Here is a 121,896-nt window from a genome sequence, read left to right on the forward strand (position 1 = left end):
CTTGGAAACAATCAGCAGGAATTAAACCAACTTTTATAACCCATGTGTTATGCACACCTGACACACACAGGTGTCCACAGCTGGAGCCACACTGCCAACACGGACAACAGGCACACCAGTGATGCACATGAAACATGGGTAACTGAACTTTCAGATCAGCAACCCATTTCTGCCCCAAATAAAACAGTGACAAGCACTGTCAAAGCACCCACGTGTGTCTGCTGGGAGCTCTGAGCACGGCCTAAGGACTGCAGAGCCCTGAAGAGGGAGTAACACTCAGCCAGGGGTGGCACAGCACAGCTGTCACTGTGCAGGGGACACCAAGCAGGTCAATAACCCAGGCAGGAGCAGGAGCTGAGCAGGCCAGGCAGCTGGGGCATTCATGGCAATGTTCTCTCTGACTCTCCATGGGCTTTCTAAGCTCTAAATACCATCCAGCCCCCCCAGATGGAATCACGGAATGGTGTGGGTTGGAAACCTTAAAGCTCATCTCATTCCATCCCCTGCCATGGTGCTTGATGATCCCAGGGTGCTCCAAGCACCATCCAGCCTGGCCTTGGACACTTCCAGGCACGGGGCAACCTCAACTCCATAATCCTGATAAATCATGAAGCTGCCAAACTTATATTCCGCATACAACCCCCTATGCAACCTCATCTGGCTTTGCAGCCATGAGCAACAGAGCCAGCCTCAGACACTGCACTGGTCCCAGCCTGCAAATTGGGTTTTGTACAAAATCACCCAAATCACAACATTTCTGCAAGTAGGATTTATCCCAAAGATTATGGCAATAGTAGGGGGGAAAAAATGAATAGCAGCACTGAAAACCAGAAATCACAGTCATGTATTAATAAAATTGCACCAAAACTCTCACCCAGCACATGAGGAAAATATGTTTGCATCCTGTCTTGTATTTCAGGAATCCCTCTGATACTACTTTGGTGGGCCTTGATAGAACCCCAAACAAAAGAAGGAAACCAAAAACAATGAAAAAACTCTCAAATCATCAGTACCTAATGGCCCCCACTATCTGCTCAAAGGACACAAGGGGATGCACCAGGAGAAAAACAACCTGAAAAAAACCAAACCAACCCACACAAGCCTGAACATCCTCACACTATTTACAGACACACAAATCTCCCTGCACATTGATAAAAGTCTCTGATTTTGGTAAATTTGCAAGAGGTTAGGGCTGTAAGGGCTAAGGTTGGACACATCCTGCCCTTCCCATCCCTTCCCCAAGGAGAGGCCCAGGCTCACCTGAGATCTCTGCTATCACACAGACTTGGATTATAAATGTCTGATCCTAATCTTCATTTAAAAACTCCTGAGAAATCCCTTTCTGTTACACCTACATTTATACATGTTTCCAGGGGCAGGAAAAAAAAAACAAAACCCAACAAACCCAGACAATGCCTTGGAGGTATAAACACCCAGCCCAGGATCAGCAAAGATCTACAGACCTCAAAATCCCAAGGAATAATTGACTGGTGCAGCCCTAACAAGTGCACAGCCACAAATATTTGCCATCACCTTCCTCCACATGTTTACCTGCAAACAAATTGGGCATTGGAATCAAAGTCTGGAGCAGTGAGCTTGGTTCAATCAGCTTCAGAAATCTGGAATCTGTTCTCCAGAGCACGCTGCCAGGTTTGTGTGTGCATTTAACATTAAAATTGTGTGGTTTTTCAGGTGATAAACACAGTTCACACACCAAAGCCAAAGTGATTCTCAGCTTATGATGATATGAGTAAAGTTCTCCCTGGTTTAGCCTATGGAGGAAATGAACTTGGGGGAGCCAAAAGGAACTAAGTGAATTCATTAAAAAAACAGATCAGCATGTGAACTGTGTTTATCACCTGAAAAATCACACAAGTTTTGTTTCCATTTTGAACAGCTCTGATACAGTCTGTGCTGAGGGTTTTAGTGGGTTTTTTTCCCCTGCTACATGTCTGTAAAACCGTGCAAGGTGCTCACTTTGACCTGAATAAAGCCAAACTGAGCCACAGCTGAAAAAGGCAACATTCCTTATCTGCACTTATCCCAGCCCATCAGGGACTCCAGCCTGAAACACCTCAGGAAGGAAAGATAACAGCAAAGAAAGAAACCCTCCCATGTTTGTAAGCTGTGCACTACCCATTCAAAACACAAATGTTGTGTTACTTGTGCCAAACAGACCAAGGAGGAAGAAAAGCACTGAGCACCTCTAATGTCAGACCCCAGTGTGACACCAGGGCAGCAGCTGCACTTTGGAACCAAGAACCAAATTCCTTTTAACCCAACTCACACATTCACATTCCCCCCACTGCCAAAATCCACCACAAAGGCAAGGCAGAGACAGATGAGTCTCTAATGCATGGTGGGGTTTTTAGGTTTTGGGTTTTTTTGAATAATTCAGAACAATTTCACTGAACAGAACTTGTTCCAGACACAGAATATCAGCCAAGCCCCTTCTCAGTCAGGGCAGCCCACAATAGGAACAAATCCACCTTAGAAAAGCGAAAAGTATTAATTGCATGAGACACTTGAGAGAATTTCTTGCAGTCTGAGACAGGATCAGACAAGCCACGGAAGGCTTTTCCATTAATTCCTTGGACTGGCTAGAGAGGAGACAGAGGTCAGTTGTCCCACTGTGTGCTTCCACAGGCTGAACTGGGTGCACAAATCATTTTCTGCTCAGCCACAATGGCACAGAACTGAGCAAGGGACTGCCAGCTATCCACAATGTACAGCTGGTACACAAACACAGGCCCAGCCTACAATTTCAGGGTATCAGCAAAAACCTCAGCACACCCCCTGGAAAAGCAAGCCAGGGATGGCCCAGCAGCAAAGGAGGGTGCAGGTAGGATTAATTGTCATAGTACTCAGAGGTTCTACAAACACTCATCCAATAAAGCCATGAATGTAAATCCATCCTCCTGCTCTTGCTGTTTATAGCCTCCAGCAGAAGCCATGGAGCTATAAAAACTCCCTCATTACCACCTGCTCAGCCTTCAGAAAACTGAATATTTTCAAAAGAGGAAAGACAAACCCACCCCAAGAACAGATCTTGCCAAACTGGCTCTGGCTGACGTGTGAGATATTCCAACAAAACAGTCTCACCATGGAGAATACAACTGTGCATTCTGGGCTGGAGGCACAGGGGGAAGGAGGAGTCAGTTCTAAACCAGAAAGCTGAATTTATTTGCCATTACATTATTTGCCATTGAAAATACTGCAGAGTGCCATCACCTGCCAGCTCAAACGCAGGAAGGTGAATGGTTTGACTGGTAAAATCCAGGTGCTGTAACCCAGGATGATTTTCTGCTCAAACACTCCTTGCTAGGAAAAACTCCCAATTGCTTTCTCCTACTGGGTTACCTGAATGGAAAAAGAATGAGGTGCTTTGACAGCCTTCAGAGGAGCAGACCATCAGCTGCTGTCAGTGCTCAGAAGTTTAACAGACATCTAAGGCACTGCTACAGCCTGAAGAGGGACAATTATGATGATAATTCCCCTGAATCTGCCTAAATGCCTACAAAAGGAACACTTCAAATAAAAGCTTTCACTTGGGCAAACATCCAGCCAGTTCCCCAGCAAGACAGAGCTCTAAAAAACAATTCCATAATGAATGTGAATTATTAGACTTAAGAATTTTCCTGCATACTTAAAATCCCTCATGCAGAAAGCCAGAGGCCTGTGATGAAATGAGCTGGTCTCCATATCGACCTCATTCAGAAATGCCACAACAATTTCCCTTATCAGCAGATAATGGAAATCCTATAAACTCCCATCTCAACCATAGCAATTCATACAGTCTTTTCTGTTACTACTCAAAAATGTATCAGTCATTGCTAACCTTAAACAAATGCAGATTAATGCTGCTTTTTGAACAAATCCCATCTATTTTCTTCCATATTATTTTTCAGTCACATTTCCCAGTTAACAGGAGGATACATCCAATGTAGTCAAAACCCTTTTGGATTCAGGTGCAATTTTTCAAGTTACTCTCCAACCACATTCCCAGCTCACACCTTTGATGGAGCTTTAAGAACATGTTATGTAAAATGCCCAGAAGTTCCTTGCCAAGGACACTGAAACTTGAATCAATGATGATATTCAACACCTCTCAAAACCTCTCCAAGAGGTGAAATCTTTACTGCCCAAGACTTCCAGGTTTTTATTTTCATGCTGGTAGACAAAAGAATGGAGATCAGGATGATAAAATAGGGAAGAGAGGAAGAGAAAGATGCCAGCAGAGAACAAATTACATGGCAGGGGTGGGAGGGAAGCAGTGAACAACCTCATTAGTCAGGAGTTTAATTAAAGTGTGGAAAGAACAGCACTGCCCATCTCCAAAATTCAGTTACCTGGGATTAAAAGTATCCAGCCCCAGAGTTCAGGCACTTCAAGACAAAGATTTACAAGGCCCTAAACAACCTGAGGTGGCATTGAATCCTCCACAAAGGTGGAAGCTGCCAAGCTGCACAGTCCCTCCAACAAAAACCCACCCAGTCATTCCCAAGAACTGCTCATGTTTACTGCTGATTAACAGCCATAAGGAAAACCTGTAAAATGTGACCTCCTTCCAGCCTGAACACTGACTAAACCACGATAAAGATAAATCAAAATATCTTAACTTCCTTCAACATGATCTAATTCTTCAATCTAGAAATTCCCAACACAGAAACCCACAGGGGTTTCATACAACACATTGCCAAGCAAATCACCAGCACCCAGCCCTGAACAGCACTTTTAACCCACCAGATGTGAGCAATTCACCACCTCTCTGCCCATCAGAGGATGATCAGCCCCAGCTGAGAGTCCCAACTGGCTGCAATTTCAGCTAAGAATTCAGCCATGGTAACTTTTCAAACCACAATAGCACCCACTGGTACTTGGAGTTATCCCAGTGCCTTTTAAACCTTGAACATCTGACTGGGAATGTCATTGGAGTTTTCATTCCCCCCGGCTCTCACACGGCCCCAGTGCCACCAAAATCACCCAGGAGCTGTATCCATGCTCAGGCACAGCTTCCACACCCAGCCTGGCAAAAGGAGGAAAGGGAAACCTATTCCCTCTTCAAAACGAGCTCATGGAGTATCTCCATTAATTACACCTAATTAAATCCCCAAGGTGCACCTGCAGTAACACCCAGGCCCAGGGGTCACTCAGGCACTAAACCCTGGATTTTTGCTGGCATTACACAGAAACTTCCAAGAAATCCACACATATTTAACTTGCAAAGAACTTGGTTTTTTACCAATTTTAGTGCTGTTGAACAGGTAACTTTGCTACTCCTTCAACAACAGGGAGGGATCCTCAGCAGTTCTTGCTCAGGTGATTAAAACAATGTAAATTAATTAATTATTTCTACACAAAATCAAAATCCAGTGTAAGACAAGCTCACAGAGGAGCTGGATTTTCATAGTTCTGCTGATCAATATTCCTGCTGCAGCAGCCCTACTCCTGGCTGGTAAATACTGTAAGACCCCACACAGACTAGCAGGGAAAAAACAAGATACATGTAACTTCAGGTTTAGTCAAATTCTGTCATGAGAAAAGCAACGTGACATTTTTAAGAAAGCCTTACACAAAACATCTGCTAGTGAGAATTGTTTAGACTTCTGTCTCTAGGAAATGCCAGATAATCCGGCCCATATTATTTCCTTCAAAAAGTAACAGCAGCATTTTAATATTGACTTCTTTGTTAGCCTGAAAACCAAGCATAAAACTGAATTTGTACACAAAAAGGAGTAATTTTTATCACCATATCCAGCACTCTATTACACCCAATCCAAGCAGCAGACAAATATTTGTGTGCCTTCACCTTTATTTACTTTATCCAACTACCTGCATGCTTTAAAAAGCATTTCTTTGTCCCTTACCCTGCCAATACAAAAGGCTCATTCTGATCCAAGTACTCACATAACCAAGCTGGTTGTAAACCTTCCCAGTTTTTCTCCTGAATTGAGACTTTTTTATGGACTTTCTACTAAAGTATAAGCATAAGGAAAGTTATGTTTAAGTAACTAAAATATACACTTGTTTTTAAAGTCTATTGATCCAGTTGATCATTCATCCCCTCCTCATACCCACTGCTTTGTCTCTCTTTTAAATTTTTCCTTAATCCATATCCCAATTCCTACATAGGTTTTGTTGCTCTGCAGTGCAATCACCATCACTCAAAGACCTCAGGAATGCTAATATATAATTATACAACATAGAAGAATAATGGAATAATATGGAATCATAGAATAATATGGAATAATATAGAGTAATATAATAATATAAAGTAATATAGAATAATAATATAGAGTAATATAGAGTAGTAATAATATAGAATAATGATTATATATATAATAAAATAATAATATAGAATAATAATATAATCTAGAATAATATTGTGCCTCTAATAGAGGCACCAAAGAGGCACCAAAACATCCCTGATGGAGTTTTCAACTTTGCTAGGTACACCTTTGAGGTGTGGGGAAAGGCTGGAGAAGAAAACAAGGCTTGGAAGGCAAAAACCTCACTTCCCCCAGGTGTGTCCTGGTGGCAAGGGGGAATCTCTCCCTACAACAAGTTTACTCCCCCAGTTGCTGGGAATTCCTAACCCACATCCCAAGCTGTGGCCCAAGATGGGAAGACTGGAAATGCCAGATAATTACAACACAGCACACCGGGTACCTTGGAAAGCAACCTGCAGCCCCAAAACTCTGCGGGCAGAAACAAGAGGCATCGCTGACCACAGGCTCCAGGCTGAGGAAGGCAGAGAACTGAGGCAGCACCAGCAGAGAGAGGGGGGCTCCCCCACCTTTTCACTCTGCTCACCACCCTCAGCTGGGCCTAATTCCAGGTGGGAATGATCCCTTCACCCCCACCAGGGAGAGGCTGGCACCCACTGCCCAGCACCTTCTGACCTGGGCACTGAGCAAAGATGCTGAGGGGACACAGAAATCCCCACTGGGAATTGTTTTTGAAACCAAGTCCCCTGGTACAGGCTGGGAGAGCTGGGGATGTTCAGCCTGGAGAAGAAAAAGCTCCAGGGAAAGCTGGAGCTCCTTCCAGTTAAAAGGGGATTATAAAAAAGGGAGAGTGACTTTGTACAACTGCATGGAGTGAGAGGACAAGGGGGAATGGCTTCACACCAACAGAGAGGTTTAGATGGGATATTGGGCATTAGGAATTGTTCCCTGGCAGGGTGGGCAGGCCCTGGCACAGGTGCCCAGAGCAGCTGGGGCTGCCCCTGGATCCCTGGCAGTGCCCGAGGCCAGGCTGGATGGGATTGGAGCAGCCTGGGACAGTGGGATCCTGCCCATGAGTGGGGATGGACTGGGATGGGTTTAAGGTCAATGAGGGAAATGGATTTATAGAAAATTCTCAAAGCCTGACAGAAGGCTCACACAGTGTGTGCATCTGTGCGCAAACCTTGAGATAAGAAATGCTGAATTAGAAATGCCATGGAACAGGACAGACATTGTGGAGAGAGAAATGGAACCAGAAACAAGTTTCAGATGATGGCTTGTAAAAAAGACTGGATACTTTGGAGAAATAGAGCTATGAAAGATGCACTGTAGTGGGACCCATGAGGGGTAATTTTAGATGTTGACTTTAAGGCATTTACAGCAAAAGCTGATAGGCCAAGAAACACTTATAATGTAACTAGGAAAGAGCTTCTGATTGTGATGGTGTGAATTACAACATCTGTATTGTCTCACCCTTCTCATGAGACTGAAAATGCAGTATAAGTTTTTAAATCACCTCTCAGTTGCCCATCTCTGGGTCAGAAAAGGGCTCAATCCAACACCTTCCAGCCCAGACCATTCTGGGATTCTGTGATACATTAGCAAAGCTGTTAATTGGTTTCATCTCTATCCTAACACTTATGGATTAAAACATCAAAACTTGGTAGATAAATGTTTTCTAGCCAGTGCACAGAGAAAGTGCCCAGTTCAGTCCTGCAGTGGGAGAAGAGGCACACAATAGCAGAAGGGACAAAAGCTCTGCCCTTCAAGCTCCCTGCTCTTTCCTCAAGCACTCACAAATTGCCTCCTTTTCTGCAGCAGCAGCCATCCCTCACATACAAATCAAGCTCTAACCCTGCTGCTCCACAGCACAGCCCCAAGTGCAGGTTTGACCCCTCAGACACTTCCTAAAGCTCAGGAATGCAATAGCACACTGGAATAGGTCATTATTTTTATGGCCATGCTGCAGAAGTGGAATTTTTATGGCTGGCATTATCAGTTGAAGGAAAACTGCTCTGAAAACACAGCTGTAGATTAAGTGTTATCTATCTGTACAGAGTAAATGTAACACTAATTAATTTTTTTTTTCCCCACTGAGTGGCATTAAATCACAATCCATTCCTACTTATCCCCCAGGAAGCCACATAAGCTGCATTAGGACACCCAGTTCCCACCCAGCCCAGTGTCCATCTGTCTGCAGCTAAACCTCCTTCTTCTCAGCTCACACTTGCAACAGGAGCTACTCTGCACTCCCAAAGAGTTTCCAAATGGCAAATTTAATGTCAGGGGCCATAAGTGCTCCACGAGGTCCAAACAGCCCTTTGCTTTGGAAGGGACTCAATCACCACTCAAAGGGCAGCCATTCTTAGAAATTAAATATTTACTCACAACAAACCTGAGGGAATCCCCACAGCCGCCTCAGCCTTTCCTGGAAAGCTCTTCTGCATCCAGGCAAGGAAGGATTCACAATGGGAAACCATCTGCTGGCACAGGAACTGCAGAAATTCCTTCCCTGAGTCCCCCCTGGCAGCAGCGACCACAGAGCCACCCTGGAGCTGCTGCACCCCAAGCCCTGTGACCTTCCTGCAGAGCCACCAGCTGCTCCTCTGCACATTTCACACCCTCAGGGACATGAAAACACCACGTTTTGCCATCCCCCAAGCCAGATATTAACCAATATTAACAAATATCCCCCACAGCAAACAGATGTAAATCACAGCATCCTACAACTGCAACATCAGCGGGGCTGTGCATGGTCCAGGGTTCTCTGTTTTGTGATGGGTGCCTGGCAAAGCAGCTCTGCCAAAAAAAACATTGAGGAAATCAAGAGAGGGTAAAAAAAAATTCATGGTGGGCCTAAAACGCAAAAGATACAAGTAATTTTTCACTGTCTCGACTGTGAAATAATCAGCAAAAAGTAAAGATTGTAGAAAACTACAAGAAACTGGAAATGTTTTGAGCTGAAGCTCTGCTCAGTTCACTGCCTGGGATTTGTAGCAGTATCCATTTAAACCTGCACTCTGCCAGATTACTGTCTCACTGACACTAATGCCAGATTATTGTTCTAAACTAGGATAATCTTAACACAAGCACAGTAAAGAGAAGATGTTTGTCTGGAAATCAGTTCTCTCCAAAGCTGTCTTTTAAAAGTCAGTTGTGACCTGTTCTGAGTGAAAGCTGCCCCCAGAACCCTGAGGTTCCCCAAAAACCTCTCAGTGGGAGTGTAGGAATTAAGAGTGGAAGCAACAATTTGGTCCAAAAATAATCACCAGGCAAAGGTCTGAAGGAGATGATTCAACCACCAGTGCTCTCAAACATGGTTAATTTTTGCTATTTCACTAGCACTCTCTTACAATATTTTTGCTAACTATTGATCAAAAAATTCATTTGTAGAAATGTAAAACCATGGATAGAGGGATTAATGGCTCATGCTGGCTGAAGCAGAGATTTTACACCTCCACATATCCTGCTTGGGTTGGTGCCTTGGAAACTGAACTTGGTGGGAGACAGGAGAAAAGGGAGAGGACAGGGAGAAAGTTCTTTATCACTGGAGGCTCTGGAGTGCTAATTCAGCACATCCCATAAAATTAATCTTGCTGGCCAATGGTCCTTAGCCCTACCAAGAAAAACAAGAAACAAACAGCTTCAGCAGCAAAGGGGCACACATTTTATTCAACTTTATTACTTAAATCCTACCTGAATATTACTTAAAAGCTTTTCTATAAAGGAAATACTTCAAGAACATCAGCTCTACAAAAAGCACTCTCACAGGAGGCCAACACTCCCATCTCCCCTCTCCTGGACACAAGGGTTAATTCACTGTGCTCAACCTCTGAGCTTCATAGCTCCACACTAATTACTGAGGAGAGAAAAAGGAAATTAATGGCTGGCCAGAGCTGTGGGCAGAAATGAAGCAAGTGTCTGCTCAGAGCCTGGTTATTCTCCTAAAATCAGATTATCCACCTGGAAAAGCCAAATCACAATTAAAGCTGCAAACAGCAATTAGAACTGTTAAAAGTTAAGACTTCTTATTAAGGTTGTGCTCCTTCAGTCTCTTGTGAAAAAGTGCAATTAATATCCCCAAAATGACTTGGCAGTCTTGTTCTCACAGCAAGGATGAGGGGGAAAAACTCCAGTTATTACTGGATTATATGATATAATCCAATATGTATTTATATATATACTATATATAAAATAGATAATATATAATCCAATTGATATATGTATTAATATTATTTATTGACATAATCAAATTGATATATGTATTAATATTAATTATTGCAAGGTAAAAGCCTTGGGACAGGGAAAAAATCTGTGTTTATCATTATGGGTACACAACTAAACAAGGAGGGGAAAGTAACCTTGCAGCAAAACAGCATCAGAGAGACCAAGGGATGAGCAAGAACAGCAACTTTGCACCAAAATTCCCAGAATATAAATCAGGAGCACAGGAGAAGTCACTCAAGTGCTTTCATGCCCCTTCAAATTCCTGTGCTTATTACAGTAACAGTGATGGATGGCAACAGCTCAAGTGCATCCTATTTTTCATCCACCTTCTTCCCACCCCCAGTGTTTTTGATTGTCTGCCTGCAGCTGTCCTTTCCCTCAATTTTGGGAAATAACCTCCTTCCCAGGCAGTCTGTGGGATTTATTCCCTCAGATCACCAAATTACCCAGTTGACTCTGAGTATCACACAACCTGAACTTCATTAACTGATTGCAAAAACATGAAGTTATTATACTCACAATGTCATTTTAACCTGGGTGATGCTCCTCAGACCTACAAGGAAATAGGCAGATATTTTTCACAGCAAGAGCTGGACGGGTTTTGCACTCAGGTAATATGCAATAAATCAAGATTTCTCTGCTAAGAAGTTGCATGGATTTCTCTCATGTTTATTTACGAGCTGTTCATGCATCTCAAACAGCCAAGAGCAGAAGTTGGGGGACTCAGCAAAACACCAGAGCAGTAGGAGGAAGATACAATAACAGCAGCAACCAAAAAAAAAAAGTATTTTCTTCTATTTTGACTGCTACATTTCTTCAGAAACCAGACTGAGGTAGATCTGGCCATGGGGAAAGCCTCACATAAGTCAGAGATCACCAGGACTGAAAATTAATATTAAGGTTCAAGCAGCACAGAAAGGAAATCAGAGCTGGAGAACTGCAGCTGTAAACACAACCCATAAAATTCAAGTTTAATCACTTAGGATTAAATAAGTTTCATGGATATTACTGCCAGTGGTCAGCCAAGCTGTTCTCCAGCAGCTCTGTTATTTACAGCTATTAAATAACTGAATTAAAGTGTTCCAGAGAATGCTTTTTCCAAGGCAAATAATGGCCAAAATAATACACATTTTAAACTACCCTGTGCTCACAAATGACAAAAAAAGGGAAACACACTTGAGAACTAAACGAGCCTAATCTAAAAACAACTCTTGGGATGCTAGTTGCTATTATAAAAATGGAAAGCATGACAATGCAAGGCTGCAAGCTTTACTATTATTTTTTTTATAACTTTTGTTTAGAAAAGCTTGGAGGAGGCAGAGTAACAGAGCTGGAGCACATTAAAATACATTAACAGAAAACAGTCAGAGGAGGGGTTTTGGGGGTGTTCATGGAAAGGAGGTGAGGGCTGGCTTAACTTTTTAGCCAAGGAAATTGAGAAAACACAGAGCTGACACCCAGCCAGAGGGGTCTCCAGGTCCTCAGTGGGATGGCAAGGCTAGGGCAGGAATTCAGCTCTCAGGCTGTGTTTTGCCAAGGCTGTAAGGAAGCCTGGAAGTGTTTGTGAGCCAGAACCTGCCTGGAGCATCCTCAGCTGCTGCAGGAGGCAAGCAGAGCTCTGGCTGTGCCACGAAACCCCTGCAGGGACACCCAGGGAATGGGAGGGGATTCCTGTGACTCCATCTCAGTGGAAATGCACACAAATTATGGAAAGGCTGCCCTGAAAACTGCTGTGGTGCTCTGGCATTGCAATTCCAAGAACAAACAGCCCTCTCTGGTGCACTCTTGTTACATAAAATGTCAGGCTAATCACAGCAGCTCAGTTTTGAGTGTTGCCAAATGTCCTAAACTGAGGAAAAACAGGAGATACAGCGTTGAGAATGAGTTAGTTACACACCTACCCCTCTACAAACGGAGAAATGGAGAAATTAATGACATCTGACTGACCACAACAACAAACAGCTCCTCAGGTGCTTCAGGGTTGTGGGTCCCCAGGACTAGGCGAGAGATAAGAATTGACTCCAAGTTCTCAGAAGGCTGAGCATATTGTATTATATTATATTGTACAGTATGTTATCTTGTATTGTATTATATTGTATTGTAATATATTTTATTGTATTACATTATATCATTATCATATCAATATAATATCATACTGCATTATGTATTATATTGCATTATATATTTTATATATATTAGATTATATTATATATATTATATATAATATAATATTATATTATATATATTATAGATATATATTTGAATATTATATATATTATATAATATATATTATCATTTATATTATATTATATTATATTATCTATTCTGTTTTGTTCTATTCTTACATTCTATTTTATTCTATTCTATTTTATTCTATACTAAAGCTATAAAGAAAGGCTACAGCTAGAAGGCTAGAAAAGAACGATAGTAAAAAATTCATTATAGACTCAGAGTCCGACACAGCTGGATGTGATTGGTCATTAAATTAAAATAAACTCACATGCTGGGTAAACAATTCTCCAAATCACATTCCAAAGCAGCAGAACAGGGAGAAGCTGAAGCTTCCCAGGAGAAGAAATCCTGGTGAATGGATTTTTTCATAAAATATCCCAGTGACACTCAGGAACACACAGGGCTTGCTTTAAACCCCCAAAGCCACGCGGCTCTAGGCACAGGGGCTCCTGTGCTTGCCTTCCACTGAAACTGGAATAACTCAGGGAACAACCTCGAGGGGGATGACTGCATCAAACTGGAGCCTGATTTTTTTAAAAAAAGCCCAAATCTCTCTTCTGAGCCGCCAGGAGCAGTTTTTTATTCCAGGAAGAAGTAGGTCATGGAAGCAGCAGCTCCAGCAGAGTCCCTGCCCCAGATGCAGAGCCCTGAGTGGAGCTGTGTGCTCCCACTGAGCCTGCATGGCAGAGGAGGGCATCCTGCAGGGGATGCCAGGGGAACCACTGCCTGCAAAGGAACAAACACAACGCAGCACAGGAGCTCTGTGCACAGGAAAGCTGAATGGTGTGCAGGGACAGACACCAGAAACAACCACAAACAACCCACCTTTGGGTAAAAATGGAAAAAAAACCCAATGTCTGTTAAAAATGTTATTTACTGTTACCATGATATTCTTTGAAAAATCCCTTCGCCAAGATTTTTTCTCCTGGGAAGGTGAGAAGCCTCAGCTTCTCCACGTTTTGCTGCTCTGGAATGTGGTCTGGAGATTGTTTATCCAAACATGTGAATTGTTCTTAATTAACGACTAATTAAACCTAGTTATGAGTGACTCTCTGAGGAGCCACGGGGTTTTATTATTTATTCTTTTCTAGCTTTCTGATGTATTTTTCTCTATAGTTTAGCACAGTTTTAAATATAATATAATACAGTATAATACAGTATAATACAGTATAATATAATATAATATAATATAATATAATATAATATAATATAATATAATATAATATAATATAATATAATATAATATAATATAATATAATATAATATAATATAATATAATATAATATAATATAATATAATATAATATAATATAATATAATATAATATAATATAATATATCAGCCTTCTAAGAATATGGAGTCAAATTAATCTCTTCCTTGTCCTGGGACCCTCGCAAAACACAATGATTTACAAAACAATTCATTTCACGTAGTATCTATATATTCAATTCACATAATACCAATAATAATAATAATATAGATAATAATAGCAATAATACCAATAATATCAATAATAATACCAATAAGTATTCAATTCACATAATATCAATTTCACATAGTACCAGTGCTCTTCTCAAAATCCTGACTTCCTTGCCAGCTCAAAACCCCATATCTGGTGGTGTCACATCCTGCCCTGCTCAGTAATGAGGTACTTTGTGAAACTATTTGTTTGAAATGATTCTCTGGAGCACTAAATGCCAAGAGGAAATATGGAAATGCTCGCTCCCACACACACGAGCTCGAAACCATGATTTGTTTTCCACGAGAACATGTGCGAATCTGAGTCACAGTCTTTGTCTTTGGACAAAATTACCCTTAAAATAAAGCCCATCTTAGCGCTCCTCAGCTCCGTGGCCGCGGTGTTCTGGCGCCAGGCCAGCGCTGTGTTTTGGCCCATCAGTTTGCGTTCCTTAGCAATGAGCCTCAGGTCCCCAGCCCGGCGAGGAGGGACGGATGTCTCAGCACCTGCAGTGGGAATCCAGGGCTTGCCAGGCTCCAAACCACCCCAGCGCCCCTGTGTGCGGCAGGCACTGACCGCAGCCCGAGCCAAAGCAGCCCCAGAGGTTTCCAGGCAGCTCATGAGGCACAGGCACAGCTCATCCTGAGCAGGGAACACTTTTTAATCCGTTCCCTTTGTGCAGAAGGGAGTGTCTGGAGCTGGTTTCACTCCTAGCAATACACACTGCTCATCAAACAACTCCTAACAGAGACACTGGGTTTGGTTCCTTGAATCCCTTACACCAAATTCCAAGGGAAGGATCCCACTCTCCACTTCACCACAACACCCCCAAACTCGGGAGAAACCACACAGCGCTGAGGAGTGCAATTATCCCATCCACTCAATATTTAGACAATGAAATTCCTGTTGTCACTGCCTCGGGAACGAGTCCCTGATAACAGGAATAGCCTTGCAGCAAGCAGGAGGCTCCCAGGGGAGCCCTCATGCATCACAAACATCCAGCCAAACCTTCAACTCACCCTTTCCCCCTCTGCAGGAAGCCGAGAGGATTTCCCAAATCACATGATGAACCAGGGCATTTTCATTCCAAAAAAGGAATCACATTTTCCTCCCCCTGGGAAATCTCTGCAGTTTTGCAGCTCACTGTTATTTCGGGGAGAAAATAACTTTTGCTGCCAGCTTTCCCTCCCATCTCCCCCCGCCAGGAATCTCTGTGATGTTTGGGACAGGCTTCCAATTAATTTAAATGACTATTAAAAGGTTGCTGCTGCACTGCACAGTCACAGTGTGCAAGTTTTGTCTGGAAGCAGAAAACACGAGCGGGACGTGGGATCTCAAATTATTCTCAGAGGCAAGCATGAATAATGACAGAACAGAATCCATGCAGGAAAATTTGTATAGGAAAACCATCATCCAGACCCCAGATATTTCTTTTTAACACACAAGTGGAAAAAAAAATCTCACATCACTCTTGTGCTATCTCGGGCAGCCCATTTTCTCTTAATATCTTCATTTGTCAGAGTAGTACTTAAAATTGTCATTTTTGGAGTTGCTTTGCCAGGCAGAAAACTCATTCTCATTTAAGTCCAAACATCTAAGAAAAATGACGAGGCTAAATGATGAGGATGTATTTTTAAAGAATGGTTGAAGTGGAATGAATAACTATTTCCTCTTACAACAATCTGTCAGAACTAATTTCCTTCCTACTCTGATTCCATCTCACAATCTGCACCCTGGCCAGCAAACATCCTTTTGCTGCTCCTTCTGCAGGTTCCAGCTGCAAACCCAAAAGAGCTCAGCACCGCCAGGAGCCAGTCTGGGCAGGAGAAAACAAGGGTTTGAGACAAGACTGACAATCACCCAGAGCTGGCTTTTATGTTTTTATGGTGGCTGCTCCCTTGTAGATCATAAGTTACATATCTATATCTGAGTGCAATTGGAGTTTTAATTATTCCAACAGGGCGTGTCAGAGATTGAGAGTTTCCACATTGCACAGCAGTCCTTTCCTCCTGGGGAAGCCAACAAGAGCAAATTGCTGAAATGAGCTCTACATTTCCTAATTCCTAAAGAGCTGCCAAGAATGCAGGAAAAGAGAGTGGACATGCTCTGTGTTTGACATGAGGCAAAAGCCATACCCCACAGGCTCGTCCTGCTGGAAACCAATTCCACATCCCACTCAAGTGCAGCATATTTTCATCTTCATTAAGACGACATCTCATTTTGATGACCAATTGAAGCCTTAATAACAGGGAGAAAACCCTCTGCAGAATCTTCAACAGCAGAAGCACAGGTCATTTCATTTTCAGCATTAAATACTCAAGGACAAAACAGCCCTTAAAGCCTGATTGCTGTAGTTTGCACTGGGAAAGTGAAAATGTGATGAAATCCCCACCAGCAATAGCACAGGTGGTCTCAAGAGCACTTCAGAAATAAGAAGTATGCCCCCATGGTGAGCACAGGGAACACAGCTTCATCTAGCTTCAACAAATTTCACATTTTTTAGCACAGTTCCTCATGCTACCAGAAGCCACAGAAGTAGAAAGCAGCAGTTGGGATTTTAGGAAGAGTGGCTGACCACCAACTGACACTGCAATAAATGAATAATTACTTTCTTAAAAAAACAAGCCACCCAAATCTAAAACAATCTCTACATTTCCACAGACATCCAATCAGGAGAATAATTTAAATTGCACATTTGAGTCAGCTCAATGCTATTTTATAGAATGGCAAACTGGTGACTCATAGCACAAATCAGAAATTAAGTCATAAAAGTTATGTTGCACCCTCCAGACTGGGTGGAGCCTTACCTCACAGAAAGTTTCCTCTTTCAGATGAGTCTTAAAAGAGTTTTAAAAAAAGAGCAGTTTTGTTTTCTTCTCTTTCTAAGACCTGGCTCTGGTCAGGAGAGTTATACCCCTCCTGTATGAGCAGAGCTGAGAAACATTCCCCTTGTGGAAACAGAACTGCCCTGAAATTTTTATATTGTGACAGCATCAACTTGATCACAACTGTAACTTCCTTTCCCATCAGGGACCCTAGATTCAAAGTCTTTATTATTCTCATGTGATAAATAATAAATAAAAAATGGTAACACTACCATATAACTGTCAAAAAACCCCAAACCAATATTTAGTTCGTGCATTGTGCTCCTCCCTCACACAGAGAGAGCCCTGAAAGTGTGTTCTCTGATTTTAGCCACTTTCATACATCCAAAAATATTTGCTGGTCATCCCCTTTAGCACAGGTTTTTAATCATTCCTTGGAAAATCACAATCAGCAGTATGCCAGCTCAGGAAAACAGCAGTACAGTTAATTAAACAAGTCTGCCAGCTTCCATCCTCAGCAAAAACACATCCCAGAGTGTTCCAAGTGCCACCATCCCTGCAGCCACCCAGTGCCACTGCCTGAGCTTGACCTGGCAGTTCCTCCAGGGGCTGGGCAGCAGGGGGACAATGAACTGCAGCTGTGGTGACAGGGAGGTGCTGGAACCCTGGGTGCTGAGAATTTCTGACTTTCTGTGCTGACAGGCACTGAGCCCCAGGAGAACACTGCATTGACCTGAGGCTGTGGAGAAGGCTTCCAAAACTGAAAACAGAATTGAGTTCTATCTGAATGAATGGTGGGATTCAATTCTTGCCATAATCTGGGATTGTTGGTGTGGAGTTTGAATAGACGTGTGTGACATCACATGGTGGGAAACTCAGAGTTTAGAATGTAGTAATATATAGAAACAAGACAAAGGTTTTGGGGCAGAGGCTGGTCCCTCTTCTTCACCCTCTTCTCCATGGGTTTGGGTGGTTTTGTGTAATTGGATAAAAAAGTCCATATTGCAGGCCATGGGTGGTTGGTTATTGGGTTAAAAGTGAAAATAATTCAGGTGTCTTTCTGTCAATTTCTTATTTGGACAGTTTATCCTTCAAAGGCCTTTGAGAGAGAGAGATGGAGCTCCATTTTTAGTTTGTTAGTTTGTTTGTTAGTGCTGTAGAACTCAGGGTTTGTGAGACTGTGACATAGATAAGAACTAACAAACATCCGAGTTCCAACAAGAAATACCATCTCACACATTTAACTCTGACCCTGGCAAAAAGAAGCAAAACCTCCTCCTGTCTTACCTTCAGGGCTTGAGGTGGTCCCACAGGAAATTGTGACCACACTACTGAGCTACAGCTTCTCTGGAAGTCAGTGCTGCAGAGGGAAAACCTCACTAAATACACATTGTATCTGTGGTGGATAAAGCACAGCTGCAGCAGGATGTGCCCTGCATCCTCCTCCTGAGGCTTATTCCTCCTCTCCTTGGCACAGAGCAAGGTCTCTGCAGGATACAGTCTCCACTACATCCTCAAACCTGGGCCACCAAAAATCCTACCTGGCTTGGAGGATGGATCAGCACAACCCTGGCTCTCATCAGGAGCAGAAAGACAAACCTGCAGGTTGTCCAATACCCACTCAAAATCTGGCTGCAGCTCAGATGGGTTCAGTTTTTTCTTCTTGGGTTTAGAAGAAGGCACCAGGAGTCAATATTCCTGATTTGCCCAGAGCTACCAGAATGAACCATCACAGGAATGCCACACACAGCCAAGCCCTTGATTTTCTGTGGGTATTTCTGCACCAGCTGATTACATTCCAACCCAGCATAACCCAAGCCCTTGGCTACAGGCACCAGGAAATGCAGGAACAGGAGCCTCTAATCTCTGCAGGAAGAAAGCCAGAGGATTAGGTGTTCAACACACAACAGCAGAATGTTTCATTTAAGGATTTTGTCCACCTCCACATCACTGCAAACCATCTACAGCTTGCTTCCTTGTGAGGCTTTTCCAGGCCTGCTTCCCAGCCCTTGGGAAGCTGACCCTCAACTTCCACAGCACCTGGGACAAGCAGGAGACAGGAAAGGCCTTCCCTTGTTCCATTAGAAAGTTTCCTTGGAGGAAAAGCCCCACTTTAATTCTCTGTCCAAACTGTCCAACAGGACGTGTGGCCTCCCACACATCACAACCCCCCAGCACCTTCCCCACTGCAAACACATTGGGAACTCTGTTTCCTCCACCCTCACGTGTGTGCAGCCAAACAGGGACACTGGGAAGAGATGCAGCCTCTGACATTTCTGCTCCAGGTTCATTTATTCAGCTCTGTCACACCCTCCCAACGCTGTGGATGCCAAGCCCCACCTGCTCCATGGTCAGGCCTCCTCACCCTGCAATGCACACCACCACCCACTCACAGGGGAAACCTACAAATATCAGTAAAAACTTCCTTCTTCTTGCTCATCCCCACTCCAAGATCGATGAACAAACTTCTCATTCAAGTTTCTTGCATCCCCTCCCCAGATCTCTCACCCCTTGTGATCCTGTTCAGGACAGACTTGTGGTCCTCTCCCTATGGGATTGTTCCTGTGGGAACATTTCCATGCTGAGCCCACTAAGCTCTCCCAGCTGCCCCAGGTTCCAGAACTCTCCAGCAGGCTGTGAATGCTTCCCTCAAGCCCTGTGTCCCCCACTACTGATGTACTCCCAGCTGTTCCCTCATAATCCAAGGATTTGTTCACCTCCTCACCCTCTCTCCATTTGGTGGTATCAAAACCTCCTCCTCTGTACTTCACCCATCTGGAGGAGTTTTTTTTGTTTATTTTACAGCTCTTTTTTTTGTTTATTTTACAGCAGGTTTTTTTGTTTATTTTACTCTGTCCTCTCACAGTAACCTGGTCTGCTGGTGCAGTTTCTTCCAGCATTATTTATATTGCTTTTGAAAGAACTCATCCATAAGGCCATTTAGCATTTCCACCCTGTCTCAAAGAAAGCCCATTTAATTTATCACCCCTGTGAGAAACCAGCCATCCTGAGAAGTACCCAAGTAGAATTGATGGTACTAAAAACAACACTGCACAGAAACACCTGATGTAACCACTCTATTAATTACACCCATATTATACAAACTCTTCCTACATCTTTCCTAATTTAATCTGTGGTGTCAGGAAGCTTGTACATCCCAGCCCCACGACAGAGAGGGATCAATTCCTCATCAGCCATCACTGATTGATGTGAGCCTAACCTGTCCTAACCACCTCTGATAGCAAAGACTGAACAGCTTTCCCAGGAAATAATTCAGCATTCCACTGCTCTTACTGTCAGTAAAGTCCGCCAGCACCTAGCCAAACCCCTCTGCTCACACTGTGAGCCCATTCCTTCCCCCACCTGACGAGGATCTGTCTGGTTTTCTGCTTCCCCTTTGCAGCAACACTTCCTTTCAATTTCCTCTTTATTATGAATGCTCCAGTTCCTTTAATTTCTCCTTGCAGATCACTTATTCCAGGATTCAGCTGCTCTGCAGAGTTTCCCAAGTGCAGTGTGAGGGAAAGGAGAACTCATCTCTGCTGTGAGGGGACAAACAGGCACAGCACAGATGCTGCCAGAGGGATCTGCCAGGATCCTGGATTCCCATTTCTTGGTTCTCAGGGATTCAACCCAACCAACCTGCTGAAAAAAACCCCAAAAACCAATGACTGCAACACCACAGCCAGGCTGCCAAGAATCAAACAGAGCCCAGCTAAAGGCAGGAGGGCTCTCTAATCACCAGTCCCCAGGACAGGAGCAAAATCCTCCTCCTCCTTCCCCAGGCTCCTGAAGGAGACAGCTCTGACAGCAGGATTTTAACATGCCCACACCTCAGTCACGTCCACTCAGTATCCTGGGCAAACACAGCAGATTCAGGGGTTTTTAATGGGTTTTTCAAATAATTTTCTCACACATTCACTACTCCACTTAGCTCCAGTCCTTTAATTTCTCCTCGCAGATCACATATTCCAGGATTCAGCTGCTCTCTCCCAGTGCTCTGCAGAGTTTCTCAAGTGCAATGTGAGGGAAAGGAGAACTCATCTCTGCTGTGAGGTGACAAACAGGCACAGCACAGATGCTGCCAGAGGGATCTGCCAGGATCCTAGATTCCCATTTCTTGGTTCTCAGGGATTCAACCCATCCAACCTGCTGAAAAAAACCCCAAAAACCAACGGCTGCAACACCACAGCCAGGCTGCCAAGAATCAAACAGAGCCCAGCTAAAGGCAGGAGGGCTCTCTAACCATCAGTCCCCAGGACAGGAGCAAAATCCTCCTCCTCCTTCCCCAGGCTCCTGCAGGAGAGAGCTCTGACAGCGGGATTTTAACATGCCCCCACCTCAGTCACATCCACTCAGTATCCTGGGCAAGCACAGGAGATCCACGGCTTTTTAACGGTTTTTTTTTTGTAATTTTCTCACACATTTACTGCTCCACTTAGCCCAAGGAGTGAAACCAAGCCCGAATCCGAGTCTCCGTTAGATCAATCGCAAAGGTCAATTTAAATTTAGACAAACACAAATTATTTGCCAGAGCCACACCGCTAAAGGAGACAGCTCAAACATTAATTAGGGGCGCAGGAAAGGCCATTCCACACCTGAGCAGGTGCCGGGATGAACCCACAAGCCGCAGCTCACACGTGGGAAGGAGCGGGACCGCCGGGATGGAGACACCGGATCCGCACGGAACCTCCGGCATCCCGTGATGCCAGAACACACCGGCGGGGTCGGGGGAACGAGCGGCACCCGGGGGTTCCCGGCACGAACACCTCCTCAAACAGCAGCCCAGGGAGCACAGCCGTGGATCCGCTGCTTTAATCCGTGATTTTGGTGCCTCCCCGGAGTTCCGTGGTTACTTGTTCGGAGCACAACAAGGGAGCGACAGGTGCACACCCCCGGCAGAAGCTCCTTTGGAAGCAGCACTAAAACACGTTGTGGCAAAAGCCAGAAGGATAACCCACGGTTACACACTGTTCCCTTAGTTTAAAAAGAAAAAAGAGGGAAAAAAAACCCTCCCGGTATTTTTAGCAAATCTTTCGAGCTCCAAGACGCAACCTGCTGCCTTTACAATTTTTTTCCGCCCTGAGACACCCAGCAAAGCCATGCGCTGCCAGTCCCTCTTTTCCTGGCAAATCCCCGAGGAAACGGGAGCGCATGGAGCCCGGCTGGCTTTGCCCCCGTGCCTCCGCACCGAGCGGCGTTCGGGGAGCCCCCCGAGCGCCTCTGCCTCGGCTGACCTTGAGGGGGGCGGGAAGAGCGGGAGGCGGCAGAGCCGGGGCAGAGGCGCTGCGCTGCCCGCTCGGTGCCGGTGCCGCCGCTCCCTCTCCCGGCGGGGGCTCCGCGCCCCCTCCCCGCCCGGCGGCCGCCAGCGCCACCTGGCGGCGGCTCCCCGCGACCCCCGCCCCGGGAGCGCGGCCCCGGAACGCCGGGCAGCGCCGGCAGCACCGCCCGCTCCCGGAGCGGCGCCGGCGGGCCAGGAGCTGCCGCTGCCGGAGCGCCACCGGCAGAGCTCCGCTGCCGCCGCCGCGCTCAAGTTTCACCCGGTGACGGTGCTAAGAATAAACGCGCAGCTGGCGGAGCCGGGAAGCGCCGCGAAACCGCCGTGGAGCAGCCGCGGAGCCGGGGCCCCCGCGCCGCCCGCCGGCACCGCGCCCGCCTTCTGAAGGGCACACGGCTGCCGCCTCACTCACCGTCCGGTGTCGCTGCTGCTGCTGCTGCTGGCGGCGCCGGCCCAGCGCCGGGAAGCGGCCGGCGGCGGCGGTGAGCGCGGCGGGGCGGCGGCCGCAGAGGAGGAGCGGCAGCGCTCTGCCCGCCGTGGCCGCCATCGCGCCGCTGGAGCCGCCCCACGCTGCGGCGGCGGCGGCGGCGGCGGTGCTGCTGCCGCCCGGGCGGGGCGGGCGGGGCGGGGAGCGGTGGGGCGGGGCCAGCCGGCGCCGCTGGCCAATCGCTGCGCCCCTCCGGCCGGCCCCGGAGCTCGCTCAGCCAATCGGCGCCGAGTGGGTGGGCGGCCCGGAGAGGCGATTGGCCGGTGGGCGGGGCTGAGCGCGGGCCTGAGGGCAGGGAAACTCCTCGGCGGGGGTGCTGCGAGGGCGGGGCCTGTGGTGGGCGTGGTTGGGAGGGGCGGGGTCAGTGATAGGCGGGGCTTGGAGTGGAAAGAGGGGACGCGGGGGGAACCCTAAGGGGGAACAGTCAGGGACGGGATACGGGAATGTGGGGAGCACCGGGAAAGGGGTGCAGGGAGGCGGGATGCACTAGGAAGGGGTTCCCTGGAGATGGGGAGCTCCTCGGGAAGCAGAGATCATAGGGGAGAGGCTGCAGGAAGATGGGGTGCAGCAAAGATACCACAAGGGATACGGCATAGGGGTGGCACAGGGATTTGGGGTGCTAGGTCAGACTGGCACCCCAGCTAACAGCAGTTTCAGTGAAAGGTAAGAAAAGTATGTGATAAAAAATATCTGGATATTTATATATGTGTGTGTGTGTGTGTGTGTGTATGAATATAGATGTGTGTGTACATATATACACACATATATTTATTTTTTTAATATATATATATATATATATGTATTGCAGACATATCTATAGGTGGGCTGGGCTGCCAGCACAGACCTTGCAGCACCCAGGCTAAATAAGCAATCTGTGCTCAGCTTTCTCTTGGAAGGTGATGTACCTGGATTACTTTACTTAGAAAAGACTTTTTTCCTCTGGCCTTGGGAGTTACTACAGCAGCGATGGCAGCTCCTTCTGAATTCTTGTTATTTATCCCTCTGTGTTTCTAAAAATGCAGAGAGGAGCACGACCAAGTCATGGGATGACACAGATGTGCTTCAGCATCACCCACACCATCACAACACTCCTTTTTCCATCCCCACCTCCCTCCAGAGCTGCCTGATGGGCTGTTCTAAGCTTTCCCCCAAGCAATGTCATTTTGGAGTCTGTCCCTGAGAAATGCTCCACCTCAGTCCTCATTTCTGGCTGGATTTTTCATGCAGGCATGAGCTTTCCCTTCTTTCTCTTTGTTGGTTGGGAAAAGAGGTGGAAGCCTCGACTGTGTCCTTCTGGAAGGATTTACCCACTGTCTTTTTAACTTCCCACATTTAGCATTTCAATTATTATTTGCATTTTCTTGGAAAACCGAGGAGAAAAACTGCAGCAGCAGCTCATTGCTCAGACCTGACAGAGCCTTTGCTTGCTCCCTGCTTGCTGTGTTTCCCTCTCCTGTAATGGCGAAAGGAAAAATGCTTCAGAACAAGGATTTCGAGTAGCAAAGCCCTCAGTGATGACTCCACAGTGGAAGATGTTCCCACACACATCTCAGCAAAGGAGTCACCTCATGGACCACAGCCAGGGTTTCCCTCTCTGCAGCATCCCAGCCTCTCCCTGGGACAGCTCCCCGTATCCCAGTGGGATTAAATCCTAAAAATGGCCCAACTGTGCTCAATGCAGCTGGGCCAGCTGGAAAAGAAAGATTAGAAAGGCAGGAAGGAAGGCCCAGGATGGGGAAGGTCCCTTGGGGGCAGAGCCATCTCTTGTCCCCATGAATTCTCCACCCCAAATCTTCCTTTTGCCTGGGGAGCACAGACACGTTTGGGATGAGCCTGTGCTCTCCTCCTCGTGGGGTTTCCTACAGGGATCAGCTCTGAGGGGGACAGGGATGTGCACAGCAAGCACACCCTGCCCCAGCTCTCTCCTATCTCCTACTCCTCCAGCCACTCACACTCTGGTTTTAAACATTTATTTATCATTAAGGAGGAGCTGGGAATGACCCAAAGTAAAATTTTTTGGCAGAGTTTACACATTTCCAAGGAATGTTTGACAGAGGTGGGGGAAGATGGGCTTTGAGCAAAAGCTGAGGGCAGCAGAAAGACCAAAAATTCATTAGCAAACCCGTGCTGAGTGTGTGGGCACTCATTACAAAGCACAAAAATGGGAATTAAATGTGAGCCCTGAGATCAATACCCCAGGCAATTAAAGGAGCCAGCAGGGAACGGCTCCCCAAGGCTCAGGGAGAGAGAGGGGTGAGGATATTGGCACCAAAATGAAACCCTGTCATTTCATGTCAAATGGCTCCTGCTAGAAGCATCTTCCACTCTAGGAAAACCTAAATAAAATAATGTATTTAACAAGGCTTTCTCCTGGTGCTCATAATTACACCTGGCTGAATATTGGAAAGCTGCTCCTGAGAAGAATGGCTGGAGAAAAGCACACCAGAGTTTGCAATTAATATTATTGCAGTGGGAAAGTGGAAAACCTAAGCTGCAAACCCTCATCCACCATCCTGTCACTGCTGAGAGAGGCATGGATTGTTCCCTCCTGCAAATAAAACACTGATGGAAGAGAAGGTGAGTGTGGATAAGCCATAGCAAAGCCATCACTTTGGAAAACCTGCCCATGCCCCACAGTTCTTGGATTAAATAAACCAGCTAGGAAGAACAAAAGCTAAATTATCTTTTAGTCCATAGATTCATCAATGTATCTGTGTTATTTAAATTTTGGATTAGCTAATTTTGCCCCTACAGATGTCCAGGGCTCTGATAAAGCAGAATCAGGCACCTGGAGACTGATGCAAAATCCTGCAGGTGCACTAGGCATGGGTGGAGCAAGAAATTCAGGAGGATCCCAAGTCCAAGTGCTTTTTATCTCCTTTTATTTAGAAGAAACATTGGTGCTTCCAGGTTACTGCAGATAAAAGAGCACAGCCCTGAGATGGGGGCAGAGTCTACTGGCCAATAAAGGAATGGTGTTGGCCACCCTCTGTAAGCTGAGCCCTGCCCAGCTTCTCATGAAGCAACAGGACAGGAGGGGAAAACTCCCCTGGACTGGGCAGGATGGCAATCCTTGTCTCATCCCAACTCAGACCTGAGCTACCCAAACATGCCACTGTTTGCTGGCTGCTCCTCCCACCCCTTTTTGGGATCTGGACCTCAGCCACACAGAGACCCCTCTAAGCCTCTGGGATCCCTTTAAGCTTGGCCAAAAGGTTCATCCTACAAACCCCCAGTGACACTGGGAGGGCAGTGTCGGGATTCGGCAGCCTCCTGGATTCCTCAAGAGCAATCACTGTCTATTTATACCTCTGGAAAATGTGTTTTTTAATGGGGGGGTACATTAAAGCCTGAGGAGAGCCAGTCCAAGAGGCATCTGGAAGCAACTAAAATTAAAGTAGCTAAAATTAGCCCTCTCAGCAGAGAGTCCTGCCTCTGATCTGGATGCCGAGGTGCACATGACCCAGGCGTGCCTTTCTCACTTTCCCTTCCTGCTGCCATCGCACTCCTGGCCACTGGGCACGGCTGCAGCTGCTGCCACACCCACCCATGGCCCTGGGGGAGGGAGGAATTCCTCCCTCTGAGGGTGGCACAGGTGCCCAGAGCAGCTGGGGCTGCCCCTGGATCCCTGGCAGTGCCCAAGGCCGGGCTAGACAGGGCTGGGAGCAGCCTGGGATGGTGGAAGGTGTCCCTGTGCACAGGAACAAGATGATCTCTAGGATCCCTTCCAACCCCTTGACATTCTATGATTCTGTAGACATATAAAAGCCCCTGAGATCCCATATACCACTCTTTCAGGCCCTATACACAAGCCCTTCAGCCCTGCTAACCAGGACCTATAGAGACACTCCTTGTACAGTGCATACAAGCCTTTCAGGACCGGTACATAACCCTCTAAGACCATATAGACAGGCCATTCAGGACCTAGAAATATGCTGCTTTTATACTGTATACAGGCTTTCAGGGACCTACAGGTATGGGCTCTGAGACCCTATATGCAGACCTTTCAAAGCATATATATATATATATGTATATATTTATAAAAATATAAATATATATATAGCCTCTGAGACTTTATATACAGACCTTTCAGTATACATATATATATATGTATATATATATATAATATATGTGTATAGGCCCCTCAGATCCTATCTACAGGCCTCTCAGACCCTACATACAGAGCTTTCAGACTATATATCTACCTATACATAGGTGGGCCCCTCAGACCTTATATACAGACAGCACAGAACCCATATATATATATGCACATAAATATATATATATATATATACAGATATACAAAATATATATATGCACATTTATATTTTATATATATTTTAATGTATATTTTTTTATATATGGACCCCTGAGACCCTATATACAGACCATTCAGAGCATATATATCCATGTATACCTATATATATATATATCTCTCTATATATATACACACCATAGACAGGCCTCTAAGACTCTATACACAGACCTTTCAGACTATCTATCTACCTATAGATAGGTGGGACCCTCAGACCTTATGTACAGACCTCACAGAACCCATATATATACATATATACATATATGTATATATATATGTATATACATATATATGTATGTATACATAAATATGTATATATGTATATATGTATATATGTATATACACACATATATATTATTTTTCTTTTTTAATATATATATATGGACCCTTGAGATCCTATACACAGGCCTTCAAGTACATCTAAGCCCCTGAGGCCCCACACACTCTTCAATGCCCTACACCCACTCCCCTCAGCCCCTACACACAGTTCCCGTAGGAGCACTCACCACACGCTGTATAAAGCCTCTCCTGACCTACACTAAGAACTTTTTGAACCCCAACACCCACAGGGATCCCCCAAAACCCGCAGCGACCCCCGCGCCCCTCACGGCGCCCGGCAGGCGCTGAGGCCACGCCCCCCACTGGCAGACCACGCCCACAGCCGCCCAGGCCCCGCCCCCGGAAGAGCGCGCGCGCGGCGGGCGGGGCGGCGGCAGCGGCGGCGGGGCTGAGGTAAGCGGGGTCCTGAGGGGGCACAGGTCGGGGCTGGGGGGTTCGCGGTGCTGGGGCTGCGGTGCTCCCGGCCTTGGGAGTGATGGGGGCCCGGGCTGAGTGCATGCCAGGGCCCGGAACTGGGCGGGGAGGGGGGTTCCCCAGGCATGGGGAAGTTCAAGGCCCCGGAATGTGGGGTCTGCTTAGGGCAGAGGGCTGAGGGGACTCTTGAGGGGAGTCCTGAGGGCTCAGCTGGGGTTCCCGGGTCTCGGGGGAGTCGGAATGTGGGGTCTGCTGAGGCCAGAGGGCTGAGGGGAGTCCCGGGGGCCGAGCTGGGGTTCCCGGGGCTAAGGGGTGTCACCGGCCCCAGGAATAGGAGGATCCTGCCTCCCGGAGCTGAGGGAATAGGAGGGTCCTGCCTCCCGGAGCTGTGTGACCCCAAGGCCTCGGGAATAGGAGGGTCCTGCCCCTCGGAGCTGTGGGACCCCAAGGCTCCGGCAGTGAGGGGTGCTGGGTGCCGGGCCTTGGGGCTGAGACCGAGCTGCTGCCCGGCACAAACAGTTTTTCCGGGCCACGCGGGGCTCGGGATGCCGTGTTCTTGTGGCTGCTCCATCCCGTGTCCCGCAGTGTCCCTGTGCCTTCCCCCGGGCGGGGACCCCGCGGGGCTGGCGGGGCTCCTGGCGGCGCTCGGAGGAAGGAGGGACCCGCCGGGGTTCGGTACCGGGGCCCTGCAGGGAGTTCTGGGGAGCTCCCACCGTGGAGAGTAGATTTGGGTTACTTTTCTTGCTGTTGTGGGATCGCCGGCGGCGCTGCCCGGGCTGCGTGAGTTATCACCCTCACGTCAAGCCACTTTCTCTTGATAGAGGTTCCTTAAAGCTTTAACTGCGCTGAATGGCCCCAGCTGTGCTTGATGTGCAGTCTGTGTCGGAAAACCTTTAGGGTGAATTCGAGTTAACGTACTGCTCGGAGCACAGAAATGCCTGATGTTTATCACAACGTGATTTATGTGTTCTGTGCTTGCCTGTAGTTTAATGAGCTGCTTGGGAAGGATGGTAAACCTGGCTGTGTTTAGTGGGGTCTGGGGGGGTGGGCAGGTCAAACCAGGCAGGATTTTTAGAGGTTTCTCTTTAGAATCCTCATTGCCAGCTGGGGCTTGAATTAAAGGCATGGCTTATCTTTAATTCCTTTATTCAGCTGTTGACCATTTTCCTCCTCCTCCTCCTGGCTTTTTTTGGCTCAGTCCGAGATGCATTTCCTGAGGTCGATACATGTGAGCACTGCAGGGCATGACTGCCAGGAGGGAAAGTGGGTGCAGCACCAAGTTATGATCTTTATTATGTTTCTTTCTCATTTTTAGAACAGGCCCCAGCTGAGAAATACTTCCCTGTGTTCCCTGTGACCTCTTGACCTGCAAACTGGGAGCAAATCCATTTCAGGTGAGGATGGTGTTGCTGAGTGCTGTGCAACTCCCTGCTCTCAGGTGCTTTAACTGCTGAATTCATAATTTGGCTGAATAATATACCTTGTGTAGAATTATTCTTGTCCTGGAGTGTTCTCTTAGGGCTTTTCTCAAAGCTGTAGGAGAATGAGTTGCCTTTTTTTGCAGTGTGCAAAGTTGTGCTGACTTTCCTGGTGCAAGTGCTTGGGCACACTGAGCCCTGCAGGAAGTTTGTCTGCCTGGAGCTTTCTGTCAAACCAACCTCAGCAGTTCCAGCACTTTCATAAAATGTAAAAAAACTCGCAACACAAAAAAAACCTCAAGTGGTCACTAAAAATGTGTTTGGTCAGTGAATCTTAAGCTCATGTAACCCCTCTTTATTTCCTTGTGGAAGTGGCTTGTTCTCCCCATGACCCATTTCCTGCAGCAGCCTTTGTGGTATTCCCTCATGCTTCCTGAGCCAAGGGAGCTGAAATGCCGCACCCTGGAGGAAAAGGAATGATGGGCCTTGGTTCCATCACTACTGTCTGCCTGCTGGGCACCCTCTGGGGTGCCCTGTGTGCCACTGCTCCCTGCAGGTTCCTGGGTAAGATCCTGGCAGAGTTTGAGGAGAGATGATCCAGTTGTCCTCAGTTTTCCTTGCTGATCATTTGAAGCAGCATCTCAGATTTTTTTTTTTCAGGTGATAACTGAGGGAGCCACCAGCTTGTTTAGGTCTGGTATGTGGCAATAACCATTTTTATTTTCTTGAGCAAAACAAGTTCTGTAGCAATCCTATTATTGTTATAAAAACACATTGTTTCATGATGTCGCAGTTGCTGCAGTAACACTTCCTGAAGTGAGCTGGGATATGGAAGTACTGGGTTTTCTTCTTCCCAAGTTCCCAGTTGACATATTGGGGCTCAATATTTTAGCTCAGTGCAGCAGGGCTGAGGATGCTTGGGTACAACAATAAAAATAAACTTAATTTTAATTATATTAATTCCAGGTGCTGTGATTTCCTGTTGGGATGTTGAAGGGGTGCCAAAGTGTCTTGGTGTAGATGTGACTTCAGTGGGATGATGTTGTTTGGGGTAATTTAGCAGGAAGCAGTTACCCAGGGTCTTTGGGTGTTGTACACCTTTGAGATGAGTATTGCCTTTCTTTTTTAAACTGAATTGTTCTAAGAAAACATGGTGCAAATGGTGTGGGTCCCTCTTACACACAGAATCATGGAAAGGCTGTTAACAATCATCCAGTGCCACCCCTGCCATGGCAGGGACACCTTCCCCTGTCCCAGGTGGCTCCAGCCTGGCCTTGGGCACTGCCAGGGATGCAGGGGCAGCCCCAGCTGCTCTGGGCACCTGTGCCAGGGCCTGCCCACCCTGCCAGGGAACAATTCCTGATTCCCAATATCCCATCCAGCCCTGCCCTCTGGCTGTGGGAGCCCCTTCTCCCTTGTCCTTTTGCTCCATGTCCTTGTCCAAAATCATTTTCCCTCTCTTTTGTTGGTACTGAAAGGCTGAGGATGAATATTTATCTTTAGGGTGATGCATTTGACACTTCAAGCAGAAAATACACAGACTTCTAGCAGAAAGTGAGTGGAGCCTGAGGCACTTTGTCTCCCTAAGCACACACCATCCAAAGCCTGTGGCAGCCTCACCTCTTAGCTTTAGATTTAGGATACTTTAAAAGAGGAAAAGCAGACTGTTAGATCATGAATTGTTTTACTGTGGCTTCTGCACTTACTGAAAAGTCCTTGGGTAGTAAATTCTGGTTCTGTTTGTCTGCTGCCCTGTCTGTGAGTACAGTGACTTGTTTGTCCCCAGAGACACTTGCCATGGAGTTTGCTTCTGTGCATTCTGCATTTCACCTCTCTTGAGAGCAGCTTTTCATTTTAGTCATGTGAGGAGCTCCTTGGCTGTGGGGCAGGATAAGGTTGGAAGAACCAAAGCACTGCAGTTGTAACTGGGAATTTTGTGCTGAGACTGGCACAGAGTTTGGGCTGGGGATTCTTTCTGGGTCTCCAAGGTCTTTCAAGCTAAAATTCCTGTAGTTGTTTCTTGTCACCATGATATTTTCTGAAAAATCCCTTTGCCAGGATTTCTTCTCCTAGGAAGCTGAGAGTCCTCAGAAAAGAATGAAAACAATAATTACCTGATTGTTTGGGAATATAGTCTAGAAATCATTTACCAACGGGTGAATGTTGGATTGGTTCCATGTGAATTGTTTTTAATTAATGACCAATCACAGCCAGCTGTGTCCCACTCTGAGGAGTCAGCCAGGAGCTTTCATTATCATTCTTTTCTAACCTTCTGATGTATCCTTTCTCTTTCTTTAGTATAGTTTTAGTATATCTTTTCTTTTAATATAGTATCATAAAATAATAAATCAACACTCTGAGAAGTCAAATTCTCATCTCTCACCCCATCCTGAAGAGCTCACAACAGCACAGTTTCTCTTACTTTGGCTCTGTGATGTGGAGTCTGAGCTCCTCATGCAGAGAACAAGGAAGAAGGTCGTGGTTTGGGCCAAGAGAAGTTGCAGCTGAGCTGTGCTTGGAACACGAGCCCAGGGAATCCGTGGGCTGTGTGTGATGCAGGCAGAGCTGCTGTGCTGCCACACACCAGCCCCAGTGTCTGTATGGACCAGCTGTGTTCTGTACCACCACCTGAATCTCTCTGCTTTCTTTTGTTTGGTGCAAGCTTCCCACCTCTGGCATTTTAGCTTCAGGAGCTGGAAGAGCAGTGGGGTTTTTGTAATTTTTTGTCACAAAATCTCAGTTATGATACAGACAGGTACCTGAGGTGTGCTGCCTGCCCACCTTGGATGGAGGCAGGTGTTTGCTGCTGGCTTTTTCCTGCTGAGACTGAGCCCTCAGGCTGTGTTCTGAAAGCACAGGGCTCCAGCCTGGCTTATCCATGTTCTCCTCTCTGAAGCTCAAGCTAATCCAACAATGTGTTGCTGGAAAAGCAGCTGCAGTGATTCAGACCTGCTTTTCCTTTTTAGAGGGGGGAAAAGCAATGCTATACTCTTCTCCTGAGTTCCCAAATTACCTCCATCTGGTAAATGAAACACAGGTGCTGTGAATTTTTTGGTTTGTTTCAATAAGTTTTTAATTTGAAATTTCTTTGTATAGAACAGAAAGCCCCCAAAGCATGACTCTTTGGCCAGGAAGAAACATTTTCTTGAAGATGTGGCTGTAGATGATGTTTCTGTTTGAAAGGCAACTTCAGCCAAGGAGAAATTACCACATTGAGATATTCAGGTTCTGGGGGGGTTCACAAATCTTTTTCCTCCTTGTCACAGAGGAGCTCAGCCTTCACCATATCAAATTCTGAGACAATCCACTCTGTCACCCTGCAAAAAACCTTTGTCTCTTTCTGGAGCTGGAATTGTATCTGCAGGTAACTCAAACCTGCCAAACTGCCACCTTGCCAGCCTAGGGAGGCTTTTGCTTTGTTCTAAATTTTTCTCTTCCAGAATTAATTTTTCATTTTTATCCTTTAGGAGTTAACACTGCTTTTCTTAGAGCCCAATGGGCCATAAACATTTCTTAAATGTGACTACTCTGAGATACTTTTTGTTTCTTGTGAGGTACATGCAGGTGGATGTCTGTTGGATGGAGCTTCAAGGAGAGTCCCCATTCTGTGGAAAAGTCAGGAATTCTCAGGGAAATCATGCCCTGTGGCCACAGATTGTGCAAGGCAATTTAATGAGTCAGCCATTAAGCAGATGCATTCCTGCTGGCTGTAAGTTTTTATAGGAAAAGGCAGCCATGTAATGTTTGCTACCCTTCTGCCAGCAGTTCTTGGGTGATCCTTTGCTCCTCAAGTCAGGCTGGAAATACCTGTGCTCTGGTGCACAGTGGCTGGTTTGCAAAGGCAGCCTGGTTATTTGAGAATAGCACTGGAAAAAGGAAATTTCACACTTCTGGGCAGGGTAGAAGTAGCTTGTGAAGCAGGATTGTTATCCTCAATAAGGGTGAGAAGATTTTTGGTCGGTTTTTATTTTTACAGCTCTTCTAAATTCCCTCTGACATCTCTGGAGGTGTTTTTAGGGAGCTTTTCATGGCTGGGCTTTACTGTAATGTTTTCTAGGTGGAAAGGCTGAAGGGATGTGCTGCATTTTGAGTGCAGGAAGGGAAGGGAAGCTTGGATCAAGAAAAAGCAGCATTTGGCATTTGTTTCTGTGCAAGTTCATAGCTGCCTCCTAGAAACCTGCAGAGCATTGCTGGAGTCTGACAGTCTGAGGTAGCAAGGAAATGGTGCAGCCTTGCTGGAGGTGCTGTTTTCAGTGCTGCTGCCACAGATGGGCCCAGGTTACTCTGTTTGGATACACTCCTTTTTCATCTCTGTCTCCAAAGCTGTGCTTTGTGGTGGCTGCATCCATCCACTCTCAGATCCTCTGGCCACTCAGCTCTCAGGTGAAATTTGGGGTTGCTGTTGAGTTTGCAGAGTTTCTTCTGCCAGTGCAGTGGCACCAAAATCTTTCCCCAGTATGTAAACACTCCTGCCTCCCTTGCAAGGGAAGCCCAAGCCAGCTACTGTCCCACATCCTTATAAATAATCCAGCTGCAATTTCTGAAAATGCCTTATTAAAGCTAAATCTAAAAGTTTGTGTGTTTGCAATGCATCATCTCTCCTGAAAATCAGTACAATGGTTTGTAAAGTACAGAGTAAAGCAGCTCATGAGGGGAGAGTGTCACTGATCATCCCTGAGCCATGGCTGGGTGCAGTTACAGAGCTGTGGACTTGGGATTGGTCATTTCCAGGGCTGAGGATTTTAGGAAGAGGTGGAACTTTCCTGCAGTGACAGTTAAAAAGAAATTGCTGGGCTGTGGCTGAGGTTCCTGCATTGATTGATACTTGGTAGACTCTACATCAATTTGAGTCGTGCTCTGAAACAAATGTGGTTCCTCTCCAGCAAAATTAATGTGATCAAATATTGCCCCAATCTCCTACCTGAGGACAAATTACTTTTGCTGCTAGATTTCATTTTCCCAAAACTGATTTATGTGTCTTGGTAGGCTAATAACTTCAGTAAGGTGTGAAATCCTTTCTCTCAAAATTGTGCTCGGAAAGCTGAAAGCTTGGAGGGGAAAAGAGCAGGAGCTGTTGGGTCTGTCCTGGAAATGGGGGAAGGAGGGGATCCAGGTGCTTCATTAGCTGGAATGCACCTCCTGGCACCCCTTCAGGAGTTATTCTTGTACAAATTTCATGGAATAATGGAATAATTCCCATTGGAAAGGACCTTAAAGCCCATCCGGTGCCACAGGGGCACCTTCCCCTATCCCAGGCTGCTCCCAGCCCCTTCCAGCCTGGCCTTGGGCACTGCCAGGGATCCAGGGGCAGCCCCAGCTGCTCTGGGAAGGAGAAGTCATAGCTGATCTTGGGGGAGGCAGCTTGAAGCTGTGGGGTTTTCTTTCTCCTGGTTTATGAATCTCAGTGTTAATGGTGAAACTTTTCTCCTGATTGCTTCAGCCTTTCCCTTGCCTATTGACTTTTCCTTTCCGTTGGATTTGTTGGGCTGTTTCCCCCATTTTAATTTTTCCTTCCCCTCTTCCCAATCCTCTCAAGAAGATGCATTCAGGAGAGCTGGGAGCTGTTACCCTCACTCCTCTGCTGTTGGCTCTGGCTTCAGTGAGCAGGGCTGAGGGATAATTGACAGTCAGGAGCTGAGGTGGGAACAGGTGAGGAATTTTCCTACAGCATCTGGTGGGTCAGGATGTCCTGATGTGCTCTGGCAACGTCCAACTTGGCTTTTTAACAAACACACAGCTCCAGAAAGCTCTTTGGGCTCTTACTGACTCCATCTCAGCCAGTCTGTGCTGGAGTTTTTATGCCTAAATAGTGCCTCCTAAATACAGGGTTTTTCAGAATATTTTCCTGCACAGCAGTATATATTTAAATTTACAATTGACATTCTGCACTAATTCATGGGCTTATCATGTTCTTGTAAAATTGTTCAAAAAAGTGTCTGTGACCCCTTCTCTGATGAAAAATTAAACACCCTGGCTGATTGAATTACTGTTCTCCCTCTCACATGCTTTGGGGGGCCAGCTTTGACATCTCAATGCTGCCTCAAGTGTTTTATCTGCTCTGGATCCCCCAAAGATCCAAGAAAGTTCCGTGCTGGGGTACCCAAGTGGGGGAGGTCCCTTTTCCCCAGCTGAGCTGCTCAGTGCTTTCAGTCTTGGAATCCTGAGCTAATTAGGGGGCTGGAAAAACAGGAGCAAGCCTTTGTTCTCTCCTTTTGGTATCTGAAAAAGGATGCAAGAGTTGGGATCTTCCAATTCTTATCTGCATTATCTGGAACAATCTAGGGCTTGGAAAGGCCAGGGGTGGGCAGCTGGTCTCAGTTTCCTTGGAGAGCAGATTGGCAGAGGGTCATGGTCTGGGGAAATCAAACACCCACATTGAGCCAGAACTGGTGTAACTGGGAAATAATGTTGCATTTCTTCTTCTCACCTGACCTGCCTGGTCTCAGTTTGGATGGAGCCTGTTTTGGGTGGATGTGGTGTTTTCCTGCTGGGTTTGAGTCTCTCTGTTGATTCTTCTGCTTAAACAAAACCACCTATGAATTGTGGCATAAATAAAAGTAGATGGGTCATTCTGTTCTGGGAAAAAGCCCCAACTGCTTCATTTGTCCAAGGGTATTGATTCAACCTCTGAAAGTAACTACAGAGCTGTTCTGAGCAAGAATTTAAGGTAAGCTTGGCTTATCTCTTGAAAACATAAATACAGTTTACAGATTTCCTTGTAGCTGTAGTGCTAGAGCATCATGATAACTCCAAAGTAATGAAAATAAGCAAACATAAAATGTGTTTGTTGTTTTTTTTTTTCCTTTCCCTCTGGGCTGCTTTGTTGTATCCTATAAAAAAATAATCCTTTATTACAGTAAATCATTCAGGAATGGGGATTGTTTCTTATTGTAAGCTGTAATCACATCAGTTGATGGGAGTTTTATACTTGATCTCAGTTTTATTCCTTGTCCTACTGCAAACTGTGGTGTTGAATTTTTTGTTGCACAGGACAAGATGCTTATTTTTAATCTTTCAAAAAGTGAGCATCAGCTTTCTCAAGTGGTCTTGACTTCAGTGCCTGGAGTTGTTAACCAAATATACCAAATATCATGGCACTTCTGATTTAAAAAAAGAAAACTGTGAGAGATTGAAGAAATTGCAGATGGAAAATTCCGCTTCCAGAGGGATTCTTTAATTGCTGTGAGATAAGGATGCTCTTTATTTTGGGGTGCTCGTGAGAACTGGCTGCTTTCAGCTCTCTCAGGCAGTTGGTACCCAGTGAACACTCTGGGTAAACATCCCAGCAGAATCAAGGATGGAGCTTGCTTGGACAAGGCAGATAATTTAGTGTTTCTTAAGGCTCAGGCAGAGTAAACATTTATGCAGTACTAAAGCCAACAATCAGAAATGTTGTAAAAAATCTCTTCAAGCTCCCAAGTAAACGCTGTGGGGCTTAATTTTCATTTTGGTTGATGAAATGATACTGGCAAGATTTCCCTTCCCCAATACATGTTAGGAATATAAAGCTGGAATTGGGATGGGGAACCCTAGAAAGGGCAGGGATAGCTCCTTGGGGAAAGGAGCACATGCAGATTTTCCTCTGCATAAGGAACAGAAATTCATCCCTGGAGACCAAATGGGAGCATCAGGTTTGTGTAGAGTGGAAATAATTTAAAATTTGAGATCAGGGTTGTTTTTCATAAGCATCTCATTGTTGTTCAGAGCTGGAGAGGATTGGAGGATCAGTGCTGTGAGCTGCCTGCATTCTGTTAACATTTGAATTTTAAACCTGTTTATTTGAAAAGGAATAAGCAAAGCCATGATGCCAATTTTAATAGGAGCACAGATGAATATCAGATGGATGCTGTTTGGATGGATTCACTGTGAGCCCTGAAATTTGTGGTGTTTGCCCATAAACCAGGGTGGGGAAGGATGGGCAGCCTGTGGCTTTGCCACCTCCACCTTCTCTTGAGCTCCATCCCACCTCCCTTGTCTTAAGACAAAAGTTTTCATCTGCTAGGAAAAACCCACTGTTAAGTGATTTATTAACAATTTTTCATTGTTTTTTACTGTGCCATGAAGTCTTCAGGGCCTTCTCCACCACCTGCCTTAAAGACACTGAGCTCCAGCCCTCAGAATTATCTGCTGGATATTTGATGGTTCTTCCCTGCCTCTTCCTCTGTTCCCATCCCAAACTGTGCATCCCTCCACTGTGGAACCCTGACCTGCAGCAGGGGGCAATGGCCTAACACGGCACAGACAGGGCCCAGGGTCCTCATTTTTGGAAGTGAAGGTTTAGCAGAATGCTGTGGTGGCATCCTGTGTTGCTGAAGCAAATAGAAAACAACAGTTGTGGCTTTTTATTTTTGTATTCTGTGGTTATTCACTGCCTGGGAATATGTGAGTAGAATGGCAAGAATGGGGAATAAAAGGAAAAATTAGGCTGCTGCTCCTCTGCTCTGTGGGGTTTTTTAGGAATTCCTTTACCATTGTGTCCAATTTTAAGGCTGACCTTATGAATGAAAAAATTGCATTTGCCTCAGAAATGAAACCTTTATTTCACAAGAACATGCAGCAAATTTTCTTTTCAAAGGCAGCATTTACCCTGTGCCTTCAGTGCTGTGAGCCACCAAAATTGCTTTGCCTCCTGCAGCTGGTGTGTGATGGGGTTGTGTTTCTGTGGTTCTGGTCTAATTATATTTAGATTTGTAGCTCTGCTTTCCCATTTGTCTCTGTTCTGTTGGATGGGGTATGGATTGGATTTTATAAGTTTTGACACTTTGAAACTGGCCCTGTACTTACAGTTGCATGTAAATGTTTTGCTCCAGGCTGGCTAAAAAAGGGATTTAAGAACAGTAGGGTTTTCTTAGGAAAATTTAAATGCCTGGGTTGGGTTTTGCTTGATAGGTTTGCTTGTTATTTGGCTAAATTTGCCTTTTAAAATCCAGTTGTGACTTTGCTTCTGGCCAAATGTCTCTTACCTGCTGTGGTTGCTTATCAGGTCTATTGCTATCTTCCATGTCTTGGAAATTGAGAGATGGGATGGGCTGTAAATATTTCATGGAATCATGGAATGGTTGGGGTTGGTAGGGACCTTTAAGATCATCCAGTTCCAACCCTTTGCAGGGCAGGGACACTTTGACTAAACCAGGTTGCTCAAGACTCATCCAGCCTGGCCTTGAACATTTGCAGGGTTGTGGAGTCCACAGGGTGAAAAACGCCAATTGTTTTTACAATTTTTAAAAGTTTAATGAGAATAAATTGGTTATAAAAACAGCAATATAATTAGAATAATAATAATTTGGACAATTTGGATTAGGACAATATGAGACAATAGAAACAAAGAGTTACAGACAGTCTGGGCACCTCTTTCTGGGCAAAATAAGCCCCAGAAAGGCCCCACATTAACAGAGGATTAACCCTAAAAAGCAACAGCCTGTTGTATATTCCTACACCTCATCCATGATGCATAAATTCCATTCAAACACAGGATTCTGGCTGGGCAGTGTCAGCTCCTGCCTCTGAATCCTGACAGTGTCTTCAGGGCTGAGCCAGGCAGGGAGAAGTTTATTTCTTCTGATATGGAGGAATAAATTCTCTTTTTCTGAAAGATTTGGGTGTCCTGTGGCTGCTATCTTGCTGTGAGTCCTCTCTTAAAAAAAGTATCCTACATAGCATCGTTTCTATTTTAACATTGTTATAACCTAAAACTAGATTTAACACACTACTTAATAAAATTAATACAGCATCACTTTCTAACATAACATATATAATATTCATTTGTATATTTGCAAAAAGCCAATCCTAAAATACACATTTTTCACACACAGCCTCTGTGGGAAGGTGAGATTCCCTCTTGATGAGGGTTTTGGGGAAAGGCTGAGGAATTGGAATAACTCTGATAAGCAGCTGGATGTGACAGCCGGGTGTGTGCCAATACCTAACACAAGTATTTATTTATTAAACAGATTACGTGCCTCTTTCAGGACAGGTAACGAACACCCGTGAGTTACCCTGTGAAAGTTTCCCTGGTTGGGGCCAGGCAGCCCTGGGAAGCTCTGTTTGCTCACGCAGCGCTCTCGTTCCGCAGGATGTTCCGGCTGCGCTTCCTGCCCGCGGCCGCGGCGCTGGCGGCGGTGGCGCGGCGTTCGCACGGCACGGCCCCGCACCCCGGCACCCGGCGCAGGCTCCTGCTGGCGGCTTTCCTCGGCACCTCTGCGGCCACGGCCAGTGCCAGGTTCCTGTGGCAGAGGTAATGCGTGCATTGCTAATGTATTGCCTGCCCCTGGTAAGTACCTGTGGTGCTCCTGCTCGTCCTGCTGCTGCATGGAAGGAAAGCTGGGAACACAAACCCTGTGAGGAACCCCTGAGGGAGCTGGGGGTGCTCAGCCTGGAGAAAAGGAGACTCAGGGGTGCCCTCATCACTCTGTACAGCTCCTGAAAGGTGGCTGTGCTCAGCTGGGGTTGGGCTCTTTCTCCAGGCAGCACTGACAGAACCAGAGGACACAGCCTTAACCTGCACCAAGGGAAATATAGGTTGGATATTAGGAAAAGGATTTTTACAGAAAGGGTGATAAAGAACTGGAATGGTCTGCCCAGAGAGGTGGTGGAGTCACCATCCCTGGATGTGTTTAAAACCAGCCTGGATGTGGCACTGGGTGCCAGGGTTTAGTTCAGGTGTTAGGGCTGGGTTGGACTTGATGAGCTTGGAGGTCTCTTGCAACCCAACCCAGAGATTCTGTGCATGCCCGGGGGTGATTCCAGCCGGGGTGATTCCCGTGGGGTGATTCTGTGACTATGCCCAGGTGCGGTGATTCCCTGAGGAGCTCCCTTGCTGCTGGCCCTGCTCAGGGATGCAGCAGAGCCGGGGTGAGGCGTGGTCTCACACGGGCCCTCTGATGTGGTTTCCTGCCTCGTTTCCTCCCTGCCTGGTGGTTTGTGGTGGTGTGAAGAGAGAACCCTTCACTTTCACAACTTCTGTTTGAAACAGCACATCTGGGCAGGGTTTGCTCCTCTGGTTTTTTGTGTGCTCTGCTGGCTGCTTGATGTATAAAATGCAGCAGAGGAGCAGAAGGGAGCAGTCTGTTTTTGGGTGGGAAGGTAGCAGCACACAGGATTTATGTGCATTTTCAGGGTCAGAGCCTTAGGACACCTCATGGTTTCCGGGGCTCAAAGCTCTTTGCTGTACCTGAGGTGCAAGGGGATGTTTGGGCTTTCCTGAGGTGACTCTCACTGCACCCTGGGGCTGTGCCATGCCTGAAGTAAAACAGGGACTCCCTTCTCTTCCCTCAGTGTGGCACCAGCACTGTCACTCAAGCACATAACTGCAGTTAGAGTCTAAAAATAAAGTATTTGCTGAAAGCCTGTGTTCTTTTCATTCTGATACTCGGGTGATTTGTTGCTGGTTTCTTGCTCACCTGTGGCTGGAAGGCTTTAGTTTTAATGCAGTGGGAGAGAGGTGATGGGAATTGTTCTGGCTGTTCCTCAGAGCTGTCAGAGCTGGCTCTGTGCTAAGAGGAGCTGCTCAGTGGAGGAAGAACACTGTGATCCAGCACAGTGTCATTTGGTGCTGCATTTTGGTAATGATCTGCACTGATGCAGTCAGTGCCTCTGAGGGAACGGCCAGGATAACTCCCCTGTTCCAGCAGGGAGGAGAGTGGGGTTTTTCCACTTCAAACCTTGTCCTCAGCATGATCAGAGAGTCAGTGGGACATCATGTCCTGTGTGAAGCTGTCATGGAGTTAATATCTCCCTTCTCTAGCAGGTTCCTCTGCTTTTCACACCAGCTGCATTTTCAGTGCTGCTGTTGCTTTTATCAGGAGGATGGTGCTTGTGCTGTGTGGAGGGCTGGGTCAGGGAGGGGTTTTTGGCTCCTGGAGAACTTTGCTGTTCCTTGGAGGCCCTTGGGCACCTTCCTCAGCTGAGAGCACTGATAGAAACCAGGCAGTGAGACACCACTCCCATCAATCTGGAGAGGCTGACTTGCTGTTATTACTCGTTTTGCCTTTCCTTGCTCTGCCTCCTTCATCTTTTATACATTTATAAAGCACTAAATAGAATTGTACAGACATTCAAGCATTCCTTTCCTATCTGAGCCATGAAATAAATCCTCAGCGTCAGCAACTGTAAAATAAAAGTGCACCCAAGCTTACAATATTAATTTAATTACTTGGCACAAAGCTGCTGCATTCAACAAGGAACAAAACTGATATGTTTGATGTAGAAAATTTTTCATACTGACATCTGTGGAAGTTTTAAATGGACTTTCAAGTGGGCATTTTAGCCTTGTTTAAAGAAATAAGGGATGAAATGTAAATTTCCTTTTTCTTTCTGAAAGTGGATATTGGGTGATCAGTAGGGTTTGAGAGCAGGTGAGTACAGAATGTTTGCAATGACATCCTCAGTTACTCAGGTATGTCCTGAGTTCGCACAGGAAGTAGCAGTAAGTATAATTAATTAGTACTAAGAGATAAATATGTAAATATTTCTTTACATTTAAGGCATTGAAGATGTACCAGGCCAGATCAAGAAGCAGTTGGAAAATTTAAGTTTCTTGGGCTAAATAAGTAGAAGATGATGATGGTGGAGTGAAGAAAGACAGGAATTCTCAGGTGCAGTCTGAGCCCAGTGTATTTCAGGTGGATTCTGTGGGTTGTGCTCTGACAGCAGCAGCAGCCAGTGCTGGGGTAAGGAAGCTCACACAAAGGGAGAGAAGAAATCAAGGAGTGAAAAGAGATGCATGGAAAAATCCTCTGGTTGTGTGAGGCAAGGCAGATTTAATTGCCTTGATTATCCCTAAGATGGGAGGTGGGTTGGTGGCATCTTTGTTTCACTGCAGGTAAGAGTTGGTCTTGTTGCCTTCCCTGCCCTCTGGCAAGTCCTGCTGCCTGTTTTTGGGGAATGAATCTCCTCTCAATTATTATACAGCAGGAGTAGCTCATGCTGCTCAGCTTTCCTGTGGCAGGGAATACTTGAGCAGTGCAAATAGCTGAGCTTAGAAGACTGATGAAGTTTACCCTTTCTCAGCAATAACTTAAACTCTGAGGATTTCCAGCTGGCAAGAGAAGCAATTAAGTATCTGGGCATTGGCATAATGAACTGAATTAATTGAAATTAATCTTGGTGCAGTCATTGGCTACTCTAAATGAGGCACTAATGTATGAGAAGTACTAAATCTCACAGTTTGTGGCAAGCTTAACGGTTGTAAAAAATATTCCATTACTGATCCTGGTGTAAAACTTGTACTTTCTAGTTCCTGATACCCATTTGGAAATGGCTGCAGATCTGTTCTTCATGTCACAGCCCTTCTTGGCTGAATCTGTGGGCCTCTGAAAGCCCTTAAATTGGCATTCTGGTGCTGAAGCTTGTTAATCAGTCTGACATTGAGAGGAGGAAGTGAGCAAAGGTACCTTTGGGGGCACAGAGTGACCCCTGTAAGCAGAGTCTTACCAGTGCTCCGCCTGACAGACTGAAAATTCTTAGTTTATGATCCTTTTCTTATCTTCTGTGAATAAATTAGTGGTGAGAGTAAAGGTAGGACACCTGTGTTGCTCTGGAAATTGCTGCCTCACATGGACCTTGTGGAGCCAGTCCAGAGGAGCCAAGGAGCTGCTCCAGGGCTGGAGCCCCTCTGCCCTGCAGGGGCTGGGAGTGCCCATCTGGAGAGGAGAGGGGTTGGGATGGGGAACTTGGGGCCCTTCCAGTGCCTAACAGGGCTCTAGGAGAGCTGGAGAGGGACTGGGGATGAGGGGAAATGGCTTCCCACTGCCAGAGGACAGGATTAGTTTAGATATTGGGGAAGAATTGCTCTCTGTGAGGGTGGGCAGGCCCTGGCACAGGGTGCCCAGAGCAGCTGTGGCTGCCTGGCAGTGCCCAAGGCCAGGCTGACAGGGCTGGGAGCAATCTGGGCTGGTGGGAGGTGGCCCTGCCCATGGCAGGGGTGGCACTGGAGGGGCTTTAAGGCTCCTTCCAAATCAAGGGGTTTTGGGATTCTGTAACTCTGTTTAAGAATGCAGTGATTTTTTGCACCAGTGTCCCGAGGGCTTTAGAGTAATTTGCCTAGAATACATTTTTAATGGGAGAATTGCTGGAAATATCTTATGCCAGCTGGAACAGACTTCAAAAATCTCTCTTGTAGTAAAACGAAGGAAACCACATAAATCATAGTCAAGAAGGAAGAAACCTGTTTTATTGCTGTAGATGTGTCAGGTACAACTTAACCTAATGTATGGGAGAGAAGATGAAAAATTGGAGGTATTATTCATGTGAGTTTATTTTTAGAGCCCTCATGAGCTTACATGTCAGGGGGATGGAGCAAGCTGATCTCTAAGGTCTCTTCCAACACAAACCATTTTGTGATTTTATACTTTTTTAATTCTTTGTGAGAGGTGACACACTCAAGAGACTCTCCTTGGGATTGCTGTGCTGAGGGTTTTTCCTAAGACTTCAAGACACATTGGTCTGGGAGCGGTGTCTTGAAAGAACTCAGTGTTCTCTCCAGTGGCTTTTGGCTGAACACTGAGGGTTTTTCTCCATGGACACTGGAGAAGGAAAGGATCAGCCCTGAACCCCACTGTGGTGAGCTCTGTTTGGAAATGAAAGCAGCATCTCCTGGATTAAGTAATAGCAGATTTCTGCTCACAGGGATAGTGGGGTAATGTCAGGACACCACAGCATTAGGGTGTCATTAGGGTGGCTGCCTTTGTGAAGTTCTTGCCACAAATTCATTGTGCCAGTTTATGTTGTGTTGAGTGTGTGAGAGATGGGGAGGGAAGCAAAGCAGTAGAGTCCCGTGAGTGTGGCAAGACCCTGAAAACTCTCTGGTGAATTCCCTATTAAAGTTTCAGGTGACTAATTTTGGTGCTGAATGTGGTTGAGCTGAGGATGAGCCAGAGCTCCCTGCTGAAAGTTCTCCTGATCCCTGGGGGTTGCCTGTTTTTATGAATGTCATGTCCTAACTTGCTGTTTCATTGCAGCATGAAAGCCCTGAAGTGTTAAGTGGCCTTCAGACCTCTCTGGGATGTCCCCAGCTGTTTACATGTAGGAGAATGGCGACTCTTAGCTGAGGAACATGTGTCAGGCAGGATTCCTCCCTCCTGCCCCTGGGTGCTGACAGCAGCTTTGCTGACTCCTGGGTGCCCATCTCTTCTATTTCCCTCTGAACTGAGCAGCAACTGATAGCTGAGTACTGAATACTTTGCTACTGCCTCCAGGATTAGAATAACTGAGCACTGTTATCTCTGGCACAAAGTTTTGTGATTTTTTTTTCTTCATGCTGTTCTGCTTCTGTCATTCAAAGAAGAAAAATACTGTGAAGGGAGGGGTTGTGATTTGTTGGAAGAAATGCAGGGCCTGCAATTTGGAGTGTTGTGCCAATGCCCAGTGTGAGTCCCAGCATCATTCCTGCATGGATATCCCATGGTGTTTGGCTCTCTTAAGGAATGGTTCCCCAAGAGAGAATTTATCATTGCAGGCCTCTGGTAGCTCAGTGGTTTTGGGGAGGATGAGGAATCCAATCTTACACTTGATTATTGGCTTTCTCCAAGAGTTCAGGGGAGATATTGCTGAGTGGGTGGGGAGTAGTCTGATTCAAATTCAGTTCACTGGAGGGGAAAAAAGTCTGAAGAGATGAGAATGGTTGAAGCATGGCAGTAGGGCTCAGGAGCCAGGGCAGGCACACTCTGTGGGGAAAGGCTGGTGCTGGTCTTGGCACACAGTGAAGGGAGGCTTTGTATTTTCATTTCCTTTTTGTGCAGAAGCTGCTGCACCAGGAATTTCATTGGAAAGTCAGCCTCATCAAACAGGGCAGGAGAAGAGAGAGTCCCCACTTGCTGAGGGAAGTCCAGCAGGGTTGATGTTTCTGAAGCCATGGGATTTTTTTATCCTCCAGCCATACTGTGACATCTGCACTGAAAGGCTTTTATATGTGGGCTGAGTATGGAAGCTGCAGTTGTTGGAAGCCAGGGATTTCAGCAGAGGGAGGTAAAATACACAGAGAGGGTGCACATAGAGTGTTGCTCCTTCAGTGGTTAATTCAGGAATAGCTGTTAAACCTTGCTTGAGAAGCAGCCTCCAGACTCTGCCTTTCTCCTCAGCTCATTTTCCTGGATGCTGGGATGGTGATCTGAGTGTGGAGCAGAGTTCATTACCTGGATAAACCAGAGGGAGGAAAAAGCTGCCTGTATTCAAACAGCCTCCGTCTGTATCACTGCAGCAACTGACTTGACAGCCTGATGGATTGAGGGAATGCGTGGGATGTGCTGGAAAAGTTTGATTTTTCAATTTCATCTATCCCTTCCCTGGGCTGCTAGCTGTCAGTCAAGCACTACAGGAGCAAATCTTTCCTGATACAGCTCTTCTCCAGCTTGTTTGCTATGGAACACCTTAGTTGTGGAGATAGGCAGTTGATTTCCTGTTGCTTTTCTGTCCCTTTCCCCAAGAGGTTCCCTCAGAGCTGCTTAAGATGGGTGTCCTGCCTGCACAGAGCCTTCCATGTCAGTGCTGCTGGTGTAGCCTCACTGGCAGCTGCATTTTTCAGCCAAACCCACAGCCCCTCAAGGGTGTGCCAGTGCTGATTAAACTTTCAGGAAAGGCTTCAGGACAGGTGCCAGCATGGACTTCAAGCTCTCCAGGACAGATCAGCTGCAGGACTGCTCTGGGGAGTTTCCCTCCCTTAAGATCCTTGTGGAGGACCTGGTTTGGGTCCTGTCTCTGGGAGTTTGGTTCAGTGAGGCCACAGAGATGGTGCTTTGCTCTAAGGCTCACAAATATATATCAGCAAATTATAGAGACTCAGGGCCTTTTCAGAACAGGAAGTGTGCAAAGCTCCATTTTAATGTAAAAAGTCAGGATTAATACTGCTCTTCACTGAACACTTGTGTACTTTATTACATCAGACCCCTGTGCTGGGGCTGTGTTCTGTCCCACTGTGGACCAGAAAGCTCTGAATCCCTGTCTGAGCTGATCCCTTCCAGCCCAAACCATTCCATAAATGATGAAGTGTCTTCTTCCCACCAGTACTGTGGAGTTTGCAGTTCTTTAGCCCATTCCCATCTGTCTTGTTCTGTGCTGTCAGTGAATTATTGGATGCTGATAAGGAGAGAGTTGTCTTTTCTTTTGGTAGCATTTAAATTAATTGATGGATCACTTACCCTCATTGCTCCTTCTTGGAAGCTGATGTGCTGAGATTGCTGCAAGCTGTGGAAGGTGTCCCTGCCCCTGGCAGGGGGTGGAATGAGAGGATCTTTAAGGCTCCTTCTAACCCAAACCATTCCATGATTCTGTGGTTCCTGGGGAGACAGACACAGGCTCTTCTGTTAGTATTACACAGCACATCTGTGTTTTCCAGGAAACTGGCAGGATGAAGTATGTGTAGCCTTTTGTTTAGAGCTTGGGAGACTTCAAAAATCTTGGTTTGTTTTTGTTTTTCTCCCAGGGCAGCTCTTTTAAAACAAACTCACACAGCTGTAAATGACCACATTCATAGCTCCAGGCAGTACCAAAGTGGGCAAGGAGCAACACCTGTGTGTAAGCTGCATACCCTGTGATTAGTCCAGAATAAATCACCAGAATGCAATGTAAAGGCAGGTTTGTTTAAGTTATGGGCAGGCTGGGATGTTTCCCTGAGCTGTTTGAGTCCTTTAGAAAGAGAAATAATGTTGTCAAACCGTTGGCTGTGTTGCTTGTGACACTCCTCAGAGATTATCATTTCACTGATGTTAATGTGGTCTGAGCTCTGTCTCATTCTAAACTGCTTTACAAGTAAAGCATGGGAAAGCCAGAGCATTGTTTGGCTTAGGGATTTATCCTGCTTTTTATTTAATCATCCCGTTGCCAGTTGCAGTTCTGAGAGTTGCTCCTGATTCTGAGTGATTTGAAGTGTGGAGCCTATGAGCAGAGTTGACTGAAGATCTTTGTGTTTGAACAGCAAGGGAAAAGGGGTCCTGGGCTCTGCCAGAGTTTTATTTGCACCTTGAGGACAAACAGCTCCAGTTTTGTTGTCACAAATCCTGCAGCACTGGTGTTTAGAAGAGTCATTGGTGGAAGAAGGGGATAAAACAGCTTGTCAGCTCCTGGAGATAGAAAATAAATCAGCTGAGCTGAAACAAAAAGGTTGTTCATCCTGAATCCTGCAGTGCTGATGGTAAAACACATTTCTGTCACTTAATACATCTTTTTGGGGAAGCAGAGGTGGAATTTAGTGGTATGATATGCCTTTCTCCCAGGGTTTCTTGCATGTCTGGGTTTTGGGAGAGGGTGTCATAATTCACTGAGTGATTTGGACTGGGAAAACTTACTGTGGCCATTAGTCTGGGGTTTGATGTGGGGTGGAAATCTGATTGCAGTAGGGGAAAGCTCACTGCATTCCAAGGGGACTGGTCACTTCTCTGCTTTTGCTTTGCAGCCCTCCCTGCTGGACCGTAACCAGTGGAGCCTGGCATTTGTGGCACCCCTCAGTCACTTCCTAAACCGGTGTTTTCTTTTCCTGGTGCAGGGCCTATGCAGAGGACTCTGTCAGACACGGCCCGAGGGCAGAGCCAGGGGAGAAGATGAAGCAGGAGGAGGAGGAGGAGAGCAGCAGCAGCAGTGAGGGCAGGAGGGCAGTGGCCTCGGGCGATGAGGAGGCGCCGGCCGAAGGGAAGAAGAAGAAACGCTCGGGGTTCAGGGACCGCAAGGTACCAAACTTGCAAGGGGAAAACTTGCTCTGTACCTGCCTGTGTTTGCTAAGGGACCTCACTCTTTTGGGAACCTGCTTTCTCAGCGTGTAGCCATGAGTTTCTGCAGGTTGAAATTTGTGTGCTTGGAAAGCACAGTACACTGATCTCTGAAATGGAGACCTCTTTTCCCACCTCCACTTACATGTCCAAGGTAATCAGGGCTCCTGCACTGATGGCTGTTAGGATGGTGCATGCAAAGCAGGGAATTGTTGCCAGAGCTTTTAAACCATTCAGCCTGTGTGCCTCTGGGTCCATCCAGTGCGAGCAGGAAGAAGTAGAGGGTGAATATGAAAGGAAGGGTTGTAGGAAAGGTGTGCTTTAATTCTTCGTTTCATTATTCTGTGCAAATGTACTTGTTGAAATACAGGCTCAGTCCCCCTTCTTGGTTAGTCCTGGCTCTCTCTTGATGCTTCTGGCTATTTCATTTTCAAGAGGAGGAAAACTTGAGTAATAAACTCTCTTGTTGTTTTGTGACCTGCCTTCACTCTTGGGGAGTTCCAGGAGCTTTGAGCACCTCAGAACTGGCAACTGGTTTGGCACTGTCTGAAACCACTGTTATTAAAGGATGTGTAATTTGATCTGGCAGAGTCCTCTAACTGGGAGCTGGCAGACAGCAGTATTTTATTTTTTAAGCCCATCTGGATGTCAGTTTTATAGGGCAGTGTTGGATGATGTAATATCTTTGCAGCACCAAAGACGAGAAAGGAGTTGTGAAGAGCATCTACTCCCATTTTGTTATGACTTGCTTCTGATACTTATTTTTAAGCCTGTATTCTGGAGATTGCATCTCATTAGCTGTTAAATTGTGGGTAGTCATATAGAGTGGCTTAACAGCTTCTCATGAAAAATTAAGAGCTGTTTCCTTTAGAGCTGCTGAATCATTTTGGTTCCTGGTCAGAAAAGATTACACAACTTGAGATTTCAAGTGTTTCGTGGTATTTGGGGCTCCAGACTCTCTCCTGGTGTGACTGTTGGTGGCAGCTCGGTGAAGTTATATAGTGAGATATTCAGAATTGTCCAGGAATGTGGGTTCTTGCTCATTTTCATGTCAGGTGCTCTGACAACTTCAGCTCTTGCCAGTACCACTCAAGAAAAGCAGGTTATTGCTTTTTTCCAGTGTTAGCAGATGGAGGCAGGTTGCAAAGAGCAAACCACAGTCCACCTCCACCCACACTCTTACTTTTGAATACAGTGAGTGCAAAGATTGATTTTTGTGTGACGTGGCTGCTGCTGGGGCAGCCTCAGGAAGTTTTCTACATGCAAGGACTATTGTTCCAGTTGTTGGAGATGTGCTGACCAGCTCCTTCCTTCCCAAACTAGGCAGGGAGGAATATGACCATGATTTCCAAATGAGACACAAGCCAGCTGTGCCCAAAAGATGGGAGCACTGTGTGGCCTGGATCCCTTCCCATCCCAGAGTGCCTTCTCCAACAGCAGGAGCAGCAATTTCCCTGGGGACAGCCCTCACCATCTTTGTGCCAACACAAGCCTTTTCTCTGCAGCCTCCAGACAGAACGTGCCTTGTGTGGCCTGAATGCCAATGTTGCAAACGCTCCTTTAAAGGCAGGATGTGCCAGGTATTGTCCCGGTGCCTGCTCGGTGTTTGGTCAGCAGCTGCTGCAGTGAGTCACCCCGAGCTGTGCCAATGTGGCCAGCTCGGATGTCAGGGCAAGGTGTGCCCTGCTCCTGACTCACATCAGGGCTGCTCCCCGGATGTGCTGCTCCCCTGACTGTGCAGCACCCCGGGGATTCGTGACTCCTCTGTCTGTTTGAGAAAACCCCAACAAAGCAGCACCCACAGTACAAACTCTTCCCAGCTCTTCCCATAATTAATTGAAAATAGCGTGGGATTTTCCTTGTGAAAAAATTAAGCCTAATTGGAAGTGTTTAACACTTGTTTGTTATCCTAATGTTGCTTTTAATGAAGGTGATGATTAGTGGTGAAACAGTAAATTAAGTTTGACATTGCTGTTTTAGATAGTGATCCAGTGAGAGGGGGAAGCTGAGATATAAAGAACATAAAGCACTCTCAGGTGTTGGGATTATGTGGATGCTTCCCAGGCAATGTTGTCTGTGCAGTAGGGCAGAAAAGAAAAAAAGATTACTTGAGTGCCTCAATATAGTTTGAAGGCTAATGAGCTGTAATACAGGATGGGGGCGGGCTGATGTGTTAATTAACTTGCTAAAAGTGTTTGCATGCAGCACTAGGGCTGACTTATCAAGATGTACTGGCAGTGTTTGGGTCCTGCAGGTATCTTGCCTTGGGATGTTCCTCGTGCTGAGCCTTCATTTGGGTGTGTGTCACAGGGGGAAGCACAAAGAAAATGAGTCCTAATTAATTTCCCCTGTAAAGATGTGTGCTGCTGCATAGTCAGGGAGGCCCTGGTGGTGCTCTGTGCCTTGAGATGTTAATTTAGAGCTTTATTTTCATGTCAGCATAGGATTTAGGTTTTTTTTTCTTTTAACCTGAGGCTTAGCATAAACATTGACAGTCTCAACAGCACCTTCACTCTTGTAGAGCAGCAGGGATTACTTACTTGTCTTTCTCCTCCAGTACATGCTCTACTAATAAATGCAAAAAAGAGATTTTTCCCTTTGGGTCATATCAACTTTCTCAAGGTGCCTGATTACCTGAGGCTGCATTTCTGGAGGCAGGAGGAGAATTTTGACTGTTCTTCCTTGCATCAAGGACTGGTTTGTACTAGGGAAAGGTGAGAGGTCAGGAGAGGAGACACTTGCCTGGCATAAATTTCAGTCCAGGTGGCTTTGAAGCAGTGCAAAGACCCCTCCCAAATGGTCTGTACCCAAAGACATGGGCTCCTAACTCCACATTTGTTTTGGGGGACCAGGCACCCTTGTTAGCACCCACTTGATGTTCAGCACAGGCACAAATAAATGAGGTTTTCCCCATTTGCAGCATCTTGGCTGCTCCCTTCTTGACCTGGCTTCGTGTTGCACCCAGCCTTGCAGCCAGAGGGATGGGCTGCAGCATTTGTCAGTTTTTGCCAGCTGATTAGCTCATTACGAAGAATGATGTAATTGCGGGTTCAGCTGCAGGCAAAGGGGAAGGAGTGTGGCTGCATTTGTTCCCTTCTTGTAGGGAAGCTTGTGGAAGAAGTGAGATTTCAGTTGTGATGAAAGCAGCCTGTGAGATGCTAAACAACAGTTTAGATTCTACTCTGTTGGTCCACATTGTGCATTTTTGTGCTGTAAGATGAGACAGGAGATGTGGTTTTGAGCCCATGTTGTTAGTAAGCTGTTGTTGTTGTGCAAGTAATACTCTAAATATTCCAAACATGAGGAGAAAAGCACCTGAAAGCATCAAGCCTGAGAGCAGCATCTTGGCAGGGGATTAAAATAGATGTGGAGGGAAGAGCCATTGTGGATATGGAGTCAAGTGGGGTAAAATGAAACATGGTTTTAGTGGCACAATGTCAGGACTCTGTCTCTGGTGCAGCAGTGGGGCTGTTGGGTTGTGCCCAGCTGGGTTGAGGGAAAGCCTTGCAAGAAACTTTACCACAGGCTTGGAAGATTTGGTTAATGAGGTTTTTCAGCTAGAAATCAGGCAGTGCTGAAGGGTTGCCATGGATGGAGGGAGCTGGTCTGTGGTGTCTGCTCTTGGCTCCAGTCTGGGGTTTCATACTGCCCTTGTTTTATTTGCCTTCCTTGAAGGTAAAAATACTGAGCTGTTTCTGGCTGATTAAGCTGGGTGGGGTGTCATTCATGAGATCAGGCAGGAGTGAGATATGGCCTGCACCCACAAGTGGAGAGATCCCTTTGGCATAAGGAGCTGCCTCCTGCCAGGGGGGAGCAGTAGACAAAGCCAGAAAGAGGTGGAAAAGTGGGTGTCATCTTTTACTTGGAGCTTGGCTATAAAGCAATTTTCCTCATTCCAATGCCCTTAGCTGTGCAGAACCTTGTGGACTGAAGCAATAAAAGTGGGATTAGGTTTGTTGATTAGAGGTGCAAAGGCCCTAGGGAAAAAAACCACTTTCTCCTGCAGTGGTTGATGCAAGGACATGTGGATTCTGGAAGAGCTGTGGTGATGCAGAGAGGAGTGGGGAGAACTTTAGGTGTTGTCATTCCAGGGAATGTCATCTGGGGCAAATAAAGAGGGAGGCTTTGCTTTACCAAGGCCTGGCTTGGGGGATTTGAAACATTAGGGTTTTTTTTATCCTAGAAGTAAGAAAAACTAGAGAGGGTGTTTTCTGTGTGATAAACATCAGGCTGAGGAAGTTGTTCAGGAATTTAAGGACAAGGCTGAGCCAGGACCAAAGCCAGGAATGATCTACAGCTGCCTTGGCAGTACCCTTGATCTTGCCTGTTCTCTTGCAGCACATCTTTGGAGGGGATTTTTTCCTCCTGTGGCTCTTGGCCAGCTGCAGGTTTCAAGTGCATTATGGACTGTTAAACACAGCATATAAGGCAGGAATGAAGAGCTGAAGTAAGGAGGAAAGTTTTCTGTGCTATACATGATGGAGTGTAGGTGTGTGTGCCTTTTTCCACCCTTGTGGCCTTGTGCTGGGATTTTGTTTAGAAAAGCTGTCGTTGTCTTTGATTAATTCCAGCTGTTTGAGGGGAAACTGCTTCTAGGTACCAAAAAAAAAAAAAAATCACTGCTGGCAGAGTTAGGAAGAAGCAGATTGGTGGGGAGGACTGAGTTTCTGGGGAATTCTGCCAATGTGATAGAAAAGAGGAAAAAATGAGCTTGGGTGACTGAGCAACCAGCTGCGGCTCCAAGTGATTTTTTCCAAGACTCTGCTTGAAAGTAAAGGTTTCTCCCAGCCTTCCAAGACTTTTTACTTCATATATTAATCACAAATCAAACCCTTCAGCACTGTGGTTAAGATGTTGGGCTGCTTTAGATTCACAAATGTGATGCCAGTGTGTTTTCTTATCCTCATCTTTTTAAAGCACCTTCAGGGATTTTGTGAATTTGTTTTTCTTCTGCGACCATGAAGAGTCTAAATTTATTCATAATAAATTTAGTGTTTGTTCTTCATCCTGGGACATCAGCAGCTGATATGGCCAGTTTTCCTGGATATTTAAAGGGTCTTTGAAAGGAGTAATGCCAAAAGAGTCCAGAGTTGTGTTTCTGCATGCAACTTGTCCTGTGGCAAATCTCTTTGAGGACTGACAGTCAGCGTGGGGCAGGGACAGTGCACATCTAATGCTGGCTGAATTTCATTTCAGGTGATGGAATATGAGAACAGGATCAGAGCCTACTCCACACCAGACAAAATCTTCAGGTACTTTGCCACGCTGAAGGTGATCAACGAGCACGGCGAGTCCGAGGTGTTCATGACCCCGCAGGACTTTGTGAGATCCATCACCCCCAACGAGAAGCAGCCAGAGAGTGAGTGCTGCAGGGGAGCTGCTGTGGAGAGCTGGCACTCCCCAGGCTCTGCTCACCTGCTCTGTAAACTTCCCAGCTCTGATTGCCAGGGCTAGGAAACATCTCCTGAAGGTCTCCTGCTCCAAGCCCAAAATTAGCCTGAGTCCTTTCATGTTTCCCAAAATGCTGTTGCAGTGTAGCAGAGCTGGCTGGTGTGAGCCCTGAAGAGCAGATGGGATGCCTTTCTCCTATATTTAATAGGGAAATATTACCTTGAACTGAAACACTTTCCAAACCTACAAAAGGAGGTTGCTTTGGCAAGGAAAACATCAGCAATAAAGGCTGGACTTGGTGATCTTAGGGGTCTTTTCCAACCTAAATGGTTCCAAAGGGGTTGAGGCAGCCCCATGTGGTGCTGCTGGTCAGGGTAGGGCTCATCTCTGCCATCTTCAAATTCCCTGTGGGTTGCAGACAAACACTTGTGGTACCTGGGGAGGTTTTGGCAATCAAAAAGTGGGAGAGAGACACCTTGCTCTTGTCTGGAAAGGTGTGTCCTTAATATTTGGTGTTGATTGTGTAGCAGGAGGCTTTTGTCTGCATTTTAGAGATTTTTGTCTCCATTTAGAGATTCATGTTTGGGGTCTCCATTTAGAGATTCATGTTGGGGTCTCCATTTAGAGATTCATGTTTGGGGTCTCCATTTAGAGATTCATGTTTGGGGTGAGATGTGGGTGATCATGTTTTTTGATCTCCCACATTGTATCTCAAAGAATGGAACAGGTTTTTGTCAAATTAAAACTTCCCTTGTCTCTGCAGACATTTATGAAGAACTGCAGTCCCCAAATGTTAAATATTTGAGTGTGGGGTTTATGTCCAAATTGTGAAACTGTTTTGATATCTTAGATGACAGCTGCTAATTAAATACTGTGTACCCTTGTGCTTAGAAAATAACAATATGAAGTGTGTGCAGGAGGGAGGAAAAAATAACCCTGGCATTAGTGTTTAAAGCATGAAGGTGAATTGATATTTAGGTTTCCATCCTAAATTTCCATTTTCCCTGGAAATGGCTGTAGTTTCCATGTGAATTCATGGCTGTAGGTTACCATCTTGTCTGTCTCAAACTCCTTGAATTGGTTATTAGAAAAGCAGTAGCACCTGTCTGGGAGCTTAAAACTTGAAAACATCCTGTGTTTCTTTCAGCACATCTGATTCTTCTTTTAGTTCTTCCACGTGCTTGGTGCATTTTAGGGTGTGTACAGCAAATAGGAGCAAGAATGCTGAGCAAACACCTCCCTCAGAGACAAGCAGAGGTGACTAATGGGAAATAATTAATTCATCAGTCTTAGCCACTCACTTCCCATTGCATTCCCTTTGTTGTCCTGGCTGTTGATGTTGTCCCCATGGTGCCTGCAAATGCTGCCAGTGAGTGACACACAGCAGCTTGGGAGGGAAGAAAGTGGATTTAGGTGTTTCTAGCAAGTGGAATGGGATGGGAGCTGAGCTTGGGCAGGGCAGGAAGGGAGGCATCTTGGATTTTGTTGAGTTGAAAAATCTGTCTTCAGAACACTTAAGGAAATTTTGTGGATTTGCTTCTAGATGGAGCTGCTCTATGTGGTTGTTCCTTACCAGCTCTGTACATCATCACAATCACAGTAAATGGGTTTTTTTAACACATAATGAACAGTAGAAGAGTAAAACACTTATTGCTACAATAAAGTCAAACCAGCCATAACCTTGTTCTGAAATGTTTTTAAAGCTGGTAGTAAAAAATAAAAGGAAGATAGGTCTGGTTTTCAGACCAGAAATTGAAAACAAAGAGTGCTACCTGCTGGCCAGATGAGTTCTGTACTTCACACCCTGCTGGTGCTTTTGACTCACAGGGTAATTTAGGTTCCAGGTTAGCTGCTTTCATCCTGAGTCACAGCCTGGGTGTGCCCTGCACTGGGGCTGGAGCATCCTCCTTCATCCCAGGCCTTTCCTTGGGCTTGGTGCAGCCTGGTGAGTTCCTGGGTGGAGGTAATCCCTCAGTGTGCTCAAGCTGCAGCTCATCATTTCAGGGAGTAACTTCTTGTAGAAGCCTCTGCTGTTTTATGGAGAGAAAACACTGAGGAGTAGAAGTGATCTGGAGTAACGAGGTGCCTCAGTCCCTGTTGTATTTATTTTTAAACTGCTCATCCTCTGTGAAGGTATTGTGTGCCTGATTCATTTTTATGGATTTAGGGGAAAGTTTGATTTATTGTCAATAAAGTGTCAGCTTAATTCTGGCCTGTGTTTTGCTAGCTTGGGGAAAATGAATGCCAATCCCTCAGCTCCTGCAGATTGCTTTCTCTGCTTCACTCAAACTTCCTGCCACAGCATTCCCAAGCAGGCAAGCTGTGCTTAAGTAATGACATGAGCTTGCTGAGCTTGGAATGGTTTGTCAGAAGAAGCCAAAGAATGGCATTAAACTTGAAAGCTGCTTTAAAAAAAAAAAATTCCTTTCTGTGCTATCTGGAAAGTTCAAGTGCCAGGAGAGGCGTGGGTGGTGATTTCTGCTCCCTGCAGTCTTGTATTATTTTTACTTCTCTTATGTCCTCTCATACCTGAGAGGTTAAATTTGCTCCAAGAGTGGATGGGAAGGGATGGCTGTTTCCTGCCTGGTGCTTCCTTGGAACCCCAGTCCCAAGCCAGCTGAAAATAAGGTGAAAATTCTCTGTGTCTGGTGGGAAGTGCAAGGATTCCCTCCATTTCCCCAGGTTTATCTGGGCCATTCTGCACTGATCATTTTCCTGAGGAAAGTGAGTATTTTGGAGCATCCTGGGCTCAGAAGGAGCTGTGTCATGCTCAGCTTTCCTATGGCCTTTGCAATAAGGACTGAAAGAAGTAAAAAATATTTCTTCTCTCTCATCCCAGCATGTTGTAATGAAAGCAGGTTCTTCCCAAACCAATCCTGTATTAACCTGGCTGGTTATCCCAGACTCCTGCCAGAAGAAAGATGCATTTGAGCTTCACCACCTAATGAGCAGCAAGTGAAATATCTGAACTCTTGGAAGGTGTTTTGGTTGGGTGTTTGTTTTGTTGGAGTGCCAGAGACCCCAGAGATGCTGCTGAAGGCCAGGCAGAAGCAGCAGCTGTGTCTCTGTGAGGGGATGGTGGCAGAGGCAGAGTGTGCAGCTTGCTTCTCCTGGTAGAAAATGTTTGTTTTCCATGTCTGAGCTGCATGGGGAGCTGAGCACGAGCTGGCCTCTGGGGTGGTACAGTGCATGAGTGATTATTTGTAATTTTGATTAAAGTTTATGAGATCTGGATCTGATCTCCTGTACAAGCATCAGCCAGGAGCTGACAAGCACTCATGTAATGAGGAGGGGAGAACTCCCTGGGCTGGTACAGATCCCTAAAGTTGTACAAAGTGGTCAGCTGGGATATTTAAGACCTAGAAGGAAGCCAGAGATTTTGGGATTCCAGTCCTGGGATTTCACTCTCTGCTCTTCCCTGGTATATCTGCTGAAGAGCTCTTTGGAGCAAGGGTGTGAGTGAGAGGTGAATCCATTTGTCTCCTGACCAAGGTGGGGCTCTTTTTCTGTGGAAATACACAATGCCTGGGCAAGAATCGTCTTTGTGCCTGTCAGGCCTGATATGAGAGCCCAGGAAAAGAGCCAAGAAGGAGCAAGAGATGCATTTACCTGTATGTGCTGAAAGTCCCACAAAGGAGGCTTCCATAGAGTGCCAGGTGTGGCTGAGCAGGTGAGTTAGGAGTGCATGTCTCACAGGGAAGCTGCCGTGTTGGAGCAGGAGCAGAGAGATGAGAACCAAGTCCCTTGATCCTTCCTTCCTGGAGCAAAGCAGGCCTGGCATTGAAGCTGAGCACGAGGCTGTTGTCCCCTGAGGCAGCTCATTGTTTGCTTGCAGATTCCATTTTAGATTCAGAGGGGAAATACTCTGAATACAACAATCAGATGCTGGATTACAGCTCTGGAGGGGAAAGCTTGCTCCAGCATTTTCTCCTGCCATAATGTGGCATATCACAAGCACAGTTAGCAGCTTTTCAGTCTTCATAATTAGCCCTTTTATTCATCTGCTGGCAATAAAGGAGTCCATGGTATATATTAAGCAGTAGGGGGAAAAAAAGCAGATCATGAGTGAATGTTACCCAAATAATGTGAAAAATCTGACAAGGATATCAAGACTTGGAAGGAATTGAAAAGGTTTTTCCATCAGTGGGAAGCTGCTGGTGTCCCAGAGGAAATCATGGTGGTTTCTAATTGATCTCAACTGTGTTCTTGGTGTAATATAATTGTCCTTCTCCTGGAAGCTCCTTTTTAAAATGTTTTTTAGAACTGCAGTCTATAACCTACTGCCTATGGATTTATTTTTACAAGATAACATGAAGAGCTTAGTAATTGACTGCATATTTATCAAGTGTGGTAATTAGCTGGCTTTGAGAAAATCCATGGAAAGTATGTTTTTGTTAATCAATAGGAATATAATAAGCATTTGATTTTAGATTTGGCTATTGCTGAACAAGAGCAGGAACAAGTTATTCTGTGTTTTTTCCTTAACATAATTCATTCCTTCTCCATGAAAATTCATTCCTTTTCTCCAAATTGAGAGAAGTAAATGCAGCGAGTATGGTTCTGCTGTTGAACACCACCTTCTCCCCATTGTGGCAGGCAGTGAGTGTTAAGTAATTTTTGCTTTATATTGAATCAGTTTTATTTTTAGAGTGCTGTGAAAGTACCATCACATGAATAAAAGTGGCAGCCTATATCCCTGGTATTGGTGAGTAAATGGTGTCAGTCTACTCTGAAATAACATTTCTAGTGGTGCTTAGATACTCCATGGCAGTGCTGCTGTTTATTTGGGGCTCCTGGTAGGTGCCATCGGAATTTGCAGGAGTCATAAACAGGGGTGGTTAAACATTCCAGGAGAGCTGGCTGGGAAATCATTGCAGGTCCCTGAAATGCTGCTGGCAGTGAGGGGCTGGTGCAGAGCCCTTGGCTGCAGGGGCAGAAGGGATGTGTAGGGAAAGGTGAGGGGTTGTGCAGGGTCTCAGGTAAGTATAAGTGTATTCTGGGGCAGATCATGGGGGAAACTGGGTTTGCTCAAGAGAAGCTCTGGGTGATCACTGCAATCCAGACTGGCCATGTGTGTGTCCCAGGAAAGCTTGAGGCAGCCAGGTATCTTCCTGAAATGACTCCTGGCTTTCATTGCTGCCTCTCTTGAGGAAATCCTTTCAGCCACTTCTGAGAGAATGCTTTTTCAGCTCCTGCCCCTCAATGAAAGGTGGAAAAGCTCTTTTTTCCTGGTTCAGCATGCCTATTAGCCTGTGTTCCTGCAGCTCAGCAACAATAGCTCAGCCAGGGGCTGTTTGTGTTGGGAGTGTGGCACTGAGACCATCCTGTGGTGGCTCTAACACCACTCTGCCTTTTGACAAGCAGAGGTGCAATAACTGCCATTCTTCCCTTCCCTCTCCTCTGGGATTGTCCTCATCCATGCAGAGTTCCCATTGGCTCACCAGCCCACACAAATGCTGAATTCCTATTGCACCTTCTTGGGGCTTTTATCTAATTTAAAGAAAGACCCCAGGCATCAGGTAACAGACCCTCTTTGTTGGTTTCCTTTTGTCAGGTTTAAAGGCTTGTGGAAAAACAGGCAGCTAAGTGCTTAAAAAAGAAAATAAAGCTGTCCTGGGAAAAGGAAAATGTATAGAGTAAAAGTGTATGAATTAAACAAAAATGCCTCTTTCAGCTTTTGAATTGGCTTCTTCTCTCAGGACCAATTTCACAGAGGAATTTGAGTGTGCAGCTTAATTAATGCAGCAGAGGAGAGGGGGCATTGTTGTGCATGGCTGGGAGGGTGACCATGTCAAACACTGGGGGGACCAATGTGCTTGTGTGTGCAGTACAATTGTGGAATCATCTGGGTTGGAAAAGATTTTGAGATTGAGGTCAACCATTGGCCCAGCACTGTCAAGGCCATGACTAAATCATGTCCCCAAGTGCCACATCTGCATGGCTTTTGAATCCCTCCAGGGCTGGTGACATCACCACTGTCCCGGGCAGCCTGTGCCAGTGCCTGACATCCTTTTGGTGAAGGAATTTTTCCTAATACCCAACCTAAACCTCCCCTGGCCCAGCCTGAGGCCCTTTCCCCTTGTCCTGTCCCTGTTCCCTGGAGCACAGCCCGACCCCCCTGGCTGTCCCCTCCTGGCAGGAGCTGTGCAGAGCCACAAGGGCCCCTGAGCCTCCTTTGCTCCAGGCTGAGCCCCTGCCCAGCTCCCTCAGCCCCTCCTGGGGCTCCATTCCCTGCCCTGGCCATGCTCCAGCCCCTGCAGGTCCTTCCTGCATTGGGGAGCTGGACACAGCCCTGGATGTGCCTGAGCAGGGGCACAGTGACAGTGCCACACCCCTGCTGGGACAGCCCAGGAGCCATTGTTTCCACATTTATTTATTCAATGAATATTTATAGTTATTTAGAAACAAATGGCATTTATATATATAAAATTATATTATCAGCTCATCTTTTCTTGCTGTTCTCTACACAATTGTCTGTGACAGTGTTCACAGGGGTTCTTGAATTGGGGAAGGGATGAGGGTCTGACTCCATGCTACAGAAGGCTTGATTTATTATTTTATGATAAATATTACATTAAAACTATACTAAAAGAATAGAAGAAAAGGTTTCATCAGAAGGCTAGCTAAGAATAGAATAGAAAACAATGATAACAAAGGCTTGTGGCTCGGACAGAGAGTGATTGGCCATTAGCTAGAAACAACTCTGTGAGACCAATCACAGATGCACCTGTTGCATTTCACAGCAGCAGATAATCAATGTTTACATTTTGTTCCTGAGGCCTCTCAACTTCTCAAGAGGAAAAATGCTAAGGAAAGGATTTTTCATAAAAGTTGTCTGCGACAATCATCCATTCATTTTGGCTCTCTGTTGAAACCTCTGTGCTTTCCCAGTGTCCTGTTGCAGGAGGTGCCATTAGGACATACTTTCACTTGCTATTTTTAACCCCTGTCCCTTTTTTGGCTTTCCATGAGTACATGTGTAATGTCAGGCTGTCAGGGATCTGCCTTTCAGCAGCATTTCCTGGCATAGGAAAAGGAGGTGTCCCTGAGAAATTTTTATTATGACTTTATTATGTCACATGGACATAAGCTCAGCTTAAGTCACCATGCAGATGGATGGTCAGGGTGAGCTCTGACCACATAAAGTGTCTGTAATGAAATAACCACATTTATCAGACAAATCCTACCTCTAAATGCACTAATACTTACTGCATTTATACCCACAGCTTGGAGAAGGACACAATTCAGAAGATTGAAGTCTGAAAAAGTGTATGAATATGCAATTTGCATTGTTATCAGGCCCACAAAATACTGAGAAGGTGCTTTCTGGCTGGAATTGTCACAAGTGCAGAAAGCCCTGTGACAATTGCCTTGACCTTTGAAATTGGTGGCAGAGGAGTTGGAGCTGCTTTGGGTCACCCTGGAGCAATGAATAATTCCATTTTCTGCACAATGCTGTGAAACTTTCCAGCAGGCAGGAAGGGTTTCATTATCCTCCTTCAAAAGCAGGTGACACAGCAGGCATGGGGAAGGCTTTCTTTTGGTTTTTCCATTTTATTTTCTAATTAAAATTGAAATGAGAATGTGCTAATTACCATAAACAGTGGCAGAAGATGCACGGGACATCGCTCTGCGGAGCTTTCATTTCTCCGAGCACCAAAAATCAGCCTCTGCTCTCCTGAGTTTTACTGGAAATGCTCAACTTGAGTTCTGCTTAATCTCTTCTCAGGATGCACCTCCCTCACTTTGGATTGCAAAGCTTAGACAATTAATCTTCCTGAATTTTTTTGTCATCTTGCTTATACTTTCAGTCACTGGTGTTAGATGCAGCCTGCTGGGCTTTGTGCCTTAGCTCAGCTAAGGCTGGGATGTTCTTTTCCCCACTTCAACATAAATAAACATTTTGGGAAGGTATCAGAGACTTTATTGATATAAACAATCCCTCTCCTTGCCTTTCTCCAATCCAGCTAAATAACTTCACTTCTTACAAATGCATCTAAACTTATCTCCTTTAAACTCTATTTATTTTATACTCAGATATGAACAAGCTTTGGATTTGCTTGGGGACATGCCAATTAACTATGGGAGCAAGTATTTTTTCCCCATTTGTGGGCCATTTGAAAGGTGTTATTAGGAGCACCAAGGGTCACAGGTGAAATGTTTGCCTGGTAATGGTGCAGGGATCTGCTTTGGGGAGGGTATTTCAGGTTCCTGAGAGGTGCTGATTGCTGAGCTCTTGCTGGCCCTGCTGTAGAAGAGGGTTTTCTTCTCTGATTTCATGAGTTTGTTGGCTTTTTGTGTTCAAAATACAAAGTACAAAATGTACAAAACCAAACCAAATTTTCCTCCTGTCCTTATGTTTCCTACACATGTTACTCAGACTGTGCATTTTACTTTCCAATCTTCTCAAACAGAAAACACAAGAAATATTTAATTCTATGCCATAAAAGCTTTCTTTTCTGTATTTTTTTTCTCTTGCAGACCTGGGCCTGGACCAGTTCATAGTGAAACGCTATGATGGGAAGGTGAGCACATTGCACTGCTAAATGTATTTTATTTAATGGCTTTTTTGACCTAGAATCCTTCAGTTATTACCTGTGTGAGGGTGGAAGTTAAATGAAGTGTGTCAAGTGTTCTCTTCTGAGCATTTTGGTTTTCAGTAGCATTGCAGTGCTTTTTCTGTAATGACAGAAAGATTGTTTCTCTAAAGGGGCCTTATTTTAATGTTTACAGACAAAATATTGCCACTCCTATGGGCTGGGAATAATAGGTTGTAATCACATTTCTTTGCTGCTTCTTTCTGACTGTGTGAGAGCCCCACAAGTTAAATCATTTCAGAGGAAACTCTCTGGACCTTTCCCTTCCAGTCTCATCTCCAGATTCCTGAAGGAAGGAGATCCTCTTGTGGTTTTTTTGTGTGTCTCACCCAGGTATTACCCCCTATTGAACAGCCTTTCTCTGTTCCCCCTTTGAGCCCAGGTTCTTCCTGCAGCACTGCACAACTGTTCTGGGTGTTTGTGAGAGGTAAAAATCTTAATTCTGATCTAGTTTTGTCTCCCTGTGAAAGAGGAGCCACGTAGCATCCCACTTGTTGTGGACAGCACAGACCTAATTATCCCCACTGGAAATCCCAGTGGGGTGGTAAAGGCAGCTCTGCCCCAGGACTGGCAGCTCAGATGGGCTCCTTGATGCAGATAACTGCAGGTTAGTTAATTTTCCATCACATCACACAATGGTCCTCCAGCTTTTAGCAGCATTTTCATCTGCACCATCTGAAAATGAAGCTTTCAAAGGGACATCAGCATCTCCCCCCCCCTTATTGCTGCAGGGTGCACCTGGCACAGTGTCAGGCATTTCCAGAAAGCTTCAACACTGGGGGAAAAAAAGAATTTAAAGCTTTATATAAGCCCAGTGTGGGCTGAACATGTTGAATTCCCTGGTTTGTGCTTAGCAGGCACAGGTAACAACAAGATGATCAAATACCTGGGGTCCCTGTATGAGCACTGGGCCAGTGTGTGGTTACCCAGGCAGCAGAGCAGGGCTTTGCTGCAAAACAGACAACAGGGAGGTGGATTTTGGCAGTTGGTTTTGATACATAAAGCTCCAAAGCGTGTCATGAACACCTGTTTTCTTTTCCCTCCTGCCACAAACGTGATGTCTGCTTTTTGGGATTAAAAAAACAACCCAGCCAAAGGAAGGATGTATATTCTTTGCAAAATACCCAGTGTTTCTCTCTGTGGTTTCATGACAGTCTGTTTTGCATTCACTCACTTTCATCATTTTATCTTGTCAAGCTATCACCCTCATCCCCTGGGCTTTACATAAACAGGATTTGTTTGTAGGGAAGCAGTGCTGAATCCCACACTGTTTGTGCTAATGGCTCTCCTGCTCCCGAGCACTCTGCAGGCAATTCCCAGCACTCTGGAGAAAAGATCCAAAGGCAAATCCTTTGAACTCAACTTTCTGTTCCTTTGCCCTCAGCACTCAGGGCTCTGACCTGTAGTAGACTGAAATAGCTTTTTATATTTTTATATAACTTAGAGATGTTGCTGCTGCACTTGGATGTGTCCATGCTGTGATTTGATTGCCTGAAAGTGAGGCAGCAGATTGAGGGGACTGCAGTGGCCTTTGCTTTATTATTATCTTCTCCTGGGACCTGATTTTTCCACAGCCTAATAACACCCTGGAAGCAGTGTACTCTGAAAATGAAGAAATAGAGGTTCTTGTTTGCTTGGCTGTCTGCTTAAAGACACTTTGGGACTGGCTACATCTGGCTGTGGCTATTAGGGCAGTGGTAATGTCCAGGTGAGAGATAATTTGAGGAGAGGATAAAATGAGCTGGCCGTGGCTCTCCCTTGGTAATGAAGGAAGCTGACAGTAGATTGATCTGACAGCAACTTCTTCTCATTTTGTTGCTTGCTTTGGATTCCAGTTTAAAAAAATAACGCTGCTTTTATCAGCCAAGCACAAGTGAGGGGCTGCAGAGCTGACCTCACACATTCTGAGTTTCACTTGCATAGTGATAAAACCCTTTTGCATCTCTCCCTCCATGCCTGATTCCAGCCACACATTCCTCTTGGATTATCAAAGCTGCCTCTGCTTGGAGGGGATTTGTCTTTGTGTGCAGGAGGAGCTGCTGAGCTCGGGCAGAAGGGGGAGAGGGTCATCCCTGTTCCCATAAGCATCCTTATGGATATTACACAGAGAAATGGGAATTGTGGTACTCAAAAGTAGGCCTGGTCCCTGGACAGTTCTTCTCCTTTTTTAAGGAAAAAGGAGTTTGTGAACTGTCAGACTAAGCAAGCTGTGCTGCTGCAAAGCACTGGCAATCCAGAGGCCAGATCCTGGCTGAAGAGTGGCAAGGAGGATTGATTTTAGTTCCAAGCAAAGTTCCAAACGTGGTGTCTGCATGCAAGCAGTGGTTTAGAAGGAGATGCAGTTAAAAGGTCTGTGCAGTTAGTTGCATTTTAATGACATATTCCAGGTCAGTGTTTGTAGCATCTGTGAGAATTTCAAGCATGTGTATTTGAGATCTAGATGCTGCAGCATTAGTGGGATGATGTATGAGCTGCTCCTTTCACAGAACCCATTTTATTTAGGCAAAGCTGCCATCAAAACAACAAATTGGCCATTGTGGGGTGATCAGGACTGATCTTGCCAAAGGATTTTGGGGAGTCATGTGCCTCTGTATTGTGCTTTTGTTGGGTTTCTGAGCCAGCTTGCTGTGCATGTGACTGAATGCCACAGTGAGAAGATAAAATCCACTTTTTTCCCTTCTTCCTGCCCCTCCTTCCTACTGGTAATTTACAGAGTTACTGGAGAGGGAGGTAGATGTTACTGCCTTTTTAATGGCAACAGTGCTCCTGTAACTTGAGCCTAAATGCTTTTTCTTCACTCCTGCAAGACCAAAAACCCTGGAGACACTCAGCCAGCACAAACCTTTGGTCAGATGTGTGTGCCAGCACAGGCTCATGCTTGTGTGTACAGGGAGGCAACCTGTGGCTCCATTTTTGTCTAAGAGTGGTGGTTTCTTCCCTTGGGAAGCAAGCTCAGCAAAGTAGGGGGAAAGAGGCATTGATTACTATTCATTCAGAGTAGAAAGAAGGTATTAATCAGCTTGCAGACATTTCATAGGGAGCCTGAGCAAAAGGCTGATGTGAGAACAGGCACACTCTCAGGGTGTGGAGGTGCCCAGACCATGATTGTCTGTCTGCTGTGTTTCCACTGTCTCTTCCCTCCTGCATTTGGCAGTGGGAAGGCAAATGCATTTTTAACCCATCTGTAGGAGAAATAGCTCATGTTTTAGTGATGAATATGCTCTCACTAAGTAGTAGAGATTTCTTAGCACATCCAACCTGGCATAAGCTTCATTAACGTTACGTAAGTTGTCGTGCAGAGTTTGTTAAAAATTTTCTTTTCTCGTGCTCTCTCTATTTTTTTGGCTTATGCATTAATGATTGACAAGCTTCATCTCTCAAAAAACCAAAGAAACAATGGTGCTCATGTTACTGCTCTGAATTGTGAGCTGCATGTCCACCCTGTCCCCAGCCTGGTGAGCCAGCGCGGGAGCTCCCAGGTGTCCCCCAGCACTGCAGCCTGGTGGAAAGGTGGAGGTGAGCTGCAGTGCTTCTGAAAGTCCTCTGGCCTATGTAGGAAATAAAAGCCCCATTTTAGATGGCTTATTAGTTTAATTAGGATACACTTGACTTGCTCCTTTTTCTCCTGTGGGGAGAATTCCTTGCTGCTGCTCAATAAGAGCAAGAGCCTTCGAGCTACCAGCAACAGCTTCCCCTCCTGCAGTAAGTAATTAGAGAGGCTTTCAGTGCCCTCTAATTAAATTTATGACTTAAGTATTTCCTGCCAGCATTTATGTTTACTTCTCTAGATGTTTGGGCATGCCATAAAGTAATGCCAGGCAAGGTGAAGGACAGGGAAAATACTTCAGATAGTGCCTCTAAGTGCCAGTAAAACATCTCTAAAATTCACTTGCACTGGGTAATGCAGGGTCATATCATGGACCAATGCAATGAGTATCTTCAGCTGCCCTGACCTGAAGGTGTGTGTCCATTAAAGAACACTTGCTGGGAGTCAGCTCAGCAGGCAGATTTCTTTCCAGATGATTTAAAGAGCATCTCAGGAGCAGAGAAGTTGAAAAAAGTACTTGAGGAAGATCCCCAGGGAGAAGACTGGAGGTAGATGCACCATCCTTTTCTGGTGGGTTGAAGGATCTTGCTCACAGGTTTGAAAGAATGGAGAGGAAAGGAGCCTTGATTTATTAGCTGGAATTTCTGAGATCCTTTGCTCTGTGGATGGGCTTTGCCTGGAGCATGATGCTCCCAGCAGAGTTTGATAAGCTGCCATGGACCCAAACTTGCAGCAAGTGAGACAAGCCTAAAATCCTGCTGTCATTGAGGAGCCAAACACTGGGTCAGAGCTCTGAGCTCCCTGGAGGTGTGAGTGCCTCTGAAACCTTAATTCCAAAGGATGCAACTCTAAATGTTGCCTTACCAAAAGCCAGTATCACAATCAGCAAAGAGCAGCATAAAGTGCAGGTGCACTTGGAGGACATTTGGTATGTTCTCCAGGTTCAATGCAATGAAAACAGGTGAGGAGTCCTCTAAATCCAATTGTGAGGGGTGTTGCCAGCATCTGTTGTGACAGAGTTTGAAATGAATGTGTCCCCAGTGTCCCCAGCTGGAGCTGGTGAGGCTGGGTTATGGTTTGCTTGGAGGCACCTTGAAGTGTTTGGCCATTCTGGTCCATAATCCATGGGAAATGTCACTGTCCAACTCCAGATTCCCTGCTTTTAAATTCCTGCACTCTCTGATCTCAGCACAGGTAGTATTTGCATAATAACCAGGAGGCACCTTCTTACATGGATAATAACCTTGCTCTGATCTGTATAACATTCCTCTGCCATCCCTGAAAGGGCTGTAAGGAAGTGCTGAGACAGAATCCTTGCCTGTGGCTTTGTGGAAGCAAGCAGAGATGCAGTTTATTGCAGACAACCAGCAAAGCTGAGCTGAGAAGGTTTTTATCTTCTTGGTTTCTTTGCTGACACCCTGTCCACCTTGGTTGGTTTCTTTGCTTGTTGGCTTTCCCCTCCCAGCCCAACTTGACCCTCCTGTCTGCTTCAGTTAGTTCTGAGTTTCTCTGTTTGCTGGGACCTGTGAGGGCACTAAAATGTGCAAATTCTTTTCTTGGTTTGTTTTTAATAAAACTGGATTTCATCAAAGAAAATTCTTAATTGCTTCTAACACAGTGCACAAACATCCCTGTGGGCACCTGGGCTGCTTTAGGTACAGAACAAGAGTCTTCCTTTCCTAACTCCTCTACCAAACATTTGTGGTGTATTTTGCCTTTGACAAAGCTCTGTGTGCTGTTATCTTTGTGTATCCCTAATTCTGCTGCTTGTTTCCACAGGGCTCCTACTAAAATCCTCTGGTTGTTCTTTGTCCTCTTGTGTTCTGGTTTCCAGGTCCCTGGCAGGTGTTTCTTCCAGCTGCTAATATCTCTGATACTTGTCTTTATTCTAATTCTGGTTTGTGCTTTTTTTTTTGGTGTAACCAAGCATTCCCTCATTTTCTTTCCTTTTCTAACCCTCTCCTCTCCCACCAGGATTTCTGGCAGGTACAAAGCAGAGAGCATGTGCTTTGATTAGTTTGTGCTTCAGACCTCATAAAATGCACTTTTCATGTGAAAGGGACAGTGTACTCTCACCTCTTCCCCCTGCTTCTCTCATAAATACTCCTGAGTGCTCTCCTTGATCTCAGCCTGCAGGATTTATTGCAGAACACCTGAGTTTGGCTTGTGGAGGGAACAGTCCTCAGGGTAACCATTAATACCTGGCTCTGTTAACAGAGCTGCTTTGAGCAAAGCTCAGATGTGTGTCTCCCTGCCCTCCTGGTTTCACAGAGTCCTCTGAGGCTTCTGTCTTATTTTGCAGCTCAGTGAGACTGTGATAGAGCTGGCTCTGTTGGAAATTGTGTTTTCCCCTTGAGGCCACCAAGTTAGTTTGATTCCCTGGCCAAGTGCTCTGGGGAAACGTCATCTATTTGAAGGTGTGCAAGTTTGGGAAAGGCTACATTTGCAAACTTGAGTTTTTCAAGTTACAGAATTATGTAGAGTGAGCTGTATTAAAGAATATGTTAGGTAGTAGATATTTAGTTGTTGTAGTTCTAAAAATGTTTAGTAGGAAAAAGTACTAGAAACCAAAGGGGAGTTCATTCAATATTAGTAAGTAAAGAGGAAAATATCTTTAAGCAGTTTGAGTTGGCCCTGTAGCTTTGTGACTTTAATGAAATCCACAGGGAAAGTTAGGGAAAAATAAACAACTTGGTAATAAGCCCTCAGTGGGTGTAGGCAGTCTTTTAATCAAAAATGGATTCTGGAGTATTTCTGGCTTTAATTTCTTTGATAGTTTTGCTTGTGTTAGCTTAATGCTTAATACTTGAGGGACACAAGACAAAGCTCTGAGAGCTCTGTCCTTGGGTGACATGGTGTTAGTATGGAAGGAGAGGATGGCAGGGAATGCTTTAGGAGATGCTTGAACTCATTTGGCTGCAAAAGGAGGTAAAGTCTGGATGGTAGAGGCAGGTGAAGAAAAAAAAAGGACAGAGAGGGAAAGAGAATTGACAAGATTTTGGTGGTGAGTACCAAGTGTGCAGCCCTAACCTCATCAACTGAGCCTATGTTTAATAATCACTTTTTGTAGAGAAAAGGTAGTCAGGTGTCCTTTCACACTGGGACTTCTGCCTGAGAGAAGGAGCAACACAATGAGTTCATCTTGCTCATGCAGGCTGAGATGAGGGAGAGCAGCATCCCAGTTTGCTTCAGAGACCTAAACAACCATTTAAATTCCAAAGTGGCAAAACTCAGCTCATTTTAGAAGCCTGATGTGGGCCATCAAGGACCCTAATTGCAATCCTCCCATTAAATTTCAATGCCAAATGCCCCAGTGCTCCTGCAGATTGTGATGTCATTACCCTGCAGAGGGCTGAGGGGAGCACAAGTGTAGACTGTCCCTTTTCCAAGGCATTTCCTATTTGCTTTTCCTGCAGGGGTTTCTCCCTTGCATGAGTGGCTCTGCTGCCTGCCACGGGTTGGGAGAGTCTGTGTTGTTGGTTTTCTGGGTTGTACAGAATGCTGGCCTTGCATTTCAGGTGCCCTTTGTTTGAAAGGTGGTTTGAATATTTACAGCCTTGCTGGAAGGGAGGGAATGCAGATTTCTCTTTGCAGTCACAGGAATCCACCTGCAGTAAGAATTGCTGCCCAGGTTTTCATTCTCTGCACGTGCTCAAATTCAGAGTGAGAGAACGTCCAGGACAACCTCACCCCTGTCCACCTCTGTATTTTTGTGCCCCTCTGGAGATACACAGATAAAATAACACCTCAAAATCAAAAGTTTTTAAAGCATCTTGATTAAAATATACTCTTGAAAAGTATTATCTGCCAATTATGCAGTATTATCTGCCAACAGTAAATTTTAAGCATTTTCTTAGGTCAGCACTCAGCCACCACAATTTGCCATGGAGAACCTGTTTGTGTTTGCCTGTGTTGGTGTGCAGACTTCATAGCAAATTACCATTCCTAGTAGCTCCAGGTAATGTGAGCTTTCCCATGGCTAAAAGAGGTTTATGAGTTTCAAAAGGTCCTTGTGCTGTTTTCATCACAGCCTCAAACACTTTTTTCTTATTTAATGATGTAGAAAAAGTGATATAAAAAAGCCAGGTAGTGCATTTAAAATTACTTATTTTGTATCCACATTATGGAACTGACTTTAAAAACTCCTAAATCCCTCAATTTTCCCCCAGGTCCCATTTTTGTCCATGTTTCATAGTGCAGAGGGACCTCTCCTATCTCTTTTTCCATAAAGGACTTTGGAAGATTTGGGCTGAAAGGCTCAATTTTTAAATCTGATCCTGAAAGCCTTTTTATTTCTTTATTCAGTTTTCTTAAAGTGAGGTGCCTGAAATCTCTAGATACATGGCTTTGACTCTTTAAGGTTTAAATCTTAAAGAGTGAAGTTTAAAGTCCTCCTTTTTATCAGTTCAGTGTTTTGATTCAGAGTTGAAAGTGTTCATATATTCAATTACCACAGCAAGATTTGGTTTTCCAGATTTTGCACTGGAATTTTTTAAGGGTTTCCCTTGTCTGTTACCAAGTCTCTCAGTATTTATTTCCCTGGATTTTCAACAGGAAAAAGCTGCAATAATCCACACCTGTCCTGCTGGCAAATAGGACTTCTTTTCCTACATGCCTGCAGTTAGCCATGAAATACATACATTAATAGAACTTAAAGAAAGAAATACATTAATAGCTGTCTTATTTTAATATTTTATAATAATAAACAACAATAATAACTGAAGGTGGTCAGTTGGGACTGAAAGAGAATTGCTTTGCATCCAGCTGACTTCACTCTGCACTCATGGGTTTGTATTTGCTCAGTACAATAATGGTCACCTGAAAATGTTTCTGTTCAAAAGGAACAGACCAACTACAATGATGTTTGTCAATAAAAGGTGGTTTATTCTTTATTCTTCATCTAAAATCCCTTGCTAATTGACAGAATTGTTCCTGGTTCTGGAGAAACACCCATTATTTCTCATGGATATTTATTTTACTGCTGTTTTGGAAGGCAAAAGTTGTCACATTGGGCTGATAAATTCCTGAAGCTTTGGTTCATGGAAGTTGAAATGTGGTGCTGAAATATAAGTTACAGGAAGAAAGATGCTCAAAATGTCCTTTCCTTCTCCAGATGGAAACCCAAACTGGCAGCTCTGAGGGGTTTCCCAAGGATGTGTTCTTCCTGAATTAAATTGTTGTTTCTGGAATGCCAGCTGAAGTGGAGCTGCCAGGATTTAGGTGCTCAGGCTTTTCTAGCCCTGCATTAGGAATTAGGATTTCCCAAGGATGTGTTTTTCCTGAATTCAGTGCTGTAGTTTCTGAAGTGCCAGCTGAAGTGGAGCTGCCAGGATTTAGGTGCTCAGGCTTTTCTAGCCCTGCATTAGGAGTGGGAGCAGCAGCACCGTGTGCCCATCTCTGCCTCTGCAGAGAAAACATCCCTCCATGTACAAAAACACACCTTTATTTTTCACATTTGCATAATTCAATATTGCCATGTTTCTCTCCTCACTTAGCCCTGAGAAAACCATTTGAAAATCCAAAATAAAAGTTAATATTTGGCGAGGAAAATAAGGATTCTGTGGGGTTTCCACCAACCCTTGTTGGAAGCTGTACCATGTCCTCAGCTTAAGAGAGGCTCCAGCAGCAGAGGAGTTTTGGGGTGGAAGATGTGAAGTTTGTGATGTACCTTTGGGTGCTTTGCAGCCAGCCTGTACATAAGGAACTCTGGGGAGTTGCCTGCATGCAGCACAAGAGTTTTTCCTCTAGCACGTGGCTCTGGGGAAGCTTGGTCACTGCATTGATCTGCTCAGCCACATCTTGGTGCTGATTGAGCTTGGAGCCTGAGTTGGGAAGGGCAAAGCAAGCTCTGTATCTTGAATTTGAGTCAGTTTTTTGACCTGTCATCAGTGTCTGGAGCTGTAAGAGAATCTGCCTGTACACCTGTCACAAGTTTTGTTCCACTCAGACTGGACTGGTGGCTTCTCACTGAACTTACACAACCATGCTTGTGCCAAAAGCACTGAGATATTTGGATTTCTTTTTCCTTTTACATGTTAATTTGGATGTCTGCTCGTCTGTGTGCTTGTTAAATATGAATCTACTGCTTGATTAAAAAATACATCATAATTGTAAAGTGTTCCCCATGGCTTGCTCACCTGTGAATGCTGGGGTTTAAATGGGGTTTTTGGGATGTGCTGAATGATCTTAATCAATTACTCTGGTTTTGGGAGTGGATTTAACATGGAAAAAATGTTAAGTGGAAGAATTTGACTGTTTTAACTGAACGCTTTGAGAATTACCTTGTGCTCAGATACAAATGGTGTGGATAATTATTTGTGGAGATGACTTGTCTCTAAAAGAAGGTGGAGGTTTGGAAAGGGATTTTTCCTGGTGTTCTGATACCAAGCATCACCTTTCTGGCTGAGTGGGAGTGTGCTGGAAGGAAGGTGGGTGTGGAAAAGGGTGTTTGAGGTCTTAGTGAGGACTGACTTTGGGTCAGTCCTTGAACTTTGAGGGGTGACCACAGCCCACACTGTGCTTTGTGAAATGAATAGATTGATTTATATTGTTTTTCCTGGAGGTTAGATATAATTCCTTTCAGCAATGTTTGGTGGTGGGGAACAACTGCTGGGACAAGGATGCTTTGAGCCTTTCCCACAGTGGGGTGGGCTTCCCACAAAGTTCATGGAAAGCAATGAAACACACAGCTTCTCACTGAGACAGAGGACAATGAAGGGGAGACCTGGGAAGTCTTTAAAGCTTCTGTTCTACTGCTGGGAACCTGAAAATCTGATTGATCAGGGCAGTTGTTTTCTCTTAAAATCAGGGGGAGGAATTCCCTTTTCCACAAACTACAGGCAGCTGAGCACTGTAGTTACAGCTTGTGCTCCCTGGGTTAGTGACAAGTAGATGCTGGTTTTAGTAGAAATAAATAACATTTTTTTTACTATGTTTGCTCAAAGGAAGGTGCAAATGGGTAAATGCTTCTCCCTCCCATCTGTCTTTATATTTCAGAGACCAACTAACTTAATATCCTCTTTTATTGTTAGTCTGTTGATGTGCTTTCCTCTTATGAGGAATATTTTGAGCAGTTTGATGCTGACTATGAATTTTAAGTGCAGCAAAGAAACCCATAAAAATTAATAAACCACATTGTGGAACTTTTTCATGGGATTCTTCAAGCAAGGTGCCAATAGCTAGATTATGATCAATGCTGCCCAGGAGAGGCAATAAATCACAGGAGCAGGTGGGATGCTCCTGGCAACACCTCCAGCAGCAGTCACAGGGAGCTGCTCTCTCCTCAAATCCTGCCTCTGGTTCGAAGCAAAACCAGATGCTTTTGTTCTTCACATCAGCATCAATGTTATTTTTTGCTTTGGATCCATCTTGATGGAAATGGAAGCAAAACAATTTTTTGAGGGAGTGATATTTCAAGCTGGTACCCCATAATCATAACTGGCTGTTATCTTGCATCAAATGAAGGCTATTAGCTGTTGTCTGCTGGTAGTGACTCACCTCTTATTAAATTCCTGGTGCTCTCCAAGTGGTAAAGGCAGAGTTACTGGGAACAATTTTATGTGATCAATAGAACTGAAGTCTTTTTCCCTGGAAACTGATTTTTTGGTGATCTGTATGATTATTTTTGTCTCTTTTCTTGTGATTTCCAAGCCAGATACAGGTTAAATTTACATCTAAATTATTAGCTGAGCTCATCCCCACTCTGCAGTCACATACAATGGTGAGTTCTCTCTCAAAACATAAAAAATCCCCAAAAACTTGAGGTGGATGAGAGACATCAGCTGCAGACAGTGGAGAAGCTATGAGCTAACACTTGCTGGGGTATCTCCATAGGCTTCCAGTCACAGCAGCCACCTGGTTGCTCCAGACTTTCCTTGCTCTTGGCAAGCCTAACCAGTCAACTTGATGTGATGTTTTGCCTGCCTGTTTTATTGTTGGTTAACCAGTTTTCTTTCCTTTATCTTGTATATGATGGGATCTCCGCTAGACTGAGGTAACGCTGGGGGCCAGTTGTGGAGCTGGGCCCTCTTGTGGTGGTGTTTGTTGGTGGTTTTTCCTAAAACCATTCCTAAATCCAGCCTTGCTTTCACCATGCCTGTGTGTGCTTGCATGGCCTGGTTTCCATGGGATAACCTCACCCACCCCTACTCTCCTGTGTATTAATTGAATTCTCCTCTGTGTGTGCGTGTGCCTCCTCCTGCTGTGTCCTTAAAGTGGGTCACCAGTGTGGATTCCCTAACAGTTTGATGGATCCTTTTCAGCCTTTGGGGGTTCTGCAGATCAAAGGGACTCGGATTTTTAGCTTAGTAAGATATTGTGAGCTGATAAATGGAAAAGAACTGGAGCAAGAGGGGGATTGAATTTAGTTTCAGGCTGGTCCTCCCTCTGAGCTCACACACTCACACAGTTTGGACAGCCTTGATCATACTTTATATTCATGTCAAATAATCCTTTTTTGGCTCCTTTCTACAACAGAGTCTAACTAAAAAGCTGTCAGTGCAATACAATTTCCTTTTTGAATCCTGTATTAAAGTCTGAGTTTTTTACCATTAATCTCAAAGATTTTAAGCAAACTGGCCCTAATAATGTAATAATAAACGTATATGTTTATGTTTATTTCAACTGGGCCGAACCAACAAAGGAATCCCATGCAATTCCTTATCCTCATTTGGGATGGGCAAGCACTGATCTTTGCAGAACTTTTCTGATCAGATCCAAAGGCTGGAAAAGGTCCACTGGGTATGGATGGAGATAGTAGGGGTGTGTGTCCATGGAATGGCTTTTGGTGCTAAGGATACAAATCCAGCCTTTTATTCAGTGTTTGACCTGGTGCTTTGTGTGCTCTCTTTGGGGTGTGGCTGGCTGGATGAGCAGAAGCTGTCCCAGGAGAGGGAGAAGTTTGCTGACGAGGACAGCATCTTCTACGCGCTCGGAGAATGCGGCCTCATCTCCTTCTCCGACTACATCTTCCTCACCACTGTCCTCTCCAGTAAGTACACTGGGATTTCCCTGCAATTCCTGCTTTTTTGCAAGTTTTCAGGGTTCACAAGCAATAGCTTGTTGACATTCATTTCCCTAAAAGGCCTTCTGGATTGCCTGCAACTCGAGCTGAGCAATTGCTGTTGCTTGATCTGCTTTAGCCTGAGCTTTCCAGTGCTTTGGGAAGACAAGCAGATTGATGACTTCTGAAGATTTATTTCTCTTTTTGAAATGTGACAAATTTTTTTTTAATGAGTCACTTGACCTGCTGTTCAGATCTGTAAATGGAGAAGTGTTCTTGAGCTGTGTTCATGTGATATTCTCTTGGATTTGGATGAACACAGCTCTCCAGCTCTTCACTGGTTTCTCGCCTCTCCAAACTCCGTTTTCCAGCTGTATTTCCACTTGGGTGAGCTTGGGTTTGTGAGTGATGTAATCCAACAAGGAGAGAAGTTAAGCTGTTTACATTTCAACCAGTATCATTAGATACCTTCTGTCTTTTCACCCTGCTGCCCTTGACTTGCATTTGTGATATTTCCATGATCTGCTAATCTGTTCCAGCAAAGTTGTCTGCACTCCCAGTGCCAGCACTGAGAAGTTTGCTTTGCTGGCAAGAACCAGTGAAACTGAAGCCTTTGATAATGTCAAATGGCTTTTCTAGACTTTCTTCATGTGGAAGTCAAGTTCAAAACCTCATTTGCAGAGCTTCTCTGACTGCTTGGAAGGTGCTGTACCATAAACAGGAAAGTCGATGGCAGTTTCTCTGCCCCATTAGAAAATGTGGGATAAGGGGGAATAAGCCACTGTCCAAATAAACTTGAGACATTTTATTTTTAGATTTAAAAAGAGAAAATTTGGCCATCTGGTCTAGTGAGTATTCCATGCTGGCCTGATTTGTGGAATTAGAAAACTGGATGGTTCCCAGTTACCTGCAGAGCCCAGTGCTGTTCAGCTGGGTTAATCCCTGGTGCTTTGTCACAGCAACAGGTGCTTTATTCTCCCCCATGTTCCTGCATGTTGTAACAGGAGACAGGAGAGGCAGCTCTTCCTTAGCTGAGGATCTATTCCTGGCAAGCAGCAGTGCTCAAGGTCTGGTTTGTTGTCAAATGGACCTGGCGGGGGCAGACTTGTGTGTGACCTTCATGTTGTGAAAACAAACAGAGAGATAAAGCTGGTTCAAGCCAGGGAATTTGTTTTATGACTTTAATTTGCTTTTTTTATTTGTCTGAGTCTCCGAACTGGCTCTTAAGACCTTTGCTGCTCCTTTCTTACATTCAGCTGGGCTGTGCCAAAATGATCTCAGGTATTCACTTGTGTCATGAGGGCTTTTCATCTGAGCCTCCACAGATGACAATGAACTCTCAAACCTCAGTATCACATTACTGAGTGTGGTTTGGAAACACTCCTGCCCTTGTTTTTATGGTTGTGCTGGTGGTGAACAACCCCCTAATCAAGTACACAGGGCACAAAATGAATTTCATGTGCTTCCACAGGCAGCAGTAAGAGAAATTGTTCTTGCTTTGCTTTAACTTGTTTGTTGTGAGAATAAAAGAAAAGGACCACCTTGTGTTGGAGGAGCTGCCATGTCTGGTTTATCTCGGCTGTTTGAGGGGCCTGGAAAGGCCCGCGGTGGCCTTGGGGCAGCTCGCGTATCGAAGGACGAGAAGAGGCTTCAGTTCTTCTTTTTGGTTTTATGTTTATTAATTGTTTATCTAAAAGATGTTCTTTCAGCCGAACAAAGATCTGCTCAGCAGTCAGCCATGGGCACACTGTGTCTGCCCTCCTGGGCAGCCACGTATCTTTATACCCTTTGTTACGTGTACAATATTTATCATTTTTCCCCAATACCATCTATTCTTATAACTCGGTGTACTCTTAGTAATAACCAATCCAAAAGTGCCACCGTGGCCAAAGAAGATGGAGGAGAAGAGGAAGAAGAAGAAGGACAGGACACACCCCAATTCCTCCATCTTACTCCTCTAAACCCCCCTGTACATAAATCCTAAACCCTGTTTCTCACCCTCTAATTAGCTAATCCCTTCACCATTCACCCGGTGAAGCCCTCATCCTTGTCGTCTCCTGTGTAGGGTTAAAGTCCAGCCACCAGACACTTCTGGCAACATTCCAGGAGTCCCGAGCCCCCCAAGGTGGTCTCGGAGGCTCAGAATCTCAGGACTGAGATCTTGAGATCTGACACTGCCAGCCTTGTTTTGGAGGCTGTGAGGGAGGGACAGGGTTTTATTCCTCTTGTTCTTGGGCTTTTGTGTGTGTCCACAATTACAGGGGAGTTAGATTAATGAGGAGACAGAACTGGCCTTTGAGGGCAAGGCAGGAGCTTTCAAAAAGGAAAATTAAAGAAAAAAAAATAGGAAAAAAAATTCCAGGGCTTTGAGGCTGACTTTTAGACATTTAGGGAATTTGCTAGATGATTCCTGAGGATGGAGGAATGTCTCTGGAGCTCCTGTTAAACAGTGATTCCCAGAGGAAGAGTTTGGGTTTCATTTTTAAAGCATTTGCTGTTGTAAAATAACCTCCCAACCAAGCCTTACCCTGTGGCTAAATAGAAAACTCACTGTTTCCTCTCTGACTAGTGAACATTGCCTTGCAGGAATCCAGTACTTCCTGATTGGGTTCTTTTCCCTAGAAATAAATAAATAAAATAGAGAAATAAATAAATAAAATAGAATGAGGGAAGTAAATCTTAAATGTGACAGTTCAATATTGGTTTTCTCCCTGTGTTGTTTAAATAACCCAAACATTAAGGAAGTATCTGGACAAGGTGGAGCTGTAGATTACACCAAAGAGATAAAACCAAATAAATATTGGAAAAGGAAGGTGGCATATTGAGCACTGAGCAGAATAATCAAAGGGGGAGTGGGAGATTGGCTCTGGGGGGGAGGCAGGAGGGAGAGTGATGGGGAGAGATCCATCATGGTCTGCTTTGGCTCATTGCATTCCAAACTGATCAATGAGAGCCTTGGCAAACGAGAAACCCCAAGGGCTCTGTTGTGCTTCCCCAAACTCCTCATTCAGTTCTCTTTGCAGCTTTACCTGAAGCTCCTCCAGCTGAGTTCAGTGAAATGGGGAGTGAGAGGAGGAGAGAGGGCTGGAGGCTTCATTTCATGTTGCTCTCAGGCAGCTGTTTGCACATTGCTCAGAAATGAGTCTGTCACCATATCTTATTTACGAGCCATTTCTCACCCCAGCACTGTCTGTTCTCCTCAGTTGCTGTATTTCTGTGAAGTTTTTCTTTTAAAACAACTAATAAATTGGCTTTTAGCTGCTCAGAAAGTCAGCTTCTGTTAAAGGCAATGAGAGCTGAGGGGCCTTGAGGAAACTCGACAGTTTCTGTTGCTTCAGCTGCTCCTTGTGTTTTGGGGCAGAGGTAGAAAGATGAGCAAATTCTGATGGAATTTCCCCTGCAAGGATCCTTTGGATGTTATAGGAAAACAAAGACATGGCTTCCCTGACCAAAGAGGGTTTTGCTTTGGGACTTGCAAAACAAATGGAGGAAGGAGAAAAAGAACTTTTCTATGGCCAGTGACTACAATTGCCCAGCAAATGGCAAGGCACTCTAATTCTGCCTTCATTAACAGCTACTGAGGAGAGCTGGGCATTAGAAGAATAAATTGGTGTTGTTTCCACAGTTGGACTGTAGCTGTGTCTGGATTTAATTCTCCTGGCAGGAGGGTTAAATAACATTGGCTGAAGCCACAATAATTTGCCTTTTGCCAGGGCTCTCTTAGCAAACCTGCAGCTCCTTCTCCCACCACAGCAGGTAACTCTCATTTAGGATACACTCACCTCTGTTATTTTTTTCTGTCCTGTGTGTAGGGAATAAATTTCAAGCCATCTAACTCTGGAAATTGTTCTCTGGCCAGATACTGAGCTCTGTGCATGTCCCTGGGATGGAGGGACCTCTTCTCCCACACTGGGATGGATCCCCAGGGTCCCTTTGGACCATGACTTCTGAATAAATGATTCCTGGCTGAAGGAAAGTCTCCAGCCCCATCCCTGCCATGGGTGAAACCTTTACCTCACCAGTGGTGCCTCCATCCTGCTGTGCCCTGTGCCACAGCGCCCATTCCCACAAGAAAAGGTTGCTTTGAGTTTACAGGACTGCTTTTGTTTGTAGTCCTGTTCATGTTAATTTTCTCTTCAGTCTTTCAATGCCCTCCATGGGTCCATCCCATCCTCACTGTTTGGAGCAGGGATGTCTCCCTTCCTAGCCCAGCCACTGCTGTGGCATTTCCAAGCTGTGTCTGAGCAGCATCTTCCAAGGAATATCACAGCTTCCAAACACAAGCCTGGCTGCTTCCTGGCACAGGGAGAGCCCTCTGGCTTGGCATCCCACTTGTGCCAGGCTGAAGGACAGAAATGGAATGGTTTTTCACAATTGGCTGTTTGGGATGTTCCCAAGTGATTTGAAAACTCAGACTGGGGCATGAGAGGCTCTGTCAGCCTGCACCCTTCACCTGGTCTTGCTCTGTCCATCTCTCAGATGGATGGGATGGGATGGGATGGGATGGGATGGGATGGGATGGGATGGGATGGGATGGGATGGGATGGGATGGGATGGGATGGGATGGGATGGGATGGGATGGGATGGGGGATTCAGGGATCCAGGGGCAGCCACAGCTTCTCTGGGCACCCTCTGCCAGGGCCTCCCCACCCTCCCAGGGAAAAATTTCTCCCTGGTATCTCAAGTTGACACACTTGCATTATTTCAGAGTTGGTTCTGATCCTTCTTTGTGAGAAGAAATAACCCATTTCTCCTCTAGAACTGGTGATATTGTGGCTCAGTGTCTGTGCTGTGGGCTCCGTTTTTTAGCTGCCTGTTACTTACATTTCTGGGTTGATTAACATTAAAAAAACCAACTTGGTGTGATTTGGATTCATTTTCTGAAATGGTGGAGTAATAATGAAAGGAAAATATCTGCAACATTAATTTTAATGGTTTTTTTTCCCTTATATTTACTGCAGCTGGGGCTCAGCCATCTGTATTCTATGGATAGCTGTCTCTGCTTCAGGACTCTGTTAATTGGGGATTGATTCACTTTCAGGGTACTGTGGCCTTTGCACATCTATTTTTCTTCATTTTGGGATAAATGGAGAAGAAGCAACCATAGGATATTTAACTCCAAATGACTGATTTTTCCCAGCTGAGTTCTTGATCCTTCTTCCCACATTGGAGTTGCTTGGGGAGTTATTAAGCCTTGGGAGCCATGAGCTGCTTTGTGTATAAATTCCCACTAAAAGACAAGATATTCCAGTGTTTTTTAAGGAGTAGCCAGAAGTTTTACTTCCTCTAAGTAACATCACCAAAAATCACCCTGTTTTGGCAAAGAAATTCCCAGCTCCATGAGGAGGGAGCAATGGATATTCTCCAAAAGTGTGTTAAGACTTCGGTTTTCTTAAAATGCAGCTTCTCTGCTGGAAGTCAGAGGGCAAGATACACTGAGAGGGGTCTCCAAATGTTGAGTTTTTGGGAAAGGAAAGATCCCAAATGAGCACAAAGCCAAGGAAATGTGGCCTTTCTCATCAGTGAGCTTTTAATGTCTTTCAGAGTGCATTGCTTCTGCTGAGAGCACAGGGCTGTAAAGAGCAATTGAGTGCTGCAAATTGGTCCATTGAATAATTGAAAATAGTTTAAAATGGCATCATTGGCTTAAAGATGCCTAATGAAGCCATCTCATCCCTCAGGGCTTCCCAGGGGCTTTGCCCTGCTGGATCCAAGTGGGTTTTTTCCTTGTGGTCAGTGCTGCTGCTTGTTATTTGTTTGCTGCTGGAGGACGCTCATCTCTCCACCATTCCTGTGTTTGGGTTCTGCTTTATTTGCTTTCTTTCTGTCCCCAAATATTTGATTGGAACAAGTGAATAAAGAAAAGTGTTAATTGCCCTTTGCACTAAATCCTGGGTTAGTTGAAAAAAACAACTTGGCATGGAGAGCTGGTGCTGTTATGGATCTAAAGGATCATTTCAACCAGATCTTTCCATGCATCTATGCCTAGGTCTGTATATATGGGCCTTTCCATATATCTCTGAGCTAGGAGTTCACTGATAGTGGTGTGGGCTACTGCTCCACATTTTCACTCATGTTGGCCCAATGGAAGGGATTGGAAATTGGTGATTTCTAAGGTCCCTTCCAACCCTAACCATTCCATGCTTCCATGTTAATGCTTTGGAGGATCCTCCTGAACATCCAAAGATAGACATAAAGCTAAAAAGGAAACTGCAGTTGCCCTGAACAGTTTCTGCCTCATTGCCCAAGGGAAATCAGTTGCAGTGAAGCAGTCTCTATTTTTAATAATGTAGAAGAGGATGGTGAGGAGACAGCTCACACAACCAGAGAGAGCTGGGAATGCAGCAGAGCACTTGGGGCAAATCCAGAGGTGGTTTCCCTTACCAAGGCAGGCATTAGGCCATATGAGAACCAAAGATCCTTTAAATGGCTTTGGACACCACTGCAGGAGGAATATTGGGTTTGTTTGGTGGCATCTTAATTAAGGAGGCAGTGGGGAAATTTAGAGATGCTGCAGTTGGGAATGGTAAAATTTGGGGGGCAAAGTAGAAGAGGGAGGGAAAGGCTACATTTAGCTGGGCAATCTGGTGTCTGCTGCTTTTCTGGTCTTTAAGTTTGAGGGATGTAAGTGCAGGAAGAGGAAGGGAATGGAGCTTGTGCAGGCTGAGGTAATGGGCAAGGCAGGCACAGTGGGATTGGCAGCTCTTGGGGCAGCTCTTCCCACATAAATCCTGGCCAGAAGCATCCCAGCCAAGGGGAGAGGCAGAAATCATCTGAGCCAGGCCCCATAAATCCAGTCCTGGGCACCAGGGGCGTACATCTCTAATGAACATTCCTTCCTGAGCAGCAGTGGGATGAGCTAATTGTCGTGGGTGCCCTCTGCTCCCCTGGCTCAGGGTCACATTGTTGGGATGGAAGTGTCATTCCAGGTAATTGGAGCTGGATATGTAGATCAAAGGAAGAAACCAGCCATGCCATTTATTAGCTGCAGGAGTGAAGTAATTGAATTTGCCAATTTAAAGCCACCCTTCCTTGCCTTTAGAAAATACTGACCCTGCAGATTTTTGATGCTGAACTGCTCATTTAAATTTTGGAGGTGTTGTTCTCCTCTGGGGCTTTGATACATTACTCATGGAAATGTGTGTTTAGAGATGGAAAAGGAGGGAAATGGCCCTTGTGAGGGACAAGTGAGTGTTTTACTCTGTTCTGCACAAATGGGATGTGCTATTATCTATTTCCATAAAAAGGGGAGAAAAAACCCCAACCTGTGACAGTTTTTCACAAGGAATAACAGATTTCCCAATCTTTAAATCAACATCATTATATCCTGGTAGAGAAAATGAGGTAAGAAATAGGCGTTGACTGCTCTTTTTCTACAACCTTGTAACTGCATGAGAGTTTTGTCTATTCCTCCTCTTCCTCATAGAGGAAACACCATTTCCCTGGTGCCAGATTTTGGGGCTAATAAGAGGAAATTGCTTCCAGGCTTTCACGCAGTGCTTGCAATTAAAGTGAATAAAATTGTACATGTTCTTGAAATATTAAGGGGGTAGTTGGAAGCTTGTTGCTGTTCAAGAAAATGGGGACTTAATCACTGGAGATACTGGAGGGATACAGAGGAGGCTTAATCCCCTAAATTTAATGTATCATTGGGGAGATTATGAAGGTGGTGCTGGGGACTGGCTGTCCCCAGGTCAATTAACACTGAGTTAATGAGGGTGAAGGAGGGAGGAGAGAGGAGCTGTGGGAGGCCCAGCAGGGATGTGGCTGAAGGGGGGATGACCCAGCACGTGGCTGTGGTCACAGGAGAGGCTGCTCCTGCACGTGGTGTCTGGAATTCCAGGCTCGAGGGGTTGGCAGGGGGAAGTTGGAGGTGCAGGATGATAAGAGCAGCACCACGTGTGCTGGGGATATCAAACAGGTCCTGACAGGCTGTCCCTGCCGTCAGCCCCAGTGCCCTCACTCATCTATTTTGGGCACAGAGTGTTTGGGAAAAGGCTCTCATTAGCCTGTCTGCTGAATCCTTCCCTGATAAAGTGCTAGTCATTATTATAGCAAGGAGAAAACACAGTGTGAAAGTTTTGAACTGGAGCTGTAACAAATATCCAAAATCTAGTTCACTTAATTCCATATTCATTTCCTTTTGTCTGAGTGATTCCTCTTTGTCTACCCTCTGCCACCCCCGTCTGGGAAGTGCCTTCCCACAGAAGAGTGGATGCAAAACCTCATTATACCCTGAGCATCCACTGGAAACATTAAAAGTTGATTGCAGAGATGAAATTAAAGAGAGCTGAACCTCACCAGTGATCTACATTAGATGTGGGAAATGAAAAAAGCAGCTAAGTTTAACTGATCACTTAAGATGACAGCCTTAGCATTAGTTATAACCTTGAGGATTCCCTAGAAATCCCAGCAAACACCACAAATCCTGTAGGAGGTGTGTATTTGAAAGTAGCAGAGCATGATAAATCCTCATATATTAACTTAATTTGGGAAAAAATTGTGGCGCTGCGTTGTAGCTTCAAACAGTGATGGGTTCCAGAGCCCAAAATGGAAATGTGCTGAAATCCTGTGGTGGGATGCAGGGAAAAGAGCGTGGCTGGCTGGGAAGTGATGCCTTTGCAGTTCTGACTAAATAGACCGTGACAGCAGAGACTAAATGCAATGAAAAATGAGGTACAGCCACGTCTCAGCTCGTGAGCTGCAGCCCACAGCTCATCTCAGTGCCATGACTGGGCTCAGACAGGGTGGGCATGATTGGTTTAAATTTGTACAGGGAGGCAGGAGCTGAGAAGTGCCCAGATCCCAGCTCTGCTCCTCACCCATGGGAAGCACAGAGTGCAGTGCCTGGGGAACATCCTCTGGCCTAACTGGTGTTGGACTGCGTGGAACAGGCTGGAGCTCTTGCTGCAGCTCCATTTTCTGTTAACTGTCATTAGAAATAACAGGTGCCATCTTGCTTTCTGGATTTTTCCACCTGTAAATAGAATAAATGTTCCAGAAATATCTCCTCCTTGCAACTCCTTGTCAAGACCTTTGGTGAAAGGAGTAGCGTGAAGCTCATAGCTAGAGGTTCCTACAAGCTGCATTTCAACACTAAAATTGAAAGAATTGAGCAAAATTTCTTTTGGATAAAGTAATTCAGAACCTGTGCTGTTTTTTAATTGGACTTTTGTATCTTTGTTAACTGGTTTTTGTGTTTTGTTGGGTTTTTCATGTAGCTCCCCAGAGGAATTTTGAAATTGCCTTTAAGATGTTTGATCTGAACGGCGACGGCGAGGTGGACATGGAGGAGTTTGAGCAGGCAAGTTGAGCAAGGAGTGCTGTGGCGCCTGAGCCATAGCACAGCATCCCTCTGTGGTGTTACTGCCTTCATTTTTGTGCTCAGTGCTGGTTTGCACCTTTCCCTTCTGTGCTCTGCTGTGCTGCTTCCGTGCTGCTGTTTGTTTCTTTAAACTGCATGTGTCAAGAGAAAATTTTTCATTCAACCAGGACAGCCAGCAGGACAAACTCAGGTTTCCTGTGACTTTGCCACCAACATTCAAGGCCAGGCTGTGTGAGCTTTGGAGCAACCTGGTCTGGTGGAAGGTGTCCCTGCCTGTGGCAGGGGATGGAACTGGATGAGCTTTAAGGTCCCTTCCAACCCAAACCATTCTATGATTCTGTAACATTTTCTTTACAAAAAGTCACCTTCAAGGTAGAAAAATAACTTTTTTTCACTCTACTGATAAAGTGGGATTTTGATCCTACTGCCTTCACAGCTTCTACTGCATTCCCTAATTTTGTCTTCAGAGAATAGCCAAGGTGAGTCTGCTTCAGAGGAGGGTTTATCCACTTATTCCAGTGTAATCCTAAAAAGTGTTATTGAGAGCATATTTTCATTAGTCCTCTACTTCTTACAAGGCTTCATCAACAGGGACTTGGCTGCAGGTGTTTTAATGAGTTTAGCCTTCATGTCTGGTACTGGTGAGCTCTTCCTATAAGCTGTGATTTATGGTCATGTCTGAGTGAGAATAGATTGAAGGCTTGAGCTGGCAGTGGGGAAAAGATTTACCCTCCCCAGGCAGAAGAGTGTGATTTTCCTTGCCTATTTCTAGCCTTAAGAAATTGGGAACTTATAGACACCCTGAAATCACATCCTGAATCACCAGTGTGTGCTATTGATAAAAGGAAATTTGAATGCATTTACAAAGTGCTACCCAAGAACAAAGCAGCCCTGGAGAATCCAGGGACAGATTCTTACTCATGAGTTGGCTCCATGAGTAATTAACTGCAGAAGAGTCTCCACAAGGTCGTGCTTGGGGCACTTGCTATAAATGGGAAGAACTAGTGGCAAAGGAGGTTTGTTGAATTACATCCCTCTCTAATCTTCTGCTGTCATCCTCCCTAAATTATTACCTGTGTGTATGGTGTCATCATAACGAGCTTGCTCCAGAGCCATGGAATAGATCTGGGGAAGTGCAGGGGTTTAGATGCACACTTTGGACTCTGAGGAGAGTGGAGTGTGTTGATCTGCAGTCTGACATCACTTCACTTGACAGCTTTTAATGTAAACCTGGGGTTTTGGTCACATTCCTTCCTCTTGGGGTTCTGTGGCTGAGATCATCCCCAGGTATTAAAGAGTCTTTTTCCCAGCCCTGTGACCAAAGAAGTTGAGATTGCTCAGTTCTGCCTTTCAAGGTTGTTTATTTTCTCTTATCTGTTCCATTCTCTCTCTGACCTGCTGAGGTCTGTCCAGCAGGTTGGGTTGTGGCACAGTCACTGCCCTTGGGGTGCTGTTGGCTTTTTATACTACGAACTACCTGCACTTTATTTACAATAATTCTCCAATACCTATCACTTACGTTAGACAGTCTGTCTCTACCCTTAACCAATCAAACAGTGTCACCATCCCAGCAGAAGATGGAGGATAAGAAGAAGAAGGACAGGACATGCCCATAGTCCTCCATCTTGCCTCTTGAACCCCCATTCTAAATCCCCAAAATTCTGCTTTTTCATCCTGTGACAAATTAACTATTATTTTACTCAAACCCTTGTGGCTTGTAACTCTTCACACAAAGTTGGTAATTGTTTCCAGGGGCTAAAATCAAAGGCACAGGTGTTTGTGACTCTGTGCCAAGGTTTCTGAGTCCCCTGCCAAGGCCTCAAATCACCCAGGGCAGCCAGAGGGATGTCCTGGGTCCCAGCACCTTCCTTTCCCCAAGTAAAAACCACTGTTGTTCTTTCTATCTGCATAGTGCATGGAGACAGCACTCCACTGCAGCTATGTGATCATATTGAACAGCCCAAAAGGTGATTTATGGTAGTTGCAGTGTTCTAGAATGAAATCAATTATGGAGATAGATGAATTTAAGAAAAGCAGAGAACAATTAACCTCCTACTAAAAATGCAGTGGTGCCAAGGTGTTAACTCAGGTGTCACGTTTGGCTTTTTTATTAGAGCCACCTAAAATGAAAAAGGAACATTTCTACAAGATGAATGTTTCCTAATTGCTGTGAAGATGAGGGTACAAAATTGAATTCAATTATTTCAAATCATCCAGTAGACCAGGGGAAGTTATGCATGCATTAAGTCACATAAATATCCTTAGGAAGGGAAAGGTATTTTTGTTAAGCTGGTTATGTGTGTCACTGCTTGTATAGAAAGGAATAAAGTTCCTGGTTAGCATCAGAATATTTGGGTGAAGGCTGAGAGTAAGAGGATGAAGGAGCTGTTTTGGAAAGTGAGAAGATATCTGTGAAGGTACTGATTTGCTGCAAGAACAAACACAGCTCCAGTGGGAGGCACATTTATCTCATTATGCAAACATCTAACATTACAAACAATTGTTTATATGATAAATCCTGTTTTTCACTCCTTATGGAAATACCTCAGGAAGAGCATGAAGGATGGCAGGGTTTGCAGCTCTGTGCTGTTAATCTCACCTGGCAGGAGCTGCTGGAACTGACCCTCTCAGGGGATTGTGCAGCATTTTAAAAGAGCAACATCATTTTGGGGAGAATGGATGGAAGAAGAGGGGGAAGAAAAGGACACCAAGGAAGCATCACTCCATCCCTGCTGGCTGTGAGCACGTGGGAATGAACTTCCTACTCCTCCCTCACACCTTCTCTTTGGAGGCAGCCAACAGCAGGTTCCTCTTCTCACTGATCTTTGAAAACCTCATCAGGAAAGAAAATTACTTCAGTAATTGAGCTCATATGTGACTTAGCTGAAGGCTTTAACTGCCTAATAAAAAACCATTTCATTTCTTCTTGCCTTGATGAAGAATTTCAGGGTTTTTATCCAGTTGAGGCATGTGCTTAGTGCTTAGTCTTGAATAATGTGGTGCCTGCATCAGTATTGCCTTCAATTCTTCATCCTTTGGCATATAAATTGTGAGTTTACTCCTCTGTTTTTAAAGAAAAGCTGGCTGAAAAGTAGAAAACGTGCATGCAGTGTTACTGGTGATTTCTCTTTGAGTCTTTAACTATTTTAATCTGTTTTTTTCCCCTCATCTGGTACAAAAGATGAAACATGACAAACACTTAGGCTGAAATAGGAACAAAAAAGAGTGGAGCATCTCAGAGCTCCCTGTCCTTGCAGGATTGATGAGCTGGGGTGAGGGCAGCTCCTTGCAGTGGTGCCTGGATCATTGAAAGGATTACCCAAAACAGGGACTGCTTCAATCATTGTGGCTCCAGTGCCCACAGGTGGATTTTCAACCTGTCCAACACTTGTTACAGATGGGAGAGGAAAAGAGAGCCCTAGGATTCCACATAAATAACAGGCAGGAAAAGCTGCTCTGTGGAGCAGTCTGCAGTGTGGTAAACACTGATGTAGAAACAGGGGCACTTTTCCAAGCTGGCCTTAAATTGCCTTGCTTCAGACAGTTTATAAATATTTGTCTCCAAACTGTGCTGCATGCAGAGCTCACAGTTAACAGTGAAGCACAAAGCAAACTGAGGAGTTGCAGTGCAAAAATCAGAGAATTCCTGAATAGTTTGGGTTGGAAAGGACCTTAAAGATCATCTCAATCCAACCCCTGCCATGAGCAGGGACACCTTCCTCTGTCCCAGGTTGTTTCATGTTCTGTCCAGCTTGTCCTTGAACACTTCCAGGAATGGGGCAGCCACAGCTTCTCTGGGCAACCTGTGCCATGGCCTCACCACCCACACAGAGAAGAATTTCCTCTCAAAATGTAGTCTAAAGCTCCTCTCTTTCAGTATAAAGCCATTACCCTTGTAAATAGTCTCTCTCCATATTTCTTGCAGGCTCCCTTTAGGCACTGAAAGGCCATAATTAGGTCACCCCACATCCTTCCTCACATCAGAGTGACCAAAAAGCCTCAAAACCTCTTTGCTGTACTTTCTCCCTCTTTATTTTCTCCTCTAGTTGATTTTCCTTGTGGGAGAACAGGCAGCAGTCTCTGGCTGGGGGAGGCAGGGTTTCCAGCAAGGTGAACCCAGCAGCAATAGTGTGGTGTTTTCCTCTAGAGCATCCCCTTTGGGGCTGTTCCAGCACTCACTCTCATTAGGAAAAGTTGAACACAGTGAATACCACAATAATGAGGTTCTGGCATCCTTGTGACAGCTGGAGCTCTTGGCAGCTGCTTTTCTTCCTCCCTTCCAGCTTTTGTCAGCAGGGGGAAGAGGCTGATGGCAAAGCAGGGGTGATTGCTGGAGCTTTGGGAAGCCTGGGCTGTCAGGTGGCTTTTTTTCCCTTCTGTTTCAAACTTGTTGTCCTTAATATGAATCCTTTTGCTGCCTTGTTGGAAAAGGTAAGTTACACACAGAGAATAAGCCTGGCTTCTCATGCCCCAGCAATAATCACTCAGATGGACTTGGTAGCTTAGTGAGATACCTGAGGATGGAGAGAGGACATGGCTGCATTTGGCTTGGCTGCCCCCTTAAATATGCCCAGAACCCTTAAAATAACACACTCTTGGATTTTCAGGCTGTCACATCCTTCAAGGTCAACCTTTTGGCATCTTTTATGGGGTAGGGAAGTTCTTTTGAAGAGCCTTTTGTGCTGGGTGGGACAGCCCCAGGGATGGAGGAACTTCCAACTGTGGCAGAGAGCAGCAGGCAGCAAGGAGAGGGTGCCCTTGGGTTGAAAACCCCAGGATTTGTGCATGAGTGGGAAGAAATGTGTTGTGAGCTCACAAGGATGAGCAGTAAAGGAGTGGAAGCTCTAAAACATTTGAAGAGTTTTTTCTTCCCTACAATCCCTGGATGTGGGGAAAATCTTTTATTTAAGAAAAGATTGATGTGGCACTGGGTGCCAGGGTTTAGTTGAGGTGTTGGGGCTGGGTTGGACTCAATGATCTTGGAAGTCTTTTCCAACCTGGTAATTCTGTGAATTCTGTGATTGCTGCAGCTTCCCCACCTCCTGGGATTTTGCTGGGAAGAAGCTGCTCTGCTGACCAGGGGTGGGATGAGCTCTAGAATGATTATCTGCAAACTGGTTGAATTGTTTCCTAAAACTCATTTTAAGCACTTGATTCTCTTCTTTCTTTAAAATGGACTGAAAAAGCCAAAGCCTAGGTTGGCCAGAGAGTTTGTGGACTCCTCATCCTTAGAGGTGTTCAAGGCCAGGCTGGACAGGGCTTGGAGCAAGCTGGTCTAGTGGGAAGTGTCCCTGCCCATGGAAGGGTTTTGGAACTAGATGGTCTTCAGGGTCACTTCCAGCCTGAATCATTCTGTGACTCTCTTAAGCTCAGCCAAATTTTTTAATTGTTGTGTCTCCTGAGAATTGTTTTAGGAGGAAAAGAAAGAAGGATTGTGGAAACCCGGGGCACCAGGAGTATTTCTCCTTTGTGGTACCCTGGCCCCCAGGGGAGCACTGACTTTGTCCCTTATTCTTGGAGAAGGTTTCCCAGACTTCAAGATAGACTGGAACCCACAGAAGTGTGCAATACATTATAGAGAGCAGTGCAGCTGTATCACTTGGTGAGAAATTGAGGGTTTGGGATTTTTAGTGTGCTGTGGATGGAAGCAAGGTGGAGAGCACAGGGGGTCACCCTGGGTTTCTTCTTCCTGCTGCTTCTTCCTCCTTCTCCATGGGTATGGGTGGCATTTTGTAATTGGGTGGAAAAGTCCCCATTGCAGCTCTTTGGGATCAGTTACTGGGTTAAAAGGGAAAATAATCCTGGTGTGAGTTCTTAATTGGATACCTTAGTCTTAAAAGCCCTTGGAACAAGAGATTGTTGGCCATTTTGTGCCTTCTAATGAAAAGCTGCTGAACTCACAGTAGTGAGACTGTTTTACTGATAAGAAATAATAAACACCTTAGTCTGAACATGAGCTACTGTCTCAAGTGCCTTCAATCCAGACCCAGATGAGAGGAATGGAAGATTTGTCTTTCCAGACAAGCTGTGGGTCTGCTGGTAGATAAAACCAGCGCTGGGAGATAAACAATGGGAAGGATTCCACTGATTGATGAATGGAAAAAGATATTTGCTTTTACAAATAAACTTTAGGTTTGGAAATTAGACATTGAAAGATGAAAGAAACAATGGGGAAGAAAAACCTCTAAATTCCATAAGAATTAAAACTTAAAAGGGAGGGTTATACATTAGAGGGAAATCTTTGGTGACCCCAAGATGCATTAGAAAGTCTCTTTTCCCAGCCTAGCAGTTGAAGAAGGAGTCAGAACTCTTCAGTTCTCATTCTCAAGGTTGTTTATTATGCCTTATCTATAAAATTCTTTCTCTGGCCTGCTGAGGTCCACTCAGCAAGACAGACAGAGGCACTGACACTCTTGGGGTGATGTTGCCTTTTTATACTAAAAACTATGTGTACATTATTTACCATAACTTCCCAATACCCATCACCTATGTTAGACTGTGAGCTTCTACTCTAAACCAATCTAACAGTGCCAACATCACCACAGAAGATGGAGGCCAAGAAGAAGAAGGAGAAAGGCTGGACATGCCCAGATTCCTCCATCTTGCCTCCTGAACCCCCATTCTAAAAATCAAAAAAAATCTATTTTTCACCCTGTGACAAACTAATCATTATTCTACTTAGACTTTTGTGGCTTGCAGATCCTCTTATAAGGTTGGTAATTTTTTCCATGGGTCATAATCAAAGCCACAGATGTTCTGGGCTCTGTGTCGGGGTCCCTGAGCCCCCTGGCAGGGGTCCTGGCAATCCAGGACAGCCAGAGAGATGCCCTGAATTCCAACATGGTATCAGGCATTTTGGGAAGTCTGTACCTTCCAAGTACCTCAACCAATGGAAAAAGAGAGAAGGGAAATGGGGCTGGGAAATTGGGATAAAAAGGAGGCTGCATCCCCCAAAAATTGGAGAGATCCCAGGGAAATGCCCCATGACCTCTTCCTTTATTTGAATAAAGTCAAAGGACTCCTCTGTCTCCTTTTTGGACATAAACTGTTGCAGACATCTCTTATGAAAAATCCTTTCCTTAGGATTTTTCCTCCTGAGAAGCTGAGAGGCCTCAGGAACAAAATGTAAACATTGATTATCTGCTGCTGTGGAATGCAACAGGTGCATCTGGGATTGACCCATGTTGGTTGTTTGTAATTAATGGCCAATCACAGTCAGCTGGCTCGGACAGACAGTCTGAGACACAAGCCTTTGTTATCATTCTTTCTTACTCTATTCTTAGCTAGTCTTCTGATCAAATCCTTGCTTCTATTCTTTTAGTATAGTTTTAATGTAATATATATCATAAAATAATAAATCAAGCCTTCTGAAACATGGAATCAGATCCTGATCTCTTCTCTCATCCAAGAACCCCTGTGAACACGGTCACAATAAACCTCTGATGTTGGTGGATTCATTTTCTAGCACAGAGAAACAGCAGCTGGTACCCCCCAGAGGATGCCACAGGGTCTTGGCTGGCTCTGACTGTGCCGTCCTTGCTGTGTGTGCAGGTGCAGAGCATCATCCGCTCGCAGACCAGCATGGGCATGCGGCACCGGGACCGCTCCACCACCGGCAACACCCTCAAGACCGGCTTCAACTCCGCCCTCACCACCTACTTCTTCGGGGCTGACCTCAAGGGCAAGCTCACCATCTCCCACTTCCTGGACTTCCAGCGCAAGCTGCAGCACGACATTCTCAAACTTGAGGTTTGGAATGGTTTGTTTTTGTCCAGGGGAGGGCAGTGCAGCATGGGTTGTGCTTAGGGTGGGTGTGAAAAACTCCAATCGCTTGTTTTCTTAAAATCTTGAAAGTTTAAAAGTAATAAAATGGTTATAAAAATAGTAATATAATTAGATTGGACAATTAGAATTAGGACAATATGAGACAATAAAAACAAAGAGTTACAGACAGTCCAGGTACCTCTTTCTGGGCAATATAAGCCCAAAAAAGGACCCACGTTAACAGAGGATTAACCCTTAAAAGAACCAGCCCGTTGCATATTCATACACCTCATCCATGATGCATAAATTCCATTCAAACACAGGATTCTGTCTGGGCAGTGTCAGCTCCTGCCTCTGAATCCTGACAGTGTCTTCAAGGCTGAGCAAGGTGGGAAGAAGTTTGTTTCTCCTGATAATGGAGCAATAAATTCTTTTTCTCTGAAAGATTTGGGTGTCCTGTGGCTGCTGTCTGGTGCAAGTCCTTTCTTTAAGTATCTTACATAGTATAGTAAGATATACTATATCTATTTTAACATTGTGTTATAACTTAAAACTAGATTTAACACACTACTAAAAAGATTAATATAGCATAACTTTCTAATACAACACATATTCATTTTAATATTTGTGAAAAGCCAATCATAAAATACACATTTTTCACAGTGGGGCTTCTGGAGGAGGAGCAAGAGCCTGGGAAGAGTACAGGGGAAATTTCTACAGTTGTGACTTGCAGATCCAAGCTGTTTAATTCCTGATGGGCATTTCAGTGCCTGTGGCACTGCCCAGGGAATATCTCCAGCATTTGTTGGTGGCTGCTCTTGGTACATCCTGGGTGTGTGTTCCTCTAAAAGCCTGGCTGTTGCCTTGGCTCTGCTGATGGGGATGATTTAAGGGAAAAACAGCAGAGGTTGTGAGTGGCCTGTTGCTGCCTTGCTGACGAAGGTTGGTCTGAGTCTTAATCAGTGAGCTGGGCCCTAAAGGACCAGGATTTATAACATTCCCAAAACTCTTCATTGTCACCATCATATTTGCTGAAAAATCTCTTTGCCCAGGACTGCTTCTCCTGGGAAGCTGAGAAGCCTCAGAGAAAAATGAGAGCAATAATTATCTGATTTGCTTCTCCTGTGTTTTGCTGCTTTGGACATTATTTACCAACAGGTCATTGTTTGATTGGTTTTATGTGAATTGTTTTAACTTAATGACCAATCACAGCCAGCTGTGATGGACTCTGGGCAAGAGTCACGAGATTTGTTATTATCTTTTAGCCTTCTCTCTGTATCCTTTATTCCTTAGTGTAGTTTAGTATAGTATTCTTTTATATAATATAGTAACATGAAATAATAAATTAGCCTTCTGAGAACATGAAGTCAGATTCATCATTCCTCCTCTGTCTGAGGAACCCCAAAAATATCACATTTCATCTCTGCTTTTGTCCCTATCTTTTCTGTTTGCTTCATTTTTCTGAATGTTTCTGCTGGGAAAGTGTTTAAGACTTGTTTGGATCCTTCTCAATAGGTGGTCTCTGTTATGTGACCTCTGTTCACTCCTGGATGTTTTATGAGAAATGTTGTCCATCTCTTCTGAATTTAATCTCCTTTTTAATTTGCATTACCCTGAGTTTCAACAACAGCTCCCAGCCTCCTGCTCCTAGTCACAAAACCTGAATTTAAGCATCACCCTTCAAAATTTGGTTCTTTTGTATAAAATCAGCAGAAGGACAGCAACAGGGGACTTGTTGGTCTGTCTCAGCTCCCAGGTAGAGCTGACTCAGTTGGAAATGGTGCCCATCACTGCATCAGGCTGCAGGGTTCAACCTGGCTTGAGCAAAGCCAGGCTTTTATTTGCATTGGAAATCAGGATTTGTGCATAAGATGTCCCCCAGCCTGTCAGAATAACAGAATTCAGAGCTCTGTCTCTTCAGTCTGGTGTATTATTGCTCACATGCTCAGGTTGTGTGATCAGCATTTTCTCAAATTCTTATCAAGTCAGTCATTGCAATTTAAAACTGAATTTATTCCCTTTTTCATTTGGAATTTACAAATTCAAGTAAGGAACTGACCCAAGGACTGATTATTTTATTTTTGTGGAGGCAATTGCCTGGTTCACTGCCTTCATTTCGTGGCCATTAAAGCAGGTGCTGTGGCCCTGCCTTTGCAGGGGGAATTGGCTGTTCAAGACAATGTTCTTTGTGAACTGGGTCAGCTCCTCAGTGCCTCTGCAAATTGAAAGGAATAAAATACTCTTTAAGGTGAAGAAACATCAGGTGTAACTTGAATGTAAAGGCAAGAGAAGCAGAGATTTTTCTGTGCCCTGTTTTCCCCTGCCCTGTTCACTCCAGGGTGGGCACTGAGGTGTTCCTGACCCTGTGCTCCCTCCACAGCTCCCCACCCCCCTCATTGAGAGGCAATGGGGATTTTTCAGTTTCATGATACTTGTTCTTCTATTTCTGCTGTGACAATTTAGTTCTTGAGGATTTCAGTCAATTGTGCATCTCCTGGCTAGTTGCTTTTCTAACAGATTATTTATAAGGAGGGACAATAAAAGACATTTATGTCTGGGTAAGTTATCAGATATCATGAAGGCATCATTACTGACTCCCTGCCAGCACCACACTGATACTCATTTCCACTGAAACATGGATGGTTCTGCTCTGCCAAACTGAACTTTTCCTTGAGTTCATGCTACTAAAGCCCTGATTTTCCTGTTCCTAACTCTCATTGATTTAGGCAAAACTGGCCTATTTCTGCCCTCAGCATTATGCAATGGGGCTTCTCTCCTTTTCAGCTTTTATCTCTTTTGACCTGATCTCCCACCTTTCCTCCTTGCTTCACATTTGATGTGTTTGTTCACACTTAAGGAGCTTTTCCCAGAGTGTCTGGTGGGTTTGTGTTGTTCCTTTGCCAGGGAGTGCCCTGATGCCCTCAGCTGCTGGAAAAGCACAGCAATTCAGAGATGAGATTCTCCTGAGAAGAGAGGGGTTTACCCTGACCCATGTAAATCAGGGAAATGTGAGAAGTGGTGCTGTGCTGAACTCTTGTTCCCTCATCTGCTCATCCTCTGCTGGCTCAGTAAAACTGGAGCATGGCCTGAAGCTGGGCTGTTGGTTTGAAACCCAGTTTTTGTTCATGTTCAGAGCTCTGGGGAGGCCCTTGGGGAAATGCAGGTCTGAAGAATCTCCTGGGGCTGCTGCAGCCCCTGAGTGACCCAGAGCCTCTGTTCCCCAACTGGGATGCTGGCTTTGTCTCATCTGAAAGAAAGCTGCTTTAAGAAAGAACTTTCTTAAAAAGCTTTTTCCCTTCAGCTCAGGATTCAGGCATTTCTGCAGTTCATCCCCTTGAGCTGTTTTCTGCTGACTGAAGGTGGAACAATAGTTTCTGACCATCTGAACCCACTTTATCTTCCTCCTACTGATTTCGGTTCATTTTTTTAAAATCAAAATATCCATGCATATTTTTTGCTAGAATTCAGCAGAAGCCCTCACAGAGGAATTAACTCAGACAAAGCCCTGAACATTTCAATGTTCCTTATGGCTGAAGTGTTGATAGCAGGTTTAAATAACCATGGCCTGCTGTTTTCTTCTTCTCTTCTGCTTTTATTTCTTTTTTTATGCAAGTATATTTTCCATCATTTTATGAAGACTCAGCAGTCAACTCAGTTGCAGGAAGGGAAGGATGAGGAAAGTAACCACAGCCAGAGGTAGAGGAGAAACTTTTAATGCCTTATTTCAACATTTTGGGGTTTGGCTGCTTGGAGAAAGCTGTGGTCAGTTTTTGGGTTATGGGGTGGCCCAGCTTAGCTAAAGCTGAGCCACAGGACCCAGCCCAGCAAATGGAGCTCCTGGCAAGGTCCTACAGCCAGAACTCCTTTTTTCTGGTGGCTTGCTTTGACAAACAGTGACAAGTTTGTCTGGATGGGCTCTGCAGCTCTCACATGTCCCCTTGGGACGGGTGGTGTTGGGCTCTTTTTTTGGGTTTTGAGTGGAAGATCTCTGTGAGTCTGGAAGATGAATAGGACTTGACATCATTGTTTATGCTGTTCCTGCTTGTTAGTGCCTGTCCCAGATATTCCTGTGTCCTTGGAGGACCAAAAGGAGTCCCAGCCAGCATTTAGGGCTCTCCCAGCCTAAATTTTTTTAGGATTCTGGAAGAGCACCCAGAAAAGATGTGTGAGCCCTTTGTTCTCCTTTTCTTTGTCACTCCTGCAAGGCACCCCAAAACCTACTGATAGCACTGATTTAATCCCTATATTTTTCATCTTACCCCAGGGTTAAGGATGCCCCAATGTCCCTCCCAAGAAAAAGGTCTTCAAAACAAAGTAAAATGGAATTCTGTAAGAATATGGCAAAGGTACAAGATATCACTGCTGTCATCTGGAAAATTCCTTATTTTCTGTGTCTGTTCTGTGACAGGTGATGTGGGAGTAACCTCTTTATCGTGGAAATTCCTGTTTTCATGGCCATTGCCAATACAGTTACTGCCTGGTTTGGGTTTTTATGAAGAAGGGGTGCTGGATGCTTTTCCATCTGCACACAGCTCATTAGAAAGTCCTAAATCCTTTGGGATCTCAGGCCTGTCTTATAAAATACTCTGGTTTCAGAATGGCGTTTTATGGTAATAACTTAAATATTTAAGTGCCTTTCTGAGTCCCAGTGTTGGAATAGTTAGATTCCAAGTAATCCTGTAGCAGGTATTAAAAACTGCTCTGTTGTTACCAGCTTACTCAAGATTTTTTGGGATTCTGCCCTGTTTTTTATATAGGCTGGCAGAGCAATCAGCATTTCAGTGATTTGTTAACAGTAACAAAACTTGCAGTAATGAGTCACATATCTTTGTTTCTGCTGCAGTCATTTAGAGGGAAAATGAGTAACTTAAGTAAATGGTTTTGAGTAGCCTGAAAAATGAAGTCTGGCAGTGTCAGATTGGCTGAGCTTGGAAAGGAGGGGCCCAAAACTCAGACTTTTAGAGGTCAGTTTGCTGCTGAACTTACACAAGACATTTTTGTTTGGTTTTAAGTCACTTTTATGACAATCTGTGTCATGATCAGCTGTGTTGTCTCTCACAGTTCCCTTTGCCTGCTGATCCTCTCACTTCAGCCTCACCCTGACCCAGCCTGTGGGAACAATGATGGGGAATGTCGTGTTTTCCCTTTTTCCTTATGAATTCTGCCTTTTCAGCAATCCTGTGATGGATTTTGTGTACTTACACAGTTTTGTCAGTTCTGTATCTATATCTTGCATATCTACAACTCCTGCTTTAGCTCCAGATTTGATTTCTCTTCCTTCACATGATGCTTACATCTGAAAAGCCAAACCAGCACTTGTGGAATTGCTTCTTCAGTAGGGCAACTAATGACAGGTACAAAAGTTGTTTGTGTTCTCTGCTGGTGATTTCCTGGCCTGGCTGCAGGGGAAGGAAGGAGGATGGGCTGATGGCTAAATACAGAAAGCCTGAAGTGTGCCCAAAGTGTGCCCCATGAGTGCTCTGTTTGTCCCAGAGGATGAGTGATGTGTCACTCCTGTCAGGCCCTGACCAGATAAAAGGTGTGTTGATAACTAATAACCTTTAAACAGCTCTGGAGGAAAAGAGGATCTGGATATGGAGGCTGTGCCCTCCAGAATTATTTACTGGAGTCAGAGATGGACACAGCCATGATGGATTTAGTGGCAAGGAGAGGGGAGTTACCAGGAGACCCTGCAGACCTACAGATTCCTTCTTCTGCATTTCCCTGGTAGGAGATGAGGGGACAGAAGTGAGGCTGATGTCCCTGCCTTTGTTGGATGGCCATGAAAGAGTGCTGGGTGACAGAATTGTGTGACATGCCCAGTTAAAAGTGGGGTCATCCAAGCAGTGTGAATAGTTTCACATCAGGGAGCTCTGCAGTTAAGCAGGCACAGTCCAGCATACACAGATGGAATCTGGGAATTTCTGGGCAGGCAGTGGAAGTGACCTGGACAGCTCATCCTGGTTTTGACAGCATTCAGAGCTGGCAGCCTGCTTTTGTCTTGGCATGTGAGTGGAAAGGGTCTCATGCAGCTTTCAGGTTGACTGCAGCATCTCAGCTTTGGGGAAAAGCTGCCATTCAGTTCCTGTCCACTGTCAGCCAGAGACCTGGGGAGAATTCAGAGTGGAACATTAGTATGGAAAAAATATCTGAGCCCAGGGATAAGTTATGAGGCCATGGTATGTGCAGCTTAAGGAAGGGCAGATAACTGTCTCAGGAAACACGAGGAGTCACCATAAAGGAGTCTGAGGCAAGTCATTTTCATCAATCAGGAACAGCAGAGTAGGTAATGAAATGCCTAAGTGTGAACCAGGGGAAGTTTAGTTGAAATCCAAGGCAGGTTGAATTCCAGTCCTTTTTTCCATGGAGCAGGGGGATGCTGGGTGGGCTTTCACTGTCACAGGGAGTTACCAAAAGCTGGGCTTTGTCCCTCAGTCAGAAGATGCCATAAATGCAGTTCCTAACTGATTCCTCCCTAGTCCAGGTGAGGAAACTTGTGCCAGAGAAATCAAACCCTCCCAGCCTCACTGTAAAAGAGTCTGTGGGATGGTTTTGGGGGGCCTTAGGATTATAAGAGCATACTGAGCAACTGCATGTCAGCTGTAAAATCACAGAATGTCCTGAGTGGGAAGAGACCCACAAGGATCATGGAGCCCTGCCCAGGACACCCCAACAATCCCACCCTGTGCCTGAGAGCATTATCCACACACTCCTGGAGCTCTGGCAGCCCTGGGGCAATGCCCATTCCTTGGGAAGCTGTTCAATGCCTGATCACCCTCTGGGGGAAGAACCTTTGCACAATATCCAGCCTAAACTCCTGCCTCAACTTCAGGCTGTTCCCTTGGGTCTGTCACTGGTCACCAAAATATCCAGTGATCCAGGAGTGTGCCAGTGAGGCTGGCAGGGTGTGTGTGGCAGTTCATGTGCTGCAGCTGCTTGTGAGCATGGCTGGGACGCAGAGGAGCAGCTGTGGCATCCTTCTGTTTGGGATGGATGCTTTATGGGGCACCCACCCCATAAAGCATCCTCTTCTGGGGAGAGAAGTGCCTTGCTTGTGTTAGAACCAGGTGACTTGAGTGTGGTTGATGCAGTGGCTCTGCAGGGGAAGCTGTGGAGGGTTTTATTGGAATTTCTATTTATTGCATCATTAGCAGCACTGGAAGGCTTTGCTCTGTACCAAGAGGCTCCTTTGCTTTATGAGGGGTGTGTAAATCCACTGCTGAGCTCCTGCAGTGCAGCACAGCCTCATGTGGGACCCCTGCAAATAAAATCCCAGGAGTGCTCTTTGCATTCATTACCTTGCCACAGGAGTGTGTGGAGGTTGGTATCAGAGTCCATAAATTAGGAGATGTGAGTTATTCTGCATAGATGCTCTTTTGAATGTGTGCACAACCAATTTAGCCAACAGCAGGGAACAGCAAAAGCTGGGGGGCAGAGGTTGGGGATGTCTGTGTGAGCACATTCTTGTAGCAGGTATCTGACCTGTGCCTCCTCCTGCTGCTGGATAAATAAACACTCAGTCCTCTTGTTCCTTCTCCCCTTCCAGGCTCTGAATTCAGAGCTGTTCTGCAGCTCCTCACCTTGCTGGCTGTGCTTCAGCCCTGCCTTTGCTTCTGCTGATGTAGGAGGAACATGGAAGCAGGACCCTTTTCCCTGCTAGGCTGAATTAAACTCCTGCAGACCTGTTCTTCTTGGAGAATTGAACACCAAGGTCAAGCAGAAAACAATGTGAACTCTTAACAGGCAGTGAGGGAGCTGTATTTCTTAATAAAACTGTGTACAGCAGTTCCATGGAGACTTAGATGTTGGGATTTTTCAGAGTAATGGCTTCACTCGGGTTCTTGCAGCTCTGCTGTCCTGTGTGTTTTCCTGCAGGAGGGTTGGGACTTTGTTCTGCTTCTGAACTTTCCTCTTGTTCAGGGAGCATGCAGGACAGAAAAGCTGCTGTGTTCCATGGCACCAGGAGCATTGTCAAGGGCAGGGATGGCAGCAAGGTCTGGAGAGCAGGCATGGGAGGAGATTGCTCAGCTCTTCCCCCGCAGCATCCCTTTAATTTAGCAGACCTTTTTCCTTAGCATTACTGATTCCTTTTCTTCAGGTTTCCTTCCTGTCATTCCCTCACTGCACTGAATTTCAAAACACTGATCTGCTCAGAGCCTGCAGGAAGATCTTTTCATTCATGGGGCTGAAGTTCAGGTGCAGCCATCTTTACATAACCTTCTTTAATTGCTCATTAAAGCAGAACAAGTGGCTGGTGATGGCAATGAATTTTTCCCCTTGCAGGCAGCAGTGGCTTGCCAAGGTCAATGAAATCTCCAAAGCTTCTCTCCAACATCAGCTCTGCTGGGATTGCACTGCTGCTGACAGATGGACATTTTGAACCTGGCTGCTACATATTCACTTAGGCAGAGAGGGGAAAGTGTGAACAGGGAGAGCATTTGGAAGATTAGATTTTTCTCATGTGAAAATAGCTCCCATTTCCTTCATTTCTTTATTATTTTTTAAGGTAAAAGAGAAGCCATGGTCCAGGCTGGGTTTGGCATTTCCTCCTGCCCATTTTCATTCCTCCTGCTTTGGCAGCTCTGAGCATCTTTAGAGCTGTGTCTTTGGGTGGGTTTTACCAAATAAAGCAATAATTACACCCAGGGGCTCTGTAGGCTGTGTCCAGAGCAGGCTGAGCTTCATCTTGCAAAACTCAGTGCTTTAGATCCATGTCCAGAGAAGAAACCTTTCAGCATAAATTATCCCCCTCCGAAAAATGAGTATTTTAAATCTTCCCAAACAAAAAGCCTTTAGAAACTTTTCCCTTTCTTTTCTTCTGGCAGTAATTCAGTGCCTGTGCAAACACTTCAGCTTACTCACAAATACCTTAAATTTTTTTGGATGGACGAGATTGCTGGGATTTAGGGAGATATATAGTGTTTTCCCCTTTCTTTTTCTTCCTGTCATAGTTGTATATGCAACTTGACAAGAGATCCTGGCAGCCTCCTTCTCCAGAACAGTAAACAGAGCCAGTGCTGCAGTAGTTTGCAGATAAATAATGTATTACAGCCTGTCAAATAAAGCTTTGAGCAAATACCACTTTAAAGGGTCATATATTATGAATCTGAGTATTACCCTACAGATCATTATTTCCCAGACCCTTTTGATTCCTTATTATGCACAGAGCAGCTCTAGGAACAGGTCACCTTTTCCCACTACCCCTAAACCTGATGGAATTAGTATTAGCAAGATTCTGCCGTGTGTGTTTTTTATTTAATTTGCAGAAAGAAGCTCAGAGATCATCCCTCAACACTTCTCTCCCATCCAAATGTCCTTGAAGATGTATTTCTCTTTGCTGTCTCAATTAGGAATGTGGCACACATACATTTATTTATTTAAGATCCTTGCTTTGAGGTTGCAGGGAATACATCATGTTTGATTGGTTTTTAAGGGAAACCTTCCTAGAAATTTAGGAGCCTGCTAAAATACAGCTGGATATTTAGCTAATGTGAGTGTTTGAAGAGGACAGGGAGTATATCCTTTTGGCATTGCTTTAGGAAAAGTCTGAGTTGTGTTTTCATGGTGCTGGCTCCAGTTACAGCTGGGTGTTTCCCTCCTGCAGTGATGGGATTTGGTGGATCCCAAATGTCTGTGCCTGTGCCAAGTGCAGGCCTGGAGGTTATTTCAGCCATTTTCTTCCTCAGCAAACAAAGCAGGAGACACAAGCCACCAGTGAGTCCAGCCCAAAAATGCCAGCTTAGGAAGGAGCGGATAATCAGTTTATTCCACTTTTCCATGGGAGGTTTTGCCAGGCACTTGTGGATGTCTGTGCTGCTGAGCCCTCTCTGGGGCTTTGGTGTCCCCTCCCCACTGCAGAGCAGGGGCTGCTCTCGTGGGCCCACTGGGGTGTGGTGGCAGCAATCACAGAACACTGCACCTCCTTTTTGAAGCAGTTTTTAAACTCCCTTTCTCTGGTTAGAGAGGATATTTGTTGGATTATGCCCTTTTCTGTCACAGAGCTGGGGCAACTGAGAACTCAGAAATAAAACAACCAAGAAATCTTTTTAAAACTTTTATTTTCAGTCTTATGTGAAGAGTAAAACAATATAAGAGATATTATGAATCACACCATCACAATTAAAGCCAACTATTTTCTAATTACAATATATTATAAACATTTCTTAACCTATCAACTTCTACCACACCATGCCTAAGGTAAATACCTTAAAACCAATCACCTAAAATTACCCCTCAGAAGTCCTACTACAATACATCTCTCACAGTTCTACTTCTCCAGAGTATCTAATCTTATTTACAAAACCATCCTTTAAAACTTGTTTCTAATTCCATTTCTCTCTCAACAAAGACAATGTTCCATGACATTTCTAAATCAGCATTTCTTATCTCAAAGTTTACATACAAATACATGCTATGTAAGCCTTCTGTCAAACTTTGAAAATTCTCTACAAATGCATTTCCCACAGATTGTAGCACTGGAGTTTTAGGTAGAATCTTCCCCTATTAACACTATTGATTAGGACAAATTTCTTGAGGAGGAAGGAGAGTCAGCTGGGAAGGGAAACCTTCCCCTGAGAAGTGTGGGGTACCCAAACTTGGCCCTTTTCTGAGGCCATGGGAGCTGCTTCATTTCCCACTGGTGAGCCTTGCTGGCAGGAGAGATGGAAGGAAAGCAGTGTCTGCATTTAGGAACTTGCAGCAGGTTTTATTTCTCCACCAGGATGTTTCTCATGGTGGTGTCTCTGAGTTGCTCTGGGCTGGATGCTCCTCAGCCTGGGATTTGATTTCCTGCAGGGGAAGATGGATTGAGTTAGTGGAGGAAAAAAACAATGAAGCAAGGAAGAAAAGATATTATGGGTCTGTTGTTTTATGATAGCTCTTTGTATTGCCTTTCCATAAAGTTGTGCAATTAAGGAGATGTAGAAGCAGGGAAATTGCTTCTTTGTCCTCTGCTCTCCTCATGTGAGAAAGATTTTCTCTCAGAAGGAAGGAGAGTGGGATTGTTTAAACAAATCTGGGAATTTCATCTTATAGAGGAGCAGGAATGTGCTCATCCTGTCAGGTTCAGGAGGAGTTTGGGACTATTTAACATGTGTGTAAGGTTATGGGTAATCTTTTAAATAACAAAAAAAAATTAAATCAGGGAGTACCCTGCTGTGTGTTTGGACTGGCTACAGGGACTGGGCCAGCAAAGCTGGTGGAGTCAAGGGCTGCACCCCATTTCTGCTGCTTTCTTCCCCCCCACAGGATTCCAGAATGGTTTGGGTTGGAAGGGACCCTAAAGCTCATCCCATTCCACCCCTGCCCTGGCCAGGGACACCTTCCACTGTCCCAGGTGGCTCCAGCCTGGCCTTGGGCACTGCCAGGGATCCAGGGGCAGCCCCAGCTGCTCTGGGCACCTGTGCCAGGGCCAGCCCACCCTGCCAGGGAACAATTCCTAATTCCCAATGTCCCGTCTAAACCTCCCTTATTTTAGTCTGAAGCCATTCCCTCCTGTCCTGTCCCTCCAGTTCCATAAACATCTCAGATTTCCTTTCACATCACGTTGGCTCTGAATGTATTTCAAAATTCTTTCAAGCCTTTTTATATTTCAAGCTAATTTCTTCAGCACCTCAGGTGTCCTGGCCTGCAGGAGGAACCCTGGCCAGGGTTCTGTCCCCTCTCCTTGCCTGGTGCAGATGCAGAATCCACTGCTGGCACCAAGTGGCTGCCGGTGGAAGCTGCTCCGGAGGGTTTTGGTTTGCTGGCTGATTGTGGGTGTGTGGTTGTGGGTGCCGATTGAGAGGACTCCCTCTCCTCTGTTTGTCCTGGTGGGATGGTGGGAGCAGGAGCTGCTCCACTCCCTCTGGATAATGCCAGGTGAGCTCTGCTTTGGCCCTACTTTTGCTCCTTTGAGATCCATAAAGGGAAAAGGCTGTCAGAGCACTTGGTAGCTGTAATAAACCCCAGTGTGCTGTGCCCTGCAGCCCCTCGCTGGAGGGTGTGGGGTTATTCCACCCGCAGAGAACACAGAAATAACCTGTACAGTGTCATCCTGTGCCTGAGGGCAGATCATTGTGCCCATTCCCAGGCAATCACAATTTCTCCTGCTTTTTCAAATACCCAGAGGATTTTAACACTGTTTGTAGGCTGTGTATTGAGTACTGAAAGACAAATTCCTGTAGGCTTTGCACCCTCCTTCATCTCCAAGTGCTGAGTTGTGTTTGGCTGGGAGACATTCCAGAGGGTAGAGGAGCATGGATGTACCTCTGCTCCCAGGAAAGGGGTGTCAGGGGTACCTGGGGGCTGTCTTTCATCAGGAATCAATAAGTTTCCACTCACAAATCCTTTGGAGCCCAGTTTCTTTATGGTTCAACACAATCTCTGACATAGCAGAAAAAAATAAACAGAATTCCCTCCCTAAAATTTGTCTTTAAATGACATGGCCTGCTTATCCCTTCTGTAATTAATTTAAATGCATCTGACAGCAGCTTGGAGGCAAGATTTGAACTTTCTTTATCCCTCACTCTATTGCTGTTGATTTTGCTCAGTTCTATTGGGTGCTTCTGTTGGAATTTGGGAATGGATGTGGACCAGCTCTCACTTCCCAGCCCCTTTCTGGGCTGACCTGGCTGTACATGACAGTGGACATCTGAGTGTCCTCATTTAATGTTAAAAATGTTCATTTTAAAATGAGATAAATAATAAGCAGCATAAATGTCATAGTTTCCAGGCTTTTTATTGTTTATTGTTAACAGTTGTGTTATGTATCAATAGAAAAATGAAGATGAAACGTATTTAAATTTTTCCTTTCTGGTCTTTTTTGCATCTGGTAGTGCAAAACTGACCACAATCTGAAAGTTTAGCTGCAAAAAAGCTGCAAGGAGCTGGTTCTTTATTTCCCCATCTGCAGGGAGCTGTGCTTGCTTGTGTTACCCCATGGAGCTGATCCTGAGTGCAGGGCAGGGGGAGAGGGGCTGATGGGCTTTAGACACCAACTTGAGATTTTCTGAGCGTAGTCACCACTTAGGAGGTTGAGCTGAGCTATTTGGACACATTTCCTAGCCTTTAATTAAAGATTCTACCTAAAGCTCTGCTAAGACCTGGGGTATTTTAAGGCTGTTGGTAGAAAAATGCTGATTTGTGTCTTTGGGGATGAAATTAGGTATATTACAGCAGAAAAAAGCTTCACAAGCAGCACTGATGGAAAATTTTTGTGTCCCAGGGGCATTTTCTTTGCATTCTTCAGGCATGGCAGAAACTACTACTTCTGTTTTTTAATGAAGAACATTTCCAAAAATGAGTTTTCCCTCTCCTTTCCCCAGCACAGGAGAAGCCCACGTTTTGCATGATGAGTGATCCCCAAAGCCTGTATAGATGACAGTAAAAATCCCCATTTTTCCCCCAAAACTGTGTGGGCCACTCCGGTGAAAGCACAAGGGGCTGAGGAGCAGAATTTCTCCATTTGGGATCTTTCTCCTGCCAGAGCCACCCATTCAAATCCCTCCAGCCCTGGTGCCCCACTTATCAGGAATCCCTTGGTTTCCTACTGGGAAAAGCAGCCAAAGTCTGGTTGATGTGGTAATAATTAAAAATTCATCAGCCCTGAAGAGCAGCTGAGGCTGGAATGGTCAGCTCAGCAGGCAGTAGAATGTCAGTCACTGGTACCAAGTTGTTCCCCATGAGTTTAAAAATTCATTTTGTTGTTAAATGTCATCTTCTGCCTTGTGATCAGCTGGAGTGTTGGTGTTGTGTTCCCTGGTAAATTTGGAGGGACATAATCTGTCCCAAGTGCTGAGATCTGTGAAGCTGGGTGAAGTCTGATGTTGATGCTGGTGGATTCACAGAGGAGGGGAAAGAGAAAAAGATGAAATTCTCATTATTCAGAGGTGGGCTCCCAGCCAGCACCTTCCCAGGCTGGGGAATGGCTCTTCCCTCCTCCCCTGCAGGGCAAGCCAGGAGACAAACCACTGCAGGAGAGATGCATGAGTGGAGAAAACCTTCTCTGCCCTTCTCAGAAGGGCTTTTTGGAAGTTCTGCAGGGGCCTCACAGCAGCATTTGTAAGAGTCAGGGACAGAAGGGGCTGAGGATGAGGAGAAGTTGGGGAAGGTGAAGTCTGCAGACATCCATGAACCTTCCCTTGCTGGGACACTGGCCTTGGAGCAGAGAAGAGTAAAATTAGAAGACCATTGCAGGACTTCTCTTTGGTTTAATAACCACTGTCCCTGTTTAGAGCAGCCACCCATCAGCCCAGTCCTGTGGGATAAAGCTGGGAGGGATTTCTGAGTTCTTTTTTCTTCCTTTTTTCTTCTTTCTTTTCCCTGGGGATTTTTTCTTTCCAGCTCACAGCTGCACATTCTCTATTTCTTCAGGGAGGTCCTGACCTCAACAGGTGTCCTCACACTGGGGCACCATTAAATGTTGGTTTTTGGGGGTTTGTTTTGTTTTTGGGGTTTTTTTAACTTTTGTTAAGGTTGGGATTGAAGTGCTTGAGATAGTATTCCGTATTTAGATTTAGATGTCTATTATTTTTATTTATATTATAAATTGTGAGGTTTATAGTATTTTATTAATAAGTTATAAAATATTTAATTTTTATATGAGTTTTTTTAAGGTTAAACTATTTAATTAAGAAATTACACTTAAATTATTTTTACTTTTGATTTAATAACTAATTACTTGAAGTCCACAATGCAGAATTTTTTTTAATTATAAATTTAACAAAATTTTATAATACTTTAATTAATACTTTTAATATTTTAAAATACTTAAGGTTATGAAGAAGAAGGGAAAAAAAACATTTAGCTACTGTCTTAAAATTTTTATTTTGTCTCATATATTGTTATATGTTAAAATTCTAAACTTGGTTTTCTACTCTCTGATATTACACACTTCTAATTAAACTACACACTCATAATCTTAGTGCTGTCAATCAACTTGGGAAGCTTTCTCTACAGACTCAGGTCCAATGAAAACTCACCTGAAAGGTGCCTGTGCTCAGGTGGGGTTGAGCTTTCTGCAGGCAGCACTGACAGAACCAGAGGACACAGACTCAAGCTGTGCCAAGGGAAATATGGGTTGGATATTAGGAAAAGGTTTTTTTGCACAAAGGGTGATAAAGTACTGAAATGCCCTGCCCAGGGAGGTGTTGGAGTCACCATCCCTGGGTGTGGCACTGGGTGCCAGGGTTTAGCTGAGGTGTTGGGGCTGGGTTGGACTCGATGATCTTGAAGTTCTCTTGCAACCTTGTGACTCTGTGAATTCTGTGAAATGCAGTGTTCTCTTGGGGGTTAGACTCTGTTAGTACAGAAAGTCTAAAATTCTCAGCGTCCAGGACTCCAGCAGAGGCTTCTCCCAAGAGCTGTCCAAGGAATTGCACAGAGGGTGAATGTAGAGAGACAATCCTGGGGAAAGCAGGTGCTGGAACCCATCAGCACTTCTCCCTCACCAGAGCTTCCTGCAATGTTAATCCTTTATGGTGCCTTTTCTGTGCCTCCCAGCTGAGGTGGAGCCTTGTGCTGCTCCTGGTTTTCACCTCCCTGTCCCTTCCCTGGCAGTTTGAGCGGCACGACCCAGTGGAGGGGCGGATCACGGAGCGGCAGTTCGGGAGCATGCTGCTGGCCTACAGCGGGGTGCAGTCCAAGAAGCTCACTGTCATGCTCAAGCAGCTCAAGAAGCACTTCCAGGATGGAGAGGTCAGTGGCATTCATGGAAAATTTGGGAAAATTTCTCACTGAGAAATGAGTTAAGCAATCCCCGTGCTCTTTGGGAAAACGTCCGCTCCGTGTTGAGCTGTGGGAGAGAGGGAAGAGCTGGGAGTGCAGTGGTTGGTGTCCAGTGCAGCCTGTAGGTTTGTTCCTTATGAAAATAGATGCTGTAATTTTAAAAATTCAATTTGCTGAATGGCACCCTGGGTCTGGAGCCAGGACAAACACTGAAGCCGTGCTCCCAGTTCCTGGCTCGACCTTGGATTCGTTAGCTGCTGTGAGCAGGCTGTTTATTATTTAGTTATTAACTTCTGGGAAAAATTACTCACAATTTAGAGAGGAGTAAGTTTGCAGACCCTACACTCATTAATTCAGGGAGAGTCCTTGGAATAAGATATCCATGCCACAAGATGTGCTTTATCAGGTAAGGCAAGTATGGGCTGAGAAATTATTGAGCATTAGAATTTTACATCTGCCCCTGTAATGGATGTTCTTTTATTAAGCCAGAATGTTCTTTTATTAACTGGGATATAAACAAGCAATTCATCAAAGTGAGAATGGATGGAAAGTCTTTGGCTGGCTGTTTTAGAGCTGCTTTCTTCTGACTTCAGAACCAGAGTTTATTTCTTAACTGGTTTAGGTGCCAAGTGTGTTATAAAACACAAGTTCTGACCAGGGTCTGCAGCTCTTTTTGTTCCTGAATGGGATTCCTACATTAACAAGAGTAATTTGATTTCTCCAGAAAAAAGTGCTTAAATGCAATGTGTGTCTAATAGAAAAATATCAGTTCTGCTTTCGAAGTTTGCAAATTGTTGATTTTTTTGCTGTGTTTTTTGGGTTTATATACATGTGTGTGTGTGTGTGTGTGTAGATATTACTGAACAGTAGCTGGCTGTGTGAGAAAAGAGGCAAATGAATTTATTTTGGAAGGTTTCCTACAGCAGATGTTTTCTTCCTTTCATGTGTAAGCCAAGACTCTGACATCTGTGCCAGAGGAAGAACTTCTTGTTCTTACCTTATTCCTCATCCCCAAATCAGCCAGATTGCCTTTCTATTTACAGCCAGCCAGATTCAGAGCAAATCTTTATCTTCCTTTTTTCCAAGGACTTTCAAGGAGACAAAATGAGCAATAGGACAAAAAAAAATACTTTTAAGGAACAGAAGTGGTGAAAAATTCATGATTGCTTACACTGGTGAGGATGAAATGCCCAGAAAATGTCCCAAACTCACTTAGCAAGGCTTTCCCTTGGAAGTACAGTTCTTTTGAGAGAGCTTTCTTATGGAATCTGCCAAACCTTGTCTTCTTTGTCTGGTGCAATTACCTTGAGTGCACAAGGCAGCCCTGGCAGCCTCCAAAACAAAATAAAACTCTGGATTTAATCTAATCTTTAGCTGTTTTCCAAGGCTGTTATTCTTCATTCCTGCTTTTGAGAGTGACAAGTTTTCTTCTATTAACTGCTAATCTGCTTTCATTATTTTTTTTTCCTTGAGGAAAAATCCCATTTTACCCTGGGTAGGTGAATTTTGCCTATTCAGCAGAGCTGCCACACTCTGTTTTGTCTAACATTGCTTATGAGTGTCCTCCCCAAGCTGTACTCACACAGCTGCTTTTCTCCTGGAAAGAAGGACCTGAGTCATCAGCAATATTCACAAGCAATGTATTATTTGGTTTATGCCCCCCTAAGTGCTGGGAAACCAAGCTGTCTCTTCAGAAACCAGGGATTCCTGTCATCTCCCACATGGCCTTCAGGGGCTGGCTGGGGTTTTGGCAGGGCTGGCAGTGAGCTGGAATTCCTGGCTGGACCTGGGTTCCCAGGTGAAAAGCCCTCATGTGAGCTGTTGTGTTACAAGCAGGTAAGTGCTTCTGGAATCTCCCTGTTTATGTTTTGTGAGGATTACTTGGGTGATGAAGGGATTCAGCTGATTATGAATTAGCAGCTGGAGCTACAAATGCCTTGAAAGATGTGATCATTCATCTGTTGGCTTGCCTGAGGCTGTCCCAGTCTCTGATTTTTTTTTTTTTATTTTGGTAGCTGGAACAGAGTTAATGTTGATGCCAGCCCCACCTATAGGATTCCTCAAAAAAAAAAGATATTTCATAACACTGGTGGTATTCTTGCTAGAGACATTCAGTGGTTTTCTCCATGTGAAAGCCACAATTTGAAGGATACACTTCTGTCACTGCTTTTGGTTTTTTCAGCTGGTGAAAGCACCACAAAGGCCAGGTTGGGTGGGGCTGGGGGCAGCCTGGGATAGTGGAAGATGTCCCTGCCCATGGGACACCATGGAATGAGATGAGCTTTGAGGTCCCTTCCCACCCAAAGCATTGCAGGATTCCAGACAGGGCTCCATTATGCACAGACAGCAGTGCCTTGGCAAATGCCATTTTGGGAATCCCAGGAAATACAAGGTTTATGGCTCTTTGCTTAGAACACTGCAACCCCCAGAGGTCCCAGACAGAGCAGGCAGATCACAGCACAGATCACTTCTGCTGGCCTGGAAGGGCCACACTCCTCGTGGTTCCTCCAGGCTTTCCACTCTCCCTGCTCTGGCAGGGAGGCACCATGGTAATTGCAAAGATGTTTTCTCTTGTAGAACCATTGTACAAAACAGAGGGATCTTTGCATTGCTTCCTGCAGAAGCACCTGATTTATTGGATTATTTTTTCCCTAGGACAGTATTTAATTTAATTCTGCTGTGCATCCTCGTGTTCCCCTCAGGAAGAGGAGCAGGCAGACATTCAAGGAAAGCTCCCTGCAGAGTCACCAGGGATTTCTCTCTTCAGTCAGCTCTGTTGTCCACATGTGCTCTCCCATTTTGCCATCTCATCCTGTTTGGCCCAGATCCATGAGTCCAGGGCTGACAAAGCTGCTTGCATGTGTCAGTGCACACCCAGATCATCACTGCAGGGCCACATACTCCCTTACAGCAAAGATAGGAAAAAGCTGCAAATATCTGTATGGAAAGACCTTAAAAATGTTCTTTTTCTTTCAAAAGATTGGTGGCTTCTTCCCTGATTAGAAGTTGTTTGAACAGAGTTACAGCAGATTGTGTAAATTTATATTTGACAGTACCTGCTGAACACATCCAGGTCCTGGAGCTGAGCTGTGTTCTGCAGTTTGGATTTTTAATATCTTGCTCTATTAATCTGTCATGCCAGGCAGGATAGGAGGAGCCTGAAGCTGAACTCTTGACAAGCTGATTTATGTGTCCCAGAGAGGGAGTCTGAGTGGTTATTACTGTGGTGATGATTCACCTCCTCCTTGGCTCCCTGCCGTGGCTCTGCTGGAGTTGGAGGCTCCAGCTCCTGTCCCAGTGATGCCTCAGGTTTAGCTTTTGTATTTCAGGTTCTGTGCTGCTTTAGTGTGTGGGTCTGAGCTTCACATGAGGGGATGGTGAGCTCTGTGCACAGAGCAGGGAGACAAAACAATTCCTGCTCCAGCTGGGCACCAAGGACAACTGATCCAAATCTCAGCCCAGGAGCACAAACACCGTGGGCTGGAGAGAGAAAAACAAGCAGGATGGGACTGCCTGGGCTGGAGCTGGAATTGCACAATGAACTCCAATATGCAAATGGAGCAGAACTGATAAAAGTGACAGACCCCGTGAGTGGGTGTCCATTTTGTGCCCATTTTGGTTCATCCTGGGCACAGCCCTGGCTGGGCTCTTGTGCTGCCCAAGGTGGATCCATGGAGGAGATCCTGTTAATAAATCCCTGCTTTATTCTTTAGCTGTGTCTGACCTCTTTTCTAGCTCAGCCTTCCAAGGCATCTCCAGCAGTGCTGTGATGGTGCTGCAGCTGCACAGGGAGATAAAATCAGTGTAACCAGGTGGGGTTCAGAGCTGTGCTTTCCTGGGGATCTCAGCAATTCCTTCCTGGGGATCTCAGGATGTTTTTCCATGGCTGTCCCAGAGTGTGGCTCTCACTGAGCACCCAGCCCAGGTAGGTTGAGCAGGCAGGGATCCTGCCTCCAGCAGTAAAGCAAACTGGGACACTTCTGTGCTTCAGTGTCACTTTCTGCCACACTGGGTAGGACCTGGATTCCCCCAGGGACCCCTGCGTCTCTTGGGAGAGACTTTACAGTCCATGGGCTTGTTGAGTTTTTATCTTTTTTTGTTGTTAGGGTTGGAATTAAATGTGTGAGATGGTGTTTCTTGTTTGGATTCAGATGTTTATTAGTTCTTATTTATGTTACAGTCTCACAAACCCTGAGTTCTACAGCACTTCACTGACAAATTACAAAGTGGAGATGTATCTCTCTCTACAAGGTCTTTTAAAGATAAACTGTTTAATTCAGAAATGACACTTAAATTATTTTTACTTTTAACTCAATAACTAACTACTTGTGACTTGCAATGCAGTCTTTTTTATCTAACTACACAACATTTCTTAAACTCATGAAGAAGAAGGTGAAGAATTACTAGCTTCTGCTCTAAAATTTTTATGTTGCTTTATATATATTTATATATATTACTGTATTTTAAAATCTTAAACTCTTTAAGTTTTTACCATGTGATATTACATACTTTTATTCAAACTACACACCTATAATCTTAGTTTTATCATTTAATTTTGGAAGCCTTTTCTATGGCTTCAGGTTAAATGTAGTGTTTTCTTGGGGGTCAGTGTCTGTCAGCACAGAAAGTCTGAAATTCTCAATAACCAGGAAAGGTTACTGAGAATATCAATATATCAGAATATCAAATCAAAATATCAAACATGGACTGTTTGATATTGCCATTGCAAGTGTGCAGGCTTCAAATCAGTTTATCAATTCCCCTGTTTGCAGTGGTCTCCTGCATCTGAGGTCTGCTCACCTGGGAATGGTTTTCAGTCCCTTCCCTTTGTGGGACTGGTGGGGCCAAGAGGGGAACAGAAGTACAGATCACAGCCCAAACATCCAAACTGCCAAGGCTGAGTTTTTGCAGTGTGCAGATGAATTCTGCACTTCTGGCTGCAGCTTTGGGCCAGTGAGTCACTGTGTCATTTCCAGGAGTGCCCATGATCTCTGTCCCATCACCACATGAGTGTCTTTTCTCTGTCATAGGGGCTGACTTTTGAGGAGGTGGAGAACTTCTTCACCTTTCTGAAGAACATCAATGATGTGGACACGGCTTTGAGCTTCTACCACATGGCTGGAGCTTCTCTTGATAAAGGTACTGGAACCTGTGGGGTGTTCAGGTGCTGAAAGCCTGAGGGAGCACAACTCATGCTGTGGCTTTGGAGCTGGGAAGGTGTCAGACAAGGCCGGGCTGACAGGTTAAAATGTACCCAAATTGCAGTTCCTCCCTGTAATGGGGTGCTTGGCTCACTACATCCATGTCCGATTTTCGGCTGTTTGGATGGCCTGGAAAGGCCCGGGGTGGCCTTGGGGCAGCCCGCGTTCCAAAGGATGAGAAGAGGCTTCAGTTCTTTTCTCGGTCTCTGTGTTTATTAATTGTTTATCTAAAAGATTTTCTCTCGGCCCGACAGAGCTCTGCTCAGCAGCCAGCCATAAGCACACTCCCCTCCCTCCCGGGCGGTCACCTATCTTTATACCCAAAGTTACGTGTACAATATTTATCATTTTTCCCCAATACCTTTCACCCTTATTGCCCAGTGCACTTTTAGTAATGACCAATCCCAAAGTGCCACCATCACCACAGAAGATGGAGAAGAAGAAGAAGAAGGACAGGACACGCCCCAATTCCTCCATCTTACTTCTCTAAACCCCCCTGTACAGAAATCCTAAACCCTGTGTTTCACCCTCTAATTAACTAATCCCTTCACCATTCACCCCGGTGAAACCCTCCTATCCTCACACAGGTGTCGTCTCCTGTGTAGGGTCAAAGTCCAGCCACCAGACACTTCTGGAACATTCCAGGACTCCCGAGCCCCCCAAGGGTGGTCTCGGTGACTCGGCACCTCAGTCCTGAGGTGCTGAGATCCCACACATCCATGGATAAAGAGGGATTTCAGGTTTTACACTCCCACAGTTTTAGACTGAGGGAGAAGCAAGGCTGGCATGTGTAGCCTGAATGGATGAGGAAGCAATGATTTCATGGTGGTACCTTCAGAGGGACCTTTCTGCTGTGTGCAGAGGCAAGGTGACCTAATGAGTGTGCCACAGGCTGTGGTCCCAAATCCCAGACACCACTGTTTCCTCTTCATCCCCATCTTCTGAAGTGGCCTTTTGTCCTCCTTATACAAAGGATTCAAAAATGAGTGTGAAAGAATTCTTGCAGAGTTGTCTTCTGTGGAGGTCTCTGATCACATGGCAGAGGCACAGCAGCAGTGCGCTGGGGGTAGGAACTGCTGAACCCTTGGTTTGTTCCAGCTTTGCTCACAAATCCTAGACTTTGCCTAGAAATAAGGGCTGGGTGCTGCATTTCTGATTGGGAAGCCAAGCAGTGGCAAACACCTTTGGAGCTCCTGGGAGTGCTGGAGGGAAAGAGGGGGAGACTGGAACACCACTGAGGTCCCAGACTGGGCATTCAAGTCTGTCCAGAGACTGAATTTCAGATAACCCACAGTCCAGAGGAGTGGGCTGAACAAACCTCAGAGCTGGTGTTTCCTGGGGACCCTGCTAATAATGTGGTTTATTGATCAGCCCAATCCATATCCTTCTCCTTCTCATCATGTTTCCTTTTCTCAGCTGCTCTGTCTCAGGTTTGTTCTTAGATCTGACACACTGATTTTAAAACAAGGCAAAAAATCTCCAAAATATATTTCAAACCAAGTCCCACCCTGTGCCAGGATCTGTCACAAGTGCTTTGGTCTTTGAGTTTTTTAAGAGGGATTTTATTTTTTTTAAAACAGACTGAGGATATAAAATAAAGATGGCAAACTCATTAAAAGAGTTTTAGCCTAAGTGGAAACTCTTGTCTGCTACAAAGTTAAAGCTGATTCATGTAGGCAGCTGCAGAATTAAACAATGTGGAAGCCAGCTATTCCAACTGCTGCTGTTGGGGGAATATTAAGGCATTAATAGCTTAGGGGGCAGTGGAATTACAGAGGGAAACAAATGTGTCACATCTCTTCTTGTGTGTGTCAGCAGCCCTTCTCATCTTGAATTTTTTGGGGGAAATCATCTGTATCTTTGGTTTAGAACATCATTACCTTAGGACTTAAAAGAACCTGATAGGATTTCCTTCATTTAAAAGTAAAATACCAAGTCTGGGTGTGCTGCTGCTGCTCTGAGCCCTTTCTGCAGCATCCCAGGGGAGGTGATAGCCCAGCAAATCAAATTTACTCAGTGCCTACAGGAAATTAGCATTTGTCCTGTCATGGAGTATGCATTTTCACAGAATTTAGGTCTGTGTGCAGTTGGTAAATCAGCGTGATTGCTTTTTAATTATGTGTCATTAATGAGCTTGTGCAGCCACTGAGCTGGGAATGCTGGGCTGGGCTAAGGGAACCTTCCTTGGGCAGGGATCAGATTTAAATAAACCATAAATGGGGTGAGCCCTCCCAAAAGTGAAGCTTTCACAACGTTGCTGGTTACAAACTAACAAAGTAAAAATTACACTGGCATGGGGACTAGGAAGAGGTTGGTATGTGTAATAATTTGCTGTTAACAATGCAGCAAACATTATTATGATTTTAAAAGGGCTGTTTAAAATTTCAGAGGGGAAAAAATGGCTGCTACCAAACAGCCAGAGCCTGACAGCCTGTTTTCTGTGCTGAATTAAAGTCTCTTCTTCTTCTAAAAAGGATCATAAACCTGTATTTTAATGACCCATTTAAAAACACCCAGATTATTTGTTAGCCCATCTTTCATTTTCCCAGCAACATAATAGCTGTCATTCTCCTAAATCACAAGCCTTCCTTAGGAGACTTCCCCAGCCTGGGCTCACAGCTGGAAGCAGGACAGGAACTGAATTTGGTGCTTATTCCCCTTTTAGGAGGGTGTGAGTTGCACTTTTCCTGGCACTGTGTGCAGCCAGGCTTTCCAAGCAGCCCTGCTGCCAGCAGGGAGCTGTGGGTAACTCCTGTGGGGTTTGGGGCAAGGCATGGATGGCCCAAAGCACAGGGGGACAGCTGAGCCCACTGATCCATGGCTTGGAGCAGGGCTGGAGCCCCTGAGAGGTTCATGGAAAATCATTTTGTTAGAATAATGCTGCTTTAAACGGCTGCAGAGTGGACAGGGAGTCAGGAAGTCTGAAATTCTCAGTAACCAGGTTGAGGTGAGCTGGAATGCAGCCATGGAATTGCTGCTTGCTTTGCCTTGGAGAGGGGTGGGAGAAACCAGCCCCCCTGGAAGCACAGCCTGGGGTGCTCCTGTGCAGTAATGGCAGGGCTGGGAGGGGGCTCTGGCACCCTGGTGTCCAACAGGATCCCCTGCACTCAGGTTTGGGGTGTCTCCAAGGAATCTCCTTTCTTTCCACATGTCTGGCTGCGAATATTGCACCAACGGCTCTGCTCTGGTCTGGGAGCTCTGCCTTTTTCTTTTTTATTCTCCCTGATCTCTGTGACTTTCTGTCATGCTGCCTTTGATGTCAAAACAGCTTCTGCTCTGCTGCAGGGCTGCAGCTTGAGAAGAGCAAGGAGAATGTGCTCTGCACACAGGATTGCACAAGGCTTATCCATCTCTTTCTGGATAGGTGTTCCAGCACATACTCATGCAAATGATTTGTAAAAAGTTAACTAGATTTTGGGAGCTATGCTGCCAGTGATAGCATCCAACATTTCCAACTGGGAGCCCTGAAATGAAACGTGTGCTTCCACGTGAGGCTGATTTCTAGGAGCCCAAACCACATGTGTGTCCTGCCTTTCCATCCTGGGGTGGCCCAGGGCAGGAGCCCTGCTCCCATCCCCCCAGGGCCATTTGGAAAACAAAGCAGCAGCCCAGCTGTCCATTCTTTTGGCCACATGTGTGATTAATCCCAAGCTGGAGGGAAGAGTGAAGTTTGCCATCTGCTGAGGCCCTGGCCTGGAGCAGCACTCAGTGAGGCATTGCTCACAGTGCACTTCTGGGAATCAGAGTGGAAAAAAAGGATAACTGTGTCAGACTCTAAACTTGCATAAAATCACTCAGATGGCTCATTAAAGGAGCCAGTGGGAGATACCAATGCATGAAATTTTAGAAGCTTTTCAGGACAGAAATGTGGAACTCATTTTTGATGATGTGAAATCCAGGAGAATTTCTATCCCAGAACTCCAAACCTGGACGGGCTTTAAGAGATGTTCCCCAGACAGCACCTATTCCATTTCATGGTAAAGAAATTATTCCAGCAGGTTTGCTTCAATTTTACTTGCCTTCCTGAGCTACCTTGTGGTCTGGAGCATGTGTGAGGATGTGAAAGCAGAGATGCTTTCCCTCCTCCTTTTGATTCCTTAAGAACCAGCACAGCACAGTCCTGCAGTCCCTGTGGAGTCATTCTGGCATCAAACAGGAACGATGGGATGGAGCTGACACTTGTGCACTTGGATCAATAAGAGAGGAAGCAAGAACTGCTGGCCATGAGTGCAAATTCCAGCTGGGAAAACTGTGGCTGTGAAAAACAAACAGGAGGGGGGGGATCAGGAGACTCCCTGCAGAGATGGAAGGAGTGGGGAAAATCTCAGCAGAAAAGCATAACTTATAATTAAAGGAATTAGGACAAGGGGCAATGGTTTTAAATTAATTAAAAGGGGAGATTTTGATTTGGTGTTAGGGAGAAATTGTTCCCTGGCAGGGTGGGCAGGCCCTGGCACAGGTGCCCAGAGCAGCTGGGGCTGCCCCTGGATCCCTGGCAGTGCCCAAGGCCAGGCTGGATGGGATTGGAGCAGCCTGGGACAGTGGGAGGTGTCCCTGCCATGGCAGGGGTGGCACTGGATGTGCTCTAAGGCCCCTTCCAACCCAAACCATTCTGGGATTCTGTGATGAAGAAATCATTTAAACTTTTTTTTTTACATGTAAGGCTACAGCCATAGGGTACCTAGGGCACCAGGAGAGGAGGATGGCATCAAGGTGAAGGATCTCAAGAGAAATTTTACAATTACCAACACAAATTAAATGAAATTTGGTGGTGTTGTTTGAGGAAATACAAAGTAATAACTGCTGACTGGAGCTACATCACTTATGGAGAAAGGGAATTTCACTCAGAAAGAATAATTATGTGGGAAAAGCAGTGTCCTACTTAAGATTATATCTATTTTACATTTACAATGCATCATTTCAATTTTCTCCTGCATTATTTAGTAATAGGAGAGGTTTTATGGGGAAAAGGAGCTGAAGGTGGCTGTGAATTCCTCTCAGAAAACCCCAGATTTCACTCAGGGGAGCAGAAACAGGGTGGAAGGTACCAATAATGTAAACATCAATGAAAAAATCTCATTAGAAATATTTTATGCAGTTTGTAATTAATCCAGTTACAGTATATATTGGATTATTATTTCTTCCTTTCTGACACACTTAACTCTCCAAAATTCCTGCAGGACTGGGGGGCAGAAGCCCATAAGGATGCTGTGGAGGAAAGCACAGGCTGTTTGTGGTTTCAGTCTGGTTTTGTGATGCACCACTTCCCTTCTTCCCTTGCTCCACAGCTAAACATTGATCCCAGGTGCTGTGGATGGCATTTCCTTGGGTCAGGCTTTGTAGAGAAGCAATTTAACTTTAAATACACTCACACCAGCCTTGTGAGGGGGCTTTTCTTTTCCCATTTGTGCAGCAAAATCAACTGCCTCACCCTGCCAGATTGATAGCTCCATGGATTGGATGGAATTTTCTAACGGTGGGGAATAAAACTCCTGCTTGCTTTCTGCTGCCAGTCTGGGGAGAAAAGGGAAATAATTCCTTACAACTTTTTATATTATTGCAAGGTTAATCTGGTCTGCTCCCTGAAGGAGGGTGGGTGGGTTTGTTCTGCAGTTATTGGGTTGCAACAGGAAAATGAGTTTTTGGAATTCCCTGCTTGATAGAATTGAATGCTGGAGAATATGGTGGTGTTTGCAGGGATCCCAGGAGGAGGGGAGAGATGAGAATCTTGACTCCATGTTTCAGAAGGCTGATTTATTATTTTATGATATATATTATATTAAAATAAAATGAGATATTAAAACTATACTAAAGAAAGAAGAAAGGATTTCATCAGAAGGTTAGCAATGATAAAGTCTTGTGACTGACTAGAGTCTCAACACAGCTGGACTTGTGATTGGTCATCAAGTAGAAACAGTTTCACATGCTGGGTAAACAGTTCTCCAGATCACATTCTAAGGCAGCAAAACACGAAGAAGCTGAAGCTTCTCAGCTTCTTTGGAGAAAAGATCCTAGCAAAAAGATTTTTGATAGAATATGTCTGTGGCAGGATAGCATTCCTTGGAGTGCTGTCAGGAGGAGCTGCCTCATTGCAGCCTCTCTGAGGCCACCAGGGCTGGTTTCCCCAGGAACAGGAGTGTGCTGCTGGGGCTGGCCCCTGGGTGACCCTGTGCCCTCCGTGTGTTGCAGTGACCATGCAGCAGGTGGCCAGGACCGTGGCCAAGGTGGAGCTGTCAGACCACGTGTGCGACGTGGTGTTCGCGCTCTTCGACTGCGACGGTGAGTGAGCACAGCTGGGCCGGGCAGGGCAGGAGCCCTGGGGGAAACGCTTCTTCCTGCCATGCTCTGTGTCCGTGCAGCTGGGGAGATCCCCTGGTGCATTGAGCCCTTTTCTGACCCAGAGATGGGCAACTGAGAGGTGATTTAAAAACTTACACTCCATTTTCAGTCTCATGAGAAGGGTGAGACAATACAGATGTTGTAATTCACACCATCACATTCAGAAGCTGACTATTTCCTAATTACGTTATAAGTGTTTCTTGGCCTATCAGCTTTAGCCACACCATGCTGTAAATGCCTTTATTGTGTTTGTGGGGTGCCTCATGGCAGGAAGAAATGATGAATCTGACTCCATGTTCTCAGAAGGATCATTTATTATTTTACAATACTATATTATATTAAAGAATGCTATATTAAACTTTAGTATAGTTTAGTATAGCATTCTTTAATATAGTATCATAAAATACTAAAGAATACAGAAAGGATACTTACAGAATGCTAAAAAGATAATAAAGAAAACTCATTACTCTCTCCAGAGTCTGACACAGCTTGGCCCTGATTGGCCAATGAGACAAAACAATTCGCATGAAACCAATGAAACAATCACCTGTTTCATAAGCAATGTCCAAACACATTCCAAAGCAGCAAAACACAGGAGAAGCAATGAGATAATTATTGTTTTCTTTATTCTCAGAGGCTTCTCAGCTTCCCAGTAGCAAAATCCTGGGCAAAGGGATTTTTCCAGAAAATATGAATGTGACATGCCTTAAATCATCTCAAATTACTCCTCATGGGGCCCACTGCAGTGCATCTTTCATAGGTCTATTTCTCCAAAATATCCAGTCTTTTTTACAAAGCCATCCTTTGAAACTTGTTTCTAGCTCCATTTCTTCTCTCAAGGTTTGCACACACTGTATAAACCTTCTGTCACGCTTTGACAATTCTCTACAAATCCATTTCCCACATTGCCCCTGCCCTTTTGGGAAGGGTATCCAGGGTACCCACCCTGTGAGATGGGGATGTTGGAGCACAGTTGGGAAGGTTTGGTGTGCACACTTTGCTCCTTTTCCCCCACCCAGAGAACTCCAGTTGGTCGAACAGAATGAGCTGTTGTGCCCCAGTGTTGGAAACAAGCCAGGCTGGGGCTTTATCTCCAAAGTCCTAGACAAATGTCAGCTTAATTTTTAATTAATTAATAGCAGCACTCTGCCCTGCTGGGAACTGGCTTTGCAGAGGCTGTGAGTGCCCCGGGGTGGTTGTTGTCACACTGAAGCACTCCTGGCTCAATTTAATGGGAGTTACTGGAGCCTTTGCCAGGTGACAGCAATTCCGACTTGGAAAGAAGGAAATTCTGCGTTTGCCCAAAACTGCCAGGCCAAAATCAGAGTCTTGGCTGGCACCCTGCTTCTCCAGCAGTCACCAGCATCTGGCAGCTCTGAGTGGCAGCACTGCTGCATAAGTATGCACATCAAAAAATGTATTTAATTAATTTATTCCTTGTTGTCTCTCTTGGTTTCAGCCCCACCAGGTCCTTTGCACCTCCCTAAAGTCACATCTCCTGTTTTATTTTCCTCTGTGCTTCAGCACCACTGTTGTGATACAATCTTCATGCCAGACAATCAGGCTGGAGTTCAGAGTGAGCTGAAGTGTAACCAAATATTCCCTGTTTGCCTTCTCTCAGAGGAGAATCTCCTAAATATTTTGGTAGCAAATCTTTAGGGGGAAAGACTCTGGTTGCCAGAGGAGTCCCCCAAGGAAGAAACCAAGTGGAAAAGCAGGCACAGACATCTTTTTTTTATTATTATTATTTTGTTGTTTTCACTCCATCAGTGTTTACAGGCAGTAAAAACCTGCAGCACTGGAGGCAATTTTGCTCAGCCCTTGATAGTTTGCTGGAATTCTGCTGCCCAGTGGCTGCATTCTGCATAACCTCGTTCATCAGATCAACAAATCTTCCCTTCCATTAGGAAAATCTGTGCACCCCCAATTTCCTAAACCACTTAAAGCAGTGTTTCCTGGGAGGACAGGGACATTTGGTTTGCATTTGCTTTTCTGCCTCCTGTAAGCATCCATGGGGTTGGGATTTAAACTCTGTGGCTCGGGTGCCCTTGCTCAGCAGGATATTTGGGAGCTGGGAGCCAGATGTGATCTGTTTCTGCAGGAAAGGACACTCATGGCTGCTGCCCTTTAAAGTTATCATTCCAAGGAGGTTGCTGGTGGGTCTCTGACTGTTTTTCCTCCTTTTTGCAGGGAATGGGGAGCTGAGCAACAAGGAGTTTGTTGCCATCATGAAGCAGCGGCTGATGCGCGGCCTGGAGAAGCCCAAGGACATGGGCTTCACTCGGCTCATGAGGGCCATGTGGAAGTGTGCCCAGGAGACAGCCTGGGACTTCACAGCCCCCAAGCAGCAGTAGCAGGGCTGGGAAGGAGCACCCCCATTCGCTGGATCAGCCCCTGGGCACAGCAGGGTGGCACCAGGCTCTGGAGAGCCCAGGCTGGCTGTGCCAGGAGGGTTTTGTTAGAAATCCACACCTGCTGAATGTGCTTGCTGCTGGCTCCTCCATCTTCCTCTCTCTCAGGAACAAGGAAAGGACTTTTATTGCCAGCACCTCCGTGGCACGATGTGCCCTGCTCCAGAGCTGGGCCCCAAATCACCTTTGTTTAATGCTATGAATAATGGCATGGGGGGTTCTTTTGGTTCTCAGGCTGCTCCTGAGAAAAGCCAGGCAATTCCTGATTCCCTGGATCCCAGGCCAGGATTGCAGCCAGCCTAAAGCTGCACTTGCTGCAGAAGGGCAGCTAAAAGCAGTGCAGCTCTCCTGCCTGGCACAAGCAGGAGCTCCCAGACTGATTCCCTGCATGGGGAGTTGTACTGGGAAGGGCTGGCAGGTGTGGATTGCTGGGGGCTGACCTCTGTACAATTCCTTGTAAAGATGTTCCTCCCTGCAGCCTGGCTCTGTGTCTGCATTGCTCCACATCCTCGCCCAGGGCTGGGGCTGAGGCACTGAACGTGGGGTGCTTTGGGAGTGGGGGAAACCCCTGTGAATTTCCAGAGCTGGAAGGACAAAGGGGATCAGTCACTCCTGGAATCCTTTCTGTCCCCAGCACAGGAAAGAGCTGCTGGAGAGTCCAGGGGAAGCCACCGAGGTGGTCAGAGGGATGGGAGTATCT

The 121,896-nt window shown here is 45.3% G+C and overlaps 2 protein-coding genes across 4 annotated transcripts in view; one reads left to right on the forward strand and one right to left on the reverse strand.

Annotated features, from left to right (window-relative positions):
* The window catches only part of MCU (mitochondrial calcium uniporter), an 86,744-nt gene extending 63,914 nt beyond the window's left edge, over positions 1-22,830 (reverse strand). For both annotated transcript variants that reach the window (XM_064717173.1, XM_064717175.1), the window contains exon 1: positions 22,660-22,830. In XM_064717173.1, coding sequence (XP_064573243.1) covers positions 22,660-22,794 — 135 coding nt within the window. In that variant the 5' untranslated portion in view covers positions 22,795-22,830. The remainder of the gene's footprint in view (positions 1-22,659) is intronic.
* A 4,902-nt stretch (positions 22,831-27,732) lies between these two features.
* On the forward strand, positions 27,733-121,673 carry MICU1 (mitochondrial calcium uptake 1). Of its 2 annotated transcripts, XM_064717141.1 has the most exons (14): positions 27,733-27,781; positions 29,118-29,196; positions 39,293-39,454; positions 47,696-47,876; positions 53,112-53,274; positions 61,788-61,831; positions 73,105-73,170; positions 74,325-74,439; positions 83,673-83,755; positions 91,328-91,525; positions 107,078-107,215; positions 112,276-112,384; positions 118,636-118,725; positions 120,976-121,673. In XM_064717141.1, exons 3-14 carry the CDS (start codon positions 39,294-39,296, stop codon positions 121,137-121,139), a joined length of 1,512 nt encoding a protein of 503 aa, XP_064573211.1. In that variant the 5' UTR covers positions 27,733-27,781; positions 29,118-29,196; position 39,293; the 3' UTR covers positions 121,140-121,673. The 2 variants fall into 2 exon arrangements, with proteins under 2 accessions (XP_064573211.1, XP_064573212.1); XM_064717142.1 differs by lacking the exon at positions 73,105-73,170.
* Positions 121,674-121,896: the final 223 nt, after the last annotated feature.

This window comes from Zonotrichia leucophrys, chromosome 6 (genome assembly GCF_028769735.1).
Source record: "Zonotrichia leucophrys gambelii isolate GWCS_2022_RI chromosome 6, RI_Zleu_2.0, whole genome shotgun sequence".
In the NCBI taxonomy this organism is placed as follows: Eukaryota; Metazoa; Chordata; class Aves; order Passeriformes; family Passerellidae; genus Zonotrichia; species Zonotrichia leucophrys.

Coding starts and splice junctions, on each gene's coding strand:
- MICU1 (XM_064717141.1), top strand. CDS start 39,294: ATGTTCCGGCTGCGCTTCCTGCCCGCGGCCGCGGCGCTGGCGGCGGTG. Junction 47,877..53,111: donor CGGGGTTCAGGGACCGCAAG/GTACCAAACTTG, acceptor ATTTCATTTCAG/GTGATGGAATATGAGAACAG. Junction 61,832..73,104: donor TGAAACGCTATGATGGGAAG/GTGAGCACATTG, acceptor TTTCCAAGCCAG/ATACAGGTTAAATTTACATC.